The sequence below is a fragment of the Anolis carolinensis genome, chromosome 4, assembly GCF_035594765.1.
Source record: "Anolis carolinensis isolate JA03-04 chromosome 4, rAnoCar3.1.pri, whole genome shotgun sequence".
NCBI classification, from domain to species: Eukaryota; Metazoa; Chordata; class Lepidosauria; order Squamata; family Dactyloidae; genus Anolis; species Anolis carolinensis.
The window spans coordinates 150,644,763-150,788,941 of record NC_085844.1 but is presented as its reverse complement, the minus strand read 5'-3'; the positions used below and the strand labels follow the sequence as shown (position 1 = coordinate 150,788,941).

General features: G+C 39.7%; 3 protein-coding genes across 4 annotated transcripts in view; 1 reads left to right on the top strand and 2 right to left on the bottom strand.

Moving 5' to 3' along the window:
* Positions 1 to 4,943, bottom strand: part of LOC100565499 (class II histocompatibility antigen, M alpha chain) — an 11,936-nt gene extending 6,993 nt beyond the window's left edge. For both annotated transcript variants that reach the window (XM_008109234.2, XM_008109235.2), the window contains exons 1-2: positions 4,814 to 4,943; positions 315 to 575 (exon numbers count right to left, since the gene is read on the bottom strand). In XM_008109234.2, the coding sequence (XP_008107441.2) occupies positions 315 to 575; positions 4,814 to 4,889 (337 nt within the window). In that variant the 5' untranslated portion in view covers positions 4,890 to 4,943. The remainder of the gene's footprint in view (positions 1 to 314; positions 576 to 4,813) is intronic.
* A 19,401-nt stretch (positions 4,944 to 24,344) lies between these two features.
* frrs1 (ferric chelate reductase 1) lies at positions 24,345 to 61,383 on the top strand. The gene is made up of 17 exons (XM_062977983.1): positions 24,345 to 24,442; positions 26,079 to 26,306; positions 37,506 to 37,701; positions 38,711 to 38,847; positions 39,603 to 39,697; positions 40,185 to 40,320; positions 42,541 to 42,720; positions 43,427 to 43,528; positions 46,965 to 47,112; positions 48,426 to 48,542; positions 49,103 to 49,218; positions 50,046 to 50,132; positions 52,835 to 52,932; positions 54,832 to 54,890; positions 56,646 to 56,789; positions 57,899 to 57,960; positions 59,705 to 61,383. The coding sequence occupies exons 1-17, from the start codon at positions 24,404 to 24,406 to the stop codon at positions 59,795 to 59,797; spliced, it is 2,037 nt and encodes a 678-aa protein (XP_062834053.1). The 5' UTR covers positions 24,345 to 24,403; the 3' UTR covers positions 59,798 to 61,383.
* A 1,322-nt stretch (positions 61,384 to 62,705) lies between these two features.
* palmd (palmdelphin) lies at positions 62,706 to 138,898 on the bottom strand. Its single transcript, XM_003220090.4, has 10 exons — positions 138,774 to 138,898; positions 138,444 to 138,539; positions 104,903 to 104,948; positions 93,318 to 93,398; positions 82,500 to 82,630; positions 76,830 to 76,944; positions 72,212 to 72,245; positions 72,017 to 72,130; positions 69,187 to 70,308; positions 62,706 to 64,357 (listed from the first exon to the last, which is right to left on the bottom strand). Exons 3-10 carry the CDS (start codon positions 104,945 to 104,947, stop codon positions 64,314 to 64,316), a joined length of 1,686 nt encoding a protein of 561 aa, XP_003220138.1. The 5' UTR covers position 104,948; positions 138,444 to 138,539; positions 138,774 to 138,898; the 3' UTR covers positions 62,706 to 64,313.
* Positions 138,899 to 144,179: the final 5,281 nt, after the last annotated feature.

Below are 144,179 nucleotides of genomic sequence, written 5' to 3'. Positions count from 1 at the left end.
TTTTTAAAGATGCTTATATTGATTACTGTATTATTGTATAGGTGCACCCATTTTTAGAGATGTTTATATGGGAGGAAAAGTGTGCTTTAGAAGCAAAAAAATGTGTTAATAACAAATTGCATAGATGCTCCACAGCAAAAGGGTTTGGAAGAGAAAAATGAGACCATTTCAAGGCATCCTTAACTGCCTTCAGGCTGCCTCACTTTCAATGTGCATAAGGCTTTGCTATCTCTTGAGCCTCTGCATTCATATCGTGGTCTGAAGGGGCTTCAGAAGCCCAGCGTTGTGCTTTGGGTCTTTCGTGGAGGGCCCACCTTTGGCTTCCGGCATGTAGGCCTCTGAGATGTTGGTGAGAAACTGCAGGATGTCCTGGCAGATGACCCCGAGCAGCTGGACCTGATCCAAGGAGGTGCGGTTGCCCTCCTCTGGCTGAAGTTCCGGCAGAATGGAGCGCCACTGCTGCGTGGAGAAGTTGAAGCGGAAGAGGGGTTCCTGGTCCAGTGCCTGGGCCAGGCCAAGGGAGGGGTCACCTGGCTGACAGAAGAAGACCTCCGAGAAGAGGTGGGCAGGCAATTCTGTGGGGCAGAAAAGAGGTCCGTCAGGAACAACCAGTCACCATAATCCAAGACCCACATCCCCCCGGTCATGTTGCTTTTCCCTTTGCAAGAAATGTGTTGCTTTTCCTAACCAATCATCAATTACAACAATCAAACGCCCATATCATTCCTGAATTCTTGGGGAGGAGCTCCTGCTTGTGTTGATTTTCCAGGAATGTTTGGAAAGCAGCAGATGGAAACACAAATGCTGACTTTTGGAGACAGGCTTTTGACAAACATTCATGGAAAAGCAACACAGTTTTAAAAAAAACAAAAGAAAAAAACAAGCATTCCTGGAAAAACAATGCAAACAAAAATGTATCAAAGAAACAAGGTACATTTCTTTGATGTAGAAAAGCACCTTATCTGGAAAGTTAATCTACCAGAGATAAGAAGATCTATGATAAAAAGGATAGATTTTTTGATGATGAAGAAGACAGCAGAGCCAGGGTAGGAAGCGTTAGTCGGGGCTCTCTATTTTCCATTTCTCATATTTCCTGTCTCCTTTGTTTCAAAACAATGAACACCTTCTTTCTAGCCTTCTGTTTTAGATTAGAAAAGAAATGTTTTCTTTTTTCCTCTTTTCTTTTTTAACACCATAGTAAACCTTTTTTGTATTAGATAACAATGGAATGACAACAACAACAACTTTATTTTGGAAACTAGGCAAGTGGGGTTTATATATGTGGAAGGTCCAAGGTGTTAGAAAGACCTGTTGTCTGTTGGAGGCAAGTGTGAATGTAATGATTAATCACCTTGATTAGCATTTAATAGTCTTGCAGTTTCATGGCCTGGCTGATCCTTGCTTGGGGGAATTCTTTGTTGGGAGGTGTTAGCTGGCCCTGATTGTTTCATGTCTGGAATTTCCCTGTTTTAATAGTGTTTTTCTTTATTTATTGTCCTGATTTGAGATGATGCCTGCCATAGATGTGGGCGAAACATAAGGAGAAAATGCTTCTGGAACATGGTCATACAGGCCAGAAAACCGCCAACAACCCAGTGATTCCAGCCATGAAAGCCTTTGACAGCCCATTCCCTGTTCTTTAGACATGATCAAATGTTGCTCTTTGCCAACAGTGTTGGATCTTGGAAATATATCATGCTTTGGAAGTAGAAATGTTGCGCTTTTTAGGGGCAGACTGCACTAATAGACATGCTTCCTTATTCTTACTATAACTTTGATTAAACGCATCTCCATAAGCATCCTTACGTATTTTGTGGCAGCTTCGATCAGAATATATTTGGCCCAAAGAAGAAAATCTTGTGGTTTTAGAGTGAGTTCAGGAGCTCAAGGGAGGGAGAAGTCACTGGGATATACAACTGTGCTGAATCTTGTTTGTATGAGTCTTTCTCTTGTAAGCTCCCCTTTCTTGCAAGTATTTTGCTCAAGCAGTTTGCTGCTTCAGCAATGTTTTCAGTTTGTTTTTTTCAGCGTGGTCTTTGGACCCACGTTTCTTTCCTGCCAGTCAAATATGGGGCTAGTTGAGCTTCCAGTGGTGTGTGTGTGTTTGTGTGTGTATGTGTGTGTGTGTGTGTGTGTGGGGGGGGGGGGGGGGTTATAGGATCCGTAGTAAATTACTAAGCTTTGGTGCACAAAACATTCCAGTGGCAGGGAGTTCCACTACAGAATGAATGCAGATAAATACTGCTTGAACTCCCATGGCTCAATGCTATGGAATGATAGGAGCTATAGTTTGGCTCTCTTGAGCAGAGAAGGCTGAACGCCTTGAAAAACTATGACTCCCAGGATACTGTGAGCCATAGCAAATAAAGCAAGTTTCAAACTGCATTCATTCTACTCTGTAGATGAACTCTTAGATTGTATAAAACTACAACCCCCCATAATTCAATAGCATTGAGCCAAGGCACTTAGAGTGCTGCCAAACTGCTTTCATTCTACTGTGTAAATGTACCCTTCGACACGGGAAAATTACTGATCCCAGTGGTGTCAAACTGCATTGATTCCACAGTTTAAATGCATTGTATCTGCTGAATCAGGCAAAAGCAGCCTTTCCTGGCCTATGTTGTCTTTTGCATTGATAATTATTGCCATTTGTAGACGTTGCAGCTTGATGGAGAACTGCTCAGAGCTTAGGAAAATTACTTTTTTGGAGGAAAACTTCCCCAAAGGTCCCCACAAAAGGAGACTTGCGGAACTGAAAAAAGGCGCCATCTCTGTCTGATGTGTAAGCTGTTTCTATAGAAGTGCCTTTAATATTTCTTATGCAAAAGCTTACTTTCAAATTTACAGGATCAGTAACTCATAAGAGAAATCTCTAGTAAGTGGAACTTTAATTACATGTTCAGTGTTGGTGTTGTTTGCCTTCCGGTCCTTTTTGATTAATGCCTTCCTATCATGTTCACAAGAGTGTTGCCCTTGCCCTTGCCTTCCCCTGAGGCTGAGAAAGTGTGACCTGCGCCCAAGGGCTTTTCTGGGCTGAGGGATGGCGGAATTTGAACTCGATACTCCAGGGTCAGAGAAACAAACAGATCTAATTTCAAGTCAGATTTTTTAAAAATCAATACATTTTCTAGGGAGGTTGTGTAAGCTGAAACTTTAGGTTTTTTTAAAGTAATAATTTGAATTATCAGCCTAGGGTTAAAGAAGCACAAAAGATGCAGGGTCAGAGGAATTATAAGTTCCTTTTTGGGAGCTGTAGTTTCACAAGGTCTCTAGCCTTCTCTGCCAAAGAGTGCTGGGACCTCAGCAAACTACACATCCCAGGGTTTCCTAACCTTGAACAATGACAATTAAAGTGGTGCCAAACTGCATTCGTTCTATAATGTGGATGCGCCTTTGTAAAACTACAATTCCCAGGATCCTATGACACTGAACCATAGCAATCAAAGTGGTGCAAGCTGCATTCATTCTTCCATCTAGATGCACCTCAAACAGCTGCTGTGTTTTGAATGAGTCTTCTTTGCATACAACTATAAACCCAGGATCAGTCCTATGTCTGTAACGGAGAAAAAAATCTGCTCTGAAAAATTGCAGTTTTTGTTATGATAAATTTAGATGATGGGGTCCAAATTAAATTTCAAAATTTAGATCACTTTATTGGTCATTCCGATGGCTTCTGACTGTGATTTATGGAATTAAATTCCTTTCAATTGGGGCCAAGACGCTGCAGAAATTGGAAAGTGAAACCTTTAAGAGAGGCTCAAAACAGACTCTGGGTGCATCTCCACTATAGAATTGATGCAGTTTAATGCCCCCCCCCCTTGAACTGCCATGGCTCAATGCTATGGAATCCTAGGAGTTGTAGTTCATACTCTTTGGCAGAGATGCTTCAAGATCTGGTGGAACTACAACTCCCAGGATTCCATCGCAATGAATCACGGCAGTCAAAGTGCATCAGTTAGTTCTATAGTGCAGATACAGCCTTTGGGCCCTTTCACACAGCCTAATGTTTCTCAATGGATTTCCATGGCCAAGCTAGGATTTGAAACTTGGTCTCTAGAGCCTTAGGGCCCTTCCACACACAGCCATATAACCTGGAATATCAAGGCAGATAATCCACAATATCTGAGTCCACACTGCCATATAATTCAGTTTAATGTGGATTTTATACAGCTGTGTGGAAGGGACCTTGGAAGTGGAACCCCACCCAACAAATCTTGCAAAACTGGCTTGCTTGGACTACAATACCCCAAAAGTTTAACCGGTTTGTATGCTTAATCCTATTTTAACATCTGTATGCTGGAGATTTCAAATCGCATTGATCTTTAATGGTGGTGAACTTCTTTAGGCCTCAATTACTGAGATAAAAGTGACATACAAATACAATAACACAACAACAACAACAACAACAACACATTCCCTGAAAGGTGAGGGGTGATGGGACTTGGAGTCCTTCCTTCAAAAGGGCTTGCAATAGTGACATCTCTGGATTCTAAACCCAGCAACACAGAAACCAGGGGATGATGAGACTTGTTTGGACTACAAAATCCATAATACAGAACGTTGGGTGGGGATAGGAGTTGTAGCCCTTCCCCAAAAGCAAACGTTTTCTTCTTTGGACTACAAATTCCATAATGGGAGTGACAGCCTTCCCCTCCCAACGTCAAACTTTGCAAATTATAAAAGGGATGGTAGTCTGCTGGAAAGGGGAGGTTCAGAGGCAATTTGCATATTATATCCAATAATAATAATAACAACATTTACACACAAATACGCCCAACCCACTCTTTTGCAGACTTAGCGCCGCTTCGTCTACCTTGAGCCGTGCTTCCTGCGGCCGTCCAGAGGCAGAGCAGGCCCCCGAAGCCCAAGGGCCAGAGCCTGAGACCCATCTCTGCTGACTCCAGACCCACAGTAAGCCCTTCTAGGGCTCACTCTAGGGCAGGGACCTTCGCTACTCCGCCAGCCAATGGGCTTCGTGAGCGCTTCTTCGTCATCGGTTGCTAGGGAGAAGCCGCCGGGTCCCGGCTCTTGAGGACAGATGAGCTCAAGGCTATGGGACCTCCTGGGAAGGCCTGCAAAACTACAAGTTCCAGGCGTTCCACAGCATTGAGTCAGAACAGTTTAAAGTGGTGTCAAATGGCAATGATTCCATATTGTAAATGTGCCTAGAGAAAGTTGAAAAGACTTAAAAAACGACATCTTCCCGTATCCCATTGCACTGAGCCAGGGCAATTAAAGTGGGGCCAAAATGCATTGATTCTAGAGGGTAAATACACCCAAAGAGGGTAGAAAAGACCCTAAAAGAAAAAATATATATTTATTATTAAGTAAAGGTAAAGGTTTTCCCCTGACATTTAGTCGTGTTCGACTCTGGGGGTTGATATTCATCTCCATTTCTAAGCCAAAGAGCCAGTGTTGTCCATAGACGCCTCCAAGGTCATGTGGCCGGCATGACTGCATGGAGCGCAGTTATCTTCCTGCCAGAGCGGTACCTATTGATCTACTCACATTTGCATGTTTTCGAACGGCTAGGTTGGCAAAAGCAGGGGCTAACAGAGGGAGCTCACCCCGCTCCTCAGATTCAAACTGCCGACCTTTCAGTCAGCAAGTTCAGCAGCTCAGCAATTTATTATGATTATGATTATTATTTTTAAAAACTACAACTCCAGACATTCCATGGCATTGAGCCAAGGCAGTTGCAAATGCAACCAAACCACATTTATTCTACAGTCTGTGATGCTGACATACTAATATTGTAATTTAAGAAGGAATTGATCATTCTGGTTAAAGTTAGTTCTGAGCCTCCCTTCTGTGAAACTCTTTGCATTAGGAGGATGTAGAATTTTAAATAATAATTTTGAAAGTATTTGCCTATACATCATGAGGATGTGAAATTCCATGTGCATATAGCCTGACAATTTGTATTATAAACGACATCTTTTGGAATAATTTCCTGCACGAAACAAAGTGGGGGTACAGTGAATCCACATCAAAAAGCAAAGGGGCCACTCTCTCAGCCACCAAATGATTTGGGAGTATTTTGGATTTCTGGCTAAAGGATGACCCATTTGGCCTTTTTTTTTTCAACATGGAAGTATTTCCTTAGCATTCACATAATCACCATAAATTTTAATTGTTATATGATGTATACATTTTAATTGAATCCTCTGTATATTTACCTATGAATCAATAATAATAATAATAATAATAATAATAATAATAATAATAATAATAATAATAATAATAATTTGAAAGTGAGGGCATAAATATGCCTAATGGCCAAACGATAAAGTGTCACCAGCCAGAGGCCTATTAATATCTGGGCATATTACAGCTGGAGAACATCAAGCATGAACATGTGAAAACTGTGGTCAGCAAAGAATACAAAGGGTCAGAAAAATTCTCAAAAGCAAGCTCAATGGAGGCAACACCATCAAGGCCATAAACACCTGGGCCATACCTGTCATAAAATATACTGCTGACATTATAAACTGGATACAGGTGGAACTGAACAATTTGGACAGAAAAACAAAAAAACTCATGACCATTCATCATTCACTGCACCCTCGCAGTGATGTTGACCAGCTATATCTGCCTAGAAGATCAAGTGGCAGAGGACTCTTGCAAGTAAAACAAGCAGTCAAAGAAGAAGAACATGCCCTGGCAGAATATGTAAGGGAAAGTGAAGAACCTGCTTTGATTGAAGTCAAAAATCAGAAACCCCTCAAAGCACAGCAGACAAAAAAATCAATACAAGAAAACCACACTACAAACTAGAGCTGACAGCTGGCACAGCAAAACATTGCATGGAAAGTTCCTTGACAAAATTGAAGGAAAAGCTGATAAGGAGAAGACCTGGCTATGGCTCACAAATGGGACCCTGAAGAAGGAGACAGAAGGCCTGATCCTTGCAGCCCAGGAGCAAGCCATCAGGACAAATGCAATTAAGGCCAAGATCGAAAAATCAGCTGATGACCCAAAATACAGACTGTGCAAGGAAGTTGATGAACCATTGATCATCTCCTCAGCTGCTGTAAGAAAATTGCACAGACAGACTACAAACAGAGGCACAACTATGTGGCCCAAATGATTCATTGGAACTTATGCCTCAAGTACCACCTCCCAGCAGTAAAGAACTGGTGGGATCACAAACCTGCAAAAGTATTGGAAAATGAGCACACAAAGATACTGTGGGACTTCTGAATCCATACTGACAAAGTTCTGGAACACAACACACCAGACATCACAGTTGTGGGGGGAAAAAAGCATTGCTTGTATAATTCATGAGTGCCCTCCAACCTCTAAAGCAGGGGTCCTCAAACTTTTTAAGTGGATTGTTGAGGGGCCGAATTATCATTTGGGGAAAAAACAAAACAAATTCCTATGCTCACTGCATATGTCTTATTTGTAGTGCAAAAAAAACCCCACAGCAACAATTACTTATTTATATATTTACTACATTTATACCCCACCATCTCTCACCCCGAAGAGGACTCAGAGCGGCTTACAAGTTGTATGTACATACAATATATTATATTATTAGCATAGCACAATATTAGCATTACATATTACTATATTGTACTGTATCATTATACCGTAATATTATCAGTAATATTACATTTAATATATAATATATAATTAATATTATTATATTATACAATATTATTATATTGTATTATTATTATTAGCCACCCTGAGTCCTCTATTGGGTGAGAAGGGTGGGGTAGAAATACTGTAATAAATAAATAAATAAATATTATATTGTATTACATTATAATATTATTATCAATATTATATGTATACACAATATATTATATTATTACCATATCATTCATTTACAATATTTCATTTACAATATTGGTAAATGAAAGAACAATACAATATTTAAAAATAAAAATAATTTTAACCAACATACTGTAAACTTATCAGGATTTCAGTGGGAAGTGTGGGCCTGCTTCTGGCCAATGAGATAATCAAGTAGGATTGTTGTTGTTGTGCCTTCAAGTCATTTCAGACTTTGGGTGAGCTTAGGTCTAAAACTGAGGGCGGGGGCCAGGTAAATGGCCTTGGAGGGCCGCATCCGGCCCCCGGGCCTTAGTTTGGGGACCTCTGCTCTAAAGGATTAGGACTCTGGCCTCTATCTTCCCCTTGATGGGGGTGGGTCTGACTCATCCCATGAGGGCTCTGGGTTTTCGGAGGCATTTCTTCCTCCCTTGATCTGCTTTGAAGATGAGAAATTTTAACTGGTTCAGGGGCTTCCTGTATTTTGCTCTTCCAGAGGATCTGGACTTCAACTCCCAGCATTCCTGACCATTGGCCCATCTGATAGGGGCTTCTGGGAGCTTGACTCCTATATGGGCAGAGGGCCAAGGTTGGGCTTTAGAGGAGCATAGTTTGGTCATGCAGATAGGGAGATGTAATTCTTCACCAAAGAATAATGTTTCCATTAGTTTTCAGCAAATGATGGCCAGAGAGAGACTGCCCCTGGATTTGGAGGCTCTTCTACGAACCATAGCTATTTGCATCTGCTGATGGACTTCTCTTTCTCAAACTGCTTTTTTCCAGGAGCCCTTCATTCTTGGCAAAGGAAGGCGGCGAATTCTTGTTTCACTTCCTGGCCCCGTTGGGAATTTCCTTTGCGTTTGCATGAGAGAGGCCATGAGTCACAAGCTCACTTCTGGCCATGAAGGCAGGTCCTGGTTTGCATGTTTCACAACAAGGCCAGGAGGCCCAAAGGGTCCACTTAAGGGTTGAAGTTGCAGTCTCTCTGCCTCAGATTTAAGGGATTCTTAAATCTTGGGGTGAAGGGGCAAAGATGTAAAAGATATGTGAAAATACTCCTCTTAATCCAAAGTCAAGAGCAGGAGGGCCCTTTTCTGTGGAGAGGGCGAGGAAGGACACCACGGAAGTTGGATCTTCAAACTGCAAAAGGAATTATTTATTTTGAGCTTAGCAATAATGACAAAAACATGCATACATCAATGCAATCAATAAAAGGATTTGTTGCACTTTCAAAATGGTTGCAAGGGTTTTTATCACTTCTACAGCAAGTAGTAGGAGCCCCGGTGGCAAAGTGCGTTAAAGCGCTGAGCTGCTGAATTTGCAGACTGAAAGGTCCCAGGTTCAAATCCTGGGAGCAGCTTGAGCGCCCACTGTTAGCTCCAGTCCCTGCCAACCTAGCAGTTCGAAAACATGCAAATGTGAGTAGATCAATAGGTACCGCTCCAGTGGGAAGGTAACGGCGCTCCATGCAGTCATGCTGGCCACATGACCTTGGAGGTGTCTATGGACAACGCCGGCTCTTCGACTTAGAAATGGAGATGAGCACCAACCCCCAGAGTAAGACATGACTGAACTTAACGTTAGGGGAAACCTTTACCTTTATACCTTATTGGCTTACAAAGATCATTTACCCCATTTGTCTAATGTTGGCTACATCACAAGCATCTTAACCATCATGCAATGCCATTGGTTTTCTATGCTGTAATAACATGTGACTCTTTAAACCAGTGATTTCCAAAGTGGGTGCTACCGCCCCCTGGTGGGTGTTGCAGCAATCCAGGGGGGCGGTGATGACCACAGGTGCATTTGGGGGCGATGAATAACTGTATTACATTTCTATTTCTAGGCCTGGGCTGTGGCGCAGGCGGGAGAGCAAGCCAGCTGCAATTAACTGCAATGAATCACTCTGACCAGGAGGTCATGAGTTCGAGGCCCGCTCGTAGCCTATGTTTGTTTGTCTTTGTTCTATGTTAAAAGGCATTGAATGTTTGCCTATATGTATAATGTGATCCGCCCTGAGTCCCCTTCGGGGTGAGAAGGGCGGAATATAAATGCTGTAAATAAATAAATAAATAAATATTCTGAGTTCAAAAAGTAGTTTCATAATTTCAAACTTCAATGTTTCTAATTTACACCTTTCTTTACTATATTTTACGAAAAAGGTAGAAACATCAATGCATATATCTTTCTGTTTTATTGCTATTAAAATTAAAAAAAATTAATTTCCAGGGGGTGCTGAGTAATATTTTTTCTGGAAAGGGGGCGGTAGGCTTTCATCTTATTGACCCTGATCTCAGTATCTCCTTGTCTTCCTCTTGTTGCAAGTATAGGTTCAAAACCATATGGGAATCCTAGGGAGTAGTGGGTAACTGGTTCTGACTTGATGTATTGTTATTATTGAAAGTAACGTCTTTTTCTCTGGAACAACTCTTTTTCCAAACATCAGCATTTTCTCTCAAGCGCAGGCCTTTCTTAAACTTAGGCCTTTTGCAACTTAGGTCAATCAAAACATATGGGACTTATAGTCATTGGAAGTATCTTTGAAAATTCTCTTTTTAAACCCACGTCCCCCTCAGGGGGACCAGGGGACCAGTGCTTGGGAAGGAAGGAAGGAAGGAAGGAAGGAAGGAAGGAAGGAAGGAAGGAAGGAAGGAAGGAAGGTGCCTCTGAATCTTTGCCTTTTTCTCTCTCCACTTGGAAACGCAGAGTAAGACAGTCAGAAGCCATTCCCTCTTAGGAGGCCTCTCTTTTCTCCTGCCCTGGCTGCCTCCCTGGCCCCCCATTCCCTGCCCAAAAGGAACCCTTGAAGGGGCCACCTGGGAGCGAGGAGAGAACAATATGGTCCCAAAGGAGACTTTGGGGGAGGCCCCTTCTTCCCAAAAAAGGCTCCCCTCCCCAATTAGAGGACCATTGTGCAGACTTGCGACCTGTTTCCCATATATACACACAGAGAGAGAGGTTGACATTTGAAAGGATGGCATTGATAGCAATATCACCAAAACTGAGGATCATAGTCCCGACTTTTAGCAATTTGGAATTCTAAAAAACCAGATACTCTTGTGATACGGTCAAAAAGTAAGCTCTGAAATACAAGGTGAGCGATTCATTCATAAAGTTGTTAACAAGTTCTACCAAGTTTCATGCTTCAAAATGAGATTGGTGAAGTTCAGATAGAAATACATGACATGAAAGGGGCTTTTAATATTTTAACCCTTTTCAACCAGCATTTTTTGCTTTGGTCTTTCCTTTATGGATCAACCATCAGCAGTGTCTTCTTCCTTCTGGTGCAGTGACAAAGCAAACTTGGCCCTGTACTTGAGCTTATCAACAAACATCCCCAAAAAGCTTTACCTCTTCTATGTTGCATTTCTACTCCTGCCTCCTCTGCTCATTATTTGGGTTTAAGACCTCTTTGGAATAGCCAGATATTCCTGTGCTGCCTCTTTACCTCTTTAGTGATGCCTTCCTCTTCTTCTCCATTAACAGGGGTGGATTTCTTGCTCAGCCATGTAAACCCCCTGGGTGACCATGGGAGGGTCACAGACTCACAGCCCCAGGAAACTCTTCTTATAAACATCTTAGGGTCACTGTAAGTTAGGAATGACTTTAAAGCACACAATAACACATTTCCAAATGTGTATATGATGGATGAACAAGTAGAAACCAAGTTTCCCCAAAGCGACATGAAACCCAGTTTTGCCCACTTCCAGGGTCTCTGCTTTTTTTGAAGAAGTCAGTTAGGCATAAAATTCATAATTAACTTTAAAGCAATAACCAGGTGCCTTAATATTCAGAAGGTCAATGAATAGAAAAAGTACAAATATGGATATATTTAATCATATAATATAATTCATTAAAAAGTAACAAGGAATGTGTCACAGAATAAGAAACAAATAAAACACATGCAGATCAAAAATGCTATCTTGTCTATATCCTTTTGGTTTATGAGGATTTTAAAGTATTATTTTTGTGTATTAAATGTAACCCCCTCCCCAGTTTTTCAATTTGTCATGTTCTCTTTTTTCTGAACTAAAACTGTTTTGATCTTTCAGAATTTGATATCCTTTTTTATGTGGTGAAGCAATGTTTTCTTTCCACATTTTATCTGTTTCAATACAAATGTTGTGTTTATAAGAGGAGAACCTTCTTTCCCAAATGAATCAAAACAATAGATGTGTCCTCAGCCGTTATTTAGAAAGACTCTAGTGGTAAACATTGTCTAATCATTAAAAAAGGGCATCCCTCTTCTATACTTGTTTTTCATTGCTAGCCTGTGACAGAAGTCCTCCTCTGCCATTCTCTCTGCCTCCTTTGTGTAGTATCTTGCCTTGCTGAAATTCCTTTTGTCAGTTCTGGCCTGCTCTCCAACCAGTTCTGGCCCTTTAGCTATCTCCCACCCCAACTGCAGTGGTTCAAATCAGAACATACAATTTGGGGGTGAGTTCTATAGCAAATTAACATCTCCAGATATTTGCCATATTTATGCAATATCCTGCCATATTTATGCAATATCCTGCCATATTTATGCAATATTCTGCCCACCTTCCACAGGGATTTGAAAACCTGGATGTTCCATTGTGCATTTGATGACAGTTAGTACCTGTTCATAAATGCCCAGCCCAGTTTATCGATAATGTTGTACTCAGCACTTTACCCCTCACTCTGTCCCTACAGTCTCCTTTTTGCACAAGTACATGCCCAGCCCTCTCTCTAGTCTGATCATGCCCATCGTATTCTTGGTTACTAGTTCTTAAGTTTGATTTGATATAGTTTTCACACTGGATATCTTTTTTCCCTGTGTTAATGGAGCAGGTGGGGATTTAGGCCTTTCTCATTTTGGATCTCCCCCTTATCCTTACCATGCAGCAATGGTCAAAAGTAATTCTGAAGCACACAAACAGCCAAGAAGGTCCTAAGCCTATTTTGTTGTCAACAGTGACTTTCCTTTTTGTAATTTGATCATGGTTATGTGATAAGATGTGTATGCAGTTGTGGGGAAGGTGTGGCTGTTAAATCCTACTCCTCCCCTCCCCATGATCTCCACTCCTCCCTGTCTCCTCCCCTCCCACCCCTCCCTTTCCATCCTGTCCCTTCCCTTTTCCTTCTCCCTCCTTCCCCTCCTCTTCCTCCCCTTCCCCTTTCCCTTCCCCTTCTCCTTCCCACATCTCGCACTACACACACAACATACATATCACATACAGCACATATATCACACACACCTCACAGACACTATGCACATCACAGACATCTTAAACCACAAAACTGTCACATGGCTCACACACCTGACACATCACACACATGTCATACACCACACATGCATCACGCATACTACACATACTGAACACATCTCACACATTTCATATCTCCTTTTTCTCTTTTCTCTCATCTTTCTCTTTTATTTTTCTGTTTCTGCTTTCTCTGTCTCTCCTCTTTCTTCTCTTTACCTACTGTTTTTCTTTTGTCCTTGTCTATTTCTTTCTCTTTCTGTCTTCTTCTTTTCCTTCTCTTTTGCTTTTTCTCCTTCTCCCTCTCTTTCCCCTCCTCCTCCTCCTCCATCCTCCATCCCCCCCTCCCTGTTTCCCTTTCTTTTCTCCTTCCCCTTCCCCTCCTTCTCCCTTCCCCTCCCCTTCTGCCCAAAGCATACCACAACGGATGTGGTTTCCCTTTAAGTTAAAAAGAGAACTATGTTCTCCTTTTTATGGTTATGGGATCAGTAGGTGAGAAATAGCCAATGTGCTTCTGATAGACTGGTTTAATGATCTGGGAGATTTGCTCTGAAACAGCCCTGTGCCTGGAAGGATTCAGGGGTTCGTGTGTTATTGTATGAATTTACCTTAACTACTTTGCTGCATCCCCAATGAAGAGAGGGGAGTAATAAGGACTGCCAATTCCTTGATTTAGTTTTACCTTGCGTTCTTATATTCACTGATTCATCTTGATTGGAAATAACTTTTAAATTAATAAAGGATGGAATATATTCATGATTACTATTTAACAGAAAGCATTACTCAAACTTGTACAATGATACGAAAATGAATTTATTAGGAAACCAGAACCACAAATCAGTGGATTCTTTTCCCCAGGGATATGGAGGGTACAGCAGATACTATTTTCTGCTACAGAAAGAATTTTTAGGGACGCCTGCCTACACCGACCGGGGAATATGGAGGCACAAGGTCTTGAGCCTTTTCTGCCATGGAGTGCTGGTGCCTTAAAAAACTGCAACTCCCAGGATTCCATACTTTCGAGCCATGGCAGTTAAAGTGGCACCCATTAGCATTAACTTTACAGTGTAGATACACTCCCCTGTTCTCCACTTTTCCTGGGATCAAGACCCATTGAATTAAATGGGCGGTGGAGGCGGGCGGGCGAGGCCAGCAAGCCTCGGCATTGCTAACTCTGGAAGGAGAGGTGGCCAGGCCCTCTCTCTCATACACCTCCCTTTTGGTTGGAGAAGTGCTGAAGGGGAGCCTTGCCTTCCTTTACTCTCCTCTGAAAGGCACCACCAGTTCTCCTTGGGCTGCTCCATGACCAGGTTTTATATAGGCTCCTGGGGGAGTCCATGAGGGAAAGAAAGGGCTGGCAAGTGAAAGAGAGTGCAAGGATCAGCTTGCAACCTGTGGATGGACGCAAGGTGTGCGCTCCATGGCCCCCTTGCCACACCTATTTTACAAGGTTTTTGCTTCACAGAACATAATTTAATTTTCTGGGACCACTAGTGATCTGCAGACCACAGGTCGGGAACCACTGTTCTAAGGGGAACCAATAAGTACTCCTCAAGGTGCTCAAAAATGGTCATTTTATTATATTTTAGCTTGCCTACTTGATTCAGATTTATCAATATCATAGGCTGCCAGGAAAATACATTGGGCCCTTGATATTCACTAGGGTTTAGATTTTAGAACCCTGGGAGATACCAAAATCTCTGTATGCTTGAATCTCATTATATACAGTTGTGTAGTAAAATGCTGATCCTTATGTCAAATGGTGAACAACTTAGTGAGTAGTGAAGTCCTCCACGTACCCATCCACTCGAGTATTTTAAGGAATATATTTCGAGTATTCTGAACAGAAAACATATCTGTAAGATAACATCTTGCGCAGATATCTCTAACCCTGTAGGCATTATTTGATGGGGAAGAACAATGATTCCCTATATAGCAATGAAGCAGGACTGTTTGCCATCAGAGGAGATAGCCTAGCCTATTGTATTTCTGTATAGCAGATGTGGGGAATCTGTAGACTTGCAAATTGCAATTAATAATTGCAATTATTCGACAGCAGGCCCCATTATTCCTGACCATAAGCTAGGGGTTCATGTGTATTACATTTCCAACACCACCGGAAGGTTTACAGACATCACATCCCTATTATATGCTATTATTTTGCTGCCAGATAGATGGAAGAGATACTCCAGTTGTTGATTTTGACTCCCATCATTCCTCACTATTGGTTATGCTGGGGAGGATGGTTGAATGTCGCAGTCTGACAGTAACTTAAAGGTCTCACAATTCCCATCTCTATTCTAACACAACATGAGAGTCTGGCATAACTGGAAAGAACCAGGTTGGAGAATCCTATCCTAAATGTATATGTTACATTTCAGACATATCAGACAACTACAGAAATCAAGGTTTGAAAGAAAGAAATCTAGCCTTTGGGGCCACCTAGTGACTAAACATATTATCTAAATGGCTTTTAACATAAATAACATATTTCTTTTGCTTGGATAGCTATTTCAAGTCTGAAGTCTATCTTTTTTTCAGAAACATTTTGAATGGGTCTACTTTACTAGTAGTCAACTTGGGTGACATTGGGAGGGTCACAGACTTTCAGTCCCCCAAAACTCTTCTTATAAATACCTTGGGCTCACTGTAAATTAGAAAGGACTTTAAAGCACACAACAATACATTTTCAAATGTGTATAGGGTAGCCATTAGGCTTGTGCATTTTGGGTGAATTGTTATCTGTTTCTGCTTGCAGAATATCGGAAGCACCCCAAATCCATTTTCCAGCACCGCCCAAAAGCGGGCACACTGCCAAATGCGCATTTTCATTCAGCATCTGAAGAAAAAACCTCTCTTTTTGGCCCATTAGCAGCAATGGAGAACTTAAAAGGCTTTTCCCATTGAAGCCTTTCCTTTCTTCCCTTTAAGGGAGCCTCAGCCTGGGTGTTAGCAACAGTGTTAAGAAAGCACCCAATCCAGCCAATTATGGGAGAGGGGACTTCCCACAGGCTCCCCTTCCATATCCTTCATTAAGACCTGGATTTAAAAAGTATCAGAGTTGCCCCTCTTAAATTTCTGAATCCTTTCCTTTCTATTTGCAGAGAAGGAGACTGAGTTTATTGCTTCTTAAAGCTCTTCTACTTTAGAGGAGAGGCAAACAAACACACTCTTCTCTCCCAGCGCCAGCAGCTATCCAAGGCATTTTAAGGAAGCCCAAGGAAGGAAGAGGGATGACCTGGAGCTCAGTCAAGTTATCCTCCCTGGACTACCTTAAAAATCCCCTCACTTGCCTGCAAGGCTACCATCTCCTCTGCTTGGGGTTTTGCTTCCTTAAAGCTGTTTCTACTTTCTACTCTAGAGGAGAGATAAGCTTCTCTTTTTGTTTGCTGGGATTACGATTGTTAATAATATTTTAGAAGTATTTCCTGAAGGAAAGGAAGGGAAGGAGAAAAAGAAGCTAAGTGGGTGAAGAAGCCCCCAAACATGCGTGATCACACCCCACCTACTGTCCCTCAGGTTCCTAATTCCCAGTCAGTCCCACGAAATAAAAAAAAAAATCAGGAAAATAAAGGAAAATCAGAAAGATTCAACTGTGATGCCAAATAGGGGAGGAGGAGCTGAAAATGGTTCTCGCTTGCTTTCATGCATTTGATTAGACAATCCCCTATAATCTGACTCCTATAAAGATCTGAAATCTGCCCTGGCACTTTACTATTGTTCTTCATCCCTAGTTCATTTTCCACATCCTATTTTGCCCACACCATGCACGTTATTCTGATTCATGAACTTTATTCATCAGCCCTAATTTAAAACGAGTTGCGCCAGTCCACCCATTCTTGTCTAGGATTCACAGGCTCACTGATGATCAGGTTAAGATTGTTTTTATTCTTTATATTGTTTTAAATTGCTATGGATTATTATATTTTATGTAATGATGTATGTGTTTTTATTTTTTGATTTTATGTTTTTATGATGTTGATTGGGCTCATTCCCCATGTACTTTGCTCTGAGTCCATGTGGGGAGATGGAGGTGGGATACAAAAATAAAGTTGTTGTTGTTGTTGTTGTTGTTGTTTTTATTATTATGTCAGGCAGGTTTTTGTACTGGACGGGCCCTTACTGTTACAGGCTCCCAAAATACCTAAGGTATCAAAGGAAACAGAGGAAATGGAAGAAACGAAATCCGCACACAATCCTAATGCCATGTTGTGTTTATAAGAAGAGAATCTACTTTTCCTAGAGGTCCTATCAAAAGGATAAAAAATGGAAGTAAAACTATTAAACTGAGTCTAATCTTTTGAATAAAAGCCACCCATCTTTATGGAAAGGGGTATTGATTCACAAAATAATGTCTATTTGGTGCAATGCACAGTTCCATAGACTATTCAGATCTTCCATTTTTTGCTATGAACTTTTCACTGAACACATTCAGTGACTAAATAAAGCTGAGGGGGGTCTCTCTCTTCTAATAAAAAGATTAGGTTTGGTTTCAGAGATATTTTGTGAAGTCCTGACCAAATACATTTTAACCTCTCTTTCTCCAGGGCTTTGCCTTTTTTATAAAAAAGAAGGAACAATTCCATCATCCAGTACAAAGAACAACACTCTGAAAACAGGAATTCCAGACATGAATCAATCAGGGCCTGCTAACATCTCCCAACAAAGGATTCTCCCAGGCAAGGTGGCCAATTGCAACATTCACACTCTTTTCTAACAGACAAGAATTCTTTCTCCCATCTGGACATCATTCCACAGGGAGAGATATAAACTTCACTTTCCTAGTTTCCAGCAGACCTCACAACCTCTGAGAATACCTGCAATAGATATGGGTGAAACATCAGGAGAAAATGCTTCTGGAACATGGCCATATAGCCTGGAAAACTCACAGCAACACAGTTACCTTTATCTTTGGGGAAAAAAATAAATGAGGTAGTGGGTGGTGGTGATTTCCCATAGATTTAGCAGCCTCTAAGCAAAGTTGTTCTGAAAGGAGTTTATTACATCCAGAAAATGAAATACAATATTTCTTTGTGCTTTAATGAGCCAAGCATTCCTTCACACACACAATTAACAGAAGCAGGGTGCACAAATGGAGCTGCACAACAGCATTCTTTACCATTGAATAGTAGAGGTTGAAATTATTTTGTACTATATACACTTAAGCTGACCTTTACTCAAGAGACTTCTCTATGTAAACTTTAGATTGCAGAAGACTGCAAATTGCCAACCTTTGACATTAGGATGAAAGTTCAGCAGCAGGCTTCTTCAAAGGTGGTGGCACTGGGGTATGTGGGAATCAGCTGGAAATCTTATTACAGGGACTGTGTTTATATTAATTTGTACATCACAGCAAGAAAGAATGCATTCATAGGCTCTGAAACTTACCTTTATGGAAAGGGGGAGTTATAGGCTTTGGCAACTGCACAGTTACTAAGGAAGGGGCTTTTTTTTTTTTTTTTTACTAATGGAGTGCTGTAAATTCTATCTTTATTTCAGTTTTACTGATATGTTTAAACTGTGTTTTAATTTAATTGTATTTTAATATGAGACATTGTTTTATATTTGAACTGCAGTTTCATTTTGTTTCACCATAAAATGTGTTAATTCCCTTCTTTTGGAGAAAGGTGGTAAATCCTAAACAGGAAATAAATTCAATTAAATAAAAACTCACTGGGCAAGTCACACACTCTCAACCTCAGAAAAAACCCATGAGTAGTTTGACTTAAGGTCATCTTAAGTTGGAAATGACTTGAAGGCATACAACAGCAGCTTGATGCTTCTGTTTTTAAAATGGGCTTAAATTTATATTCGCTTTTCTTTATCAGACTTTTAATTTTAAGACACTTTTACTGTGGAAGATGACATACAAAGAAAAGGCATAGAGAGGCCTCGTGACTATCCCTGCCAAACCCCCTGCCAAAAAGCAGGACAATCACATTCAAAGCACCCCTGACAGATGGCCATCCAGCCTCTGCTTAAAAGCCTCCAAAGAAGGAGCCTCCACCACACTCTAGGGCAGAGAGTTCCACTGCTTAACAGCTCTCACAGTTCAGATGTTCAATAATGACTAAAAAGGAAAAATTATTTTGACTGATCTCTTAAAAAAACAACAAATCCATGTGATAGTTTTAATATAACTAGAGTAAATGCATGCTTAATTTACATTTGAATGAATTAATAATGTTGCATTAATGTAAACTGATGGTTTGAGGAATGTACTGCAACCCAAACACATTGCCTCAAAGAAATAGAAATTCTCAGAACAAATGTACATGTTTAAGGAAGAAGGAGCTTATCTGTTGCTATTGCACAAGATTAGAATAAAGACAAAAGGAAACATTTTTTGAGTCATCCCATGAATGACTGCTTTCTCATAGAAGACATTTTAAAGATAGTCACTCTGAGTACAAACATAGATAACAGCATTTTGTAACAGGCCAAATTATACAAGTTACAGACTATAGTGAAGTTGATATATGCTTTCTACACATCGCTACCAGCCATAGTTTTAGTCCATGCTAATTTATGTTAATTACTAGTAGGTTAAGGTAAAGGCAAAGGTTTTCCACTGACATTAAGTCTAGTCATGTCTAACTCTGTAGGTTGGTGCTCATCTGTATTTCTAAGCCGTGTCTGTAGACACCTCCAAGGTCATGTGGCCAGTATGACTGCATAGAGCGCTGCTACATTCCCATCAAAGCAGTACCTATTGATCTACTCACGTTTGCATGTTTTCAAACTGCTAGGTTGACAGAAGCTGGGGCTAACAGCAGGAGCTCACCCCCACTCTCTGGATTTGAACTGCCAACCTTTCAGTCAACAAATTCAGCAGCTCAGTGGTTTAACCTGCTGCACCATCAGGGACTAGTAGGTTAGTTTAGGTTAATTAATATGATACTTTGTTTTTAATTTAAATACTTTGTCCTTTAAAATGATTGATTTTTAAAACTTTATTCTGTTTCAATATTCTGTTGTTGAGAAACAGAGTGATGCAGTTCTTTGAACATTCTAGGAGTAGAATACTGAAAGACGCGTCTGAATGTCTACTTGGCCATGGAAATCGGCTGGGTGGCCTTGGGCAAGTCACTTTATTTCAGCCACTGAGAAAGGCAAAGGGGAACATATTATCTTCCATATTTTGTTCAATTACAATTCCTATCATCCCTCAGTTTGGGTTGTGGATAGGTGCTGTTGCATAGGTAAAGCCGAACAACACCTTAGGAACACATGTGTTTCCTTCCCCTAGGCTGTATTCTCTCTCCCTCTCCCTAAAGTAAAGGTTTCCCCTTGACATTAAGTCTAGTCAGGTCCGACTCTGGGGGGTGGTGTTCATCTCCATTTTTACGGCAAAGAGTGGAATTGTCCGGAGACATCTCCTAGGTTATGTGGCCGACATTACTTCATGAAGCGTTGTTACCTTCCCATCGAAGTGGTACCTATTGGGCTACTCTTATTTGCATGTTTTCGAACTGCTAGGTTGGCAGAAGCTGGGGCTAACATTGGGAACTCACCCTGTCTGTGGATTTGAACTGCCAACCTTCCAGTCAGCAAGTTCTTCAGCTTAGTGGAACTTAGTGGAACTAAGAGGCCCCATCTCCCTCTCCCTATAAACCTACACTGTATATCCACATTAACAAGTCTGAGGGCAAGGTGTTGACCTCAGGAATGAACAGTTGTCTTCTAAGTGGATGGGAGAAGAAGCTGATGGGAAATTAGTTCTTGTGTGCTGTTTGACTCAATCAGTCTCATTCTGTGAACTACCAAATTTAACTGGAGATCACATTGCACGCCTTACACCTATCTTGGAGGTCTCTTATTTGCAGGATCACCATCTTGTGAAGTCAACTTGACAGTAATTAGCAATAACAACCCATCAGGGCACCTCAAACTGGTGGCTGTTGCCAAAATTCAGCTATGTGTGGGTATGTGAGAAATATGTTTCTTAACAAGATTGCAAAATTATGATGATGAGCAAAACAGGAGCAACAGCCAAACTCACACATGCCCATCTACCTTGTGCATCAAATACTATGAATGTGAGTCACATGGTGCCTATAGTACCAGATTGGAACCTGTAAGATCTAGGTTGAAATCACTTCTGAAGATGAAGCATAACAAAGAGAACTGTGCAGATCAGTGGTTCCCAACCATTGGGCCCCCAGGTGTTGGATTTCAGCTCTCACAGTTCCTAACAGCTGATAAGCTGGCTAGGATTTCTGGGAGCTGAAGGCCAAAACACCTGGAGGCCCAAAGGTTGGGAAACACTGGGGTATATGGGGGTCAAATTCATTTTCACCGACAGACACATCAACCTTATGGTTGGCTACAAAGGGCTGGTTGTAATTGTAATACAGCAGAGTCTCACTTCTCCAACACTCGCTTATCCAATGTTCTGGATTATCCAACGCATTTTTGTAGTCAATGTTTTCAATACACCGTGATATTTTGGTGATAAATTCGTAAATACAGTAATTACTATGTAGCATTACTACATATTGAACTACTTTTTCTGTCAAATTTGTTGTATAACATGATGTTTTGGTGCTTAATTTGTTAAATCATAACCTAATTTGGTGTTTAATATGCCTCTCCTTAATCTCTCCTTATTATCCAACGTATTCGCTTATCCAACATTCTGCCGGCCCGTTTATGTTGGATAAGTGAGACTCTACTGTACTATAAATGTAACTATGTTGCCTTGGCATTGAAAGGTTTGCAAGCCACATAAATTGACATGGCAGGCCACATTTTGTCTTGGGTTTCACATGTGTGGTGTAGATGCTTCCTTGAGCATATTGGAGGAAAATGTAGTAAGGAAATAGGCTATCACTACCAGAATATTAGTGTTTTGGGCCTTGGCCTGGAAGGGCTGGGCTGATAGGTGCTATATCCAGATAATTGTCACTATATACACAATAGAAACAGCTCCAGCACAATGTCTCTAGTTTCTAATCATCATGGTTTGATTCCAATTAGAACCATCTTAGGAAAAAATAAGGAAAAATCATATTTTTCCACTCAATAAAGTATGACTCCTATACTGTAGAATCAAGACCCATGGTTCACCTACCGACATCTAACAAAGTACACCCACAAAGCATTCTCTAGGTCCTTCGGGTGATTCTTAGGCATGCTCTTGCTGGAACAGTTGTACTGGCAAATTCCTAGAGAGGACATCTGTCCAGGATGCTCTGTTACTCCAGTACAACTATATGATAACTTCTGGTAGAAGTCATTCATTTCAACAGGGTTTGCTATTATCCATGGTTTCCTTTGTCTAGAGTAAGTTCAAGAATGTATCCCCCATGGATATGCCGGTCATAGTGTATTAATGCCTCATTATGTTTCAAACTTTCACATCTGTACTATGTAAGGTTAAGGTAAATGTTTTCCCATGACATTAAGTCTAGTCGTGTCTGACTCTGGGAGTTAGTGCTTATCTCCATTTCTAAGCCAAAGAGCTGGCATTGTCCTTAGACACCTTCAAGGTCATGTGGCCAGCATGACTGCACGGAGCACCGTTACCTTCCCACTGGAATGATACCTATTGATCTAGTCACATTTGCATGTTTTCAAATGGCTAGGTTGCCAGAAGCTGGGGCTAACAGCGGGAGCTCACCCCCACTCCCTGGATTTGAACAGCCGACCTCTGTATTATGTACTTTACTTGTATTCCACGCAATGTAGTTTCAAGCAAGGATGTAATCTCAAGCCTAGATTGACTTATTTGTTGGCTATTCTGTTAACTATAAATGACTACATGAAGGTCTAATGTGAAGAATCCAGGTAAAGTTAAGCAAGTGAGTTCAATCTCTTATCCTATTCTGTAATTACTTACCTATCCCACTATGAGTAATGGGAGCATCTCACAAAAAGCAGAGTTTAGAAACTTTCTGTTGGCTTGGAAAAGTTTCACTGGCTAAATCAAAATTGTCTTATATTAAAATTATTAAAAGTGTTAAAAAGGGATATGGGGCAAATGTTCTGTTCAAAGCACAGCTTGGAAAATTTGTTTGGTTGAATTATAATCCCCACCTGTCTTAAAAGGAAATGGCAAATATGTTAAAGAAACATTGCTGGAAAAAGTCTGTTTCTCAGTTTTGGTTCAGTGCAGTAGCTAGAAGACTAAATTTCCCATCAGATAAATATTTTTATTTGTTATTTGAATTATATGCTCTGGGTGATTTGACACAACAAGCTTGGAGAGACGGCAACAGTTTGCTTTTGCCCAAGCTGACTGTTGAGTGCTAACAAACTGCTTTGCCACTTTACTGTTATTTGCAGTGACTGAAGCCAGAAAGGCACCAGATCTTGGAAGCTAAGCAGAATCAGCCCTGGTTAATATTTGGATGGGAAACTGCCAACCAATACCAGGTGCTGTAGGCTATATTTCAGAGAAAGGAACTGGCAAAACTATCTCTGATTTACTCTTGCCTAAGAAAACCTATGACATTCATTCAGTCAACAGAGTTGTCAAAGATGACTTGAAGGCACATACACAAATGACTTTTTATGTTTTTCTAGTGATACACTTGGGAGCCCCTGCTGGCGCAGTGGGTTAAACTGCTGAGCTGCTGAACTTGCTAACCGAAAGGTTGATGGTTTGAATCCGTGGAGCGGGGTGAGCTCCTGCTGTCAGCTCCAGCTTTTGCCAACCTAGCAGTTCGAAAACATGCAAATTTGAGTAGAGCAATAGGTACCGCTCCGGTGGGAAGGTAATGGTACTCCATGCAGTCATGCCAGCTACGTGACCTTGGAGGTGTCTACGGACAACGCCGGCTCTTTGTCTTAGAAATGGAGATGAGCACCAACTCCCAGAGCCAGACATGACTGGACGTAACGTCAGGGGAAACCTTTACCTCTAGTGATACAATTGTGTTGAATTTGGAGTATGCCAGTGGGAAAAACACTTAAAAACACATAAGGGCATTAGAAAATATGAGATGAGAAACCGGGACATTTAAATAGTGGGATAGCACAGGGCTAACTGGAATTGTATCTGTCAAATTAGGACAGTTGGTGGACATGTTGGGGACAATGCATTTCAGGGTGCACACACAGTTGACAACATGACACCACTTGAACTACTATGGTTCAATGCTAGGGCAGCCTGGGACTTGTCGTTTTACAAGAACTTTAGTCTTCCCTGCCAAAGAGTGCTGATGCATCACCAAACTACAACTTCCAGAATCCCACAGACACTGAGCCAGGGCAGTTCAAGTAGTGTCGATCTCCTTTAATTCTACAGCATAGAAGACACCCTTAATAGTCTTTCTACAGCCTATCCCTGTTTTATTAAGGGTGACGCTACAAATCAACACATCTTAACACCACTTGAATTGTCTTGGTTCAATGCAATGGGATCCTAGGAGTTGGAGTTTGATGAGGCACTAATGATGAGGCATCCTCTGAAGATATTTAATGCATACCTGGTAAGCCTTATCTGAGGTTTATGTGATGAGTACAGGATAGAGTGTTGTGTGACTTCTGGGTGGTATGGTCATATTCTAGCAGCATTTGCTTCTGACACTTCGCCTGCATCTGTTGCTAGCATCTTCAGAAGACCTCAGAGGAAGATTTTTAAAAATTGTATCAGAAGCGACTTGAGAACTTACTACAAGTCACCTCTGGTGTGAGAGAATTGGCTGCCTACAGAGACGTTGCCCAGGGAACACCCGGATATGTTACCATCCTGCTGGGAGCCTTCTCTCATGTCCCTGCAAGCTAGAGCTGATAGACAGGAGCTTGCCCAGTCTCAAGGATTCAAATTGGCAACCTTCAGGTCAGCCGTTCAGCTGGCACAAGGGCTTAACCCACTGTGCCACCACAGCTCCTTCAGAGGAAGATGCCAGCCACAGATACAGGCAGAACGTCAGGAGAAAATGCTGCTAGAACATGGCCAGCAACCCAGAAACTGCACAACATCCTAGTGATTCTAGCCGTGAAAGCCTGTGACAATACAACTGTGCTTTAAATGTGTTGTCAAAGGCTTTCATGGCCGGGATCACAGGGTTGTTGTACGTTTTCCGGGCTGTCTGGCCATGTTCTAGAAGTATTCTCTCCTGATGTTTTGCCCACATCTATGGCAGGCATCCTCAGAGATTGTGAGGATCCTCTAGAAGTATTATCTCCGGACGTTTTGCCCACATCTATGGCAGGCATCCTCAGAGGTTGTGAGGATCGTCTAGAAGTATTCTCTCCTGACATTTCACCCACATCTATGGCAGGCATCCTCAGAGGTTGTGAGGATCCTCTAGAAGTATTCTCTCCTGACGTTTTGCCCACATCTATGGCAGGCATCCTCAGAGGTTGTGAGGATCCTCTAGAAGTATTCTCTCCTGACGTTTTGCCCACATCTATGGCAGGCATCCTCAGAGGTTGTGAGGATCCTCTAGAAGTATTCTCTCCTGACATTTCACCCACATCTATGGCAGGCATCCTCAGAGGTTGTGAGGATCCTCTAGAAGTATTCTCTCCTGACGTTTTGCCCACATCTATGGCAGGCATCCTCAGAGGTTGTGAGGATCCTCACAACCTCTGAGGATGCCTGCCATAGATGTGGGCGAAACGTCAGGAGAGAATACTTCTAGAACATGGCCATACAGCCCGGAAAACGTACAACAACCCTGTGCTTTAAATGTCTTTTAAATTTTTATTTTATGCGTATTTTAAAGGGTGAGTGATGGAGGGAGGATGTATTTTAGTGTCTATTTCACTGGTATTTCATTTTAACTGTGAAGGTTTTTAGTTGCATTCTTTTGAAAGCTTAATAAAAAAATAAAGTGGCAACTACTATAATTCCACAGCATCTATGGCAATTAAAGTGGTGCCAACCCAAGATGCATTCATTCTGCAGTATAGATGCACCTTAAGTGTTATTCAATATGCTGCAGAGAAAGCAAGTAGTTGAGCAGTTTTCCTTGCCTCCGAAGAAATGAATACACCTGGTTTCCATGGGTTTTAAAGGTGGCGTCATTTTCTCAACAGATCCCCATTCTCCCTCTTTCATAGAAGGGGCTTCCTCCCTGGAGCAATTCTTATTTCAGGGCGTGTTTGCTCCCTGGTTAGGTCCAGGCTGGGCTCCACCCACGAAGAGAGTTGATCAGGGGACAGGAAGAGTCTGGCTCACTGAAGGCTCAGTATAAAGGGAAGAAGAGCGGCTTCCACACCTTCCTTCGGAGGAGTCTGCACGTTGGGAGTGGGAGGACCTCCTCGCTTGTGCAGAGCCGCCTGGGCGTTACAGGTTTATGCCAAAGCAAAACTACCTTTATGCACCACGGGCAGCCGTTTGACAAGGTAAGAAACACGTGTATTGTGTGCTTTCGCCTTCAGAGGTTGTGTCTTGGTTTTTTAAAAAAACGTAAACACCCTGCGAACAGAGAAGAGACACAATGCGGCTCTGGGGGCTTTTCTTGGGTTTGTGTGGTTTTTTTTTAAAAAAAATTAGCAACGCAGAATTGCTCCAATACAGTCACAAGGCGCAGCTACACTGTAGACCGAATATAGTTTGACACCATTTGAACTGCCCTGGCTCAATGCAATGGGCTCGTGGGAGTTGTAGTTTTACAATGTCTTTAGCCCCAAAGTGCTGGTGCCTCACCAAACTACAACTTACACCAGGGGTCCCCAAACTAAGGCCCGGGGGCCGGATGCGGCCCTCCGAGGTCATTTACCTGGCCCCCGCCTTCAGTTTTATAATATAATATATTGTATATACATATAATATTGATAATAATATTATAATGTAATACAATATAACACTAATAATAATACCACATAATAATATTAATTATATATTCTATATTACATATAATATTACTCATAATATTACAGTATAGTGGTATAGTTCAATAAAGTAATATATAATGCTAATATTGTGCTATGCTAATAATATAATATATTGTATGTACATATAATTTGTAAGCCACTCTGAGTCCCCTTTGGGGTGAGAAGGGTGTGATACAAATGTAGTAAATAAATGCAGTAAATAAATAAATAATAAATAAATAAATTTTAGACTTAGGCTCACCCAAAGTCTGAAATGACTTGAAGGCACACAACAACAACAACAACAACCCTAATTAACTTGACTATCTCATTGGCCAGAAGCAGGGCCACACTTCCCATTGAAATCCTGATAAATGTATGTTTGTTAAAATTGTTTTTATTTTTAAATATTGTATTGTTCTTTCATTGTTCTTGTTATTGTTGATGTTTTTGCACTACAAATAAGACATGTGCAGTGTGCATCGGAATTTGTTTGTATTTTTTTTTTCAAATGATAATCCGGCCCCTCAACAGTCTGAAGGATAGTGGACTGGCCCTTGGTTTAAAAAGTTTGAGGACCCCTGACTTACACGATTCCATAGCATTCAGCCAGGGCAGTTCAAGTGGTGTCAAACTACATTTATTCTATAATGTAGACACTCCCGCAACCTCCTCCGTCTGCAGATTTTGTGCTCATGAATTCAACCATCCATACCTTGAAAATACAGGTCATTCCCAAGTTACAAACAAGATAGGTCATGTAGGTTTGTTTTTAAGTTGAATTTGTATGTAAGTTGGAACAGGTACATTTTTAAAGTGTATCTCCAGTTATATATATAATAACTCTTCCCTATGCTATCAATGTTACACCAGTCATATATATATATATATACAGTAGAGTCTCACTTGTCCAAGCTAAACGGGCCGGCAGAAGCTTGGATAAGCGAATATCTTGGATAATAAGGAGGGATTAAGGAAAAGCCTATTAAACATCAAATTAGGTTATGATTTTACAAATTAAGCACCAAAACATCATGTTATACAACAAATTTGACAGAAAAAGTAGTTCAAGACACAGTAATGTTATGTTGTAATTACTGTATTTATGAATTTAGCACCAAAATATCACGATATATTGAAAACATTGACTACAAAAACGGCTTGGATAATCCAGAGGCTTGGATAAGCGAGGCTTGGATTAGTGAGACTCTACTGTGTGTATATATATATATATATATATATATATATATATATATAAAAGCTGTGCCTGGCCACGCGTTGCTGTAGCGAATTGTGGGAAATACAGTATTGAGGAATTAATGGGTGTTGATATATGTTATTTCCTAAAGCTTGTGAATAGATAGTATTTCTGGTGGTTCTTTTTTTTTTGTCTGTTGGAGGCAAGTATGAATGCTGCAATTAGAGAGAATTATTTGCATGTAATGGCGTTTGGCAAAATGATTAGCATGTAATGGCCTTCCAGCTTTAAAGCCTGGCTGATTCCTCCCTGAGTGAATTTTTTGTTGGGAGGTGTTAGCTGGCTCTGATTGTTTCCTGTCAGGAATTCCCTTGTTTTCAGAGTGGTGGTGTTTGCGAGAGGATTTGCCAGACTTTGGTGATGGGAAGACTTTGTTGGGAGGTGTTAGCTGGCCCTGATTGTTTCCTGTGTGGAATTCCCCTGTTTTCAGAGTGTTGTTCTTTATTTAGTGTTCTGATTTTAGAGATTGTATTGTTCTGTTTTATTATACCACAGTAATTTTTATATATTCTGATTTTAGTGTTTTTGAATACTTGGAGCCAGATTGTATTCATTTTCACGGTTGACCGCAACACAATAATAATAATAGTAATAGTAATAATAATAATAATAGTAATAATAATGACTTTGGTAATACACACTGCTTCAGTCCATTGTCAGCTTCCTTTCTGGAAGAATCCTTCCTTTGGAGGTGTTAGCTGGCCCTGATTGTTTCCTTTGTGGAATTTCAAATTTTCCTGCTTTCAGAGTGTTGCTCTTTATTTACTGTCCTGGTTTTAGAGATTATATTGTTCTGTATTATTCTATCACAGTAATTATTTCATATTACAGTAGAATCTCACTTTGTAAATAGAGTAATTACTACATAGCATTACTGCACATGGAACTACTTTTTCTGTCAAATTTGTTGTGTAACATGATGTTTTGATGCTTAATTTGTATAATGATGACCTAATTTGATGTTTAATTGGCTTTTCCTGAATCCCTTCTTCTTATCCAACATATTCACTTATCCAACGTTCTGCCGGCCTGTTTATGTTGGATAAGGGAGACTGTACTGTATATTTATAATTTTATAATTAAAATAATTTTTCCTCTCCCTCTAATTAGGACTTTTTCTTTTCTTTTTGTTGTATAAACGTAGAGGCATGGATGAGGGGTTGTGCTGCCAAGTGTTTCTGGGATGTGTAGTTTTGTTGTTTTGTCCTAGGCAGAAATTTCATTACCCTTTTATATAGATAGAGAGTGTGTTACATGAATGGAATAGGGATGGGTTAGCATTATACTTCTGCAGTGTTTGTTTTGCCATCTCTGAAAGGTTCTGGTCCAGCTTACTTATCTTCTTATGCATCTCCCTTTATGAGCCAGCTAGAACACACAGATCTGCTGGGGAGGCTGTGCTTTCGGTCCTGCCGCCTTCGCATATGCGAATTGGCAGGGATGAGAGACAGGGCCTCCTCGGTGGTGGCCCCTCGGCTATGGAACTCCCTCCCTACTGAGATCAGATTGGCCCCCTCCCTCCTAACATTTAGGAAACAACTTAAGACCTTATTGTTCAAGAAGGCATTCGGTGAATGACAGGAGTACTGAAATATGGAAATAGTTAAGATAACCTCGAGATTGATGCAAGACATAAATGTTTTATGTTGTGTCTGTGATTGTTATTTATAGTTTTATAGTTTTAATGGTTTTAATCTATTGTTAAAAGTGGCTAATTTGATACGTTTTATGCGTGATAGGCATTGAGTTTTGCCATAGACTATTTTGTGAACTGCTTTGAATTCCCCCAGGGGTGAGAAAAGTGGTATATAAAATAAATAAATAAATAAATCTGTGCCCCTGTTCAGAAGATTTCACCAAGCTTCCTGTCACTGTGATAATTGGATTTTGAAGAATTTGGCTTCTTGTGGAAACAAGGATTGGTGATAGGGCTTCAGTGGAGAACCCCTTTTCCCCATGATAACTCTTCCAGGAGTTAATATTCCTTCCAAGGGGCAGATGTCTCTCAATTTCTGTTGTTTCATCTCCATTTTCAATTGTAAGTCATTTGTAAGTCAGATGTTTGTAACTTGGAGACTGCTTGTATTAAAAAAAAAAATTAAAATCCAGAAAGCAAACATTGATTTTATGTAAGGGATACAATTTTACCACATTGTTGTGGTCATGGGACAGGAGCACCCACAGATTTTTGCACCCACTGTTGTCTAGAATCAAACTCCAGTGGATTCCAAGAGACCACTGTAGACACATCCTGCAAAGAACTTGCAGGTCAGATTGTATCAATGGAAATGCACTTACTATACAAATACAGTAGGTATAATGGTTGGAACAGCATACCGAACAGATATTTTTCTGGACAGTGAAGAATTCTGAGACAGAATGTATTAATTCTCCTGTTCAGTGTTAGGCCCATTGCAATCTTATCAGAGAAATTTTTGGAAGTGCATTTCTTATAACACACTTATTATCACAAATTGATACAGATTGAGCGTCTCTTATCTCAGTGGTTCTCAATCTGTAGGTCCCCAGATGTTTTGGTCTTCAACTCCCAGAAATCCGAACAGCTGGTAAATTGGCTGGGATTTCTGGGAGTTGTAGGACAAAACACCTGGGGATCCACTGGTTGACCACTGCTGGAAACCCAAAATAGTCCAAAACTCAAATTCGTCCATATACATAGATGGCTGAAATGGTGACACCAATGCTTTCTGATATTTCAGTGTGCACAAACTTTGTTTCATGTGCAAAATTATTAAAATATGGTATCATTATATATGAAATATAAATGAGTGTTTTGTTTAGCTTTGGGTCCCATTTCCAAGACATCCCATTGTGTGTGTTTATGCAGATACAGGTATTTCAACCCCCCCCCCCCGACCCCCCCCCCCCCAAAACACAAACAACTGAAATCCAAAATATTTCTGATCCCAAGCATTACAGATAAGGGAAACTTGATCTTTAGTCCGTATTTCTTACTTTATTTAAGAATATCATTTTTAAAAAATGGGAATACACTCAGGGCTCTTCCACCTAGCCATATAACCCAGAATATCAAGGCAGAAAATCCCACAATATCTGCTTTGAACTGGGTTATTTGAGTCCATACTGCCATATAACCCAGTTCAAAGCAGATATTGTGGGATTTTCTGCCTTGATATTCTGGGTTATATGGCTGTGTGGAAGGACCCTCAGAAAGTAAGCTGACATATGGAGGCCCTTTTTGTAAGCCTTTGTAAAGTCTTCTGAGATTTGCATATTGAAGCTGTGAATATGATTGTGAGTCTTCTGTTCCATGCTTAGAGGAATTGGATTTGCAAGATCTTTTTTTAAAACTTTTACTAAACATCTGTTAATCAGAGCTGGATGCAAAATGGATATATCCATTTGGATACTCTTGAATCATAAAACTAGGATGAGCTGTTGTCTTGTGGTGTAGAGGCTGTGTCTGCCAAAGCCTTGTTGATATTGTTGAGCAACTGCTAGTCAGAAATTTTTGCTGATCCACTTCAAATATTTGAGGAATCTACCAGCAGATCTCATTCTATCTTTTGCCAACCCCAATTCTAATCAAATTGTTTCTGAGCTGGAAGAACTCCCTATAAAGAAATAAATGTTATATATCTGAGATACATAATAAAGTCTTCCAGTATTTATCGTGTCAGAAGCGAAATAAGGATACAGTTATAATGTATTTAAAAACAAAGTTAAAAACTTGGCATTATACTAGATTTCCTTTGACCAGAAGCTGGCCAAAGATAGTCCCAGATACTGAATTAAAGCCTTAAGTTAGAGATTTGTATTTTTTGTTCCCCTTCTGCTCCCTATTTTTTTCTTTGTGGTCACTCATTTTCCTCTCTTGATTTTCCCACATGGCACTCTGATTCATTTTGTTGTGACCTAATGAAAGAGCATCTGCTTAAAACGTTTATTATATATCAGTTACATTCTTTGGATCAGTCTGAAAATTATCAATACCATACAGTTTAACATATTACTTCTGGAGACAAGGGCAAGTTAACATTTTAAGTGTTTTTTTTTAGTATGCTTGAACCATTAAAGAGGAAGAGGGAATCTCTAAGGCCCCTTCTACACATATAAAATCCAGATTATCTGCTTTGAACTGGCAGTGTAGACTCAGTAGTGGCCCCCAGGATCTGGAATTCCCTCCCTAGGGAGATCAGGCAAGAACCCACTCTAACATCTTTTTAAAAGGAATTAAAAACTTGGTTCTTCTGGTGCGCTTCAAGGTCTGGCTGCTTAATGTCTGGGGGAATCCTTTGTTGGGAGATGTTAGCTGGCCCTGATTGATTCATGTCTGGAATTCCTCTGTTTTCTGAGTGGTGTCCTTTATTTACTATCCTGATTTTAGAGCTTTTTAAATATTGGTAGTTTGGTAAGCAGCCAGACCTTGAAGCTGAAAGGCTATTCAATGTTAATCAAGGTGGTCAATTGCAACATTCACATTTGCCTCATTCAGCGAGTGATATCCTGGACATTCCACAGATATATAAACCCCACTTGATTTGTTTCCAGTAGACCTCACAACCTCTGAGGATGCCTGCCATAGATGCAGGCAAAACATCAGGAGAAAATGCTTCTGGAACATGACCATACAGCCCGGAAAACTTGCAGCAACCTAGTGATTCTGGCCATGAAAGCCTTCGACAGCATATATTCTCCAACTACAATAGAGATAGGACTTGACAATTTCGTTTAATTCACTGGACTTTCTATAGTTGTTAACAATTGAATTAAGCCCACTGATATCGGCTTTCTGGAAGAAGGCAGAAAAAAAAAAACGAATAAGAGAAAATACACATTTCCTACTTACTGAGTTCTAAAGTGATTTCTTTTTGTCTAAACAAATAATGACCGTGAAAGTTGAATCTGGATACAACCAAACGTATAATCTGCTGGGTATGGATTTGCTCTGTACAAATATGTTCTTGTTTGGGCAGTCAGCCTCTTGTTCTAGAAATATAGGTCTCTTTCAAAAGTGTCTTGTCAGTTTCAGCTAGCTTTATCAGGTGAAAACTCATTTGTCTGACTCAACCTCTTTTTATGGAGCTCAGCTTATAAAGTCCACATGGGTCAGTCCACACTGAATTAGCAATTGGTTGTTTCTCCATAGCAAACAAATGACAGCATTCTTTGTCTTAATGTGTTATGCCTTAAAAATAAAATGCCAATGTGTGTTGTTCGCTTAAGTCAAGTCGTTCTTACTTTCTGTGCATGCGGAGGATTTTCCTCCCTCAACTTGTTTTCCTTTAAAATTATGATTAATAAAAGATGTTAGTGTCAACAGACTTTAAGATGTATCACTGACAGCCCTCCAGCAACAAGATAGTGCTGGAATGGCAACCAATCATGATAACATGGGTGTCCATAGTAAAGTTAAAGCTTTCCCCCTGACATTAAGTCTAGTTATGTCTGACTCTGGGGGTTGATGCTCATTTCCATTTCTAAGCCGAAGAGCCGGCATTGTCCATAGACATCTCCAACGTCATGTGGCTGGCATGATGGCATGGAGTGTTGTTACCTTCCCGCTGGAGTGGTATCTATTGATCTACTCACATTTGCATGTTTTTGAACTGTTAGGTTGGCAGAAGCTGGAGCTAACAGCAGGAGCTCACCCTGCTTCCCAGATTCTAACCACTGACTTTTTGATCAGCAAGTTCAGCAGCTCAGTGGTTTAATCCGCTGTGCCACCAGGGGCTCCTATGGGTTCCCAAACGTATCAATATCGTCAAAATAACTATCTGTCAAGGTCCTCCAGAGCTGCAGTTTCCCAATTTCTTGAACTTAAATGAACATGGAATGTATTAAACCAAAACATTGTTCTCTCTCCCTTGTCAATTGAATTAATGGTTAAAATTCAATAGAAAAATGCAAGAAGGTATACTTAAACCTTCAGGAATACAAAAAAGAGAAACTAGCTTCCAGCTGGCCTGCTCTATCAATATGCTTATGAAACAGAGCTTTGGTCTTATCAAAGTTTCCATATGTCTGTTTGGGAGGCACACCTACAAGTGGAAGAGCAGTTACTGTAATCTTCAAAGTTAAGAAAGGCTGGTTTCAGCTGTCTGAGCCCCTTTCTATATCATTTTTTTTCCCTTTCTGAATCAACATTCTACTGTTCCCTCAAATTCCTTAGACTTGAAGATTGCATTTCCCCTGGTTTGTCTTTCTATCTGGTTTTTGATAGGTAGAGTTATGAGACCAAGCTGTAATATGGTATACTTTAGGTGTGAAGCAGCGGATCAACTCTCAATAGATTTTGAATAGAAGTAGACTGCAATACTGTATTATTTTCTTAAGTGAATGTAAATCTTGTTCAGTTTTATATACTGGGTGTATGAATCATGAAAGTCGGGTAGAATGATATGCATATGATACTCTGAAAAGCACCTCATGTTTTACCAGCATGTGGTTGTATTTCTTGGTCAAGCTGCTACTTTACTAATTTGGAATCCTTTCTGATTGAAATCTTCTTCCTCAGCTTTGTATTTATCTCTGATTCTGCCAATATTATGTATTTTTTTCTTACACTATTTAAGCCTCTTTTTTCTTTCCAGTAATGTGTCCATTTATATGGATGCTACCCCCAAAGCAGATCTAGCCTGATCTTAGAAGCTAAATAGTGTCAGCCCTAGTTAATGTTTGGATAAGAGATTACCAATGAATATCAGCTGCTTTAGGCTCTATTATAGGGGAAGGAAGTGGCAAAACTACCTCTGAGTATTCCTTGCTAAATTAAAACTATGAAATTCATGATGTTGTATTAAATTGATAGGTGATTTGAAGGCACATATAAACTTGTGTTGGATTTGGTGTGTGTTGACATTTTGTATGTATGTATCTTTGTGACAGCAGTGTGAGAGGGGCTAAGATAGAATGGTTTGTAGATGTCACTTCTAACTTGTTAAATCAGCAAGCTGCTTGGCATAGATACTGATAATGAGAGGTCATGGAAATTACATTTAAATTGTGGGTGGTTGTAATTTATGTGAATCAGCACATGGCAATATAAATACAAAATATGAGACTCTATAGCACAGTTATCTTTTCCAGTCTGAAGCAACATTGTAACCAAAATGTCTTTGGTAATGGAGACATTTTTTCCATGTTAAAGATGTTACAATATAAATAATACATAATATGAGACACTATAGCAACCAAGTAGCAACAGTAAGAACAGACCACAGAACAACAGACTGGTTCAAGATTGGGAAAGGTGTACGGCAGGGCTGTATACTTTCACCCTACCTTTTCAACTTGTATGCAGAACACATCGACATGCGGCGCTTGATGAATCCACGGCTGGAGTTAAAATTGCTGGAAGAAACATTAACAACCTTAGATATCCAGATAATACCACTCTGATGAATGAAAGTGAGGAGGAGCTGAGGAGTCTTATAACCAAGGTGAAAGAAGAAAGTGACGTTTACTTCTTGGGAGGAGAGCATTGGCCAACCTTGATAAAATAATGAAGCCCTATGAGGAGCGGCTTAAAGAGCTGGGCATGTTTAGCCTGCAGAAGAGAAGGCTGAGAGGAGACATGATAGCCATGTACAAATACGTGAAGGGAAGTCAAAGGGAGGAGGGAGCAAGCTTGTTTTCTGCTGCCCTGCAGACTAGGACACGGAACAATGGCTTCAAACTACAGGAAAGGAGAATCCACCTGAACATCAGGAAGAACTTCCTCACTGTGAGAGCTGTTCGACAGTGGAACTCTCTCCCCGGGGCCGTGGTGGAGGCTCCTTCCTTGGAGGCTTTTAAGCAGAGGCTGGATGGCCATCTGTCGGGGGTGCTTTGAATGCGATTTCCTGCTTCTTAGCAGGGGGTTGGACTAGATGGCCCATGTGGTCTCTTCCAACTCTACTTTTCTATGATTCTATGATTCTATGAAGAGCAGAGACATCACACTGGCAACGAAGGTCCGCATAATTAAAGCAATGGTATTCCCCATAGTAACCTATTGATCTGAGAACTGGAAGAGTCGGAAGCGACTGAACGAATAAATAACAACATAGCACAGTTATCTGTTCCAGTCTGAAGCAACATTGTAAGCAAAATGTCTTTGGTAATGAAAACATTTTTTGCTATTGTAAGTAAAAATACGTTAAAAACCTATGGTGGTAGAAACTCCTTCCTTGGAGGCTTTTAAACAGAGGCTGGATGGCCATCTGACAGGGGTACTTTGATTGTGCTTTTCCTGCATGCCAGGGCGTGGACTAGATGGCCCATGTGATCGCTTCCAACTCTGTTTTCTATGATTCTATCGGTGCTTTGAAAAAAGTAAAGTCTGCTATTTAGTGAGTAAAATAATGTAACTATAGTGAATTTTCATTAGGTCTAGTAAACAGTTGTTGTGTTGACATAGTTTCTCAGTGGTTAACTAAAGAATGGATTGTCTTATTGTATATAAACAGGCATGGGGCAGAATTTTCTTTGGCTAGGACAGGAGTGGGAGTCATGCTTCCTCCAGATGTGGTTGAACTGTAGGTCCTAGCATTCTTTACCATTGACTGCACTGGTGGCTAATGTTGCTGGGGCTTGCAGTCCAGCAGCACTTAGATGTCTACATGATTCACACCCATGAACTAGGGTCTACAGCACTAAAATATTGGGGCCAAAAATAATAATGGAAAGTTAGGACAATAAAATAATTTAATGAAAGAAAATGCAGTCATGATTAAATGAATGTTGTTACTGTTAATTGCCATCAAATCAACCCTGGCTTATGGCAAACCTCTAAATGAAAGATCTTCAAGACAGGCAGTTATTAACAATGTTGTATTGTTGAAGGCTTTCACAGCCAGAATCACTGGGGTGTTGTGTGGTTTCCAGGCTTGTATGGCCATGTTCTAGCAGCATTTTCTCCTGCTGTTTTGCCTGAAGATACCAGCCACAGAGGCAGGTGACATGTCAGGAGAAAATGCTGCCAAAATCACCCAACATCCTATTAACAATCTTGTTAAAGTTTTGCAAACTCAAGGCCCTTCCAGACAGGCCGTATATTACAGAATTTGATTCCAGGTTTTCTGTTTATCCCAGATTATCTGGCAGTGTAGACTCGTATAATCCAGTTTAAAGCAGAAAACCTGGGATCAGATCCTTGGATATAGGGCTTGTCTGGAAGGGTTCTTTGTGATCTGGATACTTTAAATGTGCCTATCCACCTGTAATTGAGTCTTCCTCTTTTCCTGATGCCTTTAACTTTATAAAACAACTATAAACAACCTGGGGTAGAACTAGATTTTGGCTTTTGGCCTTTGGCTTACTACTATTGAATTACACTAACCCCTGTACCTGCTATGGGTTTATTAGTAAAAACAGCCCAATATTTCAGTGCAGGTGTCCTCACCTCTTACGTTTACATTTAGGCAAGCATTCTACCTAACATTATCTTGCCTCTTTGTATCAAATAATACATACACACTTATTTATTCTAACACTTTTTTTTGCAGATGAAATTTCCCAGAATGGTTTTGATGGCCTGGATGTTATTTTGCTTTTCTGGCCCATCAGTTGGTTACCCAAATGGAAAAGTCGCAGAGTCCTGCAATAGTATGATGCCACTCCATGGACAGTCATTGCAAAAAATTCCTAAGCACACCATTGAAGTAAATGTGACACAGTTTAAGCCAGGCGATCATGTGAAAGGTGCCATCTTTTTTCTCCTTTTCTGTCTGTAATGGGACATGAGTGTTGCTTGCTTAGATGCTTTTCCTAGATAATTTCCATAAAGCAGTGGTTCCCAATCTTTTTTTGACCAGGGACCATTTTCACCAGGGACCTCTTGACCAGGGACCACTCTCCAACATTAGTACCAAAAGGGTTACAACGCAGTTTTTGATCAACTTTAGATTCGGTTTGGTTATTTGGGGTGCTGATTCAGAAAACTGTATTGGATAGACCACATCAGCTCTAGTTTCTGATATAAAACATATGCCATCCAGTAGTCGCCATCTGCTCGCTCACAGAAAATCATATTTAATAATCTAGAGCTGATGTGGTCTATCTGATGCAGTGGTCAGCTTTGCTGAATGGAGCAGAAATAAAATAAATAAAGAGGAAGGAGGTCGCAGATCGAATTTTCATTCTCGTGGCCCACTGCTGGGCCATGGGCCATGGCCCAAGGGTTGAGAACCACTACCACAAAGGTTCATCTTTAAATCTCAGGTTTTGGCTCTGAAATATCAGAGTTTGGGGTTAGTCTTGACCATACAACCTTGTTCATAGATAAACTGTAGAATAGCTAGTTCTGGCCCCTTACAATGTAAATACATTTATACAGTTATAGTGTTGTTGTTATTATGTTTATGTATATACTGCCTTTTCTCCAGAAACAACTTACAATAGTTAATCATAGTTTTAAAAAATCACAGCACAAAAGTTTAAAAGTAACAAATCCATTATAAAAGTAAAGTTAGTTATCCCATTATCCAGAGCCTGCTTTTCCTAAAAATTAACCAACAACAATAATTCCTAAAAGCTTGGTGGAATAAAAAGTTGTTTATCTGTTTGCAGAAAGGTTAGTAAGAAGGGATACTAGTCTAGTCTCTTTGAGAATGAAGTTCTAAAGCCTGTACTTGGTTAGAAACATGTTAATTTTGATGAAATCATTGGGGGATTAATCTCGAACTTGTTTTTCACTTTCTCTTGCTTCTAGTGAGTTTGTTTGGGCCTCCATTTGAAGGCTTTTTGCTGCAAGCTCGGGATGCTGGGAACTTGGGAGGTCATGCCATTGGCTCTTTTATACTGGCTGACAAAAAAAGATCTCAGTTACTCACCTGTGGACATGTAAAGGTAAGGGAACTTAATGATAGTAAGAAAGCTTCACCCTTTCTCAGCTCAAACCTGAATGGCAAGATATGTGAAAGACTCAATGTCAGAGTGTGGAAGGAGGGCATGAATCATATTAATGATTCTTTAAATATTTTATTAAGTGTTGCAAAAACTACAGTACATTTATGCAAGTTATAAATGTATGGATGTAAGTACTGTATATCCATTTGGCATTGCAATTAAACAGTGAATTAATATTAAAGAAGTGTTTAGTAGTCCTCCCCCTGCTGTTAAAAAGTATTCATGACTATAGATTACTTGAGTTAGTACCATACCAGATGTTCTGAAATGAATCAATTATATTCTTTTGCTCTTATAATGAAATAGGCAGTTAGGTATCTTTCACCTTTTTTTGTTTACAACGCCCAACAAAACTAGTGTTTGAGCATTGTGATTCAAAACATCAGGAAGGCATCAGGCTCAATGCCTGGATGATCTCTGATTAGTAGATACTTTCCTACTATGTTTTGCTTCACATGTTGAAATTCTCTATCATAAAGGTTAGACAAGGCAGGATGCATTCATCTATTATTTGTCTGTATCAGTTTTTCCATGTGTTAATAGATATGTTCTATCCTGTGCATTCACTAATCATATGGTGTGATGTCCAAAAGGCTATTATGTAAGCTAAATATTAATGTGGTTCTCATCAGATGGTGATGAAAGATGACCAATGGAAGTACCTTATGCAGTTATTCTTTTTTTGTATATTGTAGAAGTCAGCTGTGAGCCATACAAGTAAATCCAAGAAAACCCATCTAGATGTATTCTGGATTTCTCCAAGGGATGCACCCAAAAGGATACAATTTCTGTGAGTGAGCATATGCTCATTTGTCAATATCATCTGCTGTCTGATTTGCTTGGTTGGAATTTCTTCAGATGACCTCCTTTAAATCATACACAAAATTTTCAGCACTGTTGTGAAAAAGCATTCGGGTTACATGAATATTGAACGGTTTTCTTATGCCTTGAGCAATTACTGAGTCTATATGTATGAGAGCTAAAGGAGTAATGGGAGTGATGCATAGATGTTTCCAGGAAATAAAGAAATAATTATAGCCAATAGACACAAATATAGTCTCTCATAGATGAGTAAAAAATTGGTGGTTCCCCAGTATCAGATGATTTATGACATACATACAGGACAACTATCATGTCTGATATTTCTCCCTTGTAAGTACGTAATATTTGAAGGTGTTTAAAGCATGTGTGTTGGACTTCAGAGAGAGCTTGGGGCTGCTCAATGTACAATTGGGGTGCAAACATTTATAAATCCATGTCTTTCTTCTTGTCTTCAGAGCCACAGTTGTAGAAAAGTTCCACATCTTTTGGGTAAAAATTCCCGGCCCTGTGATTTCACAGCCTGATACACCATTCTTGACAACAACTGTGACTATTCCAACATCACTTCCTGTTCCTCATTTAACCCAGTTTGTAAGTAACTTGGAATTCATAACAAATGTACTGGATTTTAATCTAATGTCAAGATCATAAATAGTAATTGGAATTGTGCAGGTATTGTTGGTCTGAAATTCCCATAATTTGTCACCTCTGGCTATTCTTGTTAGGACTGCTGGGAATTTCAATCCAAAAACCTTTGAAGGACTACATAATTTCCATGTGCCTTCTGTACTAGTGGTTCCCAACTTCTGCTCCTCCAGTTATTTGGGACTTCAACTCCTAGAAGCCAACAGCCAGGAATTCTGGGAGCTGAAATCCAAAACACCCAGAAGTCCAAGGTTCACTGCCAATGGAGTTATGCTTCTGGTAAAAATGTAATAAATAATAATAATAATAATACACTTCATTTATACCCTGCTCTATCTCCCTGGAGGAACTCGAAGCGAATTACAGAACACATATGAGGCAAACATTCAATGCCTTTTACACAACGACATATGATACACAGACAGAGGTAAAGGTCTTTCCCCTTTTTTCATCTTCGGTGTCTGGAGGCGATGCTCAACTTCCAGCCATGGGGAGGTGCTCTTGTTCCATTTTTCCATAGTTACGAACCTGTTACCCATAGATTCTCTGATCTGTTGCTGGCATGTTTCGCATATCTGCATGGGGCACCCTTTTACTTTTCTGCCATGGCGGTACCTATTAATCTACTTGCATTGCGTGCTTTTGAACTGCTAGGTTGGCAGAAGTGGGGGCTGACAGTCGGGAGTTCACCCTGACTTGTGGCTTGAACTGCCAATCCTTTGGTCGAGATCAAAGTGATGACAAGGAAAGGTGGAAAAAGACAATAGTGGTGGGTGTTGGTTTTGAGTACTAATTTCCTGAATTCTTTGCTTCCAGGTGTAGCTTAAAGTTTGACAGTGTTTTTCTCCTGTCACTGTTTCCACTATCTTCTCCATGCTGAATTAGGGATAAAGGTCCTGACCCAAGGACATTCAAATAAAGATTGCAGGCACAGAAGACACGTGGGCTATGTCATGCAGTCCTCTTTACCTCTCCCCACTCCTCATGCTAAATGTCATTGGAAACTTTGATGTCATACTAAAGTCCTGGCTCAGAATATATACTTGGCCTTCAGTGGCTGCTAGTGTGCTGAGGTCTTCATGGATTAGCTGAAAATCTGTCGTAACAACCATGGAGTCTTTTGAGTATCCTTCAGCTACCTACTTGGGCCTTGGTGCATAATGAGATCAGTCTTGTAAATCTCTAATACGTATAGTACCAAGGTAAGACTTAGAGTAAGATCTGTGTTTTCTGAAGATAGCTATATGCTTAGCCTGCAGTGAAACAGAACATACCGTATTTGGTCACATGCATACCATATTAGTTCAAAATAAAAACTTGTATTATTCTTCCCCATGGTTTCCAACTTGGGAGAAGTGGGTGATTTTAAACTCTATTTTCAGTGCTTGTCTTGTCTGCTAAATGCTAAAAAAAGAAGAAGTAGAAACGTGTGCCCAAAATCATAAAAAAAAACAACAACAGCAAGGACGACACAAAAACACAATATTTAATTCTTTTCATAAATTATAGAGTCAGACTTCTGATTTTAATATTTTTCTCTTTAATATCTTTCTGTCCACCTTTTAGGTTGGCAGTTACAAGAAGGATTCTTTTACATTTCTATGCTTTGCCTGTAATGCATTTGTAAAACTAAAATGGGCATTGTTGCATCTTCAAATACAGGGAGGCTGAGGAAACTTTCAAAATGCTTATTATTGTTTCAGGTTTCTTATATCTAGAATTGTATAGAGAATATTGTGTTCACCTTAAAGAAAAAAGGAGGCCTCTGGGGATTTTTTTTCACCCACTTTTAGCTTTATGGAGTTTTGTGTAATTATCTTGATGATTTAGAAAGCCTTTAATTATACTCCTGTTAAGGCAGAGTTTTGAACAATCAACCATTAAGTGTCTGACTAAGACAAGAGTGGGACTGTTGTGTGTATCCAAAATTATAGACTAGAAACACTATGCTGTCAAGTACCCAGTTGAGACAAGATTGTGGATTTGAGGCTTGAATCTTAATAATGGCCAGAAAGAAATGAAAGTAATTGCTAGGTAGGCATTTGCGGTTGTGTGAAATGTACTTTCTGTTAAATCCTGCAAAGTGTCCCCATTGGCATTCTGAAAATAATCACTTTCTTAAGTAGTAACTGTGAAGTAATATATTCTGGTATCTTCTCTCCTTAGTTTAATGCTTCAGACTGTGGAAACAGCAAGTTCTGCGTGAGAAACCCTTCCAACTGTGATCCTAAAGCCAATGATTGCTTCTTTCTATCCTTCAAACAAGATAATGCCTCAGTGTTGGTGGAAATGAGTGGCCCTAGTGAAGGCTACATTGCATTTGCATTGTCTCATGATCAATGGATGGTTAGTAACATTCGTATTGCAGCTAAATTCTCTTCCCAGTTGGGAGAAAATAGCATGATTTCTTGGCCAGCAGTGGGATTCCTGAAGTCTTCCAAATGTCCTGGAATGTAAACTGTCACCATCCCTGGCCTGTATAACCAACTAGTGAGGAATGCTGGGTGTTGCAGTCTGATGACATCTGAAGAATGTTTGATTCCAACTTTCTTTTAGGCCATAAGGAAGAATTTGCCAATAAAATCTATATATGGCAATCAGAGTAAGGAAATTGGGTCATTCTCCTCCATACGCAAATCGTGTGAAAAATTGAGCATTCAACTGCATTATGTGAAATGTTGTTCTGAGACTGCTTACATAAATTAAGATGTATTTAGAATGAGAAATAGCATAATTCACGTTTTATTTGTATTAATAGCTGGGATGGTGTTGGTACGGAAATTCAGAGCTTATTCCTATAAATGATGTTTTCCACTATGCTTGAGTTTATGCCCACATACTATATTTGTATATTATGATTGGGTATAATATCTATGATAGCACTGAGGTTATTAAATGGAAACTTCACCTTGGGTGAGGTAATCCTATTCAGCTTTGACATGGACTTTCTGAACTTCATTTACTTTGGCTGTGTCATAAGAAAGCCTGTACAGACATGGAGAGGAGAATAACATGGGGATGCAATTTGATAATCTTTTGACATTATTTGCAGGGTGGTGGTGATGATGCATATATCTGCATTAGTGAAGATCATCATGTTGACATCAAAACAGCCTCTCTGGTGGGGCGAACCTACCCAGAAATTGATTCAGAGGTAATATAGCCCCATATGTATTTTTAAAGGACTGAATTGATTGCGCTTTTGCTACAAGGTGGTGTATTTTGACCCTGGAGATCAAAGTTCAAATCAGTCGTGGAAACCCACTGGGCGAACTTGGGCAAATCTTATTCTCTCTCGCCCTCAGAAAGTTAAAGGCAAGCCCTCTCTGAACAAATTTTGCCAATAAAACCCCATAATAGGTTTGCCTTGTGGCTACTATATCACAAACAACAACAAAAACAAGGAATTTGATCCAGTATTGAATATTTAAATCTGTAAGAGTAAAGGTTTGACTCATCCAGATATTGATAGATTATAGGTGCTTATAAGGTTGAGGAAAAGGTTTTCCCTTGGTATTAAGTCTAGTCATGTCTCACTCTGGGGGTTGGTGCTCATCTCCATTTCTAAGCTGAAGAGCCAACATTGTCCATAAATGACTCAAAGTTCATGTAGCCAGCATGACTGCGTGGAGTGCCGTTACCTGGAGTAGTGCCCACTGGAGCGGTACCTTCTGATTTACTGATATTAGCATGTTTTCAAACTGTGAGGTTGGTAGAAACTGGAGCTAACAGTGGGAGCTCACCCCTCTTGGATTCGAATTGCTGACCTTTCAGTCAACAAGTTCAGCAGCTCAGCAGTTTAACTTGCTGCGCCACTGGAGGCTATAATAACTCAGAATTAGTTTTGTTGGCTCAAGATAGTTATAATACACCAACATTTGATGTATTATACATTTGGAGAGCCACATATTTTTTGAGCTTTATACGAAAAACATAAAGGTCTTTCTATAAAGGTCTTTAGAAGCTTGTGACTTTGCCTCAGAAGTTATACAGAACCTATGTACAACAAATGTATGTATTCACTTATATTGCTTGGCACACTGTGGGATATAATTATAACTGTAAAGGTCACATGTACAGAATGGCAGGAAAATGTAGTCAATCTATGGATTCCTTCTGTGTTTTCGAAATGCACATCATACAGCATCATTCTAGACTTAAGATGTAGGTGATCCTAAAGAAATGGTTCTATTCCTTTCAAGAAGAATAAGAATCATGCAATAGATTTTTAAAATCGTGTCAGAAGCAGCTTGAGAATATACTGTGAGTCGCTTCTGATGTGAGAATATTGGCTGTCTACAGAGACGTTGCCCAGGGAACACCCGGATGTGTTAGGGAGGCTTCTCTCATGTCCCTACAAACTAGAGCTGACAGACGGGAGCTCACCCTGTCTCACGGATTCGAACTGGCACCTTTTGGGTCAGCAACCCAACCTTCAGGTCAGTAGTCCAGCCGGCACAAGGGTTTAACCCAGTGGTTCTCAACCTGGGGTCCCCGAATGTTTTTGGCCTACAGCTCTCAGAAGTCTCAGCCAGTTTACCAGCTGTCAGGATTTCTGGGAGTTGAAGGTCAAAAACATCTGGGGACCCCAGGTTGAGGACCACTGGTTTAACCAATTACACCATCGCAGCTCCTCACGGAATAGATAGGTAAAGGTAAAGGTTTCCCCTGACGTTAAGTCCAATCATGTCTGACTCTGGGGGTTGGTCTCATCTCCATTTCTAAGCCAAAGAGCCGATGTTGTCCGTACACCTCCAAGGTCATGTGGCCGGCGTGACTGCATGGACCACCGTTACCTTCCCGCCGGACCTATTGATCTACTCACATTGGCATGTTTTCGAACTGCTAGGTTGGCAGAAGCTGGAGCAACAGCGGACGCTCACTCCGCTCCCTGGGATTTGAACCTGGGACCTTTCAGTCTGCAAGTTCAGCAGCTCAGTGATTTAACACACTTTGCCACCGGGGCTCCAATATACAGCTGGAATAGATAGCAGCTGTATATTGCATGGTTTCCTTTCTAGTACTTTCTATATGATTACTATATTATGGTTTCCAGTGAGACTCCACAGGTGTGTCTTGTGCCAATAATTCTTTATAGATAACAGTGTTGCCATTCTTCCCAGTTAGCATTCCAAAAGCCATTGTCCAGGATCTTACTTTGCAATGACAGTTAAATGTGATTGGGTAAGGTGAATTGGGGGAGGGAGATGATACAATAAAATGGGAAAGACCCCTCAGTTGTTATCAGACAGTTCAGCACTTTATTTATTTCGTGTCAAAAGCATTGCATAACAAATACATTTTAAAATGAAGAAAAAAGGAAATCACTAGCAACTAAATAGTTTTAGACCAAAAGCGGGCAACAGCAACCGCATTGTCCGTAGCTTTAAACAACTCCTCCTCTGTACATGAAGCAGGACATTGTGGGCAAGCATACATATGCAGAGTTGTTTGTTCTGCTCCACAGTCACACCTGGTGGGAGGAGGCTGATAGTCATGCAGTGGATGGCGTTCACAATGTTCGACCTTATTTCTCTCGCAGTTAGCAGCAACTTCCTGTCGCACGTCAGGAGGGGCAGTGCCAGCTAACTTGTAGAGTTTATCAACAGGTGTAGGTTTAAGGCATGCTATGATGATTCTGCATGTTTCGTTTAGTGCTATGCCCACCTGCTTCGCATGTGCAGACTTGTGCCAGACAGGACAGGCATACTAAGCGGTTGAGAAGACAAAGCCAGGGCTGATGTTCTTATTACTTGTGGGTCTGCACCCCATGCGCTGCAGGATGTTGTTGCGTGCAGCTACTTTGTGCTTGGTGTTCATGCAGTGTTTCCTATATGTTAGTGTTCGATCTAAGGTGACACCAAGATATTTAGGATGGAAACAGTGTTCAAGCTCTTGGCCTTCCCAAGTAACTTTCAGTTTTCTGTTGGCTTCACGGTTACGTAGGTGGAAAGCACACACTTGTGTCTTGGCAGGGTTAGGCTTCAGGTGGTTCTCTTTGTAGTGGCTGGAGAGATCTTTCAAGGCATTAGTGAGTTGGTTTTCAACTGTTTCAAAATCTTTCGCTTGTGTTGTAAGGCCAAGGTCATCAGCATATATAAAGCCTTACTGAGTGGTGGTTGTGGCTGATTGTTCATGAAGATGTTAAATAAGGTTGGTGCAAGAACGCTGCCTTGGAGTAAATTATTCTTTTGCCTCCTTGATCTGCTTTTCTGGCCCTGAAACTCCACATAGAAGCTGCGGTTTTCTAGGAGGGTCTGGACAGTTTTTGTAATGTCAAAATCCCGGGTGATATGGTAGACTTTATGCAGCATTTTTCTATGTTGCACCGTGTCATAGGCTGCCGCAAGGTCCACAAAAACTGTTCCCATAATGCAGCCTTTCTCATAGCCTTCCCCGATATGCTCAGTCAGATGAAGAATTTGACCTGTACAGTTTTTCCCTAGCTGTCCTAGCTATCTCTGCAAATGTATCATTGCTGTGTCTTTAGGAAGTTGCCAAATGAACAATGAACATGGCGGGATGTAGCCTGTTTGTGATGGTTCCATTTTTGAAACACCAATCCTAAGTCTGTGATGCATATTTTCTAGTATGATCTTGAAGAGAAGTCATGGAGAGTGGCAGATGGCCTTATGCAATGTTCTTTCAGAAGACAAATGAAGCTTCCTGCTTTTAAAGAGAGGTTTAATCTAGATGACTACTACTACATCTTTCTAGCAGATGGTGAAGTCAGTGAAGGTAAAGTCGGGGAACAAAAAAGATGTTCTTGTGAATGCTTATGTTTAAGTTTTCTTCACTGGTTATGGACATTTGTGTTAGAACAGTGGTTTTCAACCTTTCTAATGTTGCGATCCCTTAATGCAGTTCGTCATGTTGTGGTGACCCCCAAACATATTTTTTTCCTTTGCTACTTTATAATTGTAATTTTGTTACTGTTATGTATTGTAATGTAAATATCTGATATGCAGGATGTATTTTCCTTCACTGGACCAAATTTGGTACAAATACCCAATATGCCCAATTTTGAATACTGGTGGTGTTGGGGGAGGAGGATTGATTTTTCCATTTGGGAGTTGTAGTTGCCGGGATTTATCGTTAACCTACAATCAAAGAGTATTCTGAATTCCACCAATGATGGAATTGAACCAACTTGGCACACAGAACTTTCATGTCCAACAGAAAATACTAGAAGGATTTGGTGGGCATTGATCTTGAGTTTTGGAGTTGTAGTTCACCTACATCCAGAGGACTCAAACAATGATGGATCTGGACCAGACTTGTCACAAATACTCAATATGCCAAAATTTGAACACTAGTGGAGTTTGGGGAAAATAGACCTTGACATTTGGGAGTTGTAGTTACTGGGATTTATAGTTCACCTGCCATCAAAGAGCCCTTTGAACCCCACCAATGATAGAATTGTGCCAAACTTCCCACACAGAATCCCCATGACTAACAGAAAATACTGGAGGGATTTGGGTTCCTAAGACCATAAGTCATATGTGTTTTCTGATGGTCTTTGGTGACCCTTCTGAGACCCCCCTTCACAACCCACCCACCAAGAGTACCCACCCCCAGGTTGAGAAGCGCTGTGTTAGAATCGTGCGGTTTCTGCTTAGTAGACTAGCTACGACAATTTATCTTTGAATGAGGAAGAAAGTGATGGTAGAAAGTGTCAATGTCATTGTCCCTCATCTGCTGTGACTACTTCTATTGTAGAATCTTCTTGTTAGTCTAATCTTCATCTTTACCTTAGATCAGTGGTTCTCAACCTGTGGGTCCCCGGGTGTTTTGGCTACAACTTCCAGAAATCCCCGCCAGTTTACCAGCTATGAGGATTTCTGGGAGTTGAGGGCCAAAAACATCTGGGGACCCACGGGTTGAGAACCACTGACCTAGATGGATCTGCCTTTGTCTCACTGAAAAATTGGAACTTCAGAAAGGAAAAAAAAATGTAAAAAGAAAAATAATCAGAACCTAAACCCTGAGTGCAAGTAAAACTAAATCTTTTTGTTGAAATTAGTTTATAGTCGGCCTTTTCTCTTTTGCAGATGGTAGAATCCATCAACACTACCGACAGCCTTTAATAACGAATAGTAAATATAATGTTTCAGGACCACCAAAGGATATTGGAGGATCCCGCTCCCCATTTCTTATCAAAATTCATGGTAAGTATAATGATTTCCAGTTTTGTTTGCATTCAAGAGTGAAATTATCTTCTGTTGGTTAACTGAGAAGTAGCCTGTTTGATTAGTTCATAATTGGTGAGTTTTCATACTCATCAAGGACCTATATTGGGTTTCATCTGAGGAAGGGGCTTACCTCCTGCAGAGTTGGCCAACCCATCAGAGTGAGGGACGGATCAAAGTGGTGTCACGAAAAGAAGGAAACCATGTCCTGTGCTCCAGTGCATGCTAGGAAAACATGGGATGAGAATGGTGGTGAACATCCTGGTGGGAATCTCTTTCATCCCCCTCTGGTGACCTCTGGTGCACATACTCCTTCTCAAAAGAAAAATATTTACATATTTAGAGGACACTTCTAAGGGAAGCTGTGGAAGATCTGTTTCTGAGACTTACAGTTAGTAATGAAAGCAACGTAAGGAGGTTCAGCATGCATTCAGCTTGATTTTGAACATCTGAAGTTCATCCCATTTTAAAAAAGCTATGGTAGCTACTTAGCACTGCACCCTAAGTCTCAGTTCAGTTGTCTTTTGCCGTCTATTCAGGTGCATTAATGTTTGTTGCATGGATGACTACAGTTAGCATTGGTGTGATCATTGCCCGATTCTTCAAGCCAGTCTGGCCACATTTGTTGCTGTTTGGAGAAGAGATATGGTTTCAGGTGAGATTAAAAAAATGAATTTGTGACGGTGGGTTTTTAGGGCAGTGGGGCTTCTGGATAAGTCCTTTATTATTACTATTTACTATTCCCCCCACTTGAGACACAGAATTCCACTGGTAATGTTATCTTCCATCAGCAACTCATCTAAGTTTTCCTACTACTTTTTTTTGTCTTTATCCACTAAGGGGAAAACTATATTAATGCAAGGAGTGTTTTGTCCAGAACAGGTATGGGCACAATTTGGCCCTCCAGGTAGTTTGGACTTCAACTCCCACAATTCCTAACAGCCAACTGCTGTTAGGAATTGTGGGAGTTGAAGTCCAAAACACTTGGAGGACTAAAGTTTGCCCATGCCTGGTCTAGAAGCACTAACTGTGTTTGTATTGCTTATCAGTACATATGTTTTAATTCCTTGAAGACTTTCTTTGAATCCATAAGTGCTTACATTTTAGTTTAATTCTGAACTAGTGTATATTTCTAGCATTGCTTGGGTGTCAGAGGGGCCACCGCTCTTCACTTTCATCCCTTTTTCAACATGGATCTCTTTGTGCCCCCCCCCCCCCTATACACACATCACCTTTCTGTCCTAATGATATCACATAGGGCCACTTCACCTAGCAATGGCCAATCCAGTGATATCACAAAAAGCCACTTCACCTAGCAGCAGCCTTTGTGCTACAGACAGGCAAAGATACAGACAGATAGACAGATCTACTTTGACTTATAGATAGGTTTTCTGGCCGATATTGGAACTTGCTTAAAACTTAGTGTGTGGCTTCCATTGAAATTAAGCTGTTTTTAACATTAAAATGTGATTTTAACAATAGGCCCATCGAATGCTAATGATGACAACAGTGTTCCTTACGAGTGTGTCTTTTGCTCTTCCATTTTTGTACCGTGGAGGTTGGAGTGAAGTAAGTGGCATTGTTCAAGTTTTATTATAAACTGTTATGTTCCATGAATAACATTATTGTTGTATTAGGGTCCGTATATATTTCTTTTCACAAAAGAAATTTCTAATCTTCCATAGTGGTACTAAGTCCATTTACGTATATCCCTACCATAATGCTGTTCTTTGACATTACAGATAAAGATCTGTTTGAGGAATACGAGATAACAAGGATCAGAGTAAGATCGATATTCCATGCTGAAAGTCTTGGAGCATCTTAGGCTGTATGGATATATATAGAAGGAGTCATTTTTGCGGTTTAAACCTCATTGCCAGTGAAAACCCTAATCTTAATTTGACAGTGAGAAAATAATCAGGAAGCTTTTTGCTAGTTCAGCTCTGTGATCTATCAGAAAATTGAATAAAAGTGTTCATGCTCACATGCATTAAGCTCACATTAGAGCACAATATCTTTATATGAAAGCTGGAGAAATGTTAGAATCTATTATTTTTGAACAGAACCCCCCCCCCCACCTTAACTGTGCATTTGGAAGTCAGACCTTAATAGGTCATTGTGACACACAAATGAGTTAGGCCTAAGACTTTATCTTCTATACTCTGCTTCTTCAAAGCAGGATAAATATACTCAGTTCAGATTGATATGTGTCACCATCAGTATCTAGATAACTAGCGCAAGACAACATAGATGGTGATGGATTTGGCAACCATTAGACTGAGCAATGGAAATGAAAGGGAGCTGAGTCACATATGCTATTGCTATTTTTGGTGAATAGGGAATTGTTCAGAAAAACAGTTTCTTGTAAAATTAGGAAATTGTTTAGAAAAGCTCTTGGTTTTACCCTGTACAGAATTTGCACAGGGGGAAAAAGATCTGTATTCTTACTTCATACTCAACTAGTAAGCATAAGGTAGGTGGGGAGGAGTGAAGTTAGGCATTTCATTGTCTCTAAACTTCAGAGACATCTTGGAAAGAAGTCACGAGTGGAGTGCCGCAGGGTTCTGTCCTGGGCCCGGTTCTGTTCAACATTTTTATTAATGACTTAGACGAAGGGTTAGAAGGCACGATCATCAAGTTTGCAGACGACACCAAACTGGGAGGGATAGCTAACACTCCAGAAGACAGGAGCAGAATTCAAAATGATCTTGACAGACTAGAGAGATGGGCCGAAACTAACAAAATGAAGTTCAACAGGGACAAATGCAAGATACTTCACTTCGGCAGAAAAAATGGAATGCAAAGATACAGAATGGGGGACGCCTGGCTAGACAGCAGTACATGTGAAAAAGATCTTGGAGTCCTTGTGGACAACAAGTTAAACATGAGCCAGCAATGTGATGCGGCTGCTAAGAAAGCCAACGGGATTCTGGCCTGCATCAATAGGGGTATAGCGTCTAGATCCAGGGAAGTCATGCTCCCCCTCTATTCTGCCTTGGTCAGACCACACCTGGAATACTGTGTCCAATTTTGGGCAACACAGTTGAAGGGAGATGTTGACAAGCTGGAAAGCGTCCAGAGGAGGGCGACTAAAATGATCAAAGGTCTGGAGAACAAGCCCTATGAGGAGAGGCTTAAAGAACTGGGCATGTTTAGCCTGCAGAAGAGAAGGCTGAGAGGAGACATGATAGCCATGTACAAATACATGAGGGGAAGTCATAGGGAGGAGGGAGCAAGCTTGTTTTCTGCTGCCCTGCAGACTAGGACACAGAACAATGGCTTCAAACTACAGGAAAGGAGATTCCACCTGAACATCAGGAAGAACTTCCTCACAATGAGGGCTGTTCGACAGTGGAACTCTCTCCCCCGGACTGTGGTGGAGGCTCCTTCTTTGGAGGCTTTTAAGTAGAGGCTGGATGGCCATCTGTCGGGGGTGCTTTAAATGCGATTTCCTGCTTCTTGGCAGGGGGTTGGACTGGATGGCCCATGAGGTCTCTTCCAACTCTACTATTCTATGATTCTATGATTCAGAAGATTAATCCCGGTGGCACAGTGGGTTAAATCACTGAGTTTCTAAACTTGCTGACCGAAAGCTCGGCGGTTCGAATCCGGGGAGTGAGGTGAGCTCTCGCTGTTAGCTGCAGCTTCTGCCGACCTAGCAGTTTGAAAATATGCAAATGTGAGAAGATCAATAGGTATCACTTCTGTGGAAAGGTAATGGTGCTCCATGCAATCATGCCGGCCACATGACCTTGGAGGTGTCTATGGACAATGCCAGCTCTTCGGCTTAAAAATGGAGATGAGCACCAACCACCAGAGTTTGACACAACTAGACTTAATGTTAGGGGAATACCTTTGCCTTTAAACTTCAGAAAGTTGCTCTAGAGGATGCAGTAATATAGCCAGCATTTTTAACACATTGTATTAAACTTAGTGTATGTTTTATTTTTTTTTTTAAAGTTTGTATTTCCTTTGCTTTAAATTAATCAAAGTGTGTGGCTGTTAACTGCTTTGAGTCCCCTCAGGGAGAAAGGCAGGGTATAAATAAAGTAAGTAATGATTATAATAATTATAATAAAAATTGGAGGGTGTCTTTTCTTCATGGAGACAAAACACAAGCCAAATACATTAGGCATGGAACGTGGACAACCTAGACTTTTCTTAAGAGAAAATGTTGCAATAACCATCAATCTCCAATTGATGCATAAACTTATTGAAAATTATTGCATTACTAGATGTCTGTTTTATGACTAAAATTATCTTTTCCACAGCAAGCAGGTTTCCATCCCTATCTTGGCTGCACAGTGATGGCACTGGCATTTGTTCAGCCCGTCATGGCAGCGTTCAGACCACCTTCACAAGCACCAAGGTATCCAGAGTTCATACATTCACTTGCCACTGATGTTGCTTAATAAGATTGTGAAACCAGTTCAGAAGCATTACAGGAAGTCAGACCACACTTGGAATGCTGTGTCCAGTTCTGGGCACCACAACTAAAGGGAGATGTTGACAAGCTGGACTGTGTCCAGAGGAGGGCGACTAAAATGATCAAGGGCCTGGAGAACAAGGCCTATGAGGAGTGACTTAAAGAGCTGGGCATGTTTAGCCCGCAGAAGAGAAGGTGAGAGGAGACATATGATGGCCATGTATACATATGTGAGGGGAAGTCATAGAGAGGAGGGAGCAGGCTTGTTTTCTGCTGCCCTGGAAACTAGCATGTGGAACAATGGCTTCAAATTACAGGAAAGGAGATTCCACCTGAACATTAGGAAAATCTTCCTCACTGTGAGAGCTGTTCAGCAGTGGAACTCTGCACCGGAGTGTGGTGGAGGCTCCTTCTTTGGAGGCTTTTAAGCAGAGGCTGGATGGCCATCTGTCGGGGGTGCTTTGAATGCAATTTTCCTGCTTCTTGGCAGGAGGTTGAACTTAGTGGCCCACTAGGTCTTTTCCAACTCGATAATTCTATGATTCTATAAGTGGTGGTATAGTGCTGGATAGGACTTTTAAAGTAGAGTTTTGTGTATTATATGGCATGCCATCTCCCTACACCAAGCTACCCTGTTGCTTTCATAACTGATATAGTGCTGCATTGCCTGTTTTGAAGTAAGATTCATCTGCCAATCTGATTTGAATTTGCATTTTGAATGCAAAAGATAATATCCCAATTTTTGACAATTTTTGACAAAAATTGTCAAACTATTATAAAGAAAACTTCAAACAAATGCTGGAAATGTGATGAGCAGGTGGGAACATTTTTCCACTGTTGGTGGACATGCAAAAGGGCAAGGAATTATTGGAAGGAAATCAACCAAAAAAAAAAGATGTTGCAGATTAAGGTAGAGCTGGACCCAAAGTATTTCCTCTTGGGGATGCTCAATATTGAAAAAGATAAAAATAAAGAAATTCTGTTTAACTATCTCACCACAACGGCAAGAATGATATATGCAAAACATTGGAAAAATAAAGAAACCCCCGAACTAAACTGCTGGTTAAATAAGGTGTTGGAAATTATGAATATGGACAAATTCACGTATTTACTAAAAAATAATAATGGCATACCAAAAAGGCAAACAAATTGGGACTTGATAAAAAACTATCTAAAAGAAAAACAAATGACAATGTTAATTTAAATGAGTATCCAGTGGCAACAGATCAAATGTAAGATGATGTAAAGTATCTGTGTATGAGATGGAAGTCAAATTTTACTACCTATTTTATTTGTATTTTTGGTCAATATTTATACATACACACACACACACACACACACATATATATGTCTCTCTCTCTCTCTCTCTCTCTCTCTCTCTATATATATATATATATATATATAGCTATTGTTTTTTTTTGTTTTTTGTGTCTCTTTCTGTCCGTCTTCCTACTTATTTTATTGGGTGATTGTTTTAATTTGTGTTTTTTGTTGTTGTTTTTCTTTTTTTTCTTTTGTATGTCAGGTGTTCCTTCCCCTTATTCTTTTTTTCTTTGTTTCTATACACATCCCTCACCTTTTCCCCTAATAACCTCTTTGTTTTCATACTCTCGCTGTAAACCTTATTTGAAATATCAATAAATTTTATTTATATATATATATAAAGATAATATCCCACTCTTTACTGCCAATGGCAATATGTTCTAGTTGGACCTGCCCAAAAGCAATCTGCAGCCTCATGCTTTCAAAGACTCTCCATTCAGTTGAAACCTCAAATCCTACTCTTTTTATTATGGTGTTTAAAGCTATTCATTGATTATTTTTCTGTCTTTTTGGGAATAGAAGAGAAATATTCAACTGGTTACATTGGAGTACTGGGACAACTGCTAGAATACTTGCTGGTAAGTCAGTAATTCATCTGGCATTGCTTAAAATGTTGAGTTTGCAAGATCATAGAATCAGAGACCTCATGGGCCATCTAATCCAACCCGTTGCCAAGAAGCAGAAAAATCATATTCAAAGCACCTCCGGCAGGTGGCCATCCAGCCTCTGTTTAAGAGCCTCCAAAAAGGAGCCTCCACCACACTCTGGGGCAGAGTGTTACACTGCTGAATAGCTCTCACAGTTAGGAAGTTCTTCCTAATATTCAGGTGGAATCTCCTTTCTTGTAATCTGAATAATCCTGTAATACAGTGGTTCTCAACCTGTGGGTCCCCAGGTGTTTTGGCTTGCAACTCCCAAAAATCCCAGCCGGTTTACCAGCTGTTAGGATTTCTGGGAGTTGAAGGCCAAAACATCGGGGACCCACAGGTTGAAAACCCTTCTGTAATAGATGGCTAGGGAGAATAAATAATGGATGCATTTAGTGTTTCTTTAGAAGCACAATATGTGACTTATGTATATGATGAAGTTCTATGCTCATGCAACCTATTAGTATCAGATTGAGCCTTCAGTCTTGTTTCTTCTAACTGGATGTAAAATCAACATACAAGTTTTAAAAATGCCCACCTCTGACAATGCATCTTTCATAAATGCAATGGTGTGGTTATTGGAATATCTTGACCTGAAAAAGTGATCCAGATATTCTTATGTGAGAGTTTTTTTTTAATACTCTGCTCTTCTGCACTTTAAAGATCAATGACTTGACTGTGATACATACTACTTCAATTTATTCAGATTTCAGCTGTTGCATGAATTGTCACTTTGTCTGGTTTATCATCTGATGATTATCCTTCTGGTAATGAGCCTCTCTGTATATAATCTAGGCTTGTCCTTACATGCCAAAAACAGAGTCTGCCTTCTGCAGTTTGCTTGTTATAACATCTGCTTGGTGGAATCTGCCAGAGCTTATGCTTTGTTGACACAACCTTTCAGGAGCCATGGGCACTTTAAACCAAAATGAGAAATGTGTTGTCAAAGGCTTTCGTGGCCGGGATCACAGGGTTGTTGTATGTTTTCCGGGCTGTATGGCCATGTTCCAGAAGTATTCTCTCCGGACGTTTCGCCTACATCTATGGCAGTACCTCACAACCTCTGAGGATGCCTGCCATAGATGTGGGCGAAACATCAGAGAGAATACTTCTGGAACATGGCCATACAACCTGGAAAACATACAACAATCCACAACGAGAAAGCTGAATGTTATGTGAGGGGCTACCTATCTACATTATTGTTGTTCCATGCCTTCCCTAATGTGGTTTGCCTGGCAAGATTTATTCACAGGAGATTTGCCATTGACTTCTCTAAGGTTTAGATCAGTGGTTCTTAACCTGTGGGTCCCCAGATGTTTTGGCCTTAAACTCTCAGAAATCTTAACAGCTGGTAAACTGGATTTCTGGGAGTTGTAGGCCAAAACACCTAGGGACTTACAGGTTGTGAACTACTGGTTTAGATATTATGAATTGCATAAGGTCTCCCAGTGAGTTTCCCTGGATAAGTGGAGATTTGAACCATGGTACCATGGAGGGCTAGCCCAGCACTCAAAACACTATAATAGTCGGACACTGTTCCTTCTATAAGAGTGTTTAAATATCTAATAGCAATTAGGTATAGAAATGAACTGCCTATTGACAGTGACGTTTCTTGATCACCTTTTTAAATGTTCAGTTGTTATCTGAAGAAAACCAAGTGTATAAGCTCTGTATTGTTTTTAATAGTGGTGACAATGTTCCTGGGAATGGACTTGCCAGCTCTCAACCTACCAGACCCATGGGATACTTATGCTATGATTGGATTTGTCGCTTGGCATGTCGGCACTGATATTCTTCTGGAGATTCATGGCTACTATCTAATTCGCAAAGGTACAATTTCACTTAAATTTTGCCTTAAAAACAATGCAGTAGCCACAAAACCTGTCTCCCTGTTTGTGGCTTTAGGATCCAGTGCATGAATGTTTGGCTTTCTTTTTGTTTTTTGTCACAAATGGAAGCAGGTACTTGAGGTTTGCTATCTATATTTAGAGGAAGTGGATATTGAAAATTGGTACAAAAACGTCATCAATGTACAGAGCAACTCTGAAGGACAGAATGTTAACTAAACTGTCATTTGAAGCCTTATGTTCTTCTTGCTTTTTCTTTCAACTCAACCAGTTCTCCTTTTGCCTACAGACTGTTAATGTTTGCATGCTACTAAGTTGCCTTCAACTTAGGATCTGTGATAGTCCAGAAAGCCAAGGCAAGGATCCCCCCCCCTTCCACAGCATGCCAGGACCAGCATTATATTTATGCATACTGCTACACTTGTTTAATTCTTTACTGATTGTTGCAAGGGACTGGCAGCGGATAGCTTTTGGACTGGTCCTAGTCCATGGACCACCACTTTGAATAATATTGATGTAAACCAAATGAACCTAATGTTTTGTTGGATCAAGTCTGTTTGTCTTACATGCATCCCTTTAAAACTGAGGCCAACATTCCAAATGATGATGGACCGGTGTTCCCATAATCTTTTACCATTGGCTGAGATAACTAGAACTGATGGGTCTTAGAGTCAACATCATTTGTGGGAATCAGTTGTTCATTTGTTCAAAAGCCAGGGGTGGGCAACTTCAGTGGATCTGGAGGCTTTTCAGATCTCAATGGGCTTCACTTAACCATTTTTTTCATTCAAATGGTTACATATGTTTTCATTTTAAGGCTTTCTTGGCTTTCTGTTTGTATGAAATTGACTAGAAGTTTTACGAAGTCTTATTGGTGATTTTTACGTGCTCCCCCCCTCAGTATGGTGTTCTGTGTTGGAAAAGCTTTACTTGATGTTTGTCTGGACTGGATATGACCCATTTTGTCTGCCTCTGTTTTAAAATAATCTTATAAATTACCAGGAAGGATAGGTAAGTCTGTGTGAATGTAAAATGTGAGGGAGTGAATATGCTACTCTTCAATATATCTCTAATGATAATTTTCTGTTGCAGTTGAAGTGGTGGAAGAGGACAGGATACAAATTTTACAGTCTATTAACTCCACAGAGGCACAGGTAAATGTGTGTGCGCGTGAAATGAGACATGTTGATCTAAGACAGGGGTCCCCAAACTAAGGCCCGGGGGCCGAATGCGGCCCTCCAAGGTCATTTACCTGGCCCCCACCCTCAGTTTTATAATACATTTTTATATCAGTTTTAATAATATAATATATTGTATATACATATAATATTGATAAAAATATTATAATGTTACACAATATAATACTAATAGTAATACCATATAAAAATATTAATTATATGTTATATATTACATATAATATTACAGTATAGTGGTATAGTTCAATATAGTAATGTATAATGCTAATATTTTGCTATGCTAATAATATAATATATTGTATGTACATACAGCTGCTCTGAGTCCCCTTCGGGGTAAGAAGGGTGGGATATAAATGTAGTAATAAATGTAGTAAGTAAATAAATAATTAATTTTAGACTTAGGCTCACCCAAATTCTGAAATGACTTGAAGGCACACAACAACAACAAACAACAATCCCAATTAACTTGACTATCTCATTGGCCAGTAGCAGGCCCATACTTTCCATTGAAGTCCTGATAGGTTTATGTTGGTTAAGATTGTTTTCATTTTTAAATATTGTATTGTTCTTTCATTGTTGTTGTTGTTGTTGTTGCTTTGCACTACAAATAAGACATGTGCAGTGTGCATAGGAATTTGTTTGTATTTTTTTTTTCAAATGATAATTCGGCCCCTCAACAGTCTGAAGGATTGTAGACCGGCCCTTTGCTTTAAAAGTTTGAGGACCCCTGATCTAAGAGATAGTGCAAACTAATTCAGAATATGGAGTAATCCTCCAAGAGATCTCCCAAGTAAACCAGTAGCCTCCCAAATGATTTTAATCCTTAGCATTGATTATGCTATCTGGGAATGATGGGAGCTGCATTAAAAAAATCTGGAAGACCACACAATTGGCACTATTGAATTATAACATTTTTAGAAAGTAGGGGCATCATAGTTTAATGGCTCTTGATCCCAATGGTGGCGTAAATGGAATCATGTTTAGTATTTTCCTCTCTGCTCATAGCCTGAATATACTATGACATGCCTTCGATCTCCACTGGTTAGTATTGTGATTGCTTTCCTGTCTCCCGCACTGCCTGTGTCCTGAGTGATCCACCTAAGGATGTGTGTATAGGTACTTTCAAGCAGCTTTTACTTATGCCAACGTCATGAATGTTAATGGATTTTCTTAGGCAAGGAATACTCAGAGATGGTTTGCCATTGCTTTTCCACACAATATATATTACAGCACCTGGTTATCTTTGGTGGTTCTTCATCCAAGTACTAATAAGGCCTGGCTCTGCATAGATTTTAAAATTGGATAGGTGTCTTCAGAGTATTTAGGCCTCTTATGTCAAAATGCTTGATGGAAAATGATTTTTTAAAATACTAATTGAGAAAATGGTCAACCTCTAATATATATATATATGTGTGTGTGTGTGAACATTCATAATGCAAATATAGTTTTCTTATGAATTAGTTATTTTTGTGAAACTCACTGGGTTTTTGTGCAGAATGTTGAGCTTCTGTGCAAAATCAAGATTTTTGTGCAAGAAGTTCTGCAATACACACACACACACACACACACACATACACATGCACGCACGCACGCACACACACACTTTTTTGGCCACTTGGTTCAAGTGTGAAAAATGGAAAAGAATGCAAGACTTCATAAACAGATATGAGTCTTCAACATTTGTTTTCTGCCTTCTTTCCAGGGTCATACATTTAAGAAGACAGTGCTGTTCATCTACATTTGTGGAAACATAGCATTCCTCATCACCTTCTTGACAGCAATTGCACGAATATGACTGTGAAGAGGATTTGGATGCTTGTGAGAAAGGATTGCCTCTCTTGGACTATAGTGATGTTCACAACAGAAAGACCAATCTCTGAATGAAACTCTTATTACAAATCCAGTATTTAAGAAAGTATGTGTGAATTGCTGCCCACACAATCATTGGAGGATAAAATTAGATATGTTGAGCACTGGTGTCCCAGTCCTGATTTGGAGCTTCCTTTTTCTTCCTCATGACTGAATGTCTCACTGTAGTTTCATCTGCCTCAGAAGGTTATAGAAGAGGATATTGCTTTCAACAAGTTAGGTTTGATGCTTCCTGTGTATCTTAAACTGACCTACCTGCTGTTCTCATTCATCAACTGTGTCTTCATCTCCTTGTCGGAATGCAGTTTCTAATGAGCCTACATGTCCTGCCACAAACAACCACTATTACACTGTAAGAGAACATGGAACTCCTTATCTTCAGAGTCTATATGATCAAGGATGGCTTAGTCCATTCCAGTCAAATTGAACACAAATGTTGCCACAGTGTTATGGAGCTAGACTTGAAGAATAATGATTTTAACAAGTGGTTCCCCATTTTTGGGCTTTGGCTCCAGCTTGAGACTGAGACACTAGGTTTTATGGAGCCTTTCACTGTTCCATGGGGATTACAGCTGTTAAATCTGTAAATATCCTACTTGTCAAAGAAAAATGCTCCATGAAAATGCAGCCAGATAGGTGTTAAATATCTGTTGATACCACTGCCATTCATGGTTGATGGAGAAAAATATTCTTAAAGGAACAGCATAAAGAGAAGAAGTGAATGAGTGTGTTTCAAAGATTTTGTTGACAAAATAGTTCAGGATTTTTAGTTTAAATGGCGGGATGTAGATGCCAAAATGGGAGACAGTGAGCATTCCAAGAGTGATAGAAACAGTTTGAACCTTCTTGCTCCTTTTGTAACTTTAGATTTGCACATGTTTTGTAACTTTAGATTTGCACATGTTAACAAATGGGTCTCCCCCTCTCTGTTCAGCCAAAGATTCTTTTAAAAATAACTAGCCATTCTGTAAATGGTAGGCCTTATGTTTCAAAGACTCTGAGGAATAAGTGCCATTTGATGCATTTAATCTTATATTAGTTTATATATATTTGGGGGGTGAGGTGGGAGCAGGGGATCCAGTTTGTCTTACATCAAAATGAAGAGCTGTTGGTCCTCTTCCAGAAGGCCCTGGAAAGTTTGGGGAACATTTGGATATGTCTTGGAGGATGAAGGGGATTTTGTGGGATCGAAATTTTTTGTTGTATGAGCTGATCTTTCTTACACATCACAACACTAAATGGAAACAGCTCTTGCCAACTTACTTAAGTATAGTTTATGTAAATGCTATGCAGATCACTGGATTTCATGATTATCTATCCCTGAAAGTGCCAGTGGATAATGATAACTGTAGTTCCCTTGATCTCTAACTCTTTTATAACTTGCCACACTCAAAGACAAATTTGAAGCTTCTTTATATTAAGGTTTTGTAGTTTTGCATTACATTCCAATACTTGATACTTTTATCTTGTTCTGAAAGTATGACGTGTTTATATTAAAATGTTTATATATTATGATATGGACTTCTTTTTGGAAAAAGATCTTTTTATCCTGAAAATAGGCTTCAAAATTGCTAGCTTACCTCAGGCAGATGAATGATTTGAGCATTTGAGAAATGGGATAGCTGTGGAATGTATAACAGTTGCTGGTCTTTTACTTACATAACCCTAAACATTATAGTAAATAATACTGTGGTGCCCAGAACTGGACAGTATTTCAGGCAAGGCTTCATTAAAGCTGAACAGAATGGCACTAAATACTTCACTGTAGTCTATAGTTGCCATATTCCAGAATTGCATTGGCCAATTTGACTGCTACATCAAACATATTGACTCATGTGTAGCTTGTGGTCTACTTAGAAACCTGGATTAATTTAACATGCCAACAGTATGCTAACGTGTGATTTGGAGCAACAACATAGCCTATAAATTATCATCTGATAATTTATACATGCATGGAAATTCAAAGGAGTCCTTTAGTTCTTCTAGAGAAGGGTCCCATCAAGCATTAGTTTAACTAGTGTCACTTGTCCCAACATTGTTTCTACATGAAGATTATGACTGTAACGAGGAACTGCCTGAGTGGGAATCTTGTAGCACTCCACATGTTGTTGAACATCATCACCTAGAAGTCATAGTCTTCACAGAAGAGTGAACAATTGTGGGAGCTGTAATTCAGTTGTGCAATCTGGAGGTTACACAGTTCCTACCCAGACCATAGAAGCTTATGCTGTTTCCTCTTATAAGGATAAACCAGGAGTACAAGACATGCATCTCCTGGTTCTAAATTGGCTGAATACACCCCTCTTCCAAATGGCTAAAATGTTCTCCCATTCCAGGGGCAGCTGGAGGCAAAAGTGTTGATCCCTTGGGGCCACAAAATAGGTTCTGGGGGATCGCATGGGGACTGTGGCCCGCACTTTGACTTTCCCTGCTTTTACTAAGGACCAGGTATCTTCAGCTATGCTCTGGATGTAATAGTGTTGGCCTCTGTCTGCCTGTGTTTCCTACCATTGAAGGAGACATGCGGAAGATTGTAAATGGATTCTAAATATCTTTTGATTGCCATATCATGGCATCAAGATCTTTCAGGAGAGAGGATAGAACTGATACACTCCATTGAATAATTCCAGAGATCTTGGACATGAAGATAAAGCCACAAAAAAGCCCAACATTAAAGACGTATCAGAAGTTCTCCCTAACCCACCATCCCTTCCAGTAGTAGTTGCCATGGATATATTTCTGTATAAGACAGAAAATACTCAAAACATGATTTCATAACAATCAATGGTACATGTTAAAAATCCTCCCCTCCATTAATTCAAACAAATCCAAAGTGTTTCATAAAGTATATTGTTGACACATTTTCACAGGATGGACTTTCCAACAAATCCATCTTTCCTTGTTACTTGTCATTTCTTTCTTTTGTAGCAAAGGGGCAGTGTTGCTGTACTTAGTATTATTTCCACATAAACAAAGCACTGGGAATGCCATTTCCACTATTGAGACACTGTGTGGTGCTCTTGCTCAGGTTTAATAGCAGTTAACTATTAGACAGGATGGCCAAGTTGAACAAATAGAAAGCTCCACATGAGCCTAAACTTCCTGAGACAAATAGAAATGTAAAATTTGAAAGCTAAATGTTGTTTCATTTAGCAATCCCCTGCTTGCAAATATATGTACTTCATTAATATGAAGCTAGCTGACACTAGAAACATAGCCTTCAGTAAAACAAGTTAGTGCTAGACATATTACAGGTATCCATTTCCATAGCAGGCAAGAATTTTGAAGCAGGAAGGTATATCCAACTGGGGGAAGAATAAAATCTGACCAAAGCTGGCTGCTGGCATGAAGTTCACCCTGTCTTTGGGTCTGTAATTATCGTGTCTTTCCTTAACATTTTCTTCACCATTTATCCAGTAAGAATCAAATGGGAAAAAGAACATGTCTCATGTTTAAGATGAGAGGATGTACTCTGAACCTTCCATGTTTGCAGCTCTGATTTTTGCAAAGTTGATTATAATGATCTCTCTAGGAATCTTTAGGTCCCCTTGTGTCAGTTTCCAGTGGATGTTGACAGCAGAGTGGTACTGGAAGACCTAGAGATCCTGGAGAAGTATTCTCAGTGTTTTTTATTTATAGTTTCTCACTTTCTTGATGGTTCTGTGTCCCTAACCCTAGTGAATGTGGAGGCCTGATTACAAGTATCATGATGAATTCTAGTTGGTATCTGGTCAAGTAAATGCTTGTGGGGAATATACAAGAGTCACATTCTAGCATTGAGATGGGCAAAGTGTGGCTCATTGGCTGTATGTACCCCATGGAAGTCACACATATTTACCCCAGAATACTCTCCAAATCCCTTTAAGTGGTATGGGGGGGGGGCAGCTTCATCGTCTTTGGTGTTGTCTTGAGCTCCCCAAGACAAAATCAAAATAAAAAATGGGTTTAACCCTTAAAATAGCCTAAGAAGGTGCTAAAGCATGGTCAAAATGACCCCTTGTCCCTAAGAGGGCATTTGAAGGCAAACAGGTGATTTTTGTTTTTGCAGGGGCAAGTGTGGGAAATGTGCCCCCTACTATCCCACAGTTGCCCACTCTTGCTATAGCAGCTCATGTGGTCAAGAAGGAGAAAGAAAGAATTTTCATGTAACAAAATTCTCTGTTATCTTTTCTAAGATAGGTTTCCAAGTTCCTAGGACAAATCATAACACTGGGAGTTTCCTATCATTCTTACCAGTCATTCTTAAAGGGATGCCAATTTTTAACTATTATGGATCTGGAGTGGCATACTATCTCTGTCCGAGTATTTGTCCATATAAAGTGCCATTATTTCTATATATGTATATTTGAATAAGCAAAAACCACCCGGGTCCAAAATGCAGAAAATTCTTCTTTTGATTCATATCACATAGTCAGATATTTAGCCTTATTCCGCTAGAGATGTTAAATCACCCTTTTCCCCAGTTTTGCCATTCTCATTCTCAGAGCTGTAAAATAAAAAAAGGAAACATCAAAATCAATAGTAAAAGTATTATTCCATTGCTGTTTTTGAATTTTTGTTGTTGCTGAATCAAAAACTTACCTCCTATATAGTTAAGAGAGCTCACAGAGAAAACATTGTTTTGTTAGTGTTAAAGTCAGAAGTTAGTGCTGAGAGAGATAATAGCACAGGCAACAGACAAAAGAAACTCTTCTGCTTGGATTTTTTTTCATGTCAGGAATGACTTGAGAAACTGCAAGTTGCTTCTTGTGAGAGTAAATTGGCTGTCTGCAAGGACGTTGCCCAGGGGATGCCTGGATGTTTGATGTTTTTACCATTCTCATGGAAGGCTTCTCTCATATCCCCACATGGGGAGCTGGAGCTGACAGAGGGAGCTCATCCATGCTCTCTCTAGATTCGAACTGGCAACCTTCAGGTCAGCAACCCAATCTTCAAGCCAGCAATCCTGCTGGCACAAGGGTTTAACCCATTGCGCCACTGGGAGCTCCTTCTGCTTGGATGATATATTGATAAGTGGAGTTGCAATTTCAGTTACTATGTTGTTGACAATAAAGGATTTGATTTCCATTTCTATGTCCATTCCCCTGGCCATAGAATCAGGGATACCACGGGTGTATATTGCTGTGTATATTCGTGTTTTACTAGAACGTTAAGACATGCCAGCCAAAAGAGATGTTGCTTTGAAAGGGATAGTATGTCACCTGGATTAAAATGAAGATCAGAATATACTTCTCTACAAGTTTTTATATCTCCTGAGACTTCAAGTACAATTTTTAACTTCATTGAATGAAAGTTGCATATATACATCCAATTTTGACAGTGCAGATTAAGGCAGTAGTGAGTGGCAGGTCTCCTGCCCTCCACTACTCCTGAGTAGTGAATCCAGTCTGGCCCTCCACATTTGCGGGCTTGACTTTTATAGATTTCTTGATTAAAAATGTATTCCCTAAAATTTCTAGGCCCTCCAATGCAACTCTATAGTTTATTTCAAGTAGAACTTGATCATAAGAGTCATGCTGGAGGACCAATAGGTCCCTAGAGAAAACACCCAGGAATCTCTAGAAATCTCAAGGTCCTCTAGAGTGAATTTATGATCAGTTTCTGGCAGAAGGTGACCACAGAGTCATCTCAGAAAAATGTTTTCACTCAGGTAAAAAGGTTTTTTATTTGCGTTTTTTCACCTTTGCAGGGAATTCTGCACCCTTAACCCCAGCAAATGTGGAGGGCTGAGTGTAGTCTGAACTTTAAAGGAGTCATTAAGATGCTGAATGTTAATCCCCAAGCTATTGTCAAGCTATAGCTACCAGACATCACTACATTAATGTGAAAATGGATTGGAGCAGGCAGAAGTTGATACAACCAGTGGCCATAGACCAAGTTACCTCTTGCTCCCTGTAAGCCTTATACTACAATGACATCCATAAATAAAAACATTCTGCACTATCAGTAGAATTCATCATGGGTTCTAAAAGCCTTACATTAGAAACAGATTATATTACAATCCCTGTATCTGCAGGATTGGTATCCACACTTTCTCTTACCCACGTCTGAAAAATAGTTCTCTTAGGCATTTTCCACACCCTCCAGGGTGATTCTAAGGTATGCTTCTGCCAGAAATTGACCATAAAGTTATGCAGGACTCATAAATTCTAGAGAGATATATTCTCTAAGCATTTTTTCTAGGTCCTCCAGTGCAGTTCAATCATATATTTCTACTAGGAGTGGTTAATTTTAATAGGGTTTAATCCATGGTTTCACTTTTGCCAGGAATTGAAATGGAGGACTCAGAAATGTTAGAGAGGTGTTCTCATTAGCCATTTCCTAGGGTGACCAGTACAGTTCAATTATATATTTCCACAGTGAGACCAAAATATATCCAAAAATGTATGGAGTTGTACTGTACTGGTTGACATTGTCATACGATTATTATAATTTTCATTATAGATATTGCTGTTGTTATTAATTCTACTGAGACTCATCCATGGATTTGCTTTTTCATACTGCAGGTTATATTGCTATTTATGCTAAATATGTATGCAACTATGCATAGGAAAAATTGCAAATGACTATCTTGAACTACAAGGTAATATGAACAGCAAAGCTAGGGAACCTATACCTTACTGATATTTCAAGGTACACTTTCCCATCTGCCTCAGTCAGTTTGGTCAGTGGTGAAAAATGAAAGGAGCTGCATATGGAGGATTATAGGTTTTTCATTCTGAGTGTTGAAAGATCCTGGCTTTTCTTTTAAACTAGCCAGCTTGTGCCTTTCTCACTGTGAAGACACTCTCTTGCTACATCACATTGGTTGGCCATGGCCACCCACTCTTTCGTTTCATTCCTTAGCATTTTTGGCTCGCTATTCTCCTACAGAAGTATCTAGGAATGCTTCATTGGCTCTTATACCTTCTTCAAATGTAATGAAGTGGCAATGATTTCTTTGGCATTCAAAGGTTGAATTCCCCCCACCCTGAGGAGAAAAAAAAAAAAGAAATGCCAAGAGTACAAACAGTCCTTTGTGCATTACTACCTTGGTTACAGCAGGTCTTCCTGGCTTTGTTTCCTTTTTTAGAGCAAGCAGGATAATTATGAGATTGTTTTAGAAAATTACGCATTTCCTAGCATTCACTACTTATTCAGTGTGTGGTCAGGCCCTTTAACAATGTGTGGGAAGAAGTATAGAGAAGGGAACCAAAGCAAGCACAGCAATTCTATGTCAACACAGTGGATGCTAAGTTCTGTAGGAATTCTCTGTTGCCAGCTAGTTTAAATTCATTTCTGTTCCAAAATTTTAGTTCTGACAGATGGGCTACTACTTACTGCATGGAGGAGATGGACGATAAGGAAATCTTTCTTAGTAAATCAGCAAAGCTTTCTAATTCTAATACAATTCTCATGCACATAGCCATTAATAGTCAACAGCTATGAAAAGAGCCAGTGAACATAGATCTTATGTAGGAAATCGTAAAAAGTTAGACTGGGGATTAAGGATATTTGAGGACTGTTTGCTGGCAATAATAATAATAATAATAATAATAATAATAATAATAATAATAATAATAATAATAAGGATTTTGTTTGATCTGTAATTTCCAAATTGCAGGTTCTGTGTAGTTGTGTTCAAGAAACTGCATATTTTAAAAAATGTGCACAGAAAAATATTTTTCACAACAATGTTATCAGGGACAATAAAAGCTGTAGTCCAATACATCTGGGGCCACTAGTTTGGAGCAGTGAGGCTCAAAGTCTTCAGAGCCTTGCCTCATTCGTGTTCTTGGCTGATAATTTTCAGATAAATTAAGAGCAAATCCTATGTTTCCAAGGCCAGCAAAATCCTTTTGAACATCCCCCATATGGCCTATTGACCCAGTGATTTATATTGGGCCATCATTGAGTTGACCAATGCCCAACTCGTTTGTCTGGAATACAAAAAGGGAATTGAAGGCAAAGGCCCTCTGGCCCCTGTCATGCTATCATTCATTTGCAGTCTTGCTTACATTCAGAATGTATTTGGGTGTCCTGGTCCTGCATTCAATAATGCTGAAAATAAGCTTAATTGATTTTTGTTAATTGAATATCTTCCATGTAAGCCTCTGTATAATGACAGCATTGCTGAATGAAGTCAGTAGATGAAAATTGTTCTAGCTTTTAGCACTGGCTTCGAGACCAGGATTATTTTTTTTTTCATGTCAGGAATGGCTTGAGAAACCGCAAGTCACTTCTGGTGTGAAAGAATTGGCCATCTACAAGGACATTGCCTAGAGGATGCCTCAATGTTTGATGTTTTACCATCCTTGTGGAAGGCTTTTCTCACGTCCCCACATGTGGAGCTGGAGCTGACAGAGGGAGCTCATCAAAGCTCTCCACAGATTCTAATCAACCTTCAGATCAGCAACTCAACTTTCATCAGCAGTTCTGCTGGCAAAAGGATTTAACCCATTGCGCCACCGGGGGCTCTGGTGCCACAATGGGTTATATCAGGATTATAAGATGTGATAAAGACAATTTTACATTCACTCAAAGTACTATCAACAACCATTTGTGCTTAGATGCAGCATTAATATGAACCAGGATGAAATCTGGATTCAAGGTTATTTTGTACTTTTAGAAAACAATTGTAAGCAATATGTGTATAGCAAGAAGAAGAGTTAAAGATTTCATGCAAACAGGTTAGAAAACAGGTGAGACATTTTTATTCAAGGTAGATGGACAGATAGCCAGAGTTTAGCAGAGACACCAGAATTTGGTTTTAGTCATACATAGAAAAAGAGACACAGAGACAAACAAACACAGAGTAAGAAAAGATGTCAGATTTTGCAGGTAAAAATTAAGTAAATCTGTTTAACCAATATTTCTGAGTTAAGGTGCAAGGTATATTCTACAGTACAAAGTCAAGGAGACAGAGGCACAATTGAGTTTCAAAATATAAAATTCATAAATTAAGACAAAATGCTATTATTTACAATCAAAATGCAATTTGAACCCATTTTGTCATGTGCCACAGGGATAAAGATTGAATGCTTTTGTAACCAGCATTTTGGAGATGTCTTCACAATTCATATCTGATCCTCTCCTTCTCCCCACTACCTAACTTCAAGAAACATTAAAGTAATTTTATTTCTTTGAAGACTTGGGTTCCTCAAAATCCTGTGGCTGTTGCTATCTTGCACATACTAAAGGATTAAATGGAAGTATTACAACATAAAAAACAAGGAGGGAATAGACAGGCGTCAGGAGAAGAAACAAAAGGTAGAGTAATTAGAATGACCAATCACATGAGAACACAACAGCGTTGTGACTTCCTTGGTTTTTTACCTGTTAAGGAGGGATCTTCAGTTCCATCACCTGCTTGCTGGCTTTCGATTTGACCGTTGTATGTAGAGTGGCTTAAACTCTCCTCTTGTTCCTTGAGTGATATGGAATTTTTGTAAGGTGAGTCATTCATATTGTCACCAGCAGTTTTGCTGGAGTTTCCTTCCCGAATTGCACTTGTCTGGCTGGGTGGCTGGTAGACCTGGCTGTAAGGACCCACTGGATGATACAAGGGTGTCTCAACTTTTGGGCCCCCTTTGCTGTCTTCTTCTTCTTTTACTACTTCTTCTTCTTCATCGTCATCATCGATGACAACAAGTTCTGCATGGATAATCCCATCATATCCACAGACAGTTTTATTCAGTTCTTCATCATCCACATGCTGGTATCCCATAAAGATCATTGTAACAGGTTCCGTATCATCCACGTAACATGGTACAGCTTGGACTACGCTATAACTAGACTCTTCATCACTTTTTAATGTCACAGGAGAAGGCCCTTCATTTGTGTCTACAGAGTTTCTCAATTTTGGATCGTGTCTCATCTTGTGATAAGGCTCCACAGCTTCTTGTACAACTTCTCTTTGAATATTTGTTACTACCTTCTTTGGGGGGCTAATTGATAGAGCACTTGCTGTTTGATGAAGAGCTGGGGAGTGAGAATTCTTCTGACAGCTCTTTGAATGGTCTAAACCATTTTCTTTGGTATCAAGCAGCTTACCTTTATTACTGGCTGTTTCATTAACAAAACAATCAAGTCTGTTCATTTTAGTTGGAGTAGCACCTTTGTCGCCATTTAGTTCCTGGGTTGACTTATCATTCTGAGGAGTTGTAGGTCTGCAGAATGGGTTTGCATATACTGGCTCATGATATTCAGTGGGTGACTTGGCCTGTTTTTCAGTTGCTTGTCTTAAGAGGTCCTCCACCTCAACAGGTGCAAGGCCATCCACCTCATTGGTTTTGATGTTTCCATTGGCACACACTGCATAGACAGACTTTCGGCCATCATCGTACACTTTCACTCCTGCACCTTTAAATTCATCTGATGGAAGGGGTATTGTTGATAAAACTGTGCTTTCCCCAGTCTTCATATCTTTTTCAACTTTGATTTCCATAGCAAACAGGGCTGTATCAGAAGAAACAGAATTTCCCTTTAGGGCGGTTTAATAAATTGCTAATATTGTATGTTAGACTTATGAACTTACACATGATAACAGTAGATCTGTGGGGTGGTCAACATGTGATTCCCCGATAGCCAATGCTCCCAGATGATCACTTCCACACTTGTTATGTTTTTTGTTTTTTTTTTGTCATTTCTGCCTTATGAGGTGAACCTATCACAAAGCTTTCAGGGATTGCGATGTGTGTCACCCAGTGAACCAAAAGACCAAATGATGAATAAAAACATTGTCTCCAGAAATGTAGCCCAACTCTAAAAACAGTACACCATGCTGGCTATCACTGCCCCTTCCAAATTGGCAATTGGGTTGCTTCTCAATTCCATGACTTCTCATTTGAATCAATGTACATGGGGACTATGGAAAACAGGTGTGCTGTTGTGAAGCTGAATTGTGCTCCTGGAAGCAATCAGGACCTGGGACATAGACAATTTCCATTAAAAAATATGGGCATTTTTAAAGCAAATTTTCTCGGGTAAAGGTGATAAACACTTTGAGGAACTAGTAGTTGTGAAATACAGTAGAGTCTCACTTATCCAACATAAACAGGCCGGCAGAATGTTGGATAAGCGAATATGTTGGATAATAAGGAGAGATTAAGGAAAAGCCTATTGCACATCAAATTAGGTTATGATTTTACAAATTAACCACCAAAACATCATGTTTAACAACAAATTTGACAGAAAAAGTAGTTCAATAAGCAGTAATACTATGTAGTAATTACTGTATTTACGAATTTAGCACCAAAATATCACGATGTATTGAAAGTATTGACTACAAAAATGTGTTGGATAATCCAGAACGTTGGATAAGCAAGTGTTGGATAAGTGAGACTCTACTGTACATGCATACTCACAGGATTTGGAGGTAGGAAAAATGTTTCATTGTCACCTTGCCCTTGTAAAACTGATCCTGATTTCTGATCAACATTCCCCCAAACTGATCTTACCCACAGGGTACTGCTGAAAATGGGTAGAAACTTTTCCCCTTCCCGTCCCTGTGATTCTGATCAATACTATGGTTTCTCTTCTGCTATTACATACTACTATTACTATTGGGGAAATGGCATTCTTGACACTTATCTCTGTCTCATACCTGATCAGGTGGGGAACAGTGCAAGGAGGTGCACATGGCATGTGTCCAAAGGGCTGTGTTGCAAACAGCATAGAAGAGGATGAATTGATCTATACAAATTCAGTATGAGGTAACTCCTGTGTTTTATTTAATATTCACCAGGAAAAAATATTACTTGGTAGAGATGTGTGAGTACCTCATTGTTCATATCACAAATCCAAGACTCCATTAGATATACAGTTGTCTCTCCACGTTTGCGGTTTGATTATTTAACAATTTGATTAAAAAGTTTTTTGCTAAGGAGTTTGACTCTATAACTTCTTTCAGTCATGCTGGAATATCTAGAGATTTCTAGAGATAACTAATTTCTAGGTCCTCCAATGTGATTCTATGGTGAGTTTCCAGCTGATGTTTACCATACAATTTTGCTGGAATATCTACACATTCCTAGAGAGATGTTCCCTCAAGTTAAAATATAGCAATTTCTTTATTTGCCATTTTTTACTTTCACAGTGATATTATGCTTCTAACCCCAGCAAATATGGGGGGCTGACTGTAGTTAATTGCATTGCTGAACAATACCTTTTCGGTTTTCTTCATCTTCCTCCGTTTCAAGATGCTTCGTCCTTTTAAGTGCAGATGGTTTGAAAGATTTGGGGAGGTCTGGGATATTGGCATATATGTAGTCAGCAGGTTCTATAAAAAGAGATATTTGTCCTTATTCTCTGGTGTTACATGCATATGTAATTTTAAATTCTATGCTTTAAGTGAACTTACCTTCTCTGGTCTCTACTCTTTCCACCTTCACAGACTAAGACAAAACAGAAAAAAATAGTTTTAGTGATTTTCATGTTGAGAAAGTATGACAGAACCTGATTTATTATCATATTTGTGAAGCTTGGTGTAAAACAGTGTTTCCCAACCTTTGGGCCTCCAGGTGTTTTGGACTTCAGCTCCCACAGTTCCTAACAGCTGGTAAACTGGCTGGGATTCCAGCAATAGTGCAAAACACCTGGAGGCCCAAGGATTGGGAAACACTGGCGCAAAAGAAAAAAGAAAGGTAGAATCTCTGGTCTCCCAAAATCATACAACTCCAATTCCCACATTCAGTTGTCAGGTCTGGTTGGGTTGATGAAAGTTGACATGCAAAAATCTGGAAGACCAAAGGTTATTTCTCACCTGAAATAAATAATTCACTGTGCAAGATGATACTATGTTTGCTTATTCAGAAACATGTCCCACTGCATTCAATTTCCAGAGTAATTTTTAAAGAGTAATATGATAACGTCGACATGGTCTGATTGAAGGCTGAAGCATGAAGTTTTTAGGGAAATGGATCTAATTTACATATGTTTTAAATGTTATAATTCATTTTAATGATGTATTTTTATAGTTTTAATTGATATATGTACTGTTTTTGTTTTATTATTATGTTCTTGGCATTAAATGTTGCCAACTGTTGTAAGTCGCCCTGAGTCCCCGCGGGTGAGAAGGGCGGGATATAAATGCCGGAAATAAATAAATAAATAATTTCCAGGTGACAGGCATAGGTAAGCATACATACCGTGTTTCCCTGAAAACAAGACATCCCCTGAAAAAAAGACCTAGTAGAGGTTTTGCTGAATTGCTAAATATAAGGCCTCCCCCAAAAGTAAGACCTAGCAAAGTGTTTATTTGGAAGCTTGCCTGCTGAACAGAACACCAGAGCATGCCGGATTGGTAAATGTACGTACCATAGATTGTTGTACATGGAAATAATGGTAGTAATAAGAAATTCTTGTTAGGATTCACAGTTTGTCTGGTTATGCTGCTTTGTGATGACAACTACTGCACAGTATATGATAAATGTTCATTTTTTGTTCAACAATAAATGTGAATTCTTCTTCATGGAAAAATAAGACATCCCCTGAAATTAAGACCTAGCACATCTTTGGGAGCAAAAATTAATATAAGACACTGTCTTATTTTCAGGGAAACAGGGTCAATGCAAAGATGTAAGATCCAGAGGTCCCATGCTATTTTTAAAAAAAATCCAAGGGGTAATACTAGTGGAGCTGTATCATACATTAATAATAATAATAATAATAATAATAATAATAATAATAATAATAATAATAATAATTTAATCATGATAAATAACTAAGTTGTAGGTCTTAACTCATGAGTAAGTCCCCCATCCCAGAAACAATATTAATGTCTTTATTTGACTTTGTTTAATAACTGGCATACATGGAGAATATGGTTCAGATAACACATTGAAACAGACACCAAATTTGAAAAATAAGAGCTTCACACTCCTGCTCTCACTGTAGTAATGCAGTGAGCTGCTGAAACACTTGAAGGACATACATCCAGGTTTGTACCATTTCATATGCCTTATAGTCTGATGTTGTTTAGTTGGTACAGTACATGGCGGCAGAAAGAAAGACAAATTTGACAGAAAAAGTAGTTCAATACGCAGTAATGTTATGTTGTAATTACTGTATTTACGAATTTAGCACCAAAATATCACAATATATTGAAAACATTGACTACAAAAATGGCTTGGATAACCCAGAACCTTGGATAAGCGAGGCTTGGATATGTGAAATGCTATTGGGGCCGGGCTGTGGCGCAGGCTGTTGAGCAACCAGCTGCAACAAATCACTCTGACCAAGAGGTCATGAGTTCGAGGCCAGCTCGGAGCCCCTTGTTTGTCTTGTCTTTGTTCTATGTTAAGTCATTGAATGTTTGCCTTATACGTGTAATGTGATCTGTCCTGAGTCCCCTTCGAGGTGAGAAGGGCGGAATATAAATACTGTAAATAAATAATAAATAAATAAAGAGTAACAAAGATAAAACCAAAATTTAAAAAACGTATGTTGGAAAATGTCATCAAAAAGAAGGAAAACTTTACCTTATATGGTGGACATATCATAAAGCAGCGGTTCTTAACCTGTGGGTCCCCAGATGTTTTGGTCTTCAACTCCCAGAAATCCTAACAGTTGGTAAACTGGCTGAGATTTCTGGGAGTTGTAGGCTAAAACACCTTTGGACCCACAGGTTGAGAACCACTGTCCTAAAGCAAAACATTTTGGAATTTGAGAGCAGTTGTGATGTGCTGCTCCCATAGTATATATTTATTGTGAATAATTTAAATCCAGTAGTTTAGTTGGCAGTGGGGATTTAGTGATGAGCACAGCATTGGCAAGCATGAAGTGATCAGCATAGGTAGCCGAATGGCAGGAGCAATAAACTGTGTCTGTCCTACAAGGGAAACATTTACTTTGCCTTGACTCACATCATGTGCATCCTTCACTTTTCTACCATTTTTCCACTTCATGTGATGTCAAAACTAGCATAGCTGTATGATTATGTTTTCAATTTGTTTAAACTGTTTATTTTTAATTGTTTCAATGATTAATTCTGTTTTAATGTTTGTATGTTTTCTAGGTTTTAAACTATATATTGTATTGCTTTTACCTGCTTTGGGTCTTTTTTAAAAAGTCAGATACAGCAGCAACAGCAGCAACAGCAACAACAACCGTCTACCTCCTAGGTAAAAAAAAGCAGCTGCTGCAGCTTTAGATAGAGTTGGCATTTTTGTAAAGGCAATTAAGGAATACAGCATAGAGCAGTGATTCTCAACCTGTGGGTCCCCAGATGTTTTGGTCTTCAACTCCCAGAAATCCTAACAGCTAGTAAACCAGCTTGGATTTCTTGGAATTGTAGGCCAAAACACCTGGGGACCCACAGATTGAGAACCATTGGCACAGAAGGATGGTGATGGCATTGGCTGTAGTTAAAACATCAATGCAATGATAGCAAACATGTTAGTCCTTCTGCCAAAGGTGACAAGTGAAGTTGGACCACTGTGATGACCAATTTCTTCAAAACAGCTAGAAGGCTACTGCAATGAGGATGGGATTGTAGCAGGACCCTTTCCCCCCTTTGCAAGCTTCAAATGAACATTCTTAGCTGATGCAAGAACAGTGGGAAACAATGGGATTAATAACATCATAATGGAATTTATAACAGGATTTTGCATGTGCGTGATTTAAATCTGGTTTTCACAATCTTATGCTCTCTAGAGCTGTTGGACTAGAACCCCCATCAGCCATGGTCATATATCCTTATGGTTATGAATAATAAGGGTTGTTATCCACCACCTCTGGAAATAATCATGTTGGGGAAGTCTGGCCTAAACTATTTAATTTTATATCAGTGGTTGCAACCCAAGCATAAAACTGCAGTATGAATACTCTGTAGTGCTTGAATGGTCATTGATGTGATTTAGCATGTGGTGACAGAATATATAGGGTCAGAGGATATACAATGGCAGAGTCTAGAGGTGAATGGCCATTCAAAATTTCCAGTTTTCTTTGTGGATCGGATAATTGGAGGCAAAACATATGGATGCCTTTTTGGATAAAGTTCTGCAATTGGAATTTTTTTTTCTGATGGAGCATGAGGTAGTTAGAAAAAAAGAAAAATCACTTCCTTCCAGAGTCTTCTGAAAAAAATCTGCTCTACTGTAGTAACCAATCATTGCAGTTCATTTTTCCTATGCATATCTCAAGCATTTCTCTTTTCCATTTAGGGTACTGACCTAAATCCAATTGTTAGTAGACCTATTAAATCAACTGGTGAAGGACAGGTCTACACTTATGCCATTTCAATTACTCAATGGGTTTACTCCAGCTGCTTGAATTGGCAATTGGATGTATACCTCTGATGTGGCATATGAAATCAGTCATTTGCTTTGCCCTGCCTGGGTTTGTGAAGAGGCAGCTTTTTGTCCATGGCTTTTCCTGACCTGCCATGTCCTGAATTAAACTGCTTTGGGGCAAGCAAGGGCAGTAGGTTCTCCCACTATAGTAATTGCACAATACTCCTACAGGCCTGTTTGACTTTCAGAATGCTTTGCCAAGCTTGTGTGTTTGTTCAAGCTTCTTCTGAAGGGTGAATAAGTGTAGTGAGCAGCTTTCCCCCCCTGACATTAGAGTGTGGCAGAGCACAGCAGAATTTTTCCCAGATGTTCTTGATAGTCTGCCAACAAAGATGCAGTTAATAATTAATGCCAGGTCATTTCTTGATCAAATATTGTTGTCATTCATAGAACAAAGTGCAAATATAGCAATGTAAAGTATAAATGTAAGAAAACATTCTTGTGACATGGAATGGGTTTAGAAAAAAAATCCTGAACCACTGCTAATTGTAGTAACCTTGATCATAACCTATTGATCTTTGTGATTCTGTGTGTGATGCTCCATTTCGGTTGGGGGTGTATCAGACTGGAACCTTACACTGTTCCCTTGCTTTCATATATCCTTGCATTCTCTCTTAACTGATCTGTTTTTTTTTTTTTTTTTACAAAGCAACAATCAGTTGTCGGATTTTAAAATTAGATTCTGACCTTTATAATGTCCTCAGTGGTCCTTTCAACTGATTTAAGCTTTTTTAGTATGGCCTTTTCTTTCGCTGAGATTGTCAGTTCCTCTTTCTCAAGATCTTCAATTTCTTTTTCAAGTCTGCACACATGCAATATTTGAAAGAATACAGTTTAATTGTGCCATCTGCAATGAAGAAATGTATAACAGAAGCTAATAACAAAAACGATCTATAATAATAAATATTGTCAAGGCCCATCCAAGACATTTTGATGCCCAACATCAAGGACAAGATGCATCTCACCCACACCTAGTACCATGTTCAGAACAGTTGACATTTGAACCTTACCTGAATATTGATAACATAATATTTACCCGAGACTTAACTGACTAGGCATTTAGGATTAATGGTGAGAGAACTCTGCCCTTACTTGTACCACAACATCTGCTGCTTTGGTACCTACTTTTTTTTTACCACATGCTTGAGCTGGCCCAATCTAGAATGCAATGGTGTTTGATTTCAAGTGAATTTACAGAGTTTGAAATGTAAAATAGGCAAGTAAAGAGACAAAAAACAAATATATATAACAAAGAATGGGGCATCACTAAACAAGTGGCATTAGCTGCTGATGGCCCCAAATGTCAGTGGGGCAATGGATTAGTTCCGAGTTTTAAAGAACTATCCAAGACACTAGGGTATTTTAGGAATAGGGTTTAGCACTTTGGATAGATACTTAAACACCGAGTGGTTTGTTGTCAAAGGCTTTCATGGCTGGAATCACTGGGTTACTGTGAGTTTTCCAGGCTGCATGGCCAGGTTACAGAAGCATTCTCTCCTGACGTTTCACCCCCACCTATGGCAGGCATCCTCAGAGGTTGTGAGGTTGAATCAGCAATTTACCTGATTTGTCTCAAACAGGCAAGAGTTCTTTCTCCCACCCTGGACATTCCACAGATATAAATAACCCCACTTGCCTAGTTTCCAACAGACCTCACAACCTCTGAGGATGTCTGCCATAGATGTGGGTGAAACGTCAGGAGAGAATGCTTCTGGAACATGGCTATACAGCCTGGAAAACACACAGCAACCCACTGAGTGGTTTATCCACTTTGTTGACACCAAACTCACCAATAGCCGCTGGAAACTATTGTCTTAAGTCTATATCCACTCTAGACAGTAACCATTAAAAGTTTAAAATACGTAATGAAGAATTAGGGTGGTGGTAGAGTGGATTGGGATGAAAGTACATTCCATTTTCTGTTTTGTATGACATCCTCTGATTGTGTTTGCACTGTATGAAAAAATAATCACTGAAAATAATATATTTATTCTAGCAGTTGTAGTGTTTTCTCTTGACACGGATGTAATTAATTTTATTTAGTGGGTTTCTGTGAGTTTTTTGGGCTGTATGGCCATGTTCCAGTAGCATTCTTTCTTGACATTTCACATGTACCTGTGGTAAGCATACTGAGAGGTTTGTTCAGAGGTCTGCATCTGTGGCCAGCATCCTCATAAGTTTGTTCAGAGGTCAATAGACCTCTGAACAAATAATAATAATAATAATAATAATAATAATAATAATAATAATAATAATCATCTTTATTTATATCCCACTATCATCTCCCAGAGGGACTGGGGGCAGCTCACAGAACACTCAAGGTGTGACATACAAAATACAACAAGTGCAAAACAAAACAAAGACAACACAACATCATAAATTCATAGTCCCCCTGGTAGAAACAATAAAATGCTGCAATTGCTGTAGATAAAACAGCAGTATTTGACCTCAAAATTGTAAAGCGCTAATAAAGGTCCTCATATGTATTATTAGAGAGTCTAAATATGATCGAAGGCTTGGACAAATCTCTGAAGTTGCTTGCCACAGATGCAGGCAAAACGTCAGGAAAGAATGCTCCTGGAATATGGTCATACAGCCTGAATACTTCACAGCAACTCAGTGATTCCAGCCATGAAAGCCTTTGACAACACCATTTTATTTAGCTTGGGCACAAACATGTTTTAGTTGTCAAAATGCATCGGAAAATGGCTCATTGAATTGCTGCTTATATTAAAACACACACACGCCCCTATCCTCAGAATAATTGGTGACCAAGGCGGTATTTGCTGGTTTCTGTACCCTTGCATAACATCATATTTAGCATATTACTATCTCTAATCAGAAATAAGTGACAAAACTCTATTGTAGAATTAGCACTAGTATGCATTGTCTTATTTAAAATGTGCTAAGATTTTACAGGAACAAAGTGGTATTTGCTGGTCTCTGTACCCTTACATGGGATCTTATTTAGCAAATAACTATCTCTAATCAGAAATAAGAGAATCTTTATTGACAGGTAACCTTTCTGATTTTTATGCTGAGGACAAAGATCCACTAACATCCATTCAAATGGGTATCCATCAAAACAGTACCCCTCTGGAAGAAACACTAGTTTTAGAAGAAAGTAACTTGGGAAAGATCACAAACAAAAAGAAAGAGCAGAGAAACAGGTAACTGGAGTGCCTATATTTTAAAAACCAATAATCAGATACTGGGCTTCTTTTCCTCAGAGAAGGCTGAAACTATACTGTGGCCAGGCAAACTCTCCCAGTTGAATTCAAATGTTGAATAGGCCTTGACATTTGAAGATGCATGGGAAACCAAGGTCTCTTTGGCAAATATGATGCTCTCTCATACTATATTTTGAGAAGAACTCAAAAGGGAGCATCAGTGGAGCTAATTGTTCCATATTGGCCAAGGGAACCTTGGTTTTCATATATCTCAAATGCCAAGGGCCTGTTCATCACTCATGTCCAACTGGATGAGTTTGAAGGCTTGGTTTTTTTTTTTTTTTGGAGAAATTTAAATTTAGTGCTGAATAGGTTGACAACAATTTCATGTAAACCTACTAGGGAGCCTTCAATAAGATGGCTTTTAAGGTGGCATTTTCAGTACCCTCATAATATTTTGGGCTATAATTCCCATTATTCCAACTCAAGGCTTAGGTGAAACTATGATGTTTGCCCCTGGAGGAAGGGAGGCTTTATGTCCTGACCCTTTCTATGTCCCTCACTGAATGAAAAATGGAAAGCATACAAACGAGTAGAGTTGTGCATAGATTCCATTTCCTTCGGTACCTCCGGGAGCCCATCACAGTAAGGATCCTCCTGGTGTGAAAACCCGCACGCAATTAAAGCAAGTGGGAGCCAGTCTTGGCCCCTCCTCCCCTATTTGGCGTCACATTTGAATGTTTTTGATTTTCAATGTGTTGTCGAAGGCTTTCATGCTCAGAATAATGTTAAGAATAACACTGGGTTGCTGTGAGTTTTCTGGGCTGTATGGCCATGTTCCAGAAGCAAATGCCATACAGTCTGGAAAACTCACAGCAACCTACTTTTTGATTTTTCTTTATTTTCTTGATTCTTTTTATTTAGTAGGACTGACTGGGAGTTGGGGACCTGAGGGATGGTGGGTAGGGTGTGCATGCGCGTGTTTGAGGGCTTTCAGCCTTTTTAGCTTATTTTTGTCCTTTGCTGTTTCTCCTACAGAAAATACTTCTAAAAGGTAATAATAATTAATAATAGTAATTCTAGCAAACAAAAAGAGAAGCCTTCTTCTCCTCTAGAGTAGAAATTAGAAACAGCTTTAAGGAAGCAAAACCCCAAGTAGAAAGGAGATTTCAGCCTTGCAGTCAAGAGAGGGGATTTTTAAGGTAGTCCAGGGAGGATAGCTCCACTAAGCTCCAGGTCATCATTGCTCTTTCTTCCCAGGGCCTCCTTAAAATGTCTTGAAAAGCTGTGTGGCATGCTGCTGCTGGTGCTCAGAGAAAAGAAAGTATGTGCTCCTGCCTGTCCTCTAGAGTAGAACAGCTATAAGAAGCATCAAACCCGGTCTCTTCCTCTACAAAGGGAAAGGATCCAGAAAGAGTGGTAATTCTGATACTTTTTAAAATCTAGGTCTTAATGAAGGCTATAGAAGGGGAGCCTGTGGGAAGTCCCCCACATAATGGGCTGAATAGGGTGCCTTCTTAACCCCCTTGCTGAGGCTCCCTTGAAGGGAAGAAAGGAAAGGCTCCCAGGGGAAAGGGGAGCCTCATAAGTTCCCCATTGTTTCCAGTTGATGAAAAAGCGGCTTTTTCGGATGCAAAACAAAAACACCCATTCAGCAGTACGCCTATTTTTGGGATGCACTGGAAAACAGATATGGAGGGCTTCCGGTATCCGGTAAGCAGAAATGGATAACGATTCACCCAAAATGTACAAGCCTACAAATGAGCAAAGCACATATTTTGTTTATACATGGCTGAAAAGCTTTAACTCTGTCATTGCAGAAACACATTAAAAAGAACATATATTGGCTATTTTATCATGTTAAGAATAACACTGATGTTGACCAAATGTTTTTACTATTGGCTGCTTCTGATCTGACACTTGTGGTGATCTGGCTTTGAAAGAATTCTCTTCTAAAGAGCATGTAGAGGAAGTTTTAATGAGACCACTAAGGATTTCGACAGGTGCTGCTGTGTGTGCCTTAGTAACATTACAGGGGTTTATTCTGATGCTAATTCTATGCTCCCAAAATCCTTCCTTCTCCCAGCATGTGGCAAGCCAATTTCCAGGGTTGCTGAGAAACCCGTTTTGATTATGAGGTGATTATGGTACCTCTAACTCCGAGCATTTAAAGGATATTGGCCAAGCATTTGAAGTTGTTGGAAGGAGCCACAGCAAACAGTTTCTGTTCAAAGTGTCCACACTGTTCAAAAGAAAACTCATTCATAAAAATTTTAGACTCTTAAATTCAAAGGAACTCCACAAGTTCAGAATATTAAAGCAGAACATAGCAAGAGAGGAACCCCAGTGGCGAAGTGTGTTAAAGCACTGAGCTGCTGAACTTGCAGACCGAAAGGTCCCAGGTTCAAATCCTGGGAGTGGAGTGAGCACCCGCTGTTAGCTCCAGCTTCTGCCAACCTAGCAGTTCGAAAACATGCCAATGTGAGTAGGTCAATAGGTACCGCTCCGGTGGGAAGGTAACGGCGCTCCATGCAGTCATGCCGGCCACATGACCTTGGAGGTATCTACAGACAACGCCGGCTCTGCGGCTTAGAAATGGAGATGAGCACCAACCCCCAGAGTCAGACATGACTGGACTTAACATCAGGGGAAACCTTTACCTTTACTATAGCAAGAGAGGGAATACTTGCAGTGTAAGAATTCTGGGCACTTTATTTTCTGGAATGTAATAGGCTATGTGTGGCTATGTGAAATATAAATGAAATTGGTGTTTAGACTTGGATCCCATCTCCAAGAATATCTCATTATGGAGATATTCCAAAATCCATCCCACACCAATTCCAAACACTTCTGGTTCCAAGCATTTTGGATAAGAGATACTTAACCTGTATTATTTACAGTGAATGGTACCAGCTCTCCAGGGGTTCAGGAAAGAGTGTTTCTTATACCTACCTATAAATAACTAGAAACTTTTAAAAGGCATTTACATATGAGAACCAGAAAAATGTCAGTAGGATTTTGGTTTAGAAGACCTAGTAAAATAAATATCTTAAAAGAACTTTAAAAATAGCCATATTATTAAAAATTAAAATGATAGCTGCTTCCAGAGACATTAATCCCCTTGTTGCAAACAGAAAATTGATATGATCATATTTTTAGTAAAGGAGAAGAAGAATTTGTGTTGTACCTGAGGATATTTTCTTCCAGCTCACTCATCTGTTGTTGATCCTCTCGACTCTGTTTTTGCATTTCTTCCTGTTCTTTAGGACTAAATGTATTTAATCCATCCCAGAGCCATTTTTCACGCAGAGCTTTTTTCTATACAGACACAACAGATATAACAACAACAACCCATCAATTATTTTTTTCATTGCATGTAAAAGGCAAATTTCCATCTGAGTATCATGCTGACTTTGAACCTTAGCACATGCTATCATTGGTTTACTCTTGCCCTAGGGCATGGCCTCGTGGTCCTCCAAATACTGTTGTGCTGAATAGTTATTGGGAATGCAATTTTTTTTGCTGGAAACAACCTGTTGATGACCCTTTTTCTGCTACAATTCAGTTAGTTTGAGTGCAGTTATTTCACCCCAATTCATTATGAGAACTGCCCATTTTATTGCAAGAACAATCAATTAGTGGGTATATTCTAGTTGTATCTCCTTTGGGGATTGCCAAGAAAATCTCCAGTAGACTTTAGTAGTTACTTTACAAACAAGATAAATTAATAATGAAGTACAAGGCAGGGCAAATGGGGTGATGACAAAGGCATTAATGCAAATAAAAATGTACAAATCATACAATTACAATGCAAGTGTGGCAAGCATGTGATAATATTGTCAACAATGAGTTATCATTTTGGGTACAGTTGCACCCAATGTATATATGAATGGTATAATCTGGCATCATGTTATGATGTGTTAAAATCCTTGGTTGAGTGACATTACTCAATGTCATCTGCAAGCACACCATTCTGGCTCCTTAATGACATCATAAATTAGTTCAGGTAATATCTCCTTCCTCTTCCTTTTCCTTCTCCTTTCCATGGGCTGAATGATTTGATCTACATGATATTATCTATGAACTTTACAGGAATGACATCTATGTTAATTTTTGTGTTGATGCCACACAAAGTATTAGATCCCTTATGGGGAGAGTTGGTGCTCATGCAACCACTAAGATGTTGAATGAAAACTTCAATAGTCTTTCTCTGTGGATTACAGTGTTCCCTCACTACTTCACGGTTCACTTTTCACGGATTCGCTCTTTCGTGGATTCGCTCTTTCGCAGTTTTTCAATAAACTCTAAAAGACTATTATAAATAATAAAAAATTACAATTTACAACCTAAGGAAGGGAGGAAGGAGAAGCCAAAAAGAAAGAAAAGGAGCCCAAGTGGCAACGGGAGGAGAAGGAGGCGATTTATCAACACACGATTGGTTGATAAAGACTTAAAATAGTGTATAACTACTAAAATAATGTATAAATATTAAAATAAATTTAGTTTCCCTACTTTATGGATTTTCACTTATTGAGGGTGATCCTGGAACCTAACCTCAGCAATAAGTGAAAGAACACTGTACTTCTGATAGAATAACTTCACACTTCTAATGCAGGGCTGGAAAATACCTGGAATAAGGATCTGATCTATTGCTTATCTTTTGAGTCCCCAGCTTGACTAAAGTATTTGATCTTTGTAAATTCTGATATGAAGTGGCTTGATCATTTGATTCTATAGCTCAGGCATGATGAACTTGGGAAGCCCCTTCTGTAGTGTACCTTAACAATGATGATGACCTCAAGAAGGGCATGAAATGACATTAGAATAAAGGGGGACTTTTTTTGGAGATCATATACATGGGGCATACATGAAACCTGAATTTGGTGAATGTGTTTATGGAGATCATATTGCACACACACCAAAGTAAGGTTTTATGTATTGGATCACTCATCACATAATGCTTTTAAGGTAAATGCTGGAGAAAAGCATTGTATTTGAATAGACAACATCACACAATATGAAGTCATTGCAATCGATCTGTAGTTGCTTCGTCATTTTAAACACCAGCTATTAGAAGACCAAAAGTGCATAACCATAGGGGACTGTGGGAGGTGTAGTCCGAAATATCAGGAGGCTCAAATTTTCCCTGCTCCTGCTTTACACAGCGGCTTCTTAAATGATAAAATAGCTAGTGGTATATTATGGGAAAGAGAGGCAACCCACAGAGTGATGTGATAAGCCTTTCAGAATGGCTTCAATGAGGGAATGCTGCCTCTGCCTTCTGGGGTTCACATTCCAACCAATCATTGGTAATAAGGCTGTATCATGAACTTCAGTCATCAAAACTCTGAACATGTTTGGGATGCCTGTAGGCCTATGAGCTAGCGAGAAGCAGAGGATTCCCATAAAGCTTCTTTGGCAGTCAGCCATTGCGTAATCTGAAGTAAAACTTGCTTGAAGCTTGACACAGAAAACACTGGAGACATCATATTTTAATGAACATTTATGGGATAGTATCTAAAAGGCCCCTTTAAAACTCTAAACAGGTGCTGCTGCTGATGTACCGGTAATAGTCTCAGTGGTAAAGAACTTAGATACAATACATTAATTTCACAATTCCCATATGTCGGGAACAGGGAAGAAAAGAGCACTACAAATGGAGATCAGAAGAACTTTAAAGTATATACTGAAACTTCTTCCATCAGCACCCATATATATTACTCACAATCTCATGCATGTGAGCACATTTTCATTACATATACAAAATAATATATGTTGTGATGATTTTAAAAACAGAATAGAGATTAGAAACCTTCCTGGGTGTGGGTGGATCTCAAGAAGGAAGTCTGTTGTAATAGAATGATCAAATCACACATTTTTATGCATGGGGCCCTGATTCAGAAGGTGGCTGTGAACCTTAAAGTAAACAAACAGTGAACTGGAAACTACCTATTGTAAATTCATTAGCATAATCCATGGTTCTGAACCTACGGTTTTGTGCAAAAGATTCCAAAATGAGAAATAACTCAGCTATGTACTTCCTGATATAATATATTCCTCTTCCCCAAGGGCATCCTTATTTGGCTATATCTCTATGTATCAATCTGTTGATGACCGGTTAAGAATTATAATTATACACATAATAAGTGCAAGGAATTTTTGACAGAGAAGTTTTCTAAGCAGAAAAGCATGACACATATTTCTCAAGATTGCTACATCCTGTGATGCCTGCACTCTACACCCTTCAAGATCATCTGGATAATACTTTAAACTTCAAATACTGCATGATTATCTTATTATTATACCAGTTTTGAGAGAGGTATTAATTTGTAATCATAAGTTGGTTTGATTCATTATTCATTTGTTATTACAATTATTTCAAATACAGTGAAACACAGCTGTGGTGCAGTGCTTCCAGGAATTTGTAAGGTTCTTTGAGAATCTGAAGTTCTTAAGTTACCTTGTATTGGGCACCTGTTTCCCAGGCTTGGCTCCTTCACAATATCTCACAGCTTAGATATTTCGGGCCTCATTTCCCATAATCTCTCAGGACTGGTCAAATAGTCTGGGGTTGTAGCTCAAGTCCAAAACATCTGGCTTGGGGTAATGCTGACCTGGCACATTTGTTTTATTTGCACTTTTGTGACTTTTTCTAGTCTAGGGACAGAGGATGGTGTAATTCTGGTTGACATGTAACTATCAGAGCAGCTCAGAAATTATTACTCTCTTATTATCTGTTATTAGAGGTAATATTATAAATACGCGATTGCAAAATAAAGAAAGATTGCCCATATCTTTTTCATGCAACTTTACTTGCTCTGAAAAGTGTATGAGGCGGACTGGGGCATGGACATATGATTTCAAAGATCGTTATGGACCTGGTTGAAAGCCCCCTTTTTACATTCTCCTAGGCTGAATTTATTCTGACTGTCACAACAGATGCTAACTCAGTCTGTTTTGTCTTTGTGGCATCCTTCCATTTACATGGCGAGGACACTCTTATTTCTGCTAGAGCCTCTGTCCTGAACAGTTACCATTTTGTAAAAGACAAGTGTACTGCATTTGCTAGGCAACCAGGCATCTCTAAGCTGCCCTGAAGGTGTAAAGAAATCTATTCCTTAGCAGTTACATGGCAACAAGAAATCCAGTTTTTATTCATAGATTGGAAAAAAGTAGCTACAATGGATTGAAGCAACCTAACCAGAGCTGTGGAGATAGAAGAGATAGCCAACATTTGGTCTGAAAATGTTGCTCGTAAAACACTTCTGTTGTCTTTGCATTTATTAATAATAATTAATTATGATAATTAGGAGCCACCCAGTGGCGCAGTGGGTTAAATCACTAAGCTGCTCAACTTGCTGACTGACAGGTCAGTGGTTTGAATCTAGGGAGCGGGGGTGAGCTCCTGCTGTTAGCCCCAGCTTCTGCCAATCTAGCAGTTCAAAAACATGTAAATATGAGTAGATCAATAAGTACCACTCCAGTGGGAAGGTAAGAGTGCTCCATACAATCATGCTGGCCACATGCTCTTTAACTTAGAAATGGAGATGAGCACCAACCCCCAAAGTCGGACACAACTAGACTTAATGTCAGGGGAAAACCTGTATGTTTACTTCTACTACTGTATAATTCCTGGATAATATTTTGGGAATATTGAAAATTAGATCATTAATTGTTTCCTTTCTCCTTACTAAAAACTTCATAATTTGTTTAATCCAAAGAATGACATACAGTGGATAATAAGTAGTTCTGAGTTAATACATGTATATATTTATGGTGTTTATTTATTTCCCTGCCCACTAGTGGCTCCCAAATCAATCAATCACAAGAAAAAAATAATGTAAGAAGAGATAGATTTCAAATGTTGAAGTCAACTTTTGAAGTCAATTATAAAACCATTCTTTTTGAAAAACCAAGTAATCATCATGTTATACTATAGTCACATAATAATAATTGTTTTGGCAGCCAACTAGAAAGTGAGCAAGGACTTAGACTTAACCAGTCTTTTATTTAGGGGATGTTCCTTAGTTATGGTGATAGAGAGAGCGCTCCTTTTTGTGTACTCACCAACATAGGTGTCTTGTCTTCTACACTGTGCAGTTACATCATTTTGATACCACTTCAACTACCATTGCTGCATCTTATGGAATCCTGTTATTTGTAGTTTGATGAGACATTAAAGCTTTTTGGGCAAAGAATCCTAAACCATGAGAACTCTTTGCTGCCATTTCTTTGTTCTCATATTTATGAAATTAAACAGAGCTTGAATTTTTACAGTGGGCACTAGCATGTCAGGCAAGTGATCCCAAAAGGAAGCAGGGTTTAAGAGGGCAAATGTAAAAGCAGCAGGAGGGTGAGGGGAGATATGAGAAGAAATCTGCTTGTGTTCATATTCATATATCTACATCTCCAGAACATCTCGGAGACCCAATTAAAAAAATTCAAAGAAAACTTCTGGTGGATGTCCTATGTCCATTTTGTGGATTTCTAAGATCTGCTACAAACAAACTTGTTAGGACACTAGGGGATTATTTACTGGGACTAACATTTCCATGTTTGGACTTGCTTACAGATACCGCATTTTTTAAACCCACTCTTTTGTCCTGCATTATGAGGCTATCTGGAAGGGCTCCCAGTTGGTTTGCATAGCTGAGTGTGGATTGGAACACTGGTTTCCAAAATCATAATCCAACAGTCAGATCATTATAACATGTATCTCTCAATCAGCCATGGTCCAAAAACCAAATCATTTGGTTAATACCTGCATAAGGGTGGGTCATAGATACTGACAGCATCATAAAGAACATCATGGATTCTGAGAGCTTGAAATTTGTCCATGACCACCCAATGCCCAGACTAGTGTCTATCTTTTTAGCACGTAGAATACACAGTAATTACAAATAATGCAATTTGCTATTAAAGTAGACTGAGTTATATCCTTCTTGTCCAGACTTCATCTATTCATTACTGATGTTATGGGAATTATTGTATTAAACAAAAGCAAGCATATTTTCATGTGCCTGGAGACTAATCTTCAAAGTACTACATAGGAACCTGATTGTGAGACAGGTGTTTATGACAGTGGGAGGTACAAAGTGACATCCTTGGTTCTTAGCTTTCTGGCATGTAACCAAGAGGAGAGTTGACCTTTCTTTATTATGCAGAGCAGCTGCTCACTAAACCTCTGGTTCCTATAGTGATTCTTCAACTTCTAATTATGCCTCTCTTGTATGCAGCTGCCTGCTTTTTAAAAATTATATTTTTGTCACAATAGTACAATGTACTCCTAATCCCTATATAGTATAATAATTGTTATTAGCAATAATTTTATTAATATTCACTGTTGGATTGGGTAAAATGGGTGTAAAAAGATCAAGAAATCACTGCAGATTATGTAAAAATATGAAATTCTGCCTAATAATGAAATAGTTTCAGTAATGAAATAATGTCTATAATAATTAGACGTCTTCTGTTTATTTGCTGGAATAAACGCTTGAAGCAATTAATGATTGATAATTAGTTATAATTAATTTCTTTTTCTAATGACAAATGTACTACTATATAATGTTATTACCATAACTTAATCAGGAATTATTTCATTCCTTTTTAGTTACTTATAGTTTTATTTATTTAGTTATTTATAGTTTTATTCTTTCATTTAATTAATATATAGCCAACTTTTCTCCCAGCAAAAGACTCAATGCAACATGTTGGGGTGCAACATTAGTAAATGATAGGCTAACAGAATAGAAAAATACAAAAGGTTCCAGTACATTTACTGGTTGTGAAGAAGAGGAAATTTCAGCATAACATGTCACACCTGTTGAAATTTACTCTTCCATACAACTATTAAAGGTATAGTGAACCACTGGAATCCACTGAACTGTCTGATGAACTCTTAGAAGTGGTTCCCAACCTTTGGGCCTCCAGGTGTTTTGGACTTCACCTCCCACAGTTCCTAACAGCTGATAAACTGGCTGGGATTTTTGGGAGTTGAAATTGAAAACATCTGGAGCCCTAAAGGTTGGAAGCACTGCCCTACACAGAAGCATTGTTTGTCCTTTTTGGAACACAAGTTATCTGTAGGGAAACCCTCATGACCAATATTCGGGTAATGGGAATATGACTGTTCTTATAATGTATCGGGCAGTTGACAAGAAAGGGAAAAAAAACAGACAGTGGTCATTCTCAGATGTTATATTATCACCTCTTTATAGTACATCTAGCAAACATCCATATGTAGGGACACTAAGCTTGACCTCCCCCAATTTATCCATGTTGTACTGAACATTTGAACAGCATATACAGAGACCACTAGTCCTTCTCACATTATGCAAGAACAGCACTATTTTCATTTTAACTGCTTTGGGATTCTGGGACTTGCAGTTTATGCAAGATTATTGAGAAGTATCAGCCACAAGCTCAAGTGAGTCACTAAACTAGAATTCCTAGGTATCCATGGGATCATTGCATGTATAGTAACATATGTGCCTATTCAACTAGTCTGCATAGATCAGAGGCAAGACCTGCTGCTGTGTTGCCCACACTATATACACTGAAAATGCATTGGAGTGACAGCAAACAATTGAAAGGGACTATAAAGATTGAGCAATTTTATCCAGACAAATTAATACATGCTTTCAGATGTTATGATTCAGAATCCTAGGATTGAGCCACGCTACTCCTACATGTAGGTGAATTACTCCTATTTGCAACACTGTGTATAGTTTATTTATTGGGAACAGCTAGCATTGTTAGTTTTCTTTCCTCCAGTACCCTGCTTGAACAAGAGAGAGAGAAATTCCTATGTCAAACCATGTTTTACTCTCCAGCGTGTCAGAGACAAACCATTTCTAGTTATCCTGATGATAAACAAAGTTCAGATGGTAGGCCCATGGTTTGGTTAGATGCAAGCTGGCATACACCAACATACTGTTAATTCCTAATGATTTATGTGCTCACTCTGCCCCAAAAGTATTAACCAGAGAGCTGTAGAGCAGACATATTGTCAGTGTCATCCAGTCCTTTGCATTTTGGAATTTGTTCAAGGTTGAAGAAATTGGAGGAACTGAACAAAATCATTTGTGTAACTTCTGCAGTGTTTGCATTTTTGCAGCAGTCCATACCAGCCAAGTCATTTTACCCAACCTTCTGGACTGGGAAGAAACTGCTGAGATTTTTTAGGACAGTGCAGTGGTTTTGAGTATTTTTAACAACTGAGCATTATGGAATTTTTTAATTGGTTCAGTGTTTAATACAACAAGAAATGTCAAATTGTCATTGCAATGCTGAGATATGAGAGTACAGAATCAGTCATTCTCTTCCCTCCTCTGCCTTTCCATTCATGTCAGGCTGGTTACTTGATCCGTTAGTCATTGGGATTCCGTACCAAGGAACTTGGCAGGTTTTACATGAGTGTAAAATCTGCAGATGCTTCCCCTATGCGTGGGAAACAGGCTCAACACATCTTTTCCTTTAAGATCCATTAAAGTTAATTGACTGAAGGATTTTGCCAGATAAAATACGTAACTATATGAGGATAGTAGCAAGATGTTCTACACAATGTTTTGTTGAATCTAATTGTTATAGTGTATAAGGCAAAGTGCCAGTACCAAAACAGACACACCCTGTTGGCAAAATGGCAGCCATACTTTTAACAAGGAATTATTTCTGACCATGATCTCATCTTCAATGGCAAAACAACATGACTCAACACATCTAGATTGCTATCTATGTGGTTTCTGAAGTGTTTGGTGTCTCTTAGTAGAGTTCATTGTTTCATAATGAATAAAGTGCAAATTGCATTTATAAACCAAAGAAGGACGAGGATTAAACCTCTTAAATTTAATGTTAGGGAAACACTGAGAAAGGTTAAGGAAACACTGAGATTTGTGCATGAAACAGTGACTGGCATTGTTTCTGCCTTGATTCATTTAAGGCTTATTCACAGATAAATACACAAGCAAAAACTCAATTGCTAGATCTAGTAAGAGAAATATTATTGAAGCAATGAGATTTACATAAGTGATGACTTATGTGAATTATTTTAATGGGTTACCTCTAGATGGAACTTGTAATTTAATTTAGTGCTAGAGGCATAGTGGTTTGAGCAGAGGTTCCCAAAGTTTTTCAAATTGTAACTCAATTTCATAGAGACAAGGTGACCCGCGACCCTGATACATTAAAAACAGGCTTTTAAATGGGGTAAATGAAAACACATTGAAAATAAATTTGTCAGTACAATATAATTCAAAATAATGTTAACTTGGGAAGACAGGCGGACAAATGTCAGCGTGCTGGAAGAAGCAAAGACCACCAGCATTGAAGTGATGCTCCTACGCCATCAACTCTTCTGGACTGGCCACGTTGTCCGAATGCCCGATCACCGTCTCCCAAAGCAGTTGCTCTACTCCGAACTCAAGAACAGGAAGCGTAATGTTGGTGAGCAGGAAAAGAGATTTAAAGATGGGCTTAAAGCCAACCTTAAAAACTGTGGCATAGACACTGAGAACTGGGAAGCCCTGGCCCTTGAGCGCTCTAATTGGAGGTCAGCTGTGACCAGCAGTGCTGCGGAGTTCGAAGAGGCACAAATGGAGGGCTTAAAGGAGAAACATGCCAAGAGGAAGGAGCGTCAAGCCAACCCTGACCGAGATCGCCTTCCACCTGAAAACCGATGTCCTCACTGTGGGAGAACATGCAGATCAAGAATATGTCTCTTCAGCCATCTACGGACACACCCCCAGGGTGGAAGACAATCATCCTCAAACTACGAGGGATCGCCTAAGTAAGTAAGTAAGTAAGTATGTACAACATATTTAATACGGTGACTGAAATTGTAATTCATTAACAAGCTTAAAATCCTCATGTAATTTTCAACATTTAATCTGCTTGTCTTGATTTTCAAGAGTGAAAATACACTCTTATAGAGATATGTAGAAACCAAAGGAGTAAAACTCAAAATACAAGCATTGTGACATTTAGATGACGTGATTTTTGTTTTCTTTTTTAAAAACTTTCATAGATCACAACTGACCAGCAACCCCACAGAAAACCCTTTGCAACCCCATTTGAGGCCACAACCCATGGGTTGGTAACCACTGGATTAAAGCATAGGATGACAACCAGGGAGGTTCAAATAATTTCTTAGCTATGAAGCTCTTTGAGTGATTTGTGGTCTGTATCGCAACCTAACCTTTTTGTTTCAGAGTGTGTGATCTGGCCAAGTTCACCCAGTTGATTTCCATGGACAGGCAAGGAACTGACCTCTGGACTCCAGAGTTGTAGAAAATCAAAACAAGAAGCAGATTAAGGGACAAACCACTACACTACACTGTCTCTTCAATCAAACCTACCTCACAATATTTTTATGAAGTATAAAGACCTTATCCGACACAGTCTTTTCTGTGTCTTTTCCTCATTTCTTCACATTGCCAAAATGAAGTCCCATGGATACCATCATATGGCACAGGCCAACTTCTGGCGGGATTCCATTTGAGTCCATTTTGGCAGCATGGAGAAATGGAGCCCAGAGTGGCTTCATCGAAGATGAAGTGGGAAAAGGACGGGAAACCACATGAGATGGAAGGCCATCCCAGAAGATAGGGAAAGATGGTAGGGAACGGAGGAAACCAGTTCCCTCCACTTTCCCTCTCTTGCCCCTGCTTTCCATTGGCCCGTCTGATGAGGTCCTAAGTCTTCAATTCCCTAAATAGAAAATTGGGATATGACTACAGAAATGGAATTAATATTCATTAGCTTATTGCCCCCAATGTGAACAAACTGACACAATTCTGACGGATAAACACAACTTTTACATTTTCTCCATCATTTTCTCCTTCTTCAATCTACCCCATTCTTTTATAAACTTGTGTCAAGTGCTCCATGGCCAGCCATCAAGCTTAAAGAAATCTACTGCTGTACATTCACGCTGGTTTCTTCTTTTTATGCCACAAACTTCCAAAGAAACAAGGCATACAGTAAGTTATTTGAGTTTTCAAAAAGTTACCTTCAGATGTTGATGTTTTAGTTTTTCTTCTTCTACTTTAAGGCGTTTCTGTGTGATTTCTTCTTGCAGTTTTCTCTTGTCCTGAAAATTGCAGACAATGATTTTAGTCTCATCTACAATGTGCTCAAAAAACAAAACAAAACAAAATCCAAGTCTGATGAGATAATACATTTAGTTCATTGGCAATTAAAATCAATTGGCATGAAACCATTGGATGCAATGGACTAAAAAATAAGATATTGGAACAAATCGTACCTCTGTTCTGAATACAAATCTAACATGCTTGTACCATGTGGAATAGGTATTGTAGAAATACTCTTTGTGACATTTAAGATTCAAAGCTCTAGAGACCTACACTGCCCAGTGCATGACTTTGGTTGCTGTGAGTTGCTTCAAATCAGGCAGAAGGCATATGGTTGCAATAACCTCCAAACACTGTTAGTCCATTTTAGTTGTATTATGTGTCTGTTTGCATGCATGGATTTATTGATATACCAGAGGAAACTACCATAACAGGAGCTTGTTGTTGTCAAGTCATTCTGATTTATGGTGACCCAAAGGGTACCTATCACAAGGTTTTCTTGGCAAGATTTTTTTCAGAAAACTTTTACCTTTGTCGACAGTGTGTTTTACTCAAACCCAGTGGCTTTCATGGTCAAGTGGGGATTCAAACCCTTGCCTCCAGAACTGTTGTCCAACATTCAAACCATTACTCCATGCTGACCCCTAATATGATCTTGTATGTAGTTAAAACAGAGTATGTTTTATTTTTTACAGAATTAATGTACATATTCATGTATAAATTTAGACATTTTAGTCAACATAAGTACTGTATCTTATCAAATAAGAAAAATCCCTTATCTGAGTAAAGTGGTGGAAAGTAGGAGCTTAGTTTGTTTTGGGAGAACTTGGAGAAAACACTGATCCGCTCTACTCTCTCCGCCATGGCATTGCCGTTTTGAATGCTGGTTCGGAAAGGTGGCAATTGTGGCTAAGGACAGCTGGTTTCCTTAGCTGGCGCTTGTGCTCTCGCTTTTCCTCTCTGTGAAATGACACTTGACTTATCTACGAGGCATATCAAAATGCATAATTTTGAGCTCCAGTCCTGCTCTCAACTTATACATGAGTTTATAGACTATTTAAAATAGTAAAGGTGAACAATCTATGATCTTTCAGATGGTTGTTGGAATCTTAATACACATTCACTCCATTGGTACCACCAGTGATGAGGGATTATGGGAAATGGAGTGGAGACCAGGAGTATAGATAAAGCCAGATCTCTGCTAAGGAAATGTGTGGGGCAGTTTAGGACCCTAATGGTCTTATCTTATTCATTAGGCCAAAGCAGAAAACGTAACTTTGTTGGCTGGCTTCTGTTGGAATACATATTTCTGTGGCTAAGAAGTTCTGATCCCAGAGTCTCCAATGGCCATTGACTGAACTACTCTAACTATGTAGAGGGCAGGCAGAAGACTGTTGGTAAAGGTTGGGATGAGAATAAGGAGAAGCCTAAGAAAGAAATATTTTAAAAGTTAGCAATCCTAAGCTAAAGAAGAGAAAATGGAAATGCTGAGGTTAAGTGGTGAAGTAAAATGAGAAAGGAAGTGGCAGAGAATGTGGAGAGAAGTTCACAAGTCCAGAAGCTAGGGAGAAACAGAAGACTGATATTCACAAATTAATTAAAAACCGCCTGCCCAATTGTTGGCTGCAAGCCTCTAGTTTCCTTTAAAAGCATAAGTGTATGAGTCATTAAATGGAATAATTATATATGCCTTTAGTTTAAAGTTGCCACATCTAGTTGACAAGTTTAAGGGCTAGAGCATTCATTTTCATGGCTTGTGGTGGCATGTTTTCCTGCTCTTTGCTGGTGAGAAAGAGCTTGCCTCAGCTGAATATATGCTTCAAGTGCAATGTGGATGATGTATAGAATAACTCTGTGCTTATGGCAAGTGTGTCAAATGATCCACTCAATATGAGCCGTCCCTATGACAACTTCCTCCCCAAACAAACAAAAGTAACATGGCTAATGTGAATGCAACTAGCATACATATTGGTTGTAGTTCTGCTATATAAAAGTTCCTCAAAGCAACATTTTAAACCTCTATTAAAAGCTACTGAAGTCATTGCTGGCTTGAGGATTGGGAAAGGGGAAGAAAACCTGGACAGTGGGCCTCCCACTTTCACATATTAGGAGCTTGCCTACACAAAGCAAAAATCCTAGGTTTACTGTGAAAGGAAGTCTGACTGTCTTCATGATGCACAGCTACTCCTGGTGAGTATCCTGTGGCTTTTAGCTTTAAACTAGCTTTGCCCAACTTTAGGTAAAATCAGAGAATGCTCTGGAGTTTGCTGGAAACTCCTGAGTATCCTGTGGCTTTGGGATAGTTTGGACAGCTGGATCACTGGTAGAGATATCAGTGCCATTAGCTCATCAGCACAGGGATCATGGCCATATTGCTGTCATCACCACTGCTAGTTGGCCACAGAGCTCGTGTCCATCACAGGTTCCTCTGCTGACATCAGAACAGGTAAATCACATGTCAAACATGAAGAAAGGTGTTGATCTTTCATCCCAATTGTACAGGTACTCCATTCTGGGCACCACAGTTGAAGGGAGATGTTGACAACCTGGAAAGCGTCCAGAGGAGGGTGTGATGTCTCATGGGCCATGGAGTCCTGATCCCAGTGCCATTGTGGCTGATGAGGAGGAAAACAGGGGATTTTTGCCGGCTCAGCAAGAGCCGGAATCTTTCCAGATGCCTGTTGTTGATGATTCTACCCGAGAGCCCATTAAGGAAGACCTTGAACAGGCCTTTCCCACTGCCTCCCCTCCTTTTCCTAGGAAACAGTTCTATGCGGCGGGCAGGGGCGAGAAAGAGCAGGTTCGGAGGAGCTTGAGAATAGCAGCTAAACAAGACGTTAATTAGCCATGTTCCCCTGGGAAATTCTAGGGAGGAACGCATTTGGAGGGAGATGTGTTTCGCTCTTCTTTCCCTTGGGAAAGGAAGCTCAGGACACCTGTTTTGCAGAGAAATGAGACTGAGTTAAAAGTGCCCGACACGAAGAATTCCGTGCGGAGTCAACAGATCAGCTTCAGGAGTGATTTCGTGTTTCCAGCCAAGTGTGGACTTCGTGAAGTTCGCAAACTCCAGTACCTTTGCCTTGCCTTGCCTTGCCTAGCCAAGTATTCAAGAATTATATTGCCTTGCTTCCAGCCTTGGACCTTGTTTCTAATATCAAGCCTTGTTTCTAGTTCTTGCTGAGGACTTACTCTGAACTTTGGAGAGATTTTGGACGTTTCCCCACTCTATTGCTTGCAAATAGAGTGTGTTTCGGTTTGGATTTACAACTTTGGACTCTAATATAAAATATTGGACAATATAATTTTGGACTATTTCTGACCTTCCCTGAAAGGTCTTTTATTGGACTATATTTCCTACTTGTTTTTATTATTCTTACATATTTCCTTAATAAAGATATTAGATAGTTTTTGGCCTCCGTGTGTCGGTTCTTAGTGCTCTGTTGCCTCGGGCGTGACAGAGGGCAACTAAAATGATCAAAGGTCTGGAGAACAAGCCCTATGAGGAGAGGCTTAAAGAACTGGGCATGTTTAGCCTGCAGAAGAGAAGGCTGAGAGGAGATATGATAGCCATGTACAAATATGTGAGGGGAAGTCATAGGGAGGAGGGAGCAAGCTTGTTTTCTGCTGCCCTGCAGACTAGGACATGGAACAATGGCTTCAAACTACAGGAAAGGAGATTCCACCTGAACATTAGGAAGAACTTCCTCACTGTTCGGGCTGTTCGGCAGTGGAACTCTCTCCCCCGGACTGTGGTGGAGGCTCCTTCTTTGGAGGCTTTTAAACAGAGGCTGGATGGCCATCTGTCGGGGGTGCTATGAATGCGATTTCCTGCTTCTTGGCAGGGGGTTGGACTGGATGGCCCATGAGGTCTCTTCCAACTCTACTATTCTATGATTCTATGATTCTGACATTGGCATATGTGTTCACATGAAAAGCTAATCTCCCTTCCTTCTTTGTGATTGTGTGGGCATCCACTTCTGATGCCAGCAGAGGTTCATGCAGCAGCCAGAAGTTGCAGAGAGTGGCAGCTGCATTCCCCAGCTATGTAAACAATGGTTCCATATTTAACAAAAAAGGTGCCAGTTTTGGGGCTGCTCTGGGGCACAAATTGCCTGGTATAGTTGAGCTCTAGGGTTCTCTTCAGATGTGCCATCAGACTCACCATGGATCATGGCGATTCCCGCATCCCCAACTGGAGGTGTTGGTAACCAGGCACATCATACCCCTCATTGCCTGTCTTACTAGTAAGCCCATCCCATGGGGTTTAGCATCTGCTGCCTGGCTTCCTCCCATTGATCCAAGGCAATACGGGAATCCTCCCGTGTTGCCAAAGTGGCAGTATGCGCTGTTTCACCTTCCTTTTAACCATGCAAACTTGCTGGAAGTTTCAGTGCATCATGGGATGGGAGGTGGCGGGTTCTGTGGTGTAAGGGATGGTGAACTGGCACATGCCACTGGTTGTACCCCTGCCCAATGAGGTAATAGGACATTTGTGGCCAAGAAACATAAGAATGAAACCAAGATGGCAAAAGTTATTAATGAGGAAGCACACATATATTAAAAGATGCAGGGCACGGCATCAACACGCTAATGTCTTCTTCTTTGTGTTATCAGTGCTCTCAGTACACTTGTATTTGTTATCGTTTCTTTAGGACAAACCATAAAGCTGTAAAGAGGGAGAAACAAGAACAGTTTACTTCTTTTCCTTCCTTCTGGAATTGCAATGTCTCAGATGAACAGGTGAACAGGAAGAACAAGGAGAGGGATAGGGAGGGCAGATATTTTTGGAGGTTGATGGTGGCAGTTTATAAAACAGTAACAATAATTGAAAGTGGTATGAGCCATAATTTGAAGGAGGACCCATTAAGTCATAGTTCCTCATTATTGTGATTGTAGGTGTAGAAATTGCCTTGGAAATTTCTCAGCGCTACCACTCTGCATCTTACTTGATCCACCTTTGAAACTGGAACTAAGTGCTGTAAGAAAACTTTCAAGAAAAAGGAAGACATACCAGTAACATTATCCTTGTGAGATGTTAAATAAAATGAAGTTTATTTTTTCTGAGTCTGGATGGTGAGAAACAAAGGTGACAAATATGCTATAATTATGATTTTGTGTGTAATTAAGCACTTTTACAGACTGAAAAGAGGTATAATTGTCACAAAAAGGTTTTCGAATTGGGGACATGGTGGTAGGGAGTTTTTTTAAACTGCTAGAAAGAAGAATGCATTTATCTTGAATAGAAGATGAGAAGAAAAAAGTGGAAAGAAGTTCACAGAATGTAGCTTGAAGGAACTAGATAAGGTCCTCAAGTGTATACCATTTATACCTCAAGTGTATACCTCATGAGAAGACATGATTCACAAGAAAACACAATTAAAGTAAAAGGAGATAGGAAAATCTGAAGACAAACTTACAGCTAGATAGATACAATTAAGGATACCATGACCCTGAATTTGAAGGCCTGAGTAGGGCTTTTGAAGGTAGGGGAGCTTTGAGGTTTCTCATTCATAGGGTCACTGTAAGTTGAAGTCAGCTAGACAGCATTTAATAACAAATCGACATAGCAAACTTATAGATGGCTTACACTGCCTCTGGAATCACGGGCTGGATCTATACTGCCATATACGATATTTTGAATCATAGAATCATAGAGTTGGAAGAGACCTCATGGGCCATCTAGTCCAACCTCCCTGTCAAGAAGCAGGAAAATTGCATTTAAATCCCCCCTGACAGATGGCCATCCAGTCTCTGTTTAAAAGCCTCCAAAGAACGAGCTTCCACCACACTCTGGGGCAGAGAGTTCCATTGTTCAAGTCTAATGCACCATTAAATAATGTGCACTTCAATTTTCAAACCCTTGAAACCAAAAAAAGTGTTTGTTGCCTAATGTAATTTGCAGTGGCAAAAAGTGCACTCGTTGTAATTTGGGCAAAAAAGGTATGCATTACAGTTGATGCATGCTTGGAATTTCCTTTTTGAAAACATAATTTTAGGAACACCAAAACTTCCAACAATGGAAAAGAAAACATTGGGATGCATCTATGATGTAGAATGAATCCATTTTAATTCCCTTGGTTCAATGCTATGGAATCATGGTGGCTATAGTTAAATAAGGCCTTGAGCCTTCTCTGGCAAAGAAAATGGAAGCCTCACCAAACTAGAATAGCACATAATTGAGCCATGACAATTAAATCAGAGATTGTGTCCTTGAAAGAGGTCCTCCAGGTATTCCTAAAGCAGCTTCCCTTTTGCTTTGGTTCAGAACTAAGGACCTTATCACATTAACTGCTTCACCAGTGAACTGAGGGGCAGCCGGGTGAATCCATCGTCTTGCTCGCAGCAATGCTTCCCCATCACATGAGGGAAGTATTGTCAAAGCCATTGGAACCACCACAACATGAGCAGGTTCCCGTGTTTGGAGGGAAGCTTCCTATAATGCTTCCACTTTGGTTGTGGGTGGGGTCTCCACTGGAAGTCCAGCGAAGTTGTGTGATGAGCCGTCACTGGACTGGAAGGGAAGTGTCCTAGGATGCTACCCCCCCCCCCCCCCGGGTGTGGTAATATTACTATATTAAGCAAATCTAATGTGCACCCTAATTCCAGCAAGATAATTTAGCCGAAAAGGGTGAGCATTAGATTCGAGTCAATAGGATATTCGAGTCAACAGGTATTTTGGCCTACAACTCCCAGAAATCCCAGCCAGTTTACCAACTGTTAGGATTTCTGGGAGTTGAAGGCCAAAACTTCTGAGGACCCACAGGTTGAGGACCACTGCAGTCGACCCATATAATATAGTTTTATACAGTTCAAACTGCATTATATGGGTCTACATAATGCAGTTCAAACTGCCATGGTTTCATCTAAGAATTCTGTGAACTATAGAGCAGTTAAAGCATAAAATAATGCACTGTTAACTTCAGACCCTTCTACACAGGCACATAATGTGGCACGAAAAATACTGGTTCCGAGCTGCATTGAGACCAGACAATGGTGTCCTAAGTTTCCTCCCCTCTCCTCTTACCAGGTTCCTTTGCCAGTCACGTGGCTTGGAACCAGAAAAAGGAGGGTGATATCATTCAGTAGGTGTGTTTTATTTCTTCTCTGGGGGAGAATTGGAAGATTCAGAGGGTAGGAATGGATTGTCATCCTGCCTGCCTGCCTGGAGTGTTGATCTCAAGGAATATGATGGCTGTCCCCACAGCCCAATAAAAGGGAAGATTCAAATCATGGAGCAGGAGTTGGACCTTCCTTGTGTGTGTGTGTGTGTGTGTGTGTGTTTTGAACTCTGGATGCAGCCACATTAAACGGCTTACCCTGAGTACAGTCGCATTAGCCTGCTTGTATTCTGTGCATGCATGGAGGCTTATGTGACTTACACTGCATTATATGGCAGTGTAGAAAGTTGTAAACAATGGGACAAAACTACAATTCCAATGCATCCTTAGGAAAAGGAAATGTTAACCACACTGTATTTTGAAAAGAAAGCTCAGCATACTTGTGGAAAGCATGCATTTATTTTTTTCTTTCCTGCATATGAAGTGTCTGCATCAGCATAAGCAAAATAATAAACAAAAGACCACATGAAGGATGTTTATCTTAGAGGTGCATTTCTAAAATGATTTTTGTCAAATAATTTTGTTTCAGTGAACAATAATTAGATAAAAACAAACTCCAATTCATTTGATCTGATTCCAAGAGCCATTTTCTTAATATCTCAAAAGATATTTATGTTCTTTATGCATTTACTACAATACCACCAGAAAAACAAAAAAGGAGGGATTTAACTGAAGTTAGTTTGATAGGAAATAATTTCAGATAGATAGAAATTATCAAGCAGGCTAGGGTGAATTTCCATTATCTGCTCAAAACTTAATGAAGAATATTAATTGCAGTTAGGAGTAATCTTGAGTACATCCAGAGGTAAATATCAACAAGTAAATAATTTGATAGTCTAATATTTATACTTGTCCCTATAATGTTTATATACTTTGCAATAACTCAAGCCTCTGCTTCTCTAACACACTGACAGCTGACAAATTTGAGAAATGAATGATAGCTGGTACATTGTTGATCTCTGAGTTCTATTTTTAAAGTTTGTTTACTGAGGTACATCCTGGTAGCAGTTTTGAGTGGGTCAGGTAATCCAGAATTCAAGAATTTGATCCTGCTACCAGTCTCTGAATCTCAGGCTTTCTTTTTCTAGTAAATGTCTACAGAAAGCCTTGAAATAATCCAGTCATTAATAGAGTAAATCATCAGACTGAACAAACTCTCCAATTGCTAGATATGTGTGCTTACAGATATACCTATTAGAGAGTTTTTTTGCTGCTAAGTAAACTCACTTTCTCTGACCTTTGAACCTTAAATAGTATACGTTCTTAATATTTCTAAGATGTCCGAACAAGATCTCTCACTTCCCCTCAGCTGACTCTTCAGATATTTATTTCAGTAGTTTGTTGACCCTCAGAATATTCATATGAGTCCCATGACCAGTTCAAGATATTTCATGGCCTGAGGCAAAGGAAAGGACAACATCCTCCTCTCCCATTCCACATACAGAAGCTGATGGGAAGGCAACTGCAGAAGATTATTTTAGGGGATCAGGACAACTTCCAGGGTGGCCAGGAAGAACTACCACATAAATTGGGCCCTTCCACACCACTTAATTATAGCACTATACAGTAGAGTCTCACTTATCCAACATTCGCTTATCCAACGTTCTGGATTATCCAACGCATTTTTGTAGTCAGTGCTTTCAATACATCGTGATATTTTGGTGCTAAATTCATAAATACAGTAATTACTATGTAGCATTACTGCATATTGAACTACTTTTTCTGTCAAATTTGTTGTATAACATGATTTTTGGTGCTTAATTTGTAAAACAATAACCTTATTTGATGTTTAATAGGCTTCTCCTTAATCTCTCCTTATTATCCAACATATTCGCTTATCCAATGTTCTGCTGGCCTGTTTATGTTGGATAAGTGAGACTCTACTGTAATTCTACTTAGAGCCCCTGGTGGTGCAGCAGGTAAACCACTGAGCTGCTGAACTTGCTGACCAAAAGGTTGGCAGTTCGAATCTGGGGAGCAGGGTGAGCTCCTGCTGTTAGCCCCAGCTTCTGCCAACCTAGTAGTTTGAAAACATGCAAATGTAAGTAGATCAATAGGTACCGCTTCAGCAGGAAGGTAACAACACTGCATAAAGTCATGCTGCCACATGCCCTTGGAGATGTCTACGGACAACCCCAGTTTTTCGTCTTAGAAATGGAGATGAGCACCATCCCCCAGAGTTGGATACGACTAGACTTAATGTCAAGGGGAAACCTTTACCTTTTAAATTTCACCTTAACTGCCATGGCTGCATCCAATGGTATCCTTGAGTATGTAGTTTGGTGAGGCTCCAGGGGAGTTCTCTGGGTGATAATTCTATATGCATCTCTCTATATTCTAGGATTCCATAAAATATTACTGTGGCAGTTAATGCAGAATCATAGTGCTATAATTATGTGGTGTGAAAGATTCTCATTTGATCCTACTCCTCAGCACCTGCTACCTCAGACAATTTTGCCATGTTGCTTAACAGTAGGATTGACCCTAGCAAGGCTATCTTGTTTTTTGTTCTTAACCCCATATATTTTTCCACAGTGAAATCTTTTGCCTGAAACCCCTCATCCCATTTTAACAAAACCAAAATACATTAATGGGGCGGGCGGGCAGGGAATCCCATATTCTCCCCATGCTGGAACAATTACAAAAATCATTTCAGATTATACAGTGAGAGTATATTTGCAAGGTTGGCTACACAACCTGGGGCTGACATCATTCTGCCAATGAGAAACCTTTGCTCTCTATGTGGGTGGGCTGAACTGAGGCTAAATTCCCATTAAAGAAAATCATTGTAACCCATTGTTCCCTGACTTTTAAAATTTGCCTCTTGGTTCACAAGCCTGGGTCATATTGAGAGCAACATAAATGTATATAAATCCAAATCAACCCAAAGTTTGAAGTGTTCTTTCCCAAAGGAAGTTGTGCCTAACTTCAGAAGCGTTCTCTTTGATTATGAATATTACTGCATCACAATGACTGCCAATCACAGCTCTGTTCTTAAAGTAAAGCTAATTTCTTAGCTTGAATGGTGTACTAGACCTTCTCAGTTGTTGTGTCTAGGTTTTGGAATTCTCTACTAAGGAAGTTCAGTTCACACCCTCCAAGTTGTCATTCTTTGGACAGGTAAAGGCCTCTTTATTGAGGCAGGTTTTGGATAATTGTTTCTTTTTATTGTTCTTTTATGTGTGTTTTGAACCCATGTTTTCAAGTTTTAATTGTAATTACAGTCTTCAATTTATTTGTAATGTTATCATAAGTTCTAATATTTCTAAAGGTCACTTAACAATAGAATTATAACCTTGAAAACCAGAGACCACAATAGAAACCCACTGGATGGCCTTGAGTAAGTGACACGCTTTCAGCCTCCTAAAATTCTTTGTTAAGTTTGCCTTAGGTAGGTAAAGGTTTTCCTCTGACATTAAGTCTAGTCGTGTCCAAATCTAGGGGTTGGTGCTCATCTCCCTTTCTAAGCCGAAAAGCCAGCATTGTCAGTAGACATCTCCAAGGTCATGTGGCTGGCATGATTGCATGGAGCTGTTACCTTCCTGTCGGAGTGGTACCCATTGATCTACTCACATTTGCATGTTTTCAAACTGCTAGGTTGTCAGAAGCTGGGGCTAACAGCGGGAGCTCACTCCTGCTCCCCAGATTCGAACCACTGACCTTTTGGTCAGCAAGTTCAGCAGCTCAGCTGTTTGCCTTAGGCTCTCAATAAACCATAAACAACTTGAAAGTACACAACAACAATTAGCACGAGAATGTGAGGGCTGCAGCATGTGTTAGAGGATTTTTTTTTGTTTGCTGAAGTGACTGACCCATATCTTTCTCCTCTAAAATAATCTCCACCCACTTCTGAATCTGCTTCCTTCAACTGCTTCACATATATTTTTACTACATAATGTCATCTGACCATCATATGAATTGGTTTGAATATCACCCTGTGTGCTCTTTTCCAAAAACTTCGGAGCTCACATGAACTACCAACCCACATTTAACTAAAGTAAAATGCTTAGTGCCCTGTGTGCTTCTCTTTGTATTGAGAAATTCTTTAGCTCCAGCATTTCCCTAGCTTTTTGACCTTCAAATGCAGGCAGCCAGGCAGGCATACTCACCCAGCCTCAGCCTTAATGACAGCATCACATATGCCTGATATAAAACATAGCACAACTCCCACATTGGCTGCATTCAAGCACCCAGATCTATCTGTCAAATCATATACACTCCAAAAGTGTCATTCACACACAGAATTATCCTGAATCCCCAAAGTTTGTTGTGTCCAAAGGCAAACCAAATAAGAACAGAAACAAAGGATCTCAGACAGTCTGGGGAGACGTGCTAATAATTCTCTAAAGCAATATTATACGTATATAATCACGATAAACACTTACCGTGATGGCCTGCAATCTTTCTTTCAGCAGTTCAGCTTCTTCCATTCTAGAAATCAAATGTATAGGTTGTGAAAGCAGCCAGGAGACAAATGCATAAGCAAACAGAAGCACCCGTAAGGAAAAGACGGAGGAGGCTGGTAAGGCAGATGCTTCAGGAAAGGGTTGTGATTCCACAGAGGAGGGAGAATTCCCGATTTATGCAGTGTGTCTCCAAACAGATGAGCAAGTCGGCTCAGACAGACACATGTAATGAGGGAGTGCTGGGGAAGCAGACGTCCAGAACTGGCATGAGTTGACTGACAAGTTTGAACGGCAGAGGCACAAGCCCTTTTCCTTCGGCAGCTGCCAATTCTTTGTTGTAATAATAATATGCACACTTTGCATGCCATAGATTAACTATTAACTGCCCAGATAAAGTGCTTCCCAACTAGTATAATGCAACTCATATTTGCCTTGGCTGTGACACAATGTGGACGTGTATGTATATGTATATGAGTGTTTGAATGTATACACATACATTTACATATTTTTATATTGGATGATGTGTAAAATAATGACATTTGCAATTTAGGTTTATCCTTTAATTAGAGTGTGAAGCTCAGCCTTAAAAAAGGAACTCTTCTAAGCTCATTTTTACTGAGATGTCATTAAAAACACTTTGCATTTCACAACAGTTGATTTTAACTCTTTGAATTCTTATTGTGATACAGAGCTAGAGCACTGTCCAGGTATTGAAACTGAGCAAAAGTTTCTCAGCTGAAGATAATTTTTTTTCTGGCAGGTTTAAATCTTCCCATGACACTTCAGAATGGTTAAAGATCTTCAAAATGTGCCAAACTTTAATGAATGTTTTCACTATACAGTAGAGCCTCATTTATCCAATGTAAATGGGCCGGCAGAACATTGGATAAGCGAAAATGTTGGATAATAAGGAGGGGTTTAGGAAAAGCCTATTAAAAATCAAATTACGTTATGATTTTACTAATTAAGCACCAAAACATCGTGTTTTTCAACAAATTGAGAGAAAAAGCAGTTCAATACACAGTAACGTTATGCAGTAATTACTGTATTTATGAATTTAGCACCAAAACATTGCAATGTATTGAAAACATTGACTACAAAAACATTGACAACTAAAAGGGAGACTGCATTGGATAATACAGACTGTTGGATAAGCGAAGGTTGGATAAGCAAGACTCTACTGTACCTGGAATTTTGAACATTGAAGGCCCGACTGAATTTTGTTTACAACTTCAGAAGGAAACTTTATGTTGTTGAGAAACTAGCCAAATTCTTTTAATGAAAAGGTGAGCTTTGTAAAAAATATACGCAAACCTTTCAAGACAGGTAGAATGATGAAAAAGAATACTCGCTTGTTGGACAAAAGCAAAACCCTGGTTAATCTCTTAAAAGTGTAATATGAGTAGCTCAAGATGTTACAAGATCTTGGGAATTCCACACGTTCTACCTCATGTAAATGTACCTGTTTAATTTCTGTAAGTATATATGAATGTGGGAATTGGCCAACTGTTTACATTTGGCTTACAAAAGTTGTATCTACACTGCAGAAATCTGCAATTTGACACCACACCAACTGACATAGCTCCATCCTGTAGGATCTTGGGATTTGTAGTTTACCATGACAGAGAAGGGTAAACATCTCACAAAATTAAAAATCTTAGCATTCCACAGCATTGAGCACTGGCAGTTAAAGTGATGTCAAGCTGCTAAATTTTTGCAGTGCGGATACAGGCAGAATTAGCAACAAAGCATCTCATTTTGGGAAAAATAGCACACAAATTCCATGCATTTAGTAACTGGAGTACAAGGAGAAGTCAGGAAGTGAGCATTTCCCCATCACTCTATGCCCATGTCAGAAAAGGGTATGTTTGATATATTTACTGCCATTTTTGTTGTTTTTGTTTCTGGTTGTAGGCTCAACACAGAAACTCTCTGTTCAAAGTGAAGTGGGACTGTAAATAGTACTCCCGGTGAAAGCATTCTTCTTTTCGGTACCAAACAATAGCTTATGTCATATAGACTGGATCTATACTGACATATAATCCAGATTACCAAAGACGACAATCCAGATTATATGGTTTGAACTGGATTATATGAGTCTACACTGCCATATAATTCAGTTCAAATAAGATAATATGGTTTTTATATGGCAGTTTAGATGGGGCCCTAGTTACTGATGATTAGAGATGTGCATGAATTTTTTCCTTCGTTTCCTCCGTGCTATCGTTTTGTTTTGACCATTTGTCTACACAAAACTAATGATAACATTTTCATAGGAAATGAGAGGTGACATGAAAATGAAAGCCGCACAGTCATCGTGCTTGCTTTCGTTTTTCTTTTGTTTTGGCTCTGTAACAATAAGCAGGTACTGGGCTGCTGTAATGGGCTGCTTTCCCATTACAGCTGATGTGTATCAATGGGTATTAATAATAATATTAATATAAATAACGATAGGTACTCTGGTACCCTAAGCTGAGTCTGAGAGAGGTCTGCTTCTCCATGACATCTGATGTGTACCAATGGGTCTTAATATTAATATTAAGAACAACAGTTATTCTGGGACCTTAAGCTAAGTCTGAAAGAGGGCTGCTTCCCCATGACAGCTGATGTGTGCCAATGAGTGTTAATAATAATAATAATAATAATAAATAACAATAGTACTCTGCAGAAGACCCAAACATTTAAAAAGTTGGTGGGCTAAAAGGAATCTAAATGCACTCTGTGTGTGGCGATTTTCACCCCTCTCGCCCAAAAACTGAGGTGTGTGTGTGTGTGTGTGGGGGGGGGGGTGAGCCTCTGAAGCCCTCCCATTACAGCTAATGGTCCAAACATTTTCGTTTTTTCCGCAAGCCAGATGAAAATTCTGTTCGTATAAGTGCCTTGTTTTCATTAGAGGGAACAAATACGAAAATGAGATGAAATGAATGAAACTACACAAAACAAACCGCAATTCCATACGAAAGCACGACACCACTGATGATTATTGGAGAGAAGGGCTTTTCAACAGTGGCATATTGATATGGAATACTTTCCCTAGAAAGCTTGTTGGCCATCTATGTCGGGTAACAACCTTTCCCAGGCTTCTTTGGGTTTATTTACACTGACCAAAAAACTTGACTCACCATATGCATAGTGGAGACAGCGAATATCTTGGTTTTTTTTTTTTTGGATTTCAATTGATTTTGATTCATTTTAGGCAAAGTTGGGCCCCTTCTACACTGCCATGTAGAATCCAAATTATCTACTCTGAACTGGATTATCTGACAGTGTAGATGCAGATAATTCCAATTCAAAGCAGATAATGCAGATTATTTGCTTTGATAATCTGGATTATATGGCAGTATAGAAGAAGCCTTGGAGGATACTCCAGAGTTCACTGGAAACACTGGAATATCCTGGATCTTTGCAACAATCAGAATAGCTGGATCATTTCCAGTTCCTCTCCAGATGTACTCCCCCATCTTTGCCCTGATCTGTATAGGGGAAAAGAGGTGGCTTATCCTACATGTCATAACTGCCACTCTAAACCAGCCACGGAGCTCTGTTCAAACACCTGCCTTTTTCCATCATGTTTGCTGGTATCACAATGGAGTGCCTATACAGTGGACTAGTCACTCTAACGTAAATCTGCCACAAAGTAAATGTTGAATTCAGGACTAATGTCCAGACAGGCCAGAACCATATTGGCCTCAATGGGCTGTCACTTCATCCACCGTGTTGCTGCTGATGTTCTCTGTCAATTCCACCCAAATACCTGGCTGTTGTTTCTGTTGATGTCAGAATGCGGTGCCCATGCAACCAGCAAGAAAGGGAAGAGGCCAACATTCTCCTTCTTGCTGATCATGGAGGCACCCCATTTTGACATGAGCAGATGCAACAGATGGTGACCAGGTGTTTGAACAGAGCTTCATGGCTGGTGGGCACAGAGGATGAGGTAACAGCCCAGTTGGTTCAATGTGGTCCTGATCTATCAGTACACCACCTTCAATTCAGCAAGTATGTGCTGGATCTGTGGCTGCTCTGGGTCAGATTTACACCAGAGTAACCTGTCAGTGTCTAGTTTAGATGCTCCCTCTGTCTTTCAGTTGTTTGTGCTTTTTAGATCTTTGTCCCATTGTCTTCAGCAGTTAGTATTCTCTAGCTGTTTCAATTGTTTTTAGATTTTAAATTGTTTTATAACAAGCAGATATTAAACATTATTTTACAAACTTCCCAGAGTACTTCACTGGTTATAGAAAAAACAAAAAAGTGAAAGTATAGAGATGGATGTGCATAAAGGCAAGATGTGTTCTGATTTAGCATATTTAATTTTAGCAATCAGACAACAAAAGGTCAGTTATAGCATATCGTTTTCAAGTGATGAACAATACTTGACTAGTATTTCTATTAAGAGAAACAGTTATTTTCCCAGAATGTTTTACTTATTATTTAAGTTGCAGTCCTGGGGAGAAGTCACTCACAAAGAATTTCTCAATAATTGGCCACACTTGTCTTCCTTGTAACTTGATGCCAAGGCTTTTGGCCTCTCCATCAATGTGGCCATACTTGAACAGCTGGCATTTTATCTTTCAAGAGAACTTTGAAAGTATTTGAAGACTCCAGCTTTATCCTCCCTCAGGCTTCCCTGACTGTGAGTAATAAGCTAAATAACAGCCTAACCTCAGATCCAACGTGGGACTTAAAAAAATTAAAAATATAATCCATGCATTTACAAAATGAGTGGTGGGATGAATATGATTTGATCTTGCCTTTGTAATAGGGGAGCATTTGGATTATTTACTTTTATAGGTATTTGCAAACACTACATAGTCTTTATGAAGTTTCTGTCATGACCTTATAGTTGAAGATGAATTGCATAGCAGTGATAAACCATGCTGTGCTCACCTGCTTGCTCCTTTATTCTGATAATTGTAAATCCCAAGTAAAGTATTTACAGATGGGAAGAATATTAAAAAAATACTTGACAAATGTCAGAGAAACATATTTCTTGAGTTTTAGGAAATGGTTAAGAATTCTGGACTGATGATTATATTTGCAGTTGAGGATTTATTTTGTGGAAAATTCATATATGATTATTTTGCACAGAAAACAGTATTTTCTGAACACAAAACAATATTTCCATGCTGTTTACTGATCAGAATATGATAACTTTCTGCAAATGTTTAAATATTTAAAATGAATAACAATTTTAACCAACATAAACTTAACAGTATTTCAGTGGAAGACCCCTGATGTCATCCAGTCCAACTTCCTTCTGCCATGCAGGAAAAGCACAAAGCACTCCCCATGGGTGGCCATCCAGCCTTAATAATAATGATAATAATAATTTCAGAAACCCCAGAAGCCATCAAGTGCAACCCTTTTTTGCCATGCAGGAAAAACATAATCAAAGCACCCTCTGAGCAGAGGGATGGAAATAGGGTTTTAGAAGCAAAAAAAGTGGGGGGAGGCTCAGAGGTGAGAAAAAGAGTTTGGGTAGCGAGGGAGATGGGGGAAAGGGTCTGGGAGGACACTGTTACTGCTGCTGCTGCTATTTCCAGCAGCTCAAAACTTTAGTTTCCCTGCATTTCTCAGGAGGAGGAAAGAGGAGGAGGCAGGGAGCAGCATGGCGCTATGGAGCCCCTCACTATCACCTGCAGAGCCCCAAGGGCTCTACGGAGCACACTTTGAGAACCTCTGATATATTGTCAGAAAAACACTATTTTGTTTTGACCTGATATAGCTCCAGGTCCACACTTGTGGTTTTAGTCAACTCGTCTTGCGTTGAGATTGAAAAAGAACATGTAAGATATATAGTTGGTCATACCACACCCTTTGACATCTTCTGACCAAGAGACAACCACAGAAATGTTGTGAACATTGAATGGGATTAATGTTCTGTGTTTTATGGCTTATTTAGACAGGCACATTATTGCTTGATACTATATAGTTAGCAGAATATAAATCATTACCTGTTAACTAGTCCTTGGTATACTATGGATGCAATCAGCACAAGGTGCAGAATGCAATGGGCAGCTTTGGCAGATCTTGTAATCAAATACTGGAACACATTGTGGATTTCACAACTAAATTTACAACTGTGGCTGCAAGAACTGACATCTTGCCTACTTTTTGTGCAAAACAAGGCACTCAAATTGCACAGAAACTTTCCCCAAAAACTAAGCTTGCATCTACACTGTAGGATTAATGCGGTTTTACACCATTTCAACTATTATGGCTCAAAACTATGAAATCCTGGGATTTGTATTTGGTGAGATATCAATATTCTTTAGCAGACAAGGTTAAAGATAACATAACCATGGCAGCTAAAGTGGTGTCAAATGGTAGTTTTCAAGATCTTTAGCCAAAAAGTATTGGTCTCACAAAATTATAGATCTCGGGATTCCAAAGCTATAAGCTGTGTCAGTTAAAGTGGTATAAAACTGCATTAATTCTACAGTGTGGCTGCACTCAATCATTTGAATTTTTTTTTAAAAAAACCCCAAAAACTTTGCAACAAATATAGCAATCTCCCAACACATCTGCTTCATTTGGAAGAGCCCTCATACTTACTTTAAATCATGTGGTCTTTTAATGCAGTGGACTCTGTCCTAAAGGTATGGATGGATACATTTGTAGGGGTAAAACGTAGATACTCCCATTGCCTCAGATTATTTCTTGGCAATTCCTAGCATCAGCTACAACATTTTATTCCTGCTCTCAAATGCATTTCTTTTTAATTATTTGTATTAATTCCAAGATAGGTCACAACCAAAAAGTCAATTTCTCTTCTTCTTCTTTGTATAGTGCTATACATTCCAAGACTGCAGAAAGACCTGCCAAAAGAGCTCCGACAGCTAGATCAGAAGTCCTCCTGGGCACACAGAAGACTGGGCAACTTGAAAAGCACTGAACAGGCTGTGCTCTGGCACCATGAGATGCAGAGCTAACCTTAAGAAAGAAAAAGGTGGGCAGCAAAGAATATATCCAAAGAGTCAGAAAGATTTTGAAGAGCAAATTAAATAACGGAAACACGATCAAGGCTATCAACACCTGGGCCATACCCATCATTAGATACACTGCTGGAATTGTGAACTGGACACAAGCAGAGCTAGATGATCTGGACAAAAAAACAAGAAAACTAATGACAATCCACTACTCATTACACCCGTGTAGTGATGTCGACAGACTTTACCTGCCCAGAAAATCAGGAGGCAAAGGGCTTCTGCAAGTGAAACAAATGGTAGAAGAAGAGAAACATGCCCTGGCAGATTATGTGAAAGGCAGTCAAGAACCAACATTGAAGGAAGTCAATAGTAATAAACTGCTTCAATTGCAAAAGACAAAGAGTGAATACCATAAAAACACAAACCAGAGCAAAAGAGAAAACTGGCGAAAGAAGGCTCTTCCAGGACAGTTCCCGGGAAAAACTGAGAGTCAAATTGACAAAGAAAAAACATGGCTGTGGCTCACAAATGGAACTTTGAAAAAGGAGACGAAGGGCCTGATTCTGGCAGCCCAAGAACAAGCCATTAGAACCAATGCCATCAAAGCCAAAATTGAAAAGTCGACGACAGATCCCAAATGTAGACTCTGCAAGGAAGCAGATGAAACAATAGATCACATCCTCAGCTGCTGCAAGAAGATCACACAGACAGACTACAAGCAGAGGCATAACACCGTTGCTCAGATGATTCATTGGAACTTGTGCCACAAATACCATCTGCCTATACAAAGATCTGGTGGGATCACAAGCCTGAAAAGGTTACAGAGAATGAACATGTCAAGCTACTCTGGGATTTCCGAATTCAGACAGACAGAGTTTTGGAGCACAATACTCCTGACCTCACGATCATGTTAAAAAACAATGTATGGATTGTCAATGTAGCAATCCCAGGTGACAGTAGGATTGAGGAGGATATGAGGATTTAAAGATCGAATTGCAAAGACTCTGGCACAAGCCAGTCAAGCTGGTCCCAGTGGTGATTGACACACTGGGTGCAGTGTCTAAAGACCTTGGCCTGCACTTGAACACAATCGGCACAGATAAAATTACCACCTTCCAGCTGCAGAAGGCCACCTTACTGGGATCTGCACACATTATTTGCCGATACATCACACAGTCCTAGACACTTGGGAAGTGTCCGACGTGTGATCCAATACAACAGTCAGCAGAGTGTCTGCTGTGGACTCATCTTGTTGTGTTTTAAATAATAATAATATATCAGTGCCTCAGTGAAATGCCACATTTGCACGATAACACTATCAATCCAAAGGAAGAAGTGACAAAGAAGAAAATTTGCCCTTGAAACTACCAACCATCTCAACAAACAATGTCCTCAATTTTTTAAAAAAATCCTAAACTTTTGGAAAAGTCCTATATAGATTCAGTGCATTATTACAAAACAGCTACAAATAGCTCCCCATATTAAAAAAGTGGATGAGGCAGTGACAACAACCAAAAAAATCTGTGAAAGCCCAAACCAGTGAAGAGAAATAAGCAGCTTTCTACAGCTTTGAAGACTACTTCTTTTGAATCTGACTGAGTTCAGCAGTACATAGGCCTAGATTAATTTGTCTAGGATGTCAATCTAAGAATAATTCTCAAAAGATTTCTGTTTCAGAATTTTTTAAATAATTGTTCTCCTCTAAACCCATTTCTAGGTAGATTTTTTCTTCTTTCCCCTATTTCTATTTATCTCTGTTCCTAACTAGATTTTCATAGCAAAAGGAGAAACTGGCCAGCTGTCAGTTTTGTCTGGCATTAAGCCAGTTTTGTCTATGACGGTGCCACAACCAAGACATCCCATCCTGATGCTCAGAAACTTCAACAGCCAGGGTCTGGGCAAGACTTCCCGAAGCAAGATTTATGAGATTTGACAATTAAAATAGTTTCCTTTACAGCTACTTCTACCAAGCTTATTTTCCAAAAAATATTGTGCTCAGTTTGTTTAAAAATGTGTTTGAGCTATGGTTTCTCTTGCTGGTCATGAGCAAACATTTCTCGCAGCCCAATGGACATTGACTGATGAATGTAATGTTTGCAGTCATTTGATCTGGCCTGCTGATTGCATTCTTTTTTCGGGTCCACCTCCCAGCCACCCCTGACATACTTTCTGTATTCAGTTCCAGCTCCTAATGGATTTTGCTGTAGGAGTTTGCTTTCAGAGAACCTTATCAGGGCACATTGGGAAACAAAGCTTGTAGGAAGTGGGGGAGGATTCTGAGAACAAGATCATCTTAATTTAAAAAGGAATATCATTGAATCTTAATCCCTCCCCACATCATGACAAGAGTAGCAGCTGGATATGAATATGGATGCAGTTGTTCCCAGAGTTGTACTCCTCAAGACAATTTTAAATAGCTGCATGGACTAATCCCAGTTAGCGTGTAAGGACTGTAACAGCTGTCCCTTCGTTCCATAGTTTTTGATATTTTCTAAAGCTGTTCTTCCCCAAAGTCTGTTAGACGTGGCCTGCTTAAATTTCTGATTTAACATGTAAGTCACATTTCACTCTTCTTGAACACTCAAATAGATTGACTTTTGAACTATATATTAAATCAGTAGGATGCCACTGAGACAGCCCCTTTATTATACCTCAGGTAAGCCAGGTAGCCCCCGATGGCACAGCGCATTAAACTGCTGAGTTGCTGAACTTGCTGACCAAAAGGTCAGCAGTTCGAATCTGGGGAGTGGGGTGAGCTCGCGCTGTTAGTCCCAACTTCTGCCAACCTAGCAGTTTGAAAACATGCAAATGTGAGTAGATCAATGGATACCGCTCTTGCAGGAAGGTAACGGCACTCCAGACAGTCATGCCAGCCACATGACCTTGGGGATGTCTCTGGACAACACTGGCTCTTCAGCTTAGAAATGGAGATGAGCACCATATCCCAGAGTTAGTGTCAGGGGAAAACCTTTTCCTTAAGCAGGGTAGATCCATCTGAAGGCTGGGACCACTGCATATTTCACATTATAGATGATTCCACTATAACTGCCATGGCAACATCCTATGAAATCATGGGATTTGTAGTTGAGGAAGAGGCATTTAGAAATCTTAGCTGGAGAACTCTAGTGGAAACTACAAAACAGGATTTCACATAATGCTATGGCAGTTAAGTGGAATTATTGTTCTGTAGCTTGGGTTTTTCTTGGTCTCCTTACCCCTACTCCTCACTCCATCAAGACACTGGCGAAAAGGAAGAAAATGACCCGAAGGCTCTTGTGGACAAGAAGCAGGAGTTCTTGCAGTAGAGTTCCTTGGGTTTATCGGGTTTTGCTTGTTGAAGTTTCCTCCATATCCACACATTTTATTCTTCCTTATGCTTATAGTGATTTCTTGTTTGCTCTTTGGATGTATATGGAATAGGACTGGACTGAGGCCACAATGTAATTATCACTTTTAATTATTTCTGCATTAATTATCTCCCTCTGATTTCACTAAAGGCTGAGTATCCTTTATCCAAAATGCCTGAGGTCAGAAGTGTTTTGGATTTCAGTTTTTTCTGGATTTTGGAATATTGACACATGCATAACAAGATATATTGAAGATGGACCGCAGATATATGAAAAATCCATACATATAGGCCAAGTTACATACATACCCAAGTTATGAACAAGGTAAGTTCTGTAGGTTTGTTTGATTGATACCCCCGTGGTGTTTTGCGGTCTGTGCCACGGTTCAGAAGATTTCACCTCACTTTCTGTCCCTGTGATAATTGGATTTTGAAAATTTGGCTTGATGTGGAAACAAGAATGACAACTCTTTCAGGAGTGAATTTCTCTCCCTAGGGGTAGATTTTGCTCACTTCTTGTTGTCTCACCCCCATTCTTAACTGTGAGTCATATGTAAACTTGATGTTTGTAACCCGGGGACTGCCTGTATGTTATACACATAGACTAGAGGTGATAGTATAAACATTATTTTTAATGCATGAAACAATCTGTATGTCCATTGAACCAACAGAAAGCAAAGGTGTCATCTCAGTCACTCATGTAGACAATTTTGGATGTTGAAACACTTCGGATTTCCAGATAAGGAATCCTCAACCTGTATTTACAAATCTCCACCTGAGTCTAAAATATCAGCCTGTAATGAAGTGGGTTGTAGACCATGACAGCTGAAGCAATAATAAAGCTATTAATCTTTGAGCAGACACAAGGTTTTGGTTTACTTTTGCTGAAGAATAGTTAGTGATGAAAAATGAGTGTTGTATGTTGCTGATGATTCTACAGCTACTGTGAATAGACTGTAATGATCTAGTTCATTGAAGAGCACAATGATTCACCAAAACAGCACTATTCAAACCAGAACCATCCCAGGAAAATCCACTGCCTGAAGTAGAGAAGCACATGTGTTTTCATTTGCCTCCCACAAGTCAGGATGCATAGTATTTATTTATTTCATACATTTGTATCCTATCCTTCTCACCCCTGAAGGGGAACTCAGGGCAGCCTCATAACCTCACAAACAACTACAATTAAAACAGATAATTAAAACATCCATTATAAAAGCATCAATTTAAAATTACACAAGTTCAAGTCATAATCCAGAGTCTGTCCATTATCAGTCACATAAATCGTTCTTACCGTCATTGCTGCACCTGCTGCTTGAATGCCTGGTCCCAGAAACATGTTTTAATTTTTTCCAAAAGGACAGGAGGGAGGGGGCCGACCTGATTTCATTAGGGAGGGAGTTCCACAGACGGGGGGCCACCAGTGAGGAGGCCCTGTCTCTTGTCCCCACAAATTGCGCTTGCGAGGGTGGTGGGATTGAGAGCAGGGCCTCCCCAGATGATTTTAACCTACAAGGTAGATCATAGAGAGAGATATGTTCAGATAAGTAAGCTGGACCGGAAATGTTTAGGGCTTTATAGGCTAAAGCCCGCACTTTGAAATGTGCTCAGTAGCAGACTGGCAGCCAGTGGAGCTGACATGGCCGGGGTGGTGGTGGTGGTGTGCTCCCTGTACGCCCCTCAGGTGAGCAATCTGGTTGCTGCTCATTGGACTAGTTGAAGCTTCCGGACAGTCTTCAAAGGCAACCCAATTCAATTCAAAGTGCTGGTTTTGACCTATAAAGCTCTAAACGGTTCTGGCCCAATCTACTTGTCTGAACGTATCTCTTCCTCTGAGCCAGGAAGATCCCTAAGATCATCTGATGAGGCCCTGCTCTCGGTCCCGCCTGCCCCACAGGCGCAGCTGGTGGGAACGAGGGACAGGGCCTTCTCGGTGGTGAGCCCCAACCCTTTTGAGCTTTAAAAAAGCCCTAAAACATGGCTATGTGCTCAGGCTTTTAACAAATAAATGACAAAGACAACCCGGACTGATGTATGGCTAAAGCACGAGGATATTGGATGAACGGATTTTAACCATATATTTTATATTTTATACTGTATTAATGGTATGTAATTGATTTTATATACTGTTATGATTTCAATTATGTGTCAGCATCAAATTGTTGCCAATTGTGTATGCCGCCCTGAGTCCCTTCGGGTGTGAAGGGCGGGATAGAAATGGTGGAAATAAAATAAAATAAAATAAAATATATAACCCCACGTAGAGCGCATTGCAGCAGTCTATTCGGGATTTAACAAGAGCGTAGTACCCAAAGCCAGCCAACTTATTTAGGCTCAGGAGGCAGAAAGTCCCACAAGAATTTCTTGCTCCATTCCTGGTGATAAAATAATGAACTAACTAACAATTTGTTCCTCTTCAATGACATTCTGCTGCTTGGGGTACTCTACTTAATGGTAAGGCTAGCCCTGCTCACTTATCACAGTTAAGGTAATTCATCCAACCAGAACTGCAATTTGAAACAAAATATGCCAAAAAATAACTGGGCATTAATGGCTCACTTTCCAACCTTTTCACATTGCAACATTCACCTTTTAAGTGCCAGCTTTCCTTTCCGACACTCAGATTTTTTTGGACACATATTTCTGATGAAATGAATGTTTTAATGACTTGCCATGCTGGGTCTGTTTCAAATGATGGAATTACTTTTGCTTTTAGTGAGGTTTCCAGTATCTCAGCTGAAGTATGGAAAAGTCTGTTATGTATATTTATACACCATTAAAAAAAAAGAAATTCATGTACCAATAAAAGAAAAGTCTGTAATTTACACTAGTATACACATCTGTATTTCTGCCTGTACCTGGCCTTATATTATTCTGGTTAAAATCTATATTTATATTTAACAGTTGGATTTAAGGAGGCAGTGTGGTATAATGGTTTGAGTATTTGATTATGGGGCTATTTATTACACTGACCACTTAGGTCAGTTTCAAACCAGCATTGGAGAAAGTGGTTTCACTGTGCAGATTTCTTTTATTGAACATACTGCACTTCGCATCGGGTGTGAGAGAATCAGCTGTCTCCAGAGACATTGCACAGGGGACACCTGGATGTGTTATCCTGCTGGGAGGCTTCTTTCATGTCCTTGCATGGGAAGCTAGGGCTGACAGAGGGGAGCTCACTCCGTCTCGCAGATTTTAACCACCAACAGCAGGTCAATAGTACAGCCAGCACAAGGATTTAACCCATTGTGCCAATGCGGTCCCCTGTACAGATGATAAGATAGGAATCCTGGAACCAGTTTGAGGCCTGGATGGTTATTACACAACTCAGAGAACACTGATGAGCATTAAGGGTGTTCTTTTGCATGCTTTTGTGGATGTTTGTGGTGTGGCTGCCAGAGTTTGATGCTGGCTTTGAACTGTACTAAATGGTAAGTGTAGATGGGGCCTATGGTCCGGATACCAGGATTCAAAACTCTACTCTGATAATGGGCTAGTCACACTCTCTTTGTCTCAGAGGAAGGAAATGATAAAGCTATTCTGAACTCTCCAAGGAGAGTTCAGAATAGGTTTATCATTGCTCAAAGTCATCAGGGGTTTTTCTGGATCTAGCAAGGATTTGAATCCTGATTTCTAGAATCGTAGTCCAACTGGCTCTTCCACCACTATAAAAGTGTGAATATGACAGTACTCCTTTAGTTCCCATGCTATCATGTTGTGACAGGATATGGGAAAAAGCCTTGGTCTGAAAACTGCACTATGCTGATTGCTGGGAACAAAGTTTATTTCTTGGAGTGTTCCTCTGTAGGATTACTACCTAGCTAGAAAAAAACCAATAAAATATACCAAAATGCTCTCTACGTGGGGCTGCCTTTGAAAATAGTTGGAAGCTTCAACTGGTTCAGAGATTGGGGGCCAGACTGCTAACAGGAGCTCCGTACAGGGAGAGATCCACTTCCATGTTATGGCAGCTCCACTGGCTGGTGGTCTGCTTCTGCGCTGAATACAAAGCGCTGGTCATTACCTTTAAACCTCTAAATGGCTTGGGTCCAGGCTGCTTAACCTATCACATCTCCTCTTACAAACCAGCCGAGGTACTGCAGTCAGCGGAGAAGGCCCTGCTCTCAGTCCCACCCCCATCCCAAGTACGGCTGGTGGGAACAAGAGAGCAGGCCTTCTCTGTGGTTGCCTCCCACCTCTCGAACTTCCTTCCTAAAGAAATAAAGCTGGCCCTCCTCTCCTTTCAAAAAACAACTGAAGACCTACTTCTGCTCACTAGCATATGGAGAGGAGGAGGATTAGACAATGAATGACCACTACAGGGCCCTGGTTGAGTACTGTTTTGCATCTGGGCTCTGCTAGTCTATGTCAGCCCAATTTACCACCATAGGGCACACAACTAACCCATACAACTTTGTGAACTCCAGTTGGCTTCTGTAAATTAATATGGATGTTTGTTCAGATATTATGTTACTATATAATTTCTATCTGACTATGTTGATTTAATTTATTCATGTTAGGTTTAATTCATTGATATTAGATTTAATCTGACATTAGGTTTTAATTGCTGTTCTCATATGTGGGGTTTTCCTTGGATTTTATGTCAGTATTTGTTTGTTTTATGGAGATATTGAATGTTTGCTGTTGTATGTTGGAAACCGTCCTGAGTCCCCTTGGGGAGATAGGGAGGAATACTGGATAGGGAGATAGGAAACCTGGGCTCGGGCTGTGGTGCAGGCTGGAGAGCAGCTGCAATGAATCACTGCAATGAATCACTCTGACCAGGAGGTCATGAGTTCGAGGCCCGCTCGGAGCCTATGTTTGTCTTGTCTTTGTTCTATGTTAAAAGGCATTGAATGTTTGCCTATATGTGTAATGTGATCCGCCCTGAGTCCCCTTCGGGGTGAGAAGGGCGGAATATAAATGTTGTAAATAAATAAAAAATAAATAAATAATGGTAAACTGATTGTACTATAATGTGAGATTTGTATCTAAATACATCCTCAAAATGCACCAAGAAGGAAACCAAGAAAAAGCCACAACTTGTTTAGTCCACATGCCTTTCATAGTTTGGTGAATGGAAAACACCACTGAAAATTTGAGTGCTTCAGGAAGGACAATGCTCAGGGACTGCAGAGTTAAAGAAAGGAAAAGAAGCAAATTAAAAATATATTGGTAACCTTTCTCATCCAGCACAGCCTGGCATCATGATACTTTCCTGGAATTATAAAAGCTTTATTGTGGTCTGGGGAGTAAAACTAAGGAAAGAATAAAGCTCTAAAACAAGCAACAAATGACTGGCTCAACATATGAGCAGCTGCTTATTTTAAAACTCCCAAATCCAGATTTGATTGTAATAAAGGGATTTGGCAACCCTGGGTCTAGACTAAAGCCAGGTGCCCAGTTGTCAGAGAAAAACTGGTGAGTGCACAGTGCTATAGTTGCATTCTTATACAAGCATAAAAGTCACCAAATCTAAAGAGGTTAAAATTATCTTGAGTGTGAACAACATTGTTGCTTTATGTAGTTAGCCCTCTCTTACTTGGGAAGTCTTTTAGTAAATTAAACCTTTGGTGATCTATAGGTGAAAGGAACCCTATGAGGGCTACAACAACCTTGTGAGATAGATTGGTATCTGAGAATATGACTGCTCTCAGCCAGAGAGTTTAAAACTTTGTTGGAAATTAGAATCTGGTTCTTCTAAAAATCCATCACTCTTAATTACAATACAATTTCATATCAGCAGAACGAATATATATAGTTTCACTTATCTATAGTTTCACTTATTTATTTAACAATTTTTGTATATCTTTCCTACCCCATCTTCTTTGTACCTCAGTCATTCATCCCATTAAAAGCAATAAGATTCACTATAATCTTCAGTTTCATATATTCATGCAAAGTTTGGGAATGTATCCCCAGTTGATAGAGGATCGTATTATACTACAGCACATCAGCCCTCAAATAATACACATCCTCATCTAAAGAGGAGTAACTCATACAGCTGTAATCCAAGGTTACTCAATTGAACCACTGAATTCTAGGAAATCAGTAATTGGGACCTAGAAAATGGACTAAATCATTTTTCAGATAACTTGAATTACAGAGTCCCACTTTGATTATTTGCTTGTAGTGTAAGAAATAAAGAGAGGAAAGGAGGGAAGGAAAGAGACAGGGACAGAGATAGAGACAGAGGAAAATCTAGTCTCACCTGTTCTTCTATTTCAATGGGACCCTGGCTTGCTACAAAACTGGGTGCAGAGTGTGAAAGAAAAATCAAGGGACTCCATTCTTAGTCATGGATTGAGCCCAAGGATGTAGTGAGTTTCTGACATAGATAAGTTTATGTCAATTATGAAGCCAACTGCCCAAGTGCCAGGGAAATGATTGTGAAACCATGAGTAAAGTTACTTAGCTACATCACTTAGTATCTCTTAACATTGTTGTGGATCATTTTGTTGAGATAATCTTATCCAAGGAAGTGACAAATGCTGTTTGTCTTTGTCCCTCGTAACAAGATGTTCCATTCCTTGTACCTCTGGAAGAAAGTTTCCATAATTGTGTTCCTTTTGGTGGAACACCCTTCCTACTTCTGTTCAGAACTTCTCTGCCAAATCTTGCAAGATGGAAAAAAGAGAACTGTTTAATGCTATTTAGCTTTGCTCTGTTAACTTTGGCATATTTTTTCAAAAGTAATGGGCATATAACAGTTCCGTGAAGGACATCTGTAAATGTTTTATGTGACAGACTTGTTTCCCTTCTGCCTTTTAAATATAGGGTGTTTCATATAGGGTGGAGAACCATTCCTCTTTCACAATGTTACTATTCTTATGTAGAGGTAAAACAGCAGTCTTGAACCACAGATGTTATAAAAATAATTTGACTGAGACCCAGTGTGGCAAGAGGGTTGGACTGAGATGTGTGGAATCCAAGCCAGTGATTCTATCTCAGGCTGGATTGTTTTATAGGGTTGTTGTGAGGATAAAGCTCCAACAAGGATAAAGATGAGTTGGGTTAGTGGGCTTGCTGTCTTGAGCTCTTAAGAGAAATAGAAATTATACACACACACATACACACACACACACATCTATTCATTCATTACAATATCTATGTTGATAATGTATAGAAGAACTGAAAGAAAAATCTGTGCCTTTTGGATGCACTAGGGCCTCATCACAAAGGTCAGGTAAATCATTCTGCTTTGCTGAGAAAGGAGTGGGGCAGTGGAGAGAATCTGTTACTCTGCACACAGCTCCCTTTTGCATCATCCTCCCAGTGAGGCTTTGTACTAGCTCAACTGAAGCCAGCACAACATGGGAAGCCTCCCATGTTGTGCGGAAAGTGTCTGGTGATGCTTACACCCCTGTTGAGGGTGGAGCCTCCAACAGAAGTCACACAATGTCGTGTCATTGCCAGTGTGGGGCTCTGTCTATTAGATGGGGTGAAAGCTTCCTAGGACTCTGAATTTCCCCCATCTGGTGAGGTCACAAGAGGTAGAATTACATACAGCAATGAGTTTATTAGGAGCCCCCAGTGGCACAGTGTGTTAAAGTGCTGAGCTGCTAAACTTGCAGACTGAAAGGTCGCAGGTTCGAATCCGGACTGAGCACCCGCTGTTAACTCCAGCTTCTGCCAACCTGGCAGTTCGAAAACATGCAAATGTGAATAGATCAATAGGTCTGGCGGGAAGGTAACGGCACTCCATGCAGTCATGCCGGCCACATGACCTTGGAGGAGTCTACGGATAACACCGGCTCTTCGGCTTAAAAATGGAGATGAGCACCAACCCCCAGAGTCGGACACAACTGGAATTAACATCAGGGGAAATTTTTACCTTTACCTACTAATGAGTTTATTAGGCAATGTATAGTTGACTTTTTAAAACCTTTTCAGTTAGTCTAGATTATGTTTAGGATACACAATAAGAATGTCAGCACAGTCATCAGAATCTGCAATGAGTTCAAACGACAGCTCTATATGCATCTACACTGAAGAATTAATGCAGTTTTACACCACTATAACTGCCATGACTCAATGCTATGTATTCATGGAGTTGTAGTTTGGTAAGGCATACTAGGCATAAAAGGCTTTGTAAAAATACAACTCTCAGAACTCAATAGCATTGAGCCTTGGCAGTTAAAGTGTTTATTGCCTGGCTCTAATGGCATAGCCATCACCTAATCTAATTGTATTTTTGATGAAGTATTCTGCGTATTCTCAAAGGGAGTTGCAGCTGGTGAACTCTATCTCAGTGGGTTGCTGAATTTGGTCTGAGTTTTAATCTACAATGGAGTATCCAAGTTGCTGAATTCCATTTCCTCAAATAGGTTCAGCACCTTGGAGAGGTCCGTATGATTCAGACTAAAGTCTAGAATGGATTCATCACTCTGCCGACATGGTAGTCACTATCCAGAAGTGCTCAAGGGCAATGTTTTCCTTTCTCCTATCTCTTGAGAAAAATGGGTACTGATTGATTGTAGCTTTAAGCCCCCAAACAAAACTAGAATGAATCCCAAAAGGTTCCCCAGAAAACAATTCTATTCTTGAAAATGCATGTAGATGTTTTAGCTTATTTTCCCATGTCCTGAGTCAGCATAGGTTTCCACATCTTCAGATGCATGGTGCTAGATCTGCTTATTAGGTTGGACCATCTTTTTCCTTGTAGCTCAGACATCTTGGCAAAATTTCCCTGGTTGGCTTACTAATAGAACAGACGAAAAAACATTTTCCACAACATATCCCATGAGCAAGCCAATTATACTATCAAGTTGTTCTGAGGTATTGCAGGTTAAGAACTCAAGACAGTGTATAAATAATATAACAACAGGATTGACAATGCACAGCTTGGATGTAAGTGGGCTGTACTTTGGAAGATGTAACTTATTTTTCAAACTGTATCAGAACAATAGTAAATAATGAAGTTGAACATGGTAATAAAAAGAAAATTGTATGTTTAACAGTATGGTAAATATTCTTTTTTACCAAATAAATAATTTGTTCCCTCTAATCTGATCATTCCCCATAGTTTCTAAGTAAAATCTTGAATGATATCTGTATTTAGTCATTTTATGGTTTAGTCGGACCAGCAAAGCTTTCTGCTCGGCTTTAAAAATTTGCAATTGTGGTGGGTCTTGCATTTGACAATCAGAAAGTTCATTGTAAATCTTGTACAATATGGTTTCTGAAATGTTTCTTGGAAATTTCTACTTAAGGTGGAGTATCCCTTCTGAAATGATTTCTTGGAAATTGCCACTACACAGAAAAGGCAATATTCCAAGATTATCCATTTGATTACTTTCCATCCCCATCTGTGCTTTATTGTGCTGGTCGGCCACCTTTCTCTATATGCCATATTACAAAGGAAAAGGATGTCATGCAGCTAGAAAATGGCAAAAGAAATTGATTAAGAGCAAATAATCCCCACTTGCATCTGTTATTGAAATGAGCAAAGGACTCCCCTGCTGTTGGATTTTTTTTTCATGTTAAAAATGGACTTGTACACAAGTAGCAGGGGGTAGGTGGAGTATGCTAGAGGAAACCACACAAGAAAAGAGTTTGTTTATCGGCGGACTTCAGATGTTGATGTTTTTCAGTGATCTGATGTCAACATGCTTCTAAAAATAAATTATACTTTTGAACATGTACTGCATAGGCAGCCTGAAGAGATTTACTATACACACACACACACACACACACACACACACACATCCCTTTGTGGCATTACTGACTATGTCTAAATTTTCTGCTGATTTTTTAAAAAAACTTTTAAGAGATTCTTTTGATAATCTTACATATTTTCTTTCTTCATTCCTAGTTTCTCACTTTTCTCTATTGGCTTTATCCAGATTTGCCATTGATTTTCTCTGAATGGGGAAATTAAGGTAAAAACCAATGGATAGAAATGCTGAGGTAAGTAATAAATTGTCCATTTGTCCCAAGGCATCTTTAGGCAGCATCTTTTTTCTTATCTTTGTCTCCGAATAACCATCATGAAAAGTGAACTTGTCACCTTATCAACATACCCACTAGTTTGCATTTCTATGCAAAGTCTGTCTATAACAGTGGTTCTCAACCAGTGGGTCCCCAGATGTTTTTGGCCTACAACTTCCAGAAATCCCAGCCAGTTTACCAGTTGTTAGGATTTCTGGGAGTTGAAGGCCAAAACATCTGGGGACCCACAAGTTGAGAACCACTGGTCTATAAAGTTCTGTTCCTAGGCACTGAGGAAGTAGGCTTAATTTGAGAAAGCGTGGGCTACCAACTTCTTTCTATAGTTTATTACTATGGTGATACATTTTAAGTGTAGGACAGATTTACTCTTTCCTTTTAAGGAAACTTGAATTGGAGTTAAAAGGCAAAGTTTGGTCTACCTCTTTTATACTGTCAAGTCATTTCTGATTTATGGTGACCATAAGGTTAATCCATCACAGGATTTTCCTGGCAAGATTTATTCAAAGAACACTTTGCCATTGCCTTTCTCTGAGGCTGAAAGGATATGAGTTGCCCAAAGTCATTAAGGAATTTCCACAGCTGAGTGTGGATTCGAATTTTTAACTCCCAGAATACAGCACACTAACCACTACACCATGCTCACTCTCACTGATCTATTTACTATACATTTCAACAGATTCTCATTCCATACATAATATAGTACAACTGTACCTGCAAGACCTGTACTACTTACAACTTGCCCACCTGCAGCTGAGAGAAAAAAAATGTCATCTCTAGAAATTTTCTAGCACATAATTTTATAGTGTGCTTCTCCTGATATCAGAGTGTGGCATGCATTGGAGGAAACAGATCATCTGCACTAATTTCAATTTGGTTTCAGTCCAGGACACAGCACAGAAATGTCCTCAGTGGACCTGACCATCCAGCTGTGCTTTTCGGATCTCTCAGCAGCTTTTGATACTTCAATAATGGTCATAGTATCCTATTGGGCAAGCTCCAATATATAAGAGTAGGTGGCACCCTTTTGCAGAGGTTCTATTCAAGTTTGTAGGTCTGATTCCAGAAAGCATCAGTAAGGGTTTCCTTTTCAGTCCCATGACCAATAAGCTGTGAGGTGCTTCCATCTTATCTCCTGTGCTGTTCAGTGTCTATGTGAACCCACTGAGAGAGGTCATAAGGAGGTTGGGTGGGGTGCCATTAATATGCTGACAATATTCACCTCTTCCTCTTCTCATTGCACTCAGCTGGGGCTGTGCAGTGCTGAGTCAGTGCCTAGATGCTGCAATGGGATGGATGAAGGCCAATAAAATTGAAGCTGAATCTTGATAAGATGAAGCTTCTGTGGATTGGTGGTTCTTCATCCCATGAATCAGATGGGCCCTTCAACACAGCCATATAACCCAGAATATCAAGGCAGATAATCCACAGTATCTGCTTTGAACGGGGTTATCTGAGTCCACACTGTCATATAACTCAGTTCAGAGCAGATAATGTGGGATTTTATACAGCTGTGTGGAATGGGCCTTAAATTCCTCGTTGTCACTGGAGAATCAGGTGGAGGACATGGCTAGCAGTGCTTGGGTCCATCTCAGACCTGTTCATCAGCTATAGCCTTTTCTAAAAATATACAACTTAGCTACTGGAGTCCTTGCATTGGTAACTTCTCTATTAAACTTTTGCAATGCACTCTTATGTGGGGCTGGTACAAAATGCAGCAGCTACATGGCTAACAGGAACATTATACAAAACCCATTTAACATTGGCTATAGAAGAATTATCCAGGTTGCCAATACATTTCCAATTTGGTACCAACAATGACACTTAAAGCACTAAACAGCTTGCAACCTTAAGGCTGGATATGTACATGTTTGAGATTTAAGGACTATTGAAGAAGTCCTATTCCTTGTCCACTCAGAGCAATATGCTTTGTGAGGACATAAAAAACTGTCACCTCAATTGTGGGACACCCCCTCCTTGGTGATCTGATTGTGCAGTATTCTGCCATGTAGATGCCAAAAAATATGGGTGTTCATGAAGGTTTTTGGGGCTTGGCTTATTTTACAAAATTCCTCCTGTGCTCATGGTTTCAATCCATTTAAAACTATTTTAACCCTTTGAAATGCCTTTTAATTTACCAATTATTGAATATGCCTTTACACTTTAAAAATATTTATAGTATTTTAAATTTGTGATATCACTTTTATTGTATGCTGCACTGAGATAGTCAGATAAAGAGTGGGATAAAGATACTTAAATAAATAAATAAATAAATAAATACACTGAACCATGACTGCATATTTAACACCTAAAAGCACATGATAAGAACATAAAGCAGCCATCTAAAATTTTTACCCCCGTTTGGGAAAAGCACAGTCAAATGTAGTTATCTGAAGACATTCTCCTTGGCCTTTCTTTGTGCCCCTTGTTGATTTGCTTTTGTTTTGATAGGGAACCTTAGGTGAATATGCCAATGAATGTGACATGACGAAAATAACATTGTCGGGTCTTTGTGTTTGTAGCAGTTGTTTTTTTAAATCTCCGTCTCCCAGTGCTGAATGACCTTAATCTTAGCCTTCTGGATAATGGCCTACATTTCTGCATGGAAGGACAACATTTCAGCCTATTGCCATGTTTTCCAAAGCCACTGGCATCATAGCTTAATTGCCATGGACACACACACACACACACACACACACATAGCCTTGGCCATTCTAAGAAAAGCATATAGCATTTCTCTACATAAATAACACTTTTTGGCATTCTGACCCTTGGATGGCATTTTGTCATTTCTCAACAGCTGTAAAGATCTGTTCTGTTTTGTCCTCTACGCAATGTTTTTGAAAGGAAAATGGTGCAGCTTTTTTCTTCCCTGGAGCCTTAAATGTCAGTTTCTGGTTTTAATGAGACACCCTTTCCCCCATCCCCATCTTACTTTGAGGAAGCAGCTGCGGAATGACTGACATCCCCATGCAGCGTTGTAATAAAGAGCCTTAATTACGGCTACCTTTTCTCATGTAGCCTCCTCAGAACAGTGGGCTCTCCCTTTGGATGTCATTACCTTTCCCTAACGATGCAAGAAACAGTATTAGCAGAGGATTATTAATTAAGAGGAAAGTGTACAGTTCATTGGAACGGCCACAAGGGAATGTCATGCATTGTGATTATTTTTGGACCTTTGTGACCTAGCTCCACTACATCAGTGCTTATGGAAAATGTTGTTTTTGTTGTATTATTTTTTCTTCTCTCTTATAGACACAGCATACCCTTAAGACAGATTTTAATAGCAGCCTTTGCTAGGAAGATGAAACTAGTAATCAACTGCATGACATCCCATTACTGTCTCTTCTGTCGGCCAACTTTTGGGCTGTCACTTGTGATGTGGGGTGTATTGTTACTACTCCAGGAGGTTCAGCACAATGGTGATTTCTCGATGTTTGTGGCTGTTAGTAAGAGCAGCATTTTCTCACTGTCACCTCTTAATATTCTTACCAAGTTCTTAGAGGCTCTGGATCTTTTTATTGATAGAAGCTAGCAGGGCCGGCCGGAGATATTTTTTGATGTGAAGCGGGGGTGCTGAAAAGCGCCCCCGCCACCGGCGCCCTGGCCCCGCCCAGCGGGCCCTGGCCCCGCCTCCCACGCTGCGTGGGAGGCGGGGCCAGGGCGAATAGTGAGGGGGCGGGGCCAGAGTTGGCCCCGCCCCCCGCCCCAGCGTGCCCTGGCCCTGCCTCCCACGCAGCGTGGGAGGCGGGGCCAGGGCACACTGGGCCGGGGGGCGGGGCCCGAGCTGGCCCCGCCTCCCACGCTACCCCCGCTCGCCCGTCTGGCCATTTCTAGCAGGCCAGAGAGTTCAGCGGAGGTCCCTCCAGGCCGCGATTGCGGCCTGGAGGGACCTCCGCTGAACTTTCTGGCCTGCTAGAAAAGGCCAGACGGGCGAGCGGGGGTAGCGTGGGAGGCGGGGCCAGCTCTGACGCCGCTCCCCCCCCCCGCCCAGCGTGCCTTGGCCCTGCCTCCCACGCAACGTGGGAGGCGGGGCCAGGGCACGCTGGGCGGGGGGGCGGGGCCAGAGCTGGCCCCGCCTCCCACGCTACCCCCGCTCGCCCGTCTGGCCTTTTCTAGCAGGCCAGAGAGTTCAGCGGAGGTCCCTCCAGGCCGCAATCGCGGCCTGGAGGGACCTCCGCTGAACTCTCTGGCCAGCTAGAAAAGGCCAGACGGGCCAGGGCGCACTGGGCGGGAGGCGGGACACCGTCAGGGCGGTGCCCCGCCTCCCGCCCAGCCTGACGGCGCCCCCCCGGGCCTGCGCCCGAGGCGGCGGCGTCAGGTGCCTCAATAGTGGGGCCGGCCCTGGAAGCTAGGCTGGTTCCATCCTACTTGCCTTTCCACTGGAAGACAGACACTTTTTTCCTCCGCTCCTGCTTGTTGTAGAAGAGAACTTTTAACTGGGTAACAAGTATGTTTTCCACTGGTGTGTTTTAAAATTATGATAAAAATTAGGGTATCCGGAACTCAGTATATGGCAGTGTAGAAGGTGCCAGTGACACCTTTGTTCTGTGATGATTCAATGTACACAAACTTTGTTTCATGCACACATTTTTTTTTACAAATACAGTAGAGTTTCGCTTATCCAAGCCACGCTTATCCAAACTTCTGGATAATCCAAGCCATTTTTGTAGTCAATGTTTCCAATATATCGTGATATTTTTGTGCTAAATTTGTAAATACAATAATTACAACATAACATTACTGCGTATTGAACAACTTTTTCTGTCAATTTTGTTGTATAACATGATGTTTTGGTGCTTAATTTGTAAAATCATAGCCTAATTTGATGTTTAATAGGCTTTTCTTTAATCCCTCCTTATTATCCAAGATATTCGCTTTTCCAAGCTTCTGCCAGCCCGTTTAGCTTGGATAAGTGAGACTCTACTGTACTGTGTACACCTAATCTATTGGAACCTATTAGATATAGATTAAACACCCATGAATTCTGTGCTTAAATCTGGGCCCTTTCTTGAAGATATATTATTATGTATATGTAAGTATTCCACAATACAAAAAGTCTGAAATATGGAACACTCCCCCACCCACAAAAAACAAACATTTTTGATTTGAATAGGGGCCCCTATTGAAATGGTTATATGGCAGTGTGGACTCAGATAACCCAGTGCAAAGCAGATATTGTGGATTATCTGCCTTGATATTCCGGGTTATATGGCTGTGTGGAACTATGTGTGTACTATGTGTGGAATCAGCACAAAGCTAGATCCTTGTTTTATTTGTAATGCAATACATTAATACAGTTTTATTTTTACCTACATCTTTATGTGGATATTTTAATTTAATAATGAGCAAGCTATTCCTTAACACAATGAACCCAATGACCAACACATTTACTTATTCAGTGTATTAGTCACCTTGAGGCCTGAATATAAGATACAGGGAGGGATCTTAAGGGTAAAATATCATGTGAGTGATAGCAGCCTAAGTGTTGAAACTGTGGTGCCAAACCAGATAAGGGCTATCCAGAAAGTAGATTACGTTTTGGAATTAAAATGAACAAAGTATAGGAGAAAACATTTACCATATGCAGTTGAAAGCCACATCCAAATACCACTTCTCAACATAGTTGTCATTCAAATCTAGGCAGTTATCATAGCAATGAATGAGCTTGGAAAGTTCTCCCCCACAAAACTTCCTGCTTGCATCCTCTACCCCTTCCCGCAGCTGCGCAGCGTCACCAAAATGCTGTGTTGCCACTTAGTTGAGGACGCTACCATTAGCCCAGAAAAGCCACGCCACTTCCCAAAAAGAGCTTGATTATTGGGGGCCAGGGCTGAGATGAGAAGAGGAAGATAAGCAACAAGAGGAAGATAAGCAGATACTGAGATCAAGGTCAATAACATGAAAAGCACCATTGTCTAAAGAGTCACATGTTGTTACAGCATAGAAAACCAATGGAATTGCATGATGGTTAAGATGCCTGTGATGTAGCCAACATTGGACGAATGGGGTAAGTGATCTTTGTAAGCCAATAAGGATATGCTTACTATTTTCTGTAGAAGTGATAAAAACTCTTGCAACTATTTTGAAAGTGAGACAAAACCTTGAATGCATTCCTGTATGCTATTTGTCATTATTGCTAATCTTGCAATAAATAGTTATTTTGCAGTTTGGAGATCCAACTGTCATGGTGTCCTTCCTCGCCCTCTCCATAGAAAAGGGGCCTCCTGCTTTTGACTTTGGATTAAGAGGAGTATTTTTACATCTTTTACATCTTTGCCCCTTCAGTATAAGCAAAATACTGACAGTCCTTGAGTTACAAACATCCGACTTACAAATGACTCATACTTGAGAATGGGGGTGAGACAACAGGAAGTGAGAGAAATCTATCCCTCGGAAGGGAAATTCACTCCTGGAAGAGTAACCATGGGGAAAAGATGTGGGTTTCTGTCATGACACGAGGAGGCAGAACATCACCTGCTGCCCTGTCCCTTTAAGATTCTAAAGGGGCGGAGCTTAGCCTTGGCTCCTGCCAACTTGGAAATGACAGCTATTTTTGTCAGTTAGATTTTGTCAGTTGGTGAAGCACTGGAAGGAAGAGTGGAAGCAAAAAGGAGCACAGAAATTCACGTCATGTCGGAATTGTATTCAGATTAGATTAAAAGGCCATAGAATACAGCAATAGAGAAAGTCACGACAACATTGTATTGAAGTCACCTCAGAGATACAAAGAATCCAGTCATGTCAAGACTTTATACTGTGTGGCAATATCTATGCAAAACTGCATAGATTTCTTTCCTCTCAAGGGACTTTATAGTGGCAACAAGAGGAAAAGAGGTCCAATTTGTCTATTAATAAATATTTTGATTTACCAAATACAGTCTCTGGTCTGTCCTTCGTGCTATGGTGCCTTCCAGTTCATTTAGTTAAGCACGGAGACAGAACAGTTTCCATGGCTGAATAGGGATTCAAACCTTGATATTTCAGAGAACTAATTCAAACTACACCATCATGGCTCCACACTATGGTGCCTGGTGTACTTCAGCTCCATCATACCAGTCAGATATTCCCTCTTATCTGAGCACAATGTACTTGACAAAAGAAATTTCTTTATGTGCACATGCCTTTCACAGGATTTGTAGAAAAGCTAGCCATATGTGCCTGATCATGTTTAGAAGTACTTTCCGTATATTCTTGTCCATTCTTATCTAAACCCTAGGCCATTGATCACTAAACATTAAGAACTTTCTGATGGTAAGAGCTGTTTGACAGTGGAATATGCTGCCTTGAAGTATGGCATAGTATCTATATTTCAAAGTTTTCTGATGGAGGGAGGAGGGCCATATTTCAGGAGTAGTTTGATTGCGTGTCCCCGAATGGCAGAATTATGTGTTTCTCCATGGCCATTGGGGTTTCTTCCAACTCTGTGTTTCTGTGATTCTAAAATTAACATGGAGATAATACATGCATTAAGTACAGTTAAACACAAATATCTTCCAGGCCTGATTAAGAATATGTCAGAAGTGTGTATTATTCTGACAATTATGTAAATCTCATGCCCTAAAATTAGTCTGCTTAGTTTCTGCATACATTTAGCACTGCCTTCCCTACATGGGAATTTCTCCCTACAGCCCTTGTTTTTTAATCCCTCAAAAAATGGCTACCTACTGTGTTCAAATGAGAATAAGTGGTTTGCCATTTTTACATCTCTGGGTCACTAAGTCAAATTTCAGTGTGACCTCATTCACTGAGCATGCTTTTTAGTTAAACCGGAGCTCAGACAGATTCTGTCTTTGACAAATTGATGTGAAAGCCCAAATGCTTATCATTCCTTTAATGCAGTGTGCAAATATTTATTGGCAAACACAGAGCTAGCTACCAAGCAGCCCTCATACCTGACGCCCAGTGGATGCACAAAGTCCTGTCCTCAGAGAGTGACAGTGACACACTCAGGACTTTTTCCACATCTCTCTGCCTTACGTAACAGTTGCTGCTATATATTCTGACTCACTGTTTCCTTGGCTCCAACTGCTGACTTTATCTGTTCACGCCCTAATGGAAAGCTTTCTATTGAATGAAGGCTCTTGTGCTGCCGTCTGTTCTATGGAAAATGCACATAATTACATTCTTCAGAGCAAGTTGACATAAAAGGTCGCTATGAATACGGCAAGCTCTCAGACTTACGACGCTGGCAATTCCCTGCAACTGCTGCAAACTAGGAGAACACCCAGGGGATTTGCATCTGAATGAAAACATCCAGTACATTTTGGGTGTATGTGTCTTTTTTGTTTGCTTCTATGAATTTTATTTGCCTGCATGCACAATTGTACTACAGGTTTTTTTCAGTGTCACTGTTAGATTCTGGGTTAGATTCTTTGAAAAAAAATAAGGAAATCAGTAGGTCAGCACTTTCCCCATGCATTAGGAGAACACTGCTGCATTTATTATTCCTTTGGATGGAATATATTAGTATGGCCTAAGAGAAGCCAATGGCATTGTGCCATCTGAAATCATTTCAAGATAGTAATTGGCATGGCACAAGTTTTCACTTAAAAGAATAAATTAGGCAATAGTTAAATAATGCAGTGTAGCATTTGAATAATACAAACAATTCTTCTCGGCATGGGCCACCCAATTTTGCCACCCGAGGTGAAGAACAAGATGGTGCCTGCTCTCCCAGTCCACACAAAAGCTCACTTGTCTGCCAATGGAATCCTGTTTTTTAAATATTTTTTTCAAACATTTTTCAATTTTATCAAATAATTGAATTTCACCCCCAAATAATTCCACCCCTAATTTAGATGTTGGATTGGAAGTAGTAGTCCTCTACATTCTCGGAATGTTAAAGTAGTCCAACAAATGTTGAGTACCTTGGGGAGAAAAATTAAAGGAGGAGCGAAAAGTTCCTCAATTAACCATGAATCTAATAGGTATTATGTTAAAACAAGCTTTTACAGACAAAGGAGGAATGCAAGAATCTTATATATAGTCTTTTAACAGTCATTGTATCCGAACAGTGATTGTATTGTGATTTTCATGTAAAAAATTATGTGCATTGCTGTAGGAACTTTAGCTTTCAGTTGAACAAGTTTAATGACTAAATAATAAATAAAATCATTAATGTGCCTTCTTGAAATTGGAGAGCTATTGCAAAGTGCTCTGAAGTCTAACAAAAGGATGACCCCTCCTCTAAATCTGTAGTAACTAGAAATATATGAGAACCAGCATAGTGTAGTGGTTTCAGCATTGAAACTGAAGTCTAACAAAAGAATGATCCCCCCCTCCCCAAATCTGTAGGTAGTCCTTAGGAGATCCCTTGTTGTCTGATGGCCTTCCAAGTGTAGTGTCTTGGCGGTGGGTGTGTAGGTGACTGTAGAGCCCTATTCTTGATCCACATGTTTTTCCACAGCGAGGACATCAGTTTCCAGGTGGAAGGCAGTCCCATCAGGGTTGGCTTGATGTGCCTTCCTCTTGGCACATTTCTCCCTTTTGCCCTCCATTTGTGTCTCTTCACATTCCACAGCACTGCTAGTCACAGCTGACCTCCAGTTAGAGTGCTCAAGGGCCAGGACTTCCCGGTTCTCGGTGTCAATGCCACAATTTTTAAGGTTGGCTTTAAGCCCATCTTTAAATCTCTTTTCTTGTCCACCAACATTCCATTTTCTGTTCTTGACTTGGGAATATAGTAACTGCTTTGGGAGACAGTGATCAGGCATTCTGATAATGTGGCATAGGAGCATCACTTCAGTGCTGGTGGTCTTTGCTTCCTCCAGCATGCTGACATTTGTCCACCTGTCTTCCCAAGAGATTTAAGGGATTTTTCGGAGGCAACGCTGATGAACTCATTCCAGGAGTTAAGTGTGACATCTGTAGACAATCCACGTTTCGCAGGCATATAACAGGAGGACTATAGCTTTATAAACAAGCACCTTGGTATCCCTATGGATGTCCCGATCCCCAAACACTCTCTGCTTCATTTGGATGAATGCTACACTCACAGAGCTCAAGCGGTGTTGTATTTCAGTGTCAATGTTGACTTTTGTGGAGAGGTGGCTGCCAAGGTAGCGGAAATGGTCAACATTTTCTAACGTTACACCATTAAGCTGTATTTCTGGCATTGCAGAGGGATTGGCTGGTGCCTGCTGGAAGAGCACTTTGGTTTTCTTGACGTCCAATGAGAGGCCGAGCTTCTTGTATGCTTCTGCGAAGGTGTTTAGAGTGGCTTGTAGGTTTTCTTCTGAACTTGCACAAACTACGCGTACCAGCATAGTGTAGTGGTTTTGGCATTGCCTTATGCTTCAGGAAACTAGGCTTCAATTTGTTGCTCGGCCATGGAAACTCATTGGGTGACTTTGTGCAGGCCACATGCTCTCAACCCCAGAACCACATGATAGCTTCACTTGTGGGTTGTCATGAGTCAAAAACAACTTATAGGCACAACGGCATACTGTATATACTAAAATAGAGGTCCATTGAAGTGGAAATTTTCATATACTATACCTTAGTTTAAATTATGAAGCTGTTCTACAGTCTTGGTCTACTGTGTGTGTATAGTTTTTATAGACATATATCTGTAATATCTATTTAGCCACTTTGTAGAAACAAGACTTGTAAAACTATATTATAAATACTGTAGAATTCAGTTTCAGGTTTCTTTACCCATGATATTATATGTAACCTTGAATGAAATGTACAAGTTGCCCTTCAAATTAAGACTTGATTTCATCTACTGTGTATCATTCAGGTTCTTCCTCCTTCATTTCCTGTTCACTTTGTCCTCTTGATGGCCATAACAATTGCCTCATTGTAAGGCTGATTAAGTGACAGACTGGAGATGCTAGATCTGCACACCCTCTGACACTGAAGACAGCATTGCTCTTTTCTCTTTTTTAAACAAGAAAATGAATCTCACAGATTTCTAGAGGAAAGAGCAGTCAAGAAAGAACAACATCCCATGTGCCTTTCACTGGAGTCCTTCCTGGCTGTATATTGCTTAAAATACTAATAACATAATGTAGTTATACCTTAGTGACTGGGAATGAAGTTGATTACAAGTAATGGATTGTTTTTTAACTCATAATTTCAAAGATATGCTATGTTCTTAAGAAACGTATACCTGAACCAACGTTGCATAACATTTCCCCCTCATAATGTTAAGGAAAAAGATGACAGATACTTTAGAGAAATATTATCTTATTCATCTTAGTAATTACCTGATGTTAAGAGAGAAAGAGCCATAAATTCAAATACTGCTAAAACATTAATAAAACACAAAATCGAACTTATATAATATTCAAAAAATAGAGAATGGATGCCACATCCTTGTCAAGGACTGCCTTGCAGGTCTTTTTTTGATGAATGTATTATTCAAAATCAAGATTCTATTTTACATTATTTTAAAACTCTATTGGCTTATTAACATGGAAGGCTGGTAGCTAGATGATGTCATGATGGGGTTTTGCTAGTATCTCTTGACCAATCAGCAACCCCTTTAATTGGATGGGAGGACCACCATTGGTCATTTTATTTATTTATTTACAACATTTATACCCCACCCTTCTCACCTGAGGGGACTCAGGGTGGCTTACAAAAATTGGCAAAATTTAATGCTCAAAGGAGGTAATACAAGGAGGTTGTACAAGGAGGTAATAGAGACTGCACTGTGTGACACTGAAATAAGTATACTAGGCCCTATGTAGAAGTCACCAATGAGATTCCAGGCAATATGTTATATTTTCCATATATACAATATCTGAAAGTTGGCCAACCTTCCCAGTTGACCTGAATGGTAGAGTGATGACAGGATGTTAATGTCGTAAGTATTATTTTATCTGACAAAAAGGGTCCATACAACGGTGAAACATTCATTATTAGCACCATACCCACATTAATCCGAAACAATTACTTTTAGTTATAATGGAATTCTTATATCACCAATGGATACGATATGTTCAGAAATCCAAAATACTCCAAAATTGTCCACATAAGTGGCTGAGATAGTGACACCTTTGCTTTCTAATGCTTCAGTTGCACAAACTTTATTCCATGCACTTTATTACATACAATTACCTTCAGGCTCTGAGTATATGAAACATAAATGAATTTCATGTTTAGATTTGGATCACATTCCCAAGATATATCATTATGCATGTATATGCAAATGTATTCCAAAACCTGAAAAAATCTGACATGGGAAACACATCCAGTCCCAAGCATTTTGGATAAGAGACCTTTTCTCTCCAAAGCCAGCATTATTGATAAATGTCAACAAATATGTAAGTACCATTTATGTTGCCCCATTCCCCTGAGCTTTTACTAAGATGGGATCTATGGCTCACTAAATTTAGTTGGTATATCTCCTATTTTTCTAAATATCCATTACAGATTTTTAGCCTACAGAAAAATATGGCATGGTTTATAGCAGGGTTTTATTAATATTTCACTTTGTCTATAAGTGTATGATGACTTGCATTCTTAAGTTTATCTAATCTTCTTTCAATGGTCAAGAAACTCTATTAGCAGGGATTTACCAGGACTATCCAAACTTTCACTGATCCTTGTGGGATCATGTTATTTACCTATTAAGCAGTAGACCCTCTGGATTGTTTTTAGGATTCATTCAGCACCTTAAGTATTACGCCTGCTATATAATTATCCCTCCCTGGTAACTTGATATTGCTTTGCACCTTGGCCTGGATCTTTTGACCCAAATCGGGATTTTAATATTATTGTGTATATTGACTTTTATGACTGTTTTTAATCATGTTGAAGTTTTACTGCTCGGTTTAATGTTTTATCTGATTTGTGCTGTCGTGTCTGGGCATGGCCCCATGTAAGCCGCCCCGAGTCCCTCCGGGGAGATGGGGCGGGATATAAGAATAAAATTATTATTATTATTATTATTATTATTATTATTATTATTATTATTATTATTATTATTTCACTTAGAAATGACCTGCCACTGCTGTTTCTCTACATTAAGAATAAGATGAACATTTTAGCTTATCAATACCAACAACCTAGCACAATCCATGGTAAAAGACTGCTACATTTGTAATTCAAAACATTGACAGGGCCAAAGATTTCCTAACCCTCCTATAAACAATGGTGATTCAAGACTATAAAGGTTAAATTAAAGTCTTAGTGTGTTGGGTTCAGCCTGATGTGTTTACATTGCCTAATCTTGATGGAAATAAAAAAATACCAAGTAATATGGTAGTATTTCCTAAGCAAACAAGTTGAACACTATCTGCACACACATCTTTCTTTTAACAAATAGCATAAATTCATCATTTCTTACCTTCCACAAGGCAAGAATGAATCCAAGAAGTTGTCCGGTTCTGCTGCAACAATTCTCGGGATCACATCATAAATTGCAACAGGTCGGAGTTTCAAGCTGGAAAGATAAAAACCACCATTTGATTGCTATGGGGCTTTATTGACGCAAGTATCTTATTTAGGGAGGAGGCACCTGCTAGCTGCTACAGTGTGCCTAGCCAATCTGTTATTGATTGCAACATAACAGCTGTACGCACACCTTATGACTATATAATCAGCCAGACTGGTAAATATTTAACCTTGGAAAAGGCACGGTTTTTGTGCACAATTGCAAAATGATAAGAATGTATACCTTGCAAAAATCTTTACCCTTTGTAAAGGTGGGCAAGCAGCAAGATGACAAAGGAAAGGCGGAAAGGCAAATCCCTTATTGAAGCTTCTGGTGTATGAGAAAGTTTCTGACCCTTTGCCAGAAAAAATGACTCATGGATTTTGAATTTGATTACTCTAGTAAAATTTTGCACATCCCTGGCTATATTCCTGCTAGGCTTATGTGCAACCAGAATGGTGTCTGACAGATGTCTTGTCTACAGTATGTATTGTTTCCAGATGTCTCTTCACAAATGGGAAAATGTTACAAATTAAGCTTCATCAAAGCCTTCTAATTGACAATATCCAAGCTGTACTTTCCAGTAGTTTAATTTTTAAATAAAACAGATGAAGTGAGGTAAAGTCTCCCCCTGGAGGAGGCTTCATGACATCACAATGAATGCTTCTAAGTGATATGTGAAATTTTCATGCTCCTGAAATGATTGTGATGTGAAGGATGGTCAGTTATTTCTTTTTGGAATGATTTCAGTCCAGTACTCCAGGACAGGATTGGTCCCACCATTTGGCATAATGTAGCAGCCTCCTCAGGTAAACAGACATTGAAATTTAGGAGCAACAGTTAGATGTTGAAGGGTAGAGCAGAAAGAGGCACACAGGTTGTCCAATGCCCCTAAGTTAGTTTGATGTAGGACTTCAATAAAGTGGGACTGTCACCTTTGGGGATGGTCCCTTTTGTATAATGTTGTGTGCATTCTGCTGCCACTGTCCTCCTCCTCACAATTAACAAATCCTTCTGGTATTGTTGAGCAAAACACATCACACATCAATAAATGCCAATGTTGTCACTGTCATGGTTTGCAAAAGCACTGTGCTATGTGTGTTAACTGGAAAATGAAGTGCATGAAGCCGATTGGCTGAGCCTGCAAAGACCTGGGGATTGATTTGATACTGTTTCTGTTCTGCTGCTGCAGAACAAGTTTGGACAAGTTTTTCAGTGCTGACTGAGTACTGCTAGTGAAGAGAGCAGTGTACCCAGAGAGGCTTTGCTATTTTGAGGCCTGTTTACTGCTGAGAAAAGAGAGTGAAGAACCACGACTGTATTCTTCTCTGAAGCAGATTTGTGGACTGAGAAAGGACTGTTTATGACTGTGGACTTCTGTAAGTGATCAGAGGGACCATTGTAAATATTGCTGGCTTTTTGATCTCTTGGAATCAGTAAAGTTCCTGTATTTTTGTTCTGCAAACCTGAGTGGCATGTTATTGTTCTGAGGGTGATTCTGGATCACGGGCACATGTAAGAACTTCCATTTATCATCATCAATCTGTAATACTCACCACCTACCTTGTGTGATAGGGCTGTTATGCTTCTGGGTCAGTATAATAGCACTTAAGTCAGTGATTCTCAACCCGTGGATCTCCAGGTCTTTTGGCCTACAACTCCCAGCCAGTTTACCAGCTGTTAAGATTTCTAGGAGTTGAAGGCCAAAACATCTGGGGACCCACAGGTTGAGAACCACTGACTTAAGTGATGTCAGGGGGTGGGATTTTCTTCCTTTCACCTCACTATTCCTGAGCTGTTTGTTTGTTTGCTTTTTAAAAAAATAATAATTGCAGGATCTGCAAAATGCTTTTAAAATAAAAATTGTAACTGTGGAAGTACGGAAAAGTGGGATTATGAGGATATGCAGAAGTACGACCACAGATTGACATGTTCGTGCTATTATGTGAATGGAGTGACTTGAGGATGAGGCACTCATGCCAGTATGCAACCTCTATCACTGATGTTACGAATGCTGTGGAATAGTGGCTTTGTGTGATAAAGTCCAAAGTAAGCAATGAAAGATATCCATGTATGTTTTTAAGGCATATGGCAGTAACTGAAACTGTAAACCCAGACACTTATGGATGGCCTCTTATCTGGCAAAAACCTTTTCTCAACCTTTTTTCTACCTCTATTCAAAGAAAGTATTTATCTTTTGTATAGGGCATAGGACACTTAGGCACTGTTTTAGATAGAAAATTCCAATTTTTAAAATCAGAAATAAAATCTAGCTATTTTTATATAAGAAGAAGAAAAATAATTTTTTAACATTGTTTTTATTGTGCATTTTACAAGCAACTTGTATCTTTCTTAATACAGCCAGTAGTCTTTTTCCCCTTTAGAATAAAAAAAGTATCTTTTAGATACCACAACCCAAATACCAACATAACATGTATGAAAAACCAAAGAAAAAGAAGAGAAGATAAGGGGAGAAGAAAAGAAAAGGAAAAAAAAGAAAGAAAAAAAGGAAAAATTAATAGTAGATATATACATATCATTTCTCAGTTGCTATAAGTCTCTGTGACTTCCAGAGCTCTGGAATTGGTCCTCTTTATATTTCGCCATAATCATATAGTTTACTTTTATATTTAAAAGAAACGGTTTAACAGCATTTGTTATTAATGTTGTTTTTATTCCTAATATTTCCCCAGGAAGTTTCCTTAGATCAATTCTATGTGAATGTTTATTTTTTCTTTTATTAAGTACTCTTTCATGGGTCTCCAATCCGTGCTGTTTTTGGGATTTCTGTTTTGTGCTAACCTCTGTGTCAATAGGTCCATATTCATCACATCCATTACTTTATTAATCCATTTCTCCATACTAGGCACTTCCTTTGTTTTCCAGACCTGTGCTAGAGTTATTCTTGCCGCTGTGGTTAGAAAAAATATTAGTCTATCTGTATTTCTATCTATCTTTGGGTCAGTAATCCCTAGTAAAAAACATTCTGGCTTGAATTCAAACTTTTTTTGTATAATTTTTATCATTTTTTAAATAAATTTCATACCAGCATTTCTTGATTTTCTTGCACTCCCACCACATGTGGAGGAAAGTGCCTGAGTGTTTCCCACACTTCCAGCAGTTTCCATTAATATTCCCTTTACTGTATCTGGCTAGCTTATTTGGTGTTAAATACCACATATGGAACATCTTGTGCCAATTTTCTTTAATTTCTGTGGCGTATGCCCACCTCAGTTTTTTCCCCCAAATTTCTTCCCATTGGCTAAGATGAATTGTATGACCTACCGCTCTAGCCCATTTTATCATCACTTCTTTTATTTGTTCTTCCTCGAGAGCCCAAGTAAGTAGTTGTTTATAGAGTATTCTTAATAATTTAGTATTTATTTTCAAAATTTTATCCCAAAATTTTTCTGTCGTTTCAAATCCTTTCTCCTTATCTTCTTTATATTCTTCCCTAATCTGCCAATAGTGAAGCCAGCTACTATTTGGGTCTACTTTTCTTATCTCTTCATGTGTTTTTAGCTTTATCTCTTGATTATTGAGTGTTAATAATTGTTTATATGTAAGCCATTGATCAGTTGAGGGTTCTCTTCTGTGATTAGCTTCTATAGGTGAGAACCACATTGGAGTTTTGGTGTGGAATCTAAATTTATATTTATCCCATATTCTAATTAGCGTGACCCTTATGAAGTGATTTTTGATTTTTTTTCTATTTTAAAAAAATGCCCCTCTTTTGTTTTTGGAAGCTGAGATAAATTTCAAATCCTTTCTCCCTCTTCCCAATAACCTAATAAATTTCATTTTAGCTTTAGCTGGGAAGGCTCTTCTTTCTGCATATGTGTTCTTCCCAATAATGTATGTGCGGAGTATGAGCAAAAAAACCAAACGATTTTTAATATAGTCAGAGAAACCTGGGTTTTGAGTTATTGGTACCAGCTAGAAAATTGTAACTTGAAATGTATTTCTAAGAATTCTGTGAATTACTCCTGAATGTAGAGCAAAAATCACACTGAAATGAATGGAACAGTTGCAAACACTGCTGTTTGGTTTTTGTAGCAATAACTGTTCCTTACATTATAGATGAAATGAATAGAATAGCTGCCTGTGGAATTTTTCTATTAATAGAACTAACCTGATTAATTTAGAACTAGAAGCAGATTGTTGACAGAGATGGCTACATGAGAGCTACCATGGAAACAGAGAGGTCAGGATTGCATCAACAGCTGAAGGAAGCATTTCAGCTACATTAGAAACTTGAGATATGAAGAACAAAATAAAGCTGAATTTACCAAGCTGTTCATGTTGGAAAATTTAGTTGCTAATGTGTCTACCAGATTTTTAGATTTTTTTTAAAGTCAGCAAGCTCCTGCAGTTTCTTAATAAAATTTGAAGTCCTTGAAATTTGCCTAAAAGGTACTGAGAACTGGATGATGTTCTAAAAGTTATACCTATTGAAGAAAATGCAGGATGTACAATATACCAGTAATCATTAGGTGAGAAGTGTATACATTTTTATCAGCTATAACAATACAACATGGACATGTGCAAACATGTCCATAATCCAAAAACATTAAATTTCAAAATCATGCTCATATTCATGAAATCTGAAGCACTAGGCAATATATAGCTATCCACTGGATGTACTAAGGTGCTGTGGTATATCTTAAACTATTAATAACCTATTTCAGGAAAGTAATTTTTTTCTAATTTAACTTTCAATGCCAAGATCTCACTGCTTCACTAAATGATAATTTAAAATAAAATAAAGTTTTAAAAAGGAAGACAGGGAGAAATAGAGAAAGAAAGGTCATTGTCATTAGAAATTATGAGTTTTGTATTACTACCATATTTACCCGAGTGTAATGTGCCACTGAATGTAATGCCACCTCAATTTTGAAGGTGTGCATTACAAAAAATAAAATAAAAATTGCTGTCATATGTAATGTGAGGTGCTGGCAGCAGCGAAAAGGCTGGTGAGAAGCCATTTCCTCTGTCTGATCTTCCCACCAGCTGGGACCTGTTGCCCAAAAGCGCAAATGGATTTAGGTGTGTGATTCTGATGTGCCATCGAATCTAATTTGCAGCAATGCTATAATCAGTTTTAGCAATGCTATTTAACTAAAAAAAAAAGTGAGCATTAGATTTGAGTAGTGGAGCCCCTGATGGTGCAGCAGGTTAAACCGCTGTGCTGCTGAACTTGCTGACCAATAGGTCGGAGGTTTGAATCCGGAGAGTGGGGTGAGCTCCTGCTGTTAGCCCCAACTTCTGCAAACCTAGCAGTTCAAAAGCATACAAATGTGAGTAGATCAATAGGTATCACTCTGGTGGAAGGTAATGGCACTCCATGCTGTCATGCTGGTCACATGATCTAGGAGGTGTCTGTGGACAACGTTGGCTCTTCGGCTTAGAAATGGAGATGAGCACCAACCCCCAGAGTTGGACACGACTAGACGTTAATGTCCGGGGAAAACCTTTACCTTTACTAGATTTGACTTAATATCATATATTTACTGGAGTCTAATGTGCACCTTTTTTTGGTTAAATTACATCACCAAAATTAAGGATAACTTTAGGAAGTTGTAAGGAACATCCTTGGTGCCAGTAGGTATGTACTGCATGGATTTCCTAGTACAGACACCTTGGTGCTTT

What these genes read in the sequence shown, in the direction of transcription:
- palmd (XM_003220090.4), bottom strand. Translation starts at nt 104,947, where the DNA reads ATGGAAGAAGCTGAACTGCTGAAAGAAAGATTGCAGGCCATCACG. An exon ending in AAAGATTGCAGGCCATCACG is followed by an intron (nt 93,399 to 104,902) that starts GTAAGTGTTTAT and finishes TGCAATTTTCAG; the next exon opens with GACAAGAGAAAACTGCAAGA. An exon ending in CTGGAAGAAAATATCCTCAG is followed by an intron (nt 76,945 to 82,499) that starts GTACAACACAAA and finishes GCATGTGTGCAG; the next exon opens with ACTTGAAAAAGAAATTGAAG.
- frrs1 (XM_062977983.1), top strand. Translation starts at nt 24,404, where the DNA reads ATGATGAGGCATCCTCTGAAGATATTTAATGCATACCTG. An exon ending in AACTGCTAGAATACTTGCTG is followed by an intron (nt 54,891 to 56,645) that starts GTAAGTCAGTAA and finishes TGTTTTTAATAG; the next exon opens with TGGTGACAATGTTCCTGGGA. An exon ending in TTAACTCCACAGAGGCACAG is followed by an intron (nt 57,961 to 59,704) that starts GTAAATGTGTGT and finishes CCTTCTTTCCAG; the next exon opens with GGTCATACATTTAAGAAGAC.